A 144,179-nucleotide genomic window follows, 5' to 3' on the forward strand; every position below is an offset into this window, starting at 1 on the left:
TTGTAGTTTTTGGCCACAACCATGGCATGCAAAATTCCCAGGCCAGGGATCGAACCCTCACCACAGCAGTGCAATAAACCACTAAGCTGATGATAATTTATTACAGAAATGACTGAAAACAAACACAGTCTCTCTGAACTAATCTGTTATACAGGCAATGCAGACCATTCTGTATATGTTAAATGTTTCTTCAGAAAAGAGTTCCCTGGTGGCTCAGTGGGTTAAGGATCTAGCATTGTCACTGCTGTGACTTGGGTTTGAACCCTGGCCCAGGAACTTCTGCATGCCTCAGGTGTGGCCAAAACAAAACAAAACAAAAATTAAATAAAGCACAACTATACAGCAATAGAGTTAAGTGCCTTACACAATGCCTGCATAGATGCTATAAAAAATTATGTTTTCCCTCCTTCCTTCATTAATTTCACAAACACTACCTGACTGCCTACTATGTTCTCAGCACCACTCTAGTCACTGAGGAGAGACCCCAGCCCTCATGGAGCTTGCTTTCTTAGCGCTTAGCATTATGATTATAATATATAGCCCATGACCAGCTGATATATTTTACTTAGCCAACATAGGCTTCCTTTTTTAACTCTTTATTATAAAAGTTTCAAACATACAGAAAAGGAGGAGTAATTAATGAACCACTATATGCCCACCATCTAACATCTACATTTATCAACATTTTGCTCATCTCTGCACAGAATTTTTTTAATATTTAAATTACTTAACAAAAATTGTCAGGATATTTTAATGAAATTTCAGATTTTAAAAAACTAGAGCACTAGAGTTCCCTCGTGGTTCCAAGGGTTAAGGATGTGTCATTGTCACTGCGGTGGCCTGGGTTGCTGCTGTAGTGTGGGTTCAGTCCCTGGCCTGGAAACTTCCACATGCCACTGGCATGGCTAAACAAACAAACAAAAATTAGAGCGTTAGACAACACTGGACCCACATTCCCATACAGCAACACTTAGAAAGAAAAATTAAACCCGAGAAACTTCTGAAACTAGCTGGTCATCAGCTAATGCATACCTGTGATTACCATCTTTCTCACCTCTCCTTATTATCTCTCCTTTACTGAAGTCTAATGTCAGATATGTTGCTGTTGTTGTTTTTAATTGGGGTAAAATACACAGAACATAAATTTTGTCATCTTAACCATTTTTAAGTGTTAAGTTCAGTAGTGTTAATTAAATTCACATTGTTAGAGAACCAATGTTTTTTCATCTTCAAATCTGAAATTCTACACCCATTAAACAACAAGTCCCTATATTACCTCTCCCTCAAGCCCTTAGCAACCACTATTCTACTTTTTGTTTCTGTGAATATGACTACTTAGGGTACTTCATATAAGAACAATCATCCAGTATTTACCTTTTCATGACTCACTTATTTCTCATAGAATAATGTCCTCAAGATTCATCCATGTGGTAACATATGTCAGTTTGCTTTCTTCTAAGTTAAATAATGTTCCATTGTGTGTATTTACCACATATTGTTTATCCATTCACCTGTTAATGGACACTTGGGTTGCTTCCATCTTTTGGCTATAGTGAATAATGTCATGAACATGGTGAACAAGGATATTTTGAGTACCTGTTTTCAATTCTTTGAGGTACATACGTAGCTAGAAGTGGAATTGCTGAATAATATAGTAGTTCTATTTTGAACTATTTGATGAATCACCATACTGTTGTCCATAATGAAAACATACACTATATTCCCATCAACAGTGCACAGAGATTCTCTACATCTTTGCCAACACTTGTTATTTTCTGCTTTTTAGATAGTAGCCATTCTAATGGTTGTGAAAAGCTATTTCACTGTGGGTCTGATTTATATTTTTGTAAGGATTTGTAATGTTAGGTGTCTTTTCATGTGATTGTTGGCCATTTGTAGGTCTTCTTTGGAGAAATAGCTAACAATTTCTTTACCCATTTTTAACTGGGTTATTTGGTTTTTAATATTGTTTAGTTATAGAAGTTTTTAAAATATATTCTGGATATTAGCTCCTTATAGGATCTATGATTTGCAAATATCCCAATCCATAGGTTATTTTTATTTTAAAAAGCTCAGTTTGATTTACGTTTTTGTATTAACTGCCTGGTACCTTTGTACATTGGAAGTTCTGATCTCTAGCTGATACTTTCTTTTTGCTTTTTCTTTTGCTTTTTAGGGATGCACCTGTGGCATATGGAAGCTCCCAGGCTAGGGGCTGAATCAGAGCTGCAGTGGCCAGCCTACACCACAGCCATAGCGTTGTGGGATCTGAGCTGTGTCTGAGACCTATACCATAGCTCATGGCAATGCCAGATTCTTAATCCACAGAGCGAGGTCAGGAATCAAACCCGAGTCCTCATGGATACTAGTTGGGTTCATTGCTCTAGAGCCACAACAGGAACTCCTCTAGCTGATATTTTCATTTTTGCAACATTTAACATGCCTCCCTGAAACACAAGCCTCCTTGATTATACTTTGAATATATTCCAAATTCTCCAGTTAACATTAAAGACAATGTTTCTTTTCTCTTCTTTTTTTTTTTTTTTTCTTTTTCTTTCTTTTTTCTTTTTTTGACCATGATCACAGCATGTGGAAGTTCCTGGGCCAGGTATCAAACCCTTGTCACAGCAGCAACCTGAGCCACTGCAGTGACAACACCAGATCCTTAACCCACTGACCCACATAAGAACTCCCTGAGATAATTTCTTTGTTATAGGATTTGCACAAATGTTTGAACTCATCCATTACATTTTGATTATACCTGAATTTATTTTTCCTTAACTTTAATTTGGAAAGTACCTTAATATAAACCCTATGCATATGGTATTTTAGCTTCCTTGATCTTATTCTGCCAGTCCTTGTCTAGTTGTTTTTTGTTTGTTTTGCTTTTTAGGACAAAATCATATGGAGCACCTGCAACATATGGAGGTTCCCAGGCTAGGGGTCGAATCCATGCTGCAGCTGACAGCCTACACCACAGCAACAGCAACGCAGGATCCAAGCCATGTCTGCAGCCTACACCACAGCTCACAGCAACACCAGATCCTTAACCCACTGATCAAGGCCAGGGATAGAACCTGCGCCCTCATGGATAATAGTCAGATTCATTTCCACTGAGCCACAACAGGAACTCCTTGTTCTAGTTTTTAACCACAATACTTTCATTTTAATCTTTCTTCCCTAAAGAAAAAGACAGAGAGACAGAGAGAGAGAAAGAATTTTCACACTGGCAATTTCAGGGATACATGATAACTGCTTGGTTAAAGATAATTACCTTTCCATATTCTTAAATTTCAAGCAGCTAATTCTTTTGAAAGCAAAGTTAAGTGTACAATGGGAAACTGAGGCCATGAGCTAACAGAACTGTTATGTGCTTTTGATGCTGCCATTTCTCCTTTGAAAAAAATATTTCTGTGGTATCTCTTCTGTGGAAGGCACAGAAAAATACAACTCACACTATACCTACTCAAAAGATTTAAAGCACAACAAGGGGCCAAAACCAATTTAATAGAATAATCAAACAAAGACATAAAATTTAAAGAACCTTGTTTTTGGACTCATGAGAGATAATAAATTTGGTTCTTTTAATTGTTATAACAAAGGCATTCAAATTTTTTCAGTTGCCCAAATCTTTAAAACTAAATTCCATTACTAGGACCTTGAGCTGACCTATTTTTTTTCCGTTGGACAAAGCCCTAAGAAACACTCTGGATACCATCACCACGCTTGTATCCAAATGAATTAAAATGAGGGTCTTGGAGTTCCCAAAGATATTACTTAGGTCTCCAGTAAATTCTCCTCCTAGGTCTTCCCAATTTATACAGTCATTACTAGAGTCTTGACTGAAAACAGAAACTGACTTCGTTACAAGTTGAGCACAGAAGGAAGAAAACCTCCAGGAGAGAGTGACTTAATTCCAACCAACAGAAGAGACAAAGACACTATGGGGATGTCTGTGTTAGGCTGGCTAGTGAGACTCTCAGACAGTCAACCAAAGCCTCACCCAGCATTCTATGGGGGACATATTTCTGCACTGGCAACACCTGAGTTCTCCTTTCCAGGTGGGGACCTGTCCATGTTGAAAATGCAGAAGTGGGATAGCTTATACCCAAGATTGATATACTCCTCCCTCAATGTGTGCACACCTCCTCTTTCAGATTATATCGACCATTATTAATCCACAGATTTCTATATATTCCTGAAGATTCATTTAGGGATCCAAAACCCACACACACAAGAAGCAGCACAGAATGCTTCTCTACAGACTCATAAATTCTGGATGGGAAACAGAATGACTCATGGATGTGAGTTCCCTCTTTAGAGACAGAATGACATGAGACTGAGGGCTGACACTCTGCAATCAGATACACCTGGTTACAAAGCCCAGCTCAAGTTATTGACTGGTCACATGACCTTGGACATGTTAGACGATCTGAATCTTGGTTCCTCCTCTGCACATTTGCAACAGTCATTACCACCTTATAGAATTATAAGGACAACATTTGTCATCTGAGGCTCTGTAAAAAATTACCCCAAAACTTGGTAGCTCAGAGCAACAATTTATTTGCTCACAGTTCTGCATTCTGTGTTGGGCTCCGCCTGGCAGTTCTTCTGTTGATCTTGCCTAGCTTCCATGAGAATGCGGGTTTGATCCCTGCCTCGCTCCGTGGGTTAAGGATCCAGTGTTGCCATGAGCTGTGGTGTAAGTCACAGCCTCGGCTCAAATCCCACATTGCTGTGGCGTAGGCTGGCGGCTACAGCTCCAATTGGACCCCTAGCCTGGGAACCTCCATATGCTGTGAATGTGGCCCTAAACAAACAAACCAACAAACAAAAAGACATGTTTTCAGTATTTATTTATTTATTTACATGCACCCTTAGCATGTGAAAGTTCCTGGGCCAAGGACCAAACCCACACCACAGCAGCAACACAAACCACAGCAGTGACAACTTTGGATCCTTAACCTGGTGCACAACAAGAGAACTCATTTATTTTTTACCTTTCATATTAGACTTCAGTTGTAGAAAAAGGCAGTCAAGAAGTTCCCTGGTGGCCTAGAGGTTTAGGATCTGGCATTGTCATTGTTGTGGCACAGTTTAAATCCATAGCCCAGGGAAATTCCAATGCCAAGAGTGCAACCACAAAACTTAAAAAAAAAAAAAAAAAGAAAATGTAGTTAATCATACTTCTCAATTTATTTTTTTTAATATCTTGACCACCTATGTAATGTCTATTGCCGGCTTATTTTAGTTTCTTTTAACCTCAATCCAAATCTCATTTTTCTTTCCTCACTCTAATGTACTTGATACAGGTTATAAAATATGCATATGTTTCTATAAAATACAAAGTTTTGTACTGCAGCTTTGATTTATGTAAATGATATATTCTATGAATTCTGTTCTGTTTTTTCTTTCCTCCTCTACATTAAGTTTTTACCATCTATTCATATTGCTGGATATACATCTTGCTTCTACCTTCATAGCACTTCATATCCACTGCATTTTTTGGCATGCCCACAGCACATGGAAGTTCTGGGGCCAAGAAATCCATGCACTATAGCAGTGACCTGACCCACAGTAGTGACAACACTGGATCTTTAACCAGCTGAGCCACAAGGGAATTTCCTATGCAACACATTTATTTATTTATTTATTTTTGCCTTTTATCTTTTTTTCAGGGCCGCCCCCACGGCATATGGAGATTCCCAGGCTAGGGGTCTTATCAGAGCTGCCAGCCTACACCAGAGCCACAGCAACATCAGATCCAAGCCAGGTCTTCGACCTACACCACAGCTCACGGCAACACCAGATCCTTAACCCAGTGATGGAGGCCAGGGATCGAACCCGCAACCTCATGGTTCCTAGTTGGATTCGTTTCCACTGCGCCACGACAGGAACTCCCCTACACAACACTTTTAATTCCATATGAACATCCATTACATTTTATGTATCCATCCCCCAGCATACTTCCGGCTCTCTATAAACACTGCAGTGAATATCCTTGTATAACTCTCCTTCAGGTCCACACAGGAATTTCACTGGGATATATATTTTTTCACCAAATTCTGCCAGAATGCTTCTAGAATACCTGTACCTGTTTTATGTATTACATCTCCATATCCTTGCCAAACTTATATGTATCATTCTTTTTTTTGCCAATTTGATGGATGTAAAATGGTGTATAAATTTTGCTTTAATTTTTATTTAACTGCTTGCTAGTGAGGTCAAGTATCTTTTCATCATTATTTGTTAGCCCTTTGGGCTTCCTTTGCTTCAAATTGCTTATTCATATCTTTTGTCTATTTTTCTATTCAGTTTTCAATTTTATGCCCACTGACTTGCAGAAATTCTTTGTATATATATACATTTTTTTTTTTTCTTTCAGGGCCACACAAACAGCATATGGAAGTTCTCAGGCTAGGGGTCAAATTGGAGCTGCAGCTGCCAGCCTATGCCATAGCCATAACAATGCCAGATCTGAGCCACGTCTGGGACCTACACCATAGCTATCAGCAACGCCAGATTCTTAACCCACTGATCAAGGCCAAGGATCAAACCCATGTCCTCAAAGATACTGGTTGCGGAGTTCCTGTCGTGGCTCAGTGGTTAATGAACCCGAATAGGAACCATGAGGTTGAGGGTTCGATCTCTGGCCTTGCTCAGTGGGTTACTGCTGACACTCATTCTCCACATGTTAATCTCTTCCCTAAGATGCTCCATTTCTCTTACACTTTGTCTTCTACTGGGCAGCTTCCTGCTAAATCTCCCTTTCTTTACGTGACTTGGAAAAGATAGAAAATGAAATTTACAGCCATAATGTTCTTAATAGGGGAATGGACCGTGGTAAATAAAAGCCTTTTTGTCCTGCTGAACATTTGGATGGGTTTGGATATGCAAAAGTGGGTCTGGACTTTTGCTTGGAAGTAGACATCCTCCTGTGTGCTCTGAATAAAGAGTAAGAATTTGCACTGGGAGCTGCAATCTGGGAAGGAGAGGGTGCTGAGGCAATGGGACCCAGGGGAAAGGAAGAGAAACAATCTAGCTAGTGTGTTTATATGGGTGGGAAGCCAACAGAATGAACCCTGGGAAAAGGACTTGTAAGAAGTGCCCAGTTTTCTCCTTCCGTGTAGCACTGAACTATATCTAGTCACTTATGATGGAGCATGATAATGTGAGAAAAAAAGAATGTATACATGTGTGTGTGACTGGGTCACCTTTCTGTACAGTAGAAAATTGACAGAACACTGTAAACCAGCTGTAATGGAAAAAATAAAAATCATTATAAAATAAGAAGTGCCCAGTTTTCAAGTGGAAGGAGTTCATTGCTGAGCTGTAAATATTCATACCCTATTTATCACCCAAAATAATCACTAAATTCTTTTTTTTTTGTCTTTTTAGGGCCACACCAGTGGCATATGGGGGTTCCTAGGCTAGGAGTTGAATTGGGGCTGTAGCTGTAGGCCTACACCACAGCTGCAGCAACGCAGGATCCGAGCCATATCTGCGACCTACACCACAGCTCACAGCAACGTTTGATCCTTAACCCACTGAGCAACGCTGGGGGTCAAACCTGCGTCTTCATGGATGCTAGTCAGATTCGTTTAGGCTGAGCCATGACAGGAACTCCTCACTACATTCGAACAAAAACAAAAACATCTCATGTCATAAGATATACACATCTGTGTGTGCTGAGGGGGAGAGGGGAGTGGGAGTATTGTGAGAATGTATCAACTGAGATAAGGAATGGAATTCACAAATGGAGTGACAGGGTGCAGACAACCTGAGTTAGAAATAATGACCCAACCCATTAACTGACCATGGTCCAATGGAAGCCAGAACTCATCACAATAACAAGTGGGAAAAGAAGGAAACAGAAGAGAAGGAGAAAAGAAAGAGGAGGAGGAAATAACATCGCTTGGAAAGCATCCTGGAATTTGCTACAAATGCTTTGCTCTTCACATAAGGGTGACCATGAGAATGTAATAGCCAACGCCTGATTCCTTCCTCCCTCCCAGAGATTCACAGAAACCCCTAGGAAAAGGCCTTGGACTTCCACAGGGAGCAATGAGCTTTCAGGACAAACCCATCTAGGTCTCATAAAAGATCTCAGTTAACATCTGGATGGCTTTTCATCAAGCATTAGCCCTTACAAAAATACTTCAAGGGAGACTAAAGGCCTTCTAGCCCTAAAAATGTCCCCATACCCACCATTAGTATGAAGCTTTGTTGTGATTTCCAGTGTATCGTCATTACCGTGAATATTTTTAAAGGAAAACTATTCTTTAAAAAATATAAAAAGCTTGTGAGTCGATCTGTTCTTTTTGCAGATCTTGATCTTATATCATCTCTCTCTCTCGTCCCTGACCTTGACCAGTGCCAGAAACTTCCTGCTTTTTCTTAATCCAGCTCTGGGGTACATGAGCTGGTTCCTAGGTTCCTCTACTAACCTTTACTCCCAGTCTAATTAAGTTGGAGGTCATCAGGCCCCAAACTGGTCTTCTATCTTGTCCAGTTTCCGCAAATGGACAAGAGCTGCTTTCATAGGCACCCTTGGTCTCAGCTGAGTCTCTCCTCAGCTCTTGGCTGCCCCCTTCTGGGATCAGATCCCTCAGCCACTTGTTGCTGTTGTCCAGCAACCCACACGTCCCAGCGGCCCTTTGACCTGGAACAAGTTGGGTTATCTCAGCTGGATACTTGGACTCTCTTCTGCTGCTGTAGGATCTTAACAATGTTATTTTATCTGTGCGTATGCATATATACCCCATTTGTCACCCCAAATTTTCACTAAATTCTGACAAAAGCAAAATTATCTCATGTCATGTTATTTTAGCTGTATATAATATATATATATATATATATATATATTTAGCGGTAACTGAAATACTCCTGGGAACCCTGAGGGCAGACTGAGGACAAATTCCATTATTACTCCAGAAGACATTTCTTAGCAATAAAATTGTCAAGTGTATCTAAAAAAAAAGGAAATAAACATATATATACATGTATGCATATATATGTTTTTTCATCTTTTAAATGTTGTAGCTATTTTACCAACAAGAGAGATTTTTGTGGAAGGAAAAAAAAAAAACAAAGAAATGCTGAGGCCTCAATCATTAAGCAAATTCAATAAAAAGCGGACAACATAATCTGATACTAAGTTATCTCTTCTAAAAATGTCACATGTTGGTTGCACATCATCACCATTAATAAGTATCTCAAAGGTTTTTTATAATGATTTTTATTTTTTCCATTGTAGGTGGTTTACAGTGTTTTGTCAATTTTCTACTCTACAGCAAAGTGACCCAGTTATACATACATGTACACATTCTTTTTTCTCACATTATCATGCTCCATCATAAGTAACTAGATATCATTCCCAGTGCTATACAGCAGGATCTCTTTGCTTATCCATTCCAAAGGCAATAGTTTGCATCATTAACCCCCAATTCTTAACACATCCCACTCCCTCCCATTCCCCCTCGGCAACCACAAGTCTGTTCTCCATGTCCATGATTTTCTTTTCCATGGAAAGTTTCATTTTGCCATATATTAGATTCCAGATATAAGTGATATCATATGGTATTTGTCTTTCTCTTTCTGACTTACTTTACTTAGTATGAGAGTCTCTAGTTCCATCCATGTTGCTGCAGATGGCATTTTTTGTTTTTTGATGGCTGAGTAGTATTCCATTGTGTATGTATACCACATCTTCTTAATCCAATCAAAGGTTTTAATAAAATAATATTTTACCTTCTTCCGGGATGGTTATTTTTTTTTTAAGATTAAATTGAGGGTGTTCATATTGTAGCTCAGCAGTAACAAACCAGGCTAGTATTTATGAGGACTCGGTTCAATCCCTGGCCTTTCTAGGTGGGTTAAGGATCTGGCCTTTCTGTGAGCTGTGGTACAGGTCTCAGTTGTGGCTCAGATCCTGCATTGCTGTGGCTGTGGTATAGGCCGGCAGCTGCAGCTCCCATTTGAACTCTAGCCTGGGAACTTCCATAGGGCATGGGTGCAGCCTCACAAAAAAGCAGAAAAAAAAAGATTAAATTGAAATGTGAAGAGTAGAGGAACATATTCAATGTTCCTAAAGTTCCCAGTTGGGTGGGAACATAAATTATCTAAGACTACATGAAGAATACACATCTCCTCTACACACACACACACACACACAAACACACACACTCCTTTTCTTTGAATGTTACTAAAAATTAAATTGCTTAAGCCCCTCAGACTTTCAATTCTTTCTCTTCTTTAGCCATGAGCATAGTTTGTTCCTAATTTAAGAGCTTTCCTCCCAATTATATGGAAATGACTATGACGTTGAGGAAGCAAGGAGGCAAAACAAAAAGAAAAAGGAGAAAGTAAAACCAAAGAATTCTCACACCTTGTCCGTGAGAGTGTAAAATTATATAACTACTTCAGGAGTAGCTTAGCAGTAACGAATCCAAATAGTATCCATGAGGACTGGCCAAGTTTGATCCCTGGCCCCAGTCAGTGGGTTAGGGATCTGGTGTTGCCATAAGCCATGGTGTGGGTCACCGCTTGGATCTGGCGTGGCTGTGGCTGTGGCATAGGCGGCAGATGCAGCTCTAATTCCACCCCTAACCCAGGAAATTCTGTTGACATGGGTGTGGCCCTAAAATAAATTAATTAAATAAAATTATGTAACTACTTCAGCGAATTCTGTGGCAGTTTCCACTCAAGTAAAATATACACCACTCTATGACTCAACGTTTTCTCTCTTAAGTATTTATTTACTCAAGAGAAATGAAAACAAATGCCCACATAAAGCTTGTACATAAATGTTCATAGCAACTTCATTTACCATATCCCCTTCTAGAAACCACCCAAATGTCTGTTAACACTGGAATGGATAAACAAATTCTACCTACAACAGCATGGATGAATCTCAAAAAACATGCAGAGCAGACACAAGAGAATATACACTGTTTGACTCTTTTTTCTTTTAAAATTCTTTTTATTTTTTGTTTTGTTTGTTTTTAATTATTTTTTGTTTTTTGTATCTCCCATCTTTATAAAGCTATAGAAAGACATATCGGAAAACTCTTCTAGGATACTAGAAATAAGAATAGCAGCAAAATTTGGTGAGTGATTCGTGGTTACTAATGGGCATAAAAGAACTTTCTGGAGTGATAGAAATATTCCATATCATGATTAGGTAGCGGTTACAGAGGTGTATACATAGGAAAAAGTCAGTGTGCTATACACTTAAAATCTATGCATTGTACTAAATGTTAATTATATTTCAAACAAAACTCAAGAGATAGAATAAAAAAAGGAAATTGGAAAATCAAACAGTGACGGGGCTAGAGAAGAGAAGCTGCCAGTTAGAGAATATCTAAGTTTCCAACCCATAATGCTATTAAAAATTCCATCCCAAGGAGTTCCTGTCATGGTGCAGCAGAAGCAAATCTGACTAGGAACCATAAGGTTTTGGGTTCGATCCCTGGCCTTGCTCAGTGGGTTAAGGATCCAGCATTGCCCTGAGCTGTGGTGTAGGTCACAGATGTGGCCCTCACCCCTCATTGCTGTGGCTGTGGTGTAGCCTGGAAGCTGCAGCTCCAATTTGACCCCTAGCCTGAGAAAATACGATTTTGCTTTTTTTTGCATTTAGCAATGACCTCTCTTCAGATTCCACTAACAGTCTGCTTCTTTACATTCTACAAGATAATGTTTGTTTTATTTATAATCAGAAAAAAAATGGGGAAAAAATCACCAGCACAAAGATAGGAATGGAGCTCAAGCTGAAAGTCAACCTCATGATCTGAGGCTGTCAGGTAAGCACATCCTCTCATACCTGCATTTTGTAGTTTCTACTAATCCTACATTAATAATCCTGTATTACTTTGTTAATTAAAAATGTTATAGAGGAGCTCTGGATTATGGGAATACAGGTATTAGTTAGGTTTTTCTCTGCACTTTTCTGTCCTTTCAACATCTCTCAAAATTAAAAAAGAGAAAGTGTAATACACATTTATTATTCACAATCTGGAAAATACAAAATAGTAGAATAGTTACATAATTTAACCACCTGGAGGTTATTCATAAGTGTTAGTACACATTCTTTTTTTCTTTTTCTTTTTTTTTTTGTAGGGCCGAACCTGTGGCATATGGAGGTTCCCAGGCTAGCGGTCAAATTGGAGCTGTAGCCACTGGGCTACACCACAGCCACAGCAACACCAGATCTGAGCCATATCTGTGACCTTCACCACACTCACGCCAACACCAGGTCTTTAGCCCACTGAGCAAATCCAGGGATTGAACCTGCGTCCTCATGGATGCTAGTCAGATTCATTTCCTCTGAGCCACGATGGGAACTCCAGTACCCATTTCTTAGTGAAGGAGAAATGAACCAACTATCTAGGGATTTTATGAAGGTTAAGGAGGTGGCATCTGAAAGCAGAGGAAAGTACTGCACTTGAAAACAAGTGCTATCGGATCCTTCAAAATCAATGAGGGGCCATAAAGTACTTGACACAGATGCAGAAGGGTAAAATTTTAAAACAATCAGAATATTACAACTCAATGGTAATAATTTACACAACACTTTTTTGGCCACACCACAGCATGCAGAAGTTCCTAGGCTAGGGATTAAACCCATGCCATAGCAGTAACCAGAAACAGCAGTGAAAATGCCAGCTCGTCGTTAACCTATGAGCCACCAGGGAACTTCCTATTCAACACTTTTAATTCCATATGAACAGGGGTCAGATCTTTGCTGTTCTAATTAACACAACATTTACTTCAAAAAAATATACACTCTTTAAAAATATATAAAAATCAGTAGTAGAAATCCACTCTCATAAAGCAATTTTACTTTTCCTTAGTTGTACCGCACAGTAAAATGCTTTTTGCAAATTTATTTCTGCAGTGACAATGTAGGATCCTTAACCTGATGTGCCACAAGGAACTCTTCATTTTTTGCTTGTTTATTTGTTTGTTTTTGGCCTCACCCTCAGCATATAGAACCAGATCTCCTGCAGTGACAACACCAGATCCTTAACCTGATGTGCCAAAAGGGAACTCCACATATTTATTTCTTCACCCAACTGATGAAAGTCTACAAGAATATCTGCCAGTTTGTTTATTTTCTCTGACCAAGTGAATCTCTTGGGTGATTAAAATTATACTCCTGCTTCTTTGTAGACGGAGGCAATGGCATGGAGATCTTACTGGAAGGAAGGAGATTCCAAATGGCAGTTTGGCCACCGAGCTTGAAGCAGAAGGAGCTGAAAGTTAAGCTCCTGAAGCAGAGACCCCACAAACGCAGAGGATGTCCTCCAGCCTCATCTAGTGTTTGCTCAGAGTAACACTGTCCTAATACATGATAGAACCAGTTTGTGGGTTTGGCTTTAAAATACAACACCGTTTTCTCTCTCCCCCACCCTCATCCCCTAGAAACCAGGCTCAGCTGATTGGGATCCTCCTGCTTGGCAGTAAAATCTTTCATTCAGCACTCCCCCCTTGGGTCTATTATTTTTTCTCTGTAAAAAAAAGATGCCAGGACCATGCTGCTATAGCAAATTGTTGTTTTGGCAGGTGAGAGAATCAAGGAACTGGAAGGATTATATAAATTTAATTATCTCAGTGAGGTATGAACTGAATTTTCCAGCTGGATTGGTGGCTTGGTTAGAAGGCCTGAAGAAAAGGGTAAGGGTTGGGGAAGGAAATGAGAGTAGTTGACCTCAGAAAATACTCGGCTCCATGAGAAGTGAAATTGGAGAGCTGCAAATTTGTAATTGGGTTAGTCAGTATGGTTCTGGGATTTTCTGCAGGAGAGTCCCCAATATATAGAGATAATCCTCTGAAAACAGTATCGCCACAAAGGAAGGGTTGAGATCATGAGTGACTTGGGGAGTTTTAGAGCATCTAAAACATAGTTCAGATTTGGCTTTATTAGGGAACCCTCCTACACTGTTGCTGGTGAAACTGCACAACTCAGATGGAACTTGAACCCAGCCCCAACTCAGGTTGAAACTTGAACCCACAGGCTGGGACTTTTAATTAATTCTTTTAATTTAATTGTACACCTGGTTTGGGACTTAATGAAGCTCAGGTTCTTTAAGTCTTAGCACAGAAGGAATTCAGAGAGAGGCAAAGTGATAGGTAAGAAGTGGATTTATTTAGAGAGATAAACATTCCATATGCAGAATTTGGGCCATCTCAAAATGTGAAAGCAGCCCCAGAGTATGGGGTGATTAGTTTTTATGGGATGGGTAATTTCATAGGCTAAGAGTGGGAGGATTATTCCAACTATTTTGGAGAAGGGGCAGGGATTTTCAGGGATTAGGCCACTGCCCACTTTCTGGCCTTTAACAGTTGGCCTCAGAACTGTCAAGGTACCTGGGGGTGTGTCATTTAGCTGCTAATGTGTTACAATCAGCATACAATGAGGCTCCAGGACTATTGGACTTTGAATCTTCTGCCATCTTGGACCTAGTCAGTTCTAGCCAGTTGTCATATCCTCAACAGCTCTATCGTTCTTTTAAAGTTTATGCCTGCCCTCTTCCCTCCTGTTTCAGAGGGAAGTTGGTGCAGCCACTGTCATGGTCTGTGCATGCAGTTTGGAAAAAGAATTTCCAGATTCATAGTAGGATGAAAAGAAAGAAGAGTTTATTGAGAGAAAAAATGCTGCTAGTGAGTGGGAAAACTTCCTGATGATCAGGGAGAGCCAACCTTGAGCATGTGGTTGTGTCTATTTTCAGAGCCCAGAGGGAGGAGGGGGTCTAAAGATACACCTGCTGACCTACTGATTGGTTGGGGGAAAGAGGGGTCTTATGATACACTTGCTGATTGGTTGAGGGTGTATAATGCCCCTATAGGGGTGGGGTGAGGAGTGGGCCACATATCTTTCCTAGTTGGGGTTAGAAAAGAGTAGGCCAGGTTGCTGGGGGCGGGGGTGGCATTACAATGAGATGGGCAGGGCCATGATAAGGGTCTGGTAATTCTTGTCTTGACCAGAGGCTTTGAGTTCTCTCTCCTTGAAGGGGCCTTGAAGTCCCATAGCCACTACAGAAAACAGTATAAAGGATCCTCAAAAAAGCCTAAAAGTAGAAGTGAAGAATGCTGCCTTGTTCAGCCTGCTGTCTACCACACACAGTGAGGTCTTGCTCCAGGACTTTGCTTCAGAAATGTAAAATCCCCTTTTCCCTTAAACCACTAATGTCTCTAAAAACTAACTAACTAACTGAAAATAGAGTTGCCATATGATCCAGCAATCCCACTCCTGAGCATATATCTGCAGAAAACTATAATTCGAAAATATACATGCAGAGTTCCCTGGTGGCCAAGAAAGTCAAAGATCTGATGTCACTGAAGTGACTTGTGTTGCTGTTGTGTCTCGGGTTCGATCCCTGGCCTGGGAACTTCTGCAGGCCATGGGCATGGCAAAAAATAAAAGATACATGCACCCTTATGTTCACAGCAGCACTATTCACAATAGCTAGACATGGAAACAATATAAATGTCCATCGATAGATAAATGGATTAGGATGTGGTGTATACACACAATGAAATACCACTCAGCCATAAAAAAGAAATAATGCCATTTGCAGCAACAATGGATGGAACCAGAGATTATCACACTAAGTGAAGTAAGTCAGGAGAAAGAAAATACCATGTGATATCATTTACATGTGGAATCTAAAATATGACACAAATGAATTTATCCATGAAACTCACAGTTATAGAGAACAGACTTGTGGTTGTCAAGGGTGAGGAGAAGGAGGAGGAGGGATAGATTGAGAATTTGGGATGAGTAGATGTAAACTGTTATGTATAGGATGGATAAACAACAAAGTCCTACTGTAGAGTACTGGGAAATATATTCAATAGCCTATAATAAACCATAATGGAAAAGAATACACACACACACACACATTTGTATACATACATATATATTCATATCTATCTATGAAAGTTTGCTGCACAGCAGGAATTAACATAACATTGTAAATCAGAGTTCCCCTTGTGGCTCAGTGGGTTAAGAACCCAACCAGTATCCATGAGGATGCCAGTTCGATCCCTGGCCTTGCTCAGTGGGTTAACAGTCCTGCCTTGACGCAAGCTGTGTATAGCTCACAGACGTGGCTCTGATCTGGTGTGGCTGTGGCTGTGTCATGGGTCAGCAGCTGTATCACGGATTTGACCCCTAGCCTGGGAACTTCCATATGCTGCAGGTGTGGACCCTGAAAGACAAAAAAAGAAAGAAAAACTACAAGTGGTATTTCTTTAATCCAGGAATTCCCCTTAAACGAGAAAGGTAAGTGGGAGGGGTAGCAGGAACTGAGAAGGCCTGAGGGAGTAGATGACCTTCACGGACACTCCCAGGGCAACAACCTCCGAGGGCAGGATCGTCCCCTGAGGGTGAGCTAGGAATCTGTTTTTTTGACGGTTACAAAGATATCATTTAGCAAAGTTAAAGTTAAAAGTAACTTCTTTTAAGAGATAAACACTGAGTATTTCTTGCTTGGTTTTAATGTACACTGAATTTTCTAGGAATTCAACTACTGAGGAAACTGAAGGAAAATTGTGCCTCCTCTTAAGGAGAACTTTACCAAGAAACATTCAGAACTTTAGAAATAATACTACTAGTAACATGTCAGCTAATGTCATTTAAATCAATATAATACACTTGTTTTTGTCTGCACTTGTGGCCTTTGCAATGAATAATTAATTCCACACACGGAAACTGTTAGAAGATAAACTGAGGCATATTAAGAATGTTAATAAGTTCACATCATGGCTCTGTGGAAATGAAACTGACTAGTATTCATAAGGATGCAGGTTCAATCCCTGGCCCCCGCTCAGTGGGTTAAGAATCCAGCATTGCTGTGAGCTATGGTGTAGGTAGCAGAAGAGGCTCGGATCTGGCATTTCTGTGGCTGTGGGTAGGCCAGAGGCTACAGCTCTGATTCGATCACTAGCCTGGAAACTTCCATATGCCACGGATGTAGCCCTTTCTATATATATAGAATATACATATATTCTATCTATCTATCGTCTGTCTAGAATGTTAAGAGTTTGAGCAAAAATTGATTAGAATCAAGCAGCATCAAATCTAGCAGATAAAAAGGAGCTCTGAGGATCTGTGAAACATGTAAGTCGTATCAGTAGAAGGGTATAGGAACAAGGAAGAGATACTACACAAAAAAGCATTTTGTTATTGCAAAGTTACTATCCTTCAGGGGATGACCTGGGTCTATCAGACAGATTACCTAACCAGTGCTGATTAGATGATTCTGGATTGACTGCCTTAAGATTCCATTTCTGGGAAAACAGAAACTGTAAATATGTCTTGGTTTAGCAACAGGAGCCTTAGCATAAGAGATTCCATTTTGGCCCTGTGGCTTATTTTTTCAACATTATAGACGTTGCGTAATGACTGACTATCTCATTACGCATTCCAGCAAAACTGTGACTAAGCATTTATGCATTCAATTGTGTATTTTATTACAAATGACTTCCAGTTTATTAGAGTCAAGGGAGCAACATAAAATATTTGTTATGGAAAGGGGAGGAGGTTGTAGTTATGTAGAGCTAAGACCCACTGCCTAGTGTAAGATCTTTTCACTTTGGAATCAGTAGACACTTTCTTTCAGAACATCATAAAAACTAGGAGACTTCATGTTAAGTCTACAAATAAGCATAAACGTTTGGGGAGTTCCCTGGTGTCTAGTGGTTAGGATTTGGTGCTTTTACCACTGCAGCCCAGGTTCAATCCCTGGTCTGGGAATTGAGATCATATAGGCTGTTGCACATCAGGGCCAAAAAAAAAAAAAAAAAAAAAAAAAAAAAGCATAAACATTTGCAAATATTTGCAAAAGCACACCATACTTTTTTTTTTTTTTTTTTTTGGCTATTCTTGCAGCTTGTGGAAGTTCCTAGGTCTGGGATCGAACTCACTCCACACCAGCAACCCATGCCACAGCAAGACAAAGCTGGATCCTTAACCTACTGAGCCACCAGGGAACTCCACACTATGCTTTAATATATGCAAATAGAATCATTCTTAGGGGCATTTGGAAGGTAAGGTACTGGAGGAGGGCATGTTAATAAAAAGCTAGAAGTTCCCCAGTGGTCTAGCAGTTAAGGATTTGGTGTTTTCTTTCTTTTCTTTTTTTTTTTTTCTTTATAGGGTCGAATACGCAGCATATGGAAGTTCCCAGGCTCAGGGTCAAATCGGAGCTGCAGCTGCAGGCCTGCACCACAGCCACAGCAATGCCAGATCCATGCCTCATCTAAGACCTACATCACAGCTCACAGCAATGTCCATTCCTTAACCCACTGAGCAAGGCCAGGGATCGAACCCTCGTCCTCATGGATACTCATCAGGCTCATTACCACTGAGCCACAATGGAAACTGTGGCATGGGTTTGATCCCTGGCCCAAGGACTTTGCATGCTTCATGTTTGGGAAAAAAAAAAAAAAAAAAAAAAAAGCTAGCCTTTCTAGGATGTAAACTGAAAACAATCCTTATTCTTTTGTAGCCTTGTGCACTTAAACCCTCTCTCTAGGATGGTTCTTGTCTGTGTCAGGACAAAATTAAGGCATGTTCCACAGTGCCTTTACTGTCACTTTCAGATAATAAAAAGGCCAGTCCAATCCAATAATCTAAATTTCAAGCTCTCACCCATTCAAGTTCCCCCTTCCTCAAGTTGTAATCTTTTCAGGTTTTAAATCTTCATGGGGGAGGAGTGTAGTTAGTTTCTTTCCTATTCTCTACTCCCCTACCCCCAATGTCAATGCTGCATTGTCTCTTGTTTCATTGCGAGGGGGTGGGGCTAGGAGGCTGGGACATGGGGCATAAAGGTCTGACAAAGTTGTAATCTGGTGTTGGTGCCCACTGGATTGGATGGATTCCAAATGCCGATTCTCTCCCATAAAGTGTTTTCCTAAATACTTTGAAACCCTTCCCACTTAGAGAATATCTAACCTTAAAACCCGTGTTTGTAGGCTCCTGCAGGCTCCTCCAGCTGGCCTTATGTGATCCTCCCTTGGCCCCCAGTTTTGACAAGGATTCTCTCCTTGAGCAGTCTAGCCACACAACTCGCGATCTGAGTAAGCATCAACCTTGGCCTATAAAGATTTAAACAATACATAGTTTCTAACAGCTCAAGGCCACATTCCTAGGATGAGACTTACTCCTTTAAAGTGCCTCCCTGAAAAATTCAATGTTGCCCAAAGAATTAACCCAATGTTGCTGAAAGAAATCACCCAACACCTGAAGACAGAGCCAGTCTCCCAGTCTCTGTGGAAGGGAGATGGGCTTCCTTTGATAAGGACCACTTAACAGATGGATTTCACAGGAACGAACAGGCCCTTCTAGCTTTTTACAATTTTTCACTTCCCTGACTCTACTGAACCCCTGCTCCTTCCCCTCTCTATTCTCTTATTCCCCCTTTAATAGGAGAATCCATGAAGACACGGGTTCGATCCCTGGCCTCCCTCAGTGGGTTAAAGATCCGGGGTGGCTGTGAGCTGTGGTGTAGATGGCAGACAAGGCTCGGATCTAGTGTTGCTGTGGCTATGGTGTAGGCCGGCAGCTGTAGCTCCAATTCCACCCCTGGTCTGGAAACTTCCATATGCTATGGCTGCAGCCCTAAAAAGACATACATACATACATACATACCAGTCACCTCTGCACTAACTCAACTCTTTGAAGTTGACTTCGGTTCACGCACACTGGACTCCTTTCCCTATTGCAATAGTACAGGACTTGTTAAAATTTGTCCTTACCACTTTAACTACCATCTGGCTTTGCTTTTCTTTAATAGGGATCTCTAGTGACCCACCTCTCTCCAGAGTCATTGCACCCTTCCAGGCGGTCATCTTTGGTCAAGTCTGGCTCCCATCCCTGAGTCCACATCTGGTTTGTGAGTCACTCACGCAGCCTCTACCCCACCAAACTTCAAGTGCAGGCCATTTCCAGCACAGTCCTCTTGCTTCAGCTCTGTGGTCAGAAAAGCAGGTCATCACAACCTGGAGACTTTCAGGCTTGAGTCAGGTGTCCTATCCTCCAAGCTTCCCTCTTCACTGATTTAAGGATGGCCTAAGCATTCTCCTCCCTTTGCTCATTGCCCAGAGTATTCTAGGGTAAGGAAGGTGTCAGCACAATAATATGTGGATGCTTGCTATTTATTTCTCCTTCCTTCCTCCCTCCAATCATTTTTTACTCATCTTTATTTAAACTTTTCTTCTTCCAGTTTTAAGAATTGATACACAGTGCTGTATTAGTTTAAGGTGTACAGCATAATGATTTGACTTACATGCATCACGAAATGAATACCATAATCAGTTTAGTGAACATCTATCATCTTATATAGATACAAAATTAAACAGTTCCTTGTGAGGAGAACTTAAGGATTTATTCTCTTAACAACTTGAATATATCACATACTGTTAACCCATCCCCAGTGAATCAGTGATATTCAATGAGTTCTTTGCCCAGAGTTGCAAAGTCAATCAAAGGAAACCGGATATAGTAAAGCAGAAACTTGACTCACTGATCAAGGAATACAGAAGGGAGAGCCCATGCTCTAAAAACACCCCCCTCCTCCAGGGTGGGGGAAAATAAGGGAATTTTAAGGGGTAGGAGGAAGACTTGTCATCTGGCTCTAGAAAGGGACAGAGATTTCCTAGACCAGTGAGGGTGAGGTGTGAGGATTGAGGGTGGGGTGAGGAGAGATCTTGACATAGTAATGAAGCAAAGTAACTTTCAGATAGCTCTTGCTCTCCTTTGCTCAGGCAAGTTCCTTTCAGAGCTAGCCAGTTTTGGGTGGTTGACATCATCATACATTTCTTAAAGCACAGCTGCAAAACATCTCTGTCAAATACCAAGTGCTTTAGCTTTTTTTTTTCCCCCCAAGTGCTTTAGAAACAAATACAAGGATAAATCAAGACAAGGATCCTTTAGCTCTCAGAGGCTAGAATTGGTGACAATACAGCAGTGTTAATTGTGTTTATCATGTTGGACATTCCATCTCTAGGACTTATAACTGGAAGGTTGTACCTTTTGACTACCTTCATCTAATTCCCCCTCCCTTCCATCCCACCTCTGGTAACCACAAATCTGGTCCCTTCCTCTATGAGTCTGTTTATTTGCTTTTGAAATGTAATTGGACTACAACACTATGTTAGTCCTTGGTACACAACATACTGATTCTGTATTTCTGGACATTTCAAAATGATCATCATGAGCTTTTCACTGTGTGAGGACACAGTGAACCAGGAAGCAGGGTCTCAGTAGACAATGAATCACCTGATGCTTTGATTTTGGATTTTTCAGTCTCTAAAACTTGAGACGTAAATCTCTGTTGTTCGTAACCCACACACTCTATGGTATTTTGTTATAATGATCCAAACAAGCTAAGACTGGGATTTCAACTTTTTGTAATTTGTTGAAAATTTCCTTGTGACCAAATAATTGATGATTTTTAATGATGTTTAGTGAATGTGTAATACTACTTTTTTGGGGAGCAAAATTATATATAAAAACACATACATATAATCTATTATATATGAGATCACATAATTTTGTATCATACATATTATATTATACAATATATACTTTAATGTAATATATGCTAGATATATAGTATGTAAAAAAAGATCACTATGATAAATTTAGTTACCATCTGTATAGATATTACATCATTGACTGTATTTCTCACAATGTACATTTCACATCCACTACTCATGTATCTTGTAACTGGAAGTTTTTGGCTCTTTTCTTTTTATGGCCGCACCTGTGGTCATTGGAAGTTCCCAGGCTAGGGGTCGAATCAGAGCTGCAGCTGCCAGCCTCCACCACAGCCACAGCAGCTTCAGACCTACGCTGCTGTTCCCCCAAAACACCAGATCCTCAATTCACTGAGTGAGGCCAGGGATCGAACCCGCATCCTCATGGATAGTAGTTGGATTCTTAACCTGCTGATGCATAACGGGAACTCCACTGGAAGTTTGTAGCTCTTTATCTCCCTCATCTATTTCTCTTCTTTCCCCAAACCTCCCTACAATCTAATTTTGATTTTTATAATATAGATGAGGTCATGGGTATCTTATTCTTTTTTGTATCCTTAGCATTTAGCCTTGTGCCTGGATTAGAGTGGGTTTTGTATGACTTTGTTTTTGTTTTTTATTTTTTAAAATTTTTTTTTGTCTTTTTGCTATTTCTTTGGGCCGCTCCCATGGCATATGGAGATTCCCAGGCTAGGGGTCGAATTGGAGCTGTACCCACCGGCCTACGCCAGAGCCACAGCAACGCGGGATCTGAGCCGCATCTGCAACCTACACCACAGTTCATGGCAACACCGGATCGTTAACCCACTGAGCAAGGGCAGGGATTGAACCCGCAACCTCATGGTTCCTGGTCGGATTAGTTAACCACGGCGCCACGACGGACACTCCTGTTTTTGTTTTTTAAATGGATGAATGCTTATGCCATTGACAAATTTTATGCATGTAAGTTAAAGCAAAGAACAAGAAAGAAAATTCTAAGAAAGTTTATTTTTCTGTTTCAGTTTTCTTTCCCTTATCCAATTTTATTTTCTCATTCCAATTCTCCTTTTCTCTCACTCTTTTGAGTCAGCAAGGTTTTTCCCTCAAAGTGATTGCCTTCCTTCAGCTATTCATTTTACACTTCTAGAAGTCAGGCTGAATTCATCCTTTGCAGTAGAAAAGAATGCTAACTGTAGGGACACTTCCCAGAGTCTTTCTCAGATTCCCTTTTCATTCTGCTGAAGTGAAAAGAGCTTCTGCCCTGGATGATAGAGGAAAATTGGATAGGGTAAATGGCTTTCTTCTCAATTTATTTTCCACAAAAGAAATCCTGCTTTAAAGGGAAACTTATTTACAGATAGAATAAGTGAATTTGATTCTTCTTTGGGTTAGCCACAGTGTTGACACAAAAAGAGAGAAAAACACCAGAATTGTTATACTTACCCCATTGCCTGTTTCAGATGGCCAGTTCCTTTACCAGAAACTGAAGGTCTTTCAGAATTGACTTTGGATATCATGGATGAGAGAAAACATTGCATAGTATCAGTCAAGACTTTAGGACAAAGACCTTCAGTTCATAGCTACTCCTTAGACAGTAAATGATGGAAACGTAATGCAAAACTAGTAAAGCAATAAAAGAAATGTATTTGCTTGCATTATAGTGAAGTTCAGAAATGGTCATTGCTTCAGGAAGGACTAGATCCAAGGACTAAAATGTTAAGGCTGTGGCATTCCCTGGTGGCTCAGTGAGTTAAGGATCTGTTTTTTTCACTGTTGTGGTTCTGGTTACTGCTATGGCTCAGATTCGATTCCTGGCCCAGGAACTTCTGCATGCTAAGTGCACAGCTAAAAAAAAAAAAGTTAGAGCTCTGATTATGTTTGCCTCTGAGAGCTACATGCTAAGCAGTAGGAAATTCCAAAATTTCACCACAGGAAAGTCCAGATTTACACTTTCTCAGTATTTAGTAACCCCAGTAGAAAGAGAATGCTGTTCTGATAGTATCTATAGAAAAATCCCAGGGAAGGTTCTGATGGTTCTAGCTTGAGCCAAGTGCCCCAAATCAACACTCTGGCCATGGAGATAGTATTCCAATTAGGCAGGAATAGAATACAGATCCACACCTGGACATGAGGGGTGGGAAGGGAAATAGCTAATGGGGTGGGATGGGTCCCCTCAAGAAACTGTCATTCTGGATTTTCCTGCTGGCTTAGCTGGTTAAGGATTCAGTGTTGTCACTGCTGAGTTTCTAGAGTGGTCCAGTCCCTGGCCCAGGAACTTCTGCATGCTGTGGGCATGGCCAAGAAAGAAAGAAAAAAGAAAAAGAAAAGAAAAGAAAAGAAGCTGAGGAGTTCCCATCGTGGTGCAGTGGTTAACGAATCCGACTAGGAACCATGAGGTTGTGGGTTCGATCCTGGCCTTGCTCAGTGGGTTAGGATCAGTGTGCCGTGAGCTGTGGGGTAGGTCGCAGACCAGCTTGGATCCTTGTTGCTGTGGCTCTGGCGTAGGCGTGGCTACACTCTGAATAGACCCTAGCCTGGGAACTCCATATGCTGCGGGAAGTGGCCTAAAAAAGGCAAAAAGAACAAAAAAAAAAAAAAAAAAAAAAGAAGCTGAGATTCTGTTTTCAAGGGAAAGAAGTGCTGGCTAACCAGCTCCCCTCCCCATTTTTTTTTAAAGGTCTCCATACTTCTTTCAGGTTTGAAACTTAAAAGACGGCAATTCTTCAAACTACTCTGTTATCCATTCTAGTATTGACTAATTTCCTATCAGAAATCACCTCTTCATTTCCAATACAAATCACTCATGCTCTGATTTATAAGCACATTTGCTTTTGTTGGAATCTTGATAAGAGATGTCAAACAGCTATGACAACTTTATGTTAATGACTTCATGGCTTGGAAAGAGAGAAAATTAGAAAGAAAAAGAAAATATCATGGAGAAAAAACACAAATAAAATAGATGCAAGGTAACTTGAAAAGTGAAGCTGCATAGTTTATGACTGGGACAAGTAGTAGCCTTAGTTATCACTGGAGTCAGCGGTGGAGATGACTGAAATTAATACTGGGATATAAAGCATATTATGGAAACCTAGCTCAGTTCTATTTCTTGTCCACTTGAGGTTTTTTTGTTTTGTTTTGGTTTGGGTTTTTTTTTTTTTTTTTTTGTCGTTGTTTTGTTTGTTTTTTATGGCCACACCTGCAGCATATGGAGTTTCGCAGGCTAGGAGAATCAGAACTGCAGCTGCCGGTCTATGCCACAGCCACAGCAACACCAGATTCGAGCCGCATCTGAGACCTACCCCACAGCTTGCAACACTGATCCTCAAACCACTGAGTGAGGCCAGGGATCAAACCCACATCCTCAGGGACTCTATGTCCGGTTCTCAACCTGCTGAGCCACAATGGGAATTCCAGTTGCCCACTTGGGTTAGTGACTGAGATTTGTACTCATTATGTGTCCCATTCTGAATTTGTGATTTCTAGCTTCAACATAATTTGTTTCTCTGCCTTGATTTCATAACTCAGAATATCACCAGCATCAATACAGTTGATCAAATTCGAAACTGCTTTTTTCTTGCCTTATCTTCACAAACATTTAAATGTAACATTCCAGTATCCACTCTTTCAGATTTTCCCTGTCCATTCACCTATTCACTTACTCAATTCCTCATGAAATCTTGAGTCCATGGCTGCTGCATATATCAAACAAAATACCATAAAAATAACCGTTTAATTTATAATTATGATCAGTGCTATAAGGGAGAGCACAGGGGGAAACGGGGGATCTGAGAAGACTACCTAAATAAGTGACATTTAGGCTGAAACTTGAAAGCTTATAAGAACTGGTGGCAGAAAGTAGATCTCATGTGTTCCAACCAAAAGGAACAGTTTGTATGATGACCATTTACACAATCATGGTGTGATAGAAGAATCATGGAAGAGAATAATGGTACATAGGAGAAACTGAAAGATGGCCAGGGCAGTCTCAAGATATCATCTTTCACCTGGATTACTGCAATAGCATTTTTAGCTTTTGTCTTCCTGGGGTTTTGTTTTCTTAATCTCCTCTCCAGAGGATCACAAGGAGGCTCTTTTGTAAAGCATGAATCCAAACATGTCTCTTTTTTGCTTAAAATAAAGACTCTCCAAAGCCTTCAGGATAAACATATAATCTCCCTAGCACAGGGTCAAGGCCCTTGGGATGTGGTCTCTTTGTTGTCCCCCAGCCCTTCCTCATGGTTCCCAGCAGTCTGTGTGGTGGTGGTTGCTTCTTTTTTTTTTTTTTTTTTAATTTATTTTTATTTTTTTATATTTATTTATTTTTTTTGTCTTTTTGCTATTTCTTGGGCTGCTTCGGCGGCATATGGAGTTCCCAGGCTAGGGGTCGAATCGGAGCTGTAGCCACTAGCCTACACCAGAGCCACAGCAATGCGGGATCCGAGTCGTGTCTGCAACCCACACCACAGCTGATGGCAACGCCGGATCGTTAACCCACTGAGCAAGGACAGGGACCAAACCCCAACCTCATGGTTCCTAGTCGGATTCGTTAACCCCTGCGCCACGACGGGAACTCCATGGTTGCTTCTTTTGCATCTTTAGAAATGCCATGTTCTCGCTTGTTTTCATCCTTGCACCTCTGGCTGCACAACAGATTCTAACAGGAAGGCCTTTCCCCCTGGAATTCTGTTCCACCTGTCACTTAAGTTTTTTTAAAAGACTTCTTTTTGGAAAACCACCTCACAGCACTCTGTGCATGCCTCTAACATAGCACAAAGTCTTGAAACATTCACTAGATGAATATGGAGTGGTTATTATTGCTAGGCACTGTTCTAGTCACTGGAGGATACAGCAGAGAACAAAATAGATATTATATCAGCTTCATCCCTCAGGCTATAACAATATGGGGGACAGAATGTGTCTTTGTTTTTTGCCAAGCTCGTAGCAGGTGGAAGTTCCCAGGCCCAGGCCAAGGATAGAACCCAATGCTGCAGCAGTGACCTGAGCCAATATGATGACAACACCAGATCATTAACCCACTGAGCCAAAAGAGAACTCCCCAGACTGTGTTTTAATCATTTCTGTATCTCAACAGATAGTACAGCTACAGCCCCTAATATAATAAAATCTGAATTGAATTGAGCTAGTATTCAAGTCTAGGTGTGCCTAATTCAAAAGCCCATGATCTTCCCTCTACAATGTGGAATCCAGAGGAATTTGAGTCTATTACAGTAAAAGTATTATCACTACTAAAGAAAAATGACAGCATGGATTACACCTAACTAGGACCTGGTTTATCATAAATGCTCAATAAATAATGTTATTTTGCTAAGTCTTCCTTTAAGACTATCATCCTTGACTCAATGGGTCACCCTCTGGTATATTACCATAATTTTTCCACCACTTCCCTCTCCTTTCTCACCAAACACACACTCTAAATTGGGAAATATTTAGCACTACACAGTTTATAGAAGGAAAAATTAGATACAATCTAAATGTTTTCCATAAGGTACTGGTTAAATAAGATAAGGTAAATTATTACACAATTTTTTTTTCTTTTTAGGGCCTCACCCGTGGGATATGGAGGTTCCCAGGCTAGGGGTCCAATTGGAGCTGTAGTTGCCAGCCTATGCCACAGCAATAACCACACGGGATCCTTAACCCACTGAGTGAGGTCAGGGATTGAACCTGCATCTTCATGGATCCTAGTTGGGTTTGTCAGCCAATGAGCCATGAAGGGACATCCTTTTTTTTTTTTTTTTTTTTTTTTTTTCTTTTTGCCTTTTCTAGAGCCACTCCCACAGCATATGGAGGTTCCCAGGCTAGGGGTCAAATCGGAGCTGTAGCCGCCGGCCTACACCACAGCTCACAGCAATGCTGGATCCTTAACCCACTGAGCGAGGCCAGCGATGGAACCCGCAACTTCATGGTTCCTAGTCGGATTTGTTAACCACTGAGCCACAACGGGAACTCCCACAATTCTTAAAAATAAGCCAGCACTAAGTGTACTGACATAGAGCGTATATTACTAAGTTGAAAAACAAACTGCAGCATACTATGTATAGGCCAATTTTATTAAAATATATATGTGTATGACATATGTAGGCATAGGAAAAAATCTGCAGGGATCACAATAAATTATTCACAAAAGCTTAACTCTGAAGGTATGGTAGGACTTTACTTCTAATATATATATTATCACAGTTGCAACACCACTGGATCCTCAACCCTTTGGGCCAGTCTGAGAATCAAACCTGTGTCCCAGCACTGCAGAGATGCTGCTAATTCCGTTGCACCACAGCAGGAATTTTTTTTTAAAAAACAGAAATTCCTGCTGTGGTGCAACGGAATTAGCAGCATCTCTGCAGTGCTGGGACACAGGTTTGATTCTCAGACTGGCCCAAAGGGTTGAGGATCCAGTGGTGCCGCAACTGTGATATAGGTCACTACTGAGGCTCGAATCTGATCCCCGGCCCAGGAATGCCATATGCTGCAAGTAGCCAAAAAAGAAAAAAAGATATTGAGTATAGTTTTTGTGTTATGCAATAGGCCCTTGTTGGTTTTACCTATTTTATTTTATTTTTTTTTTAGGGCATATGGAAGTTCTCAGGCTAGGGTCGAATCAGAGCTGCAGCTGCTTGCCTACACCATAGCCACAGCAACTTGGGATCCAAGCTGTGTTTTGACCTACACCACAGCTCACAGCAACACCAGATTCCTGACCTACTGAGCAATGGCAGGAATTAAACCCTTGTCCTCATGGATACTAGTCAGATTCGTTTCCACTGAGCCGTGATGGGAATTCCTTACCTATTTTATATATAATAGTGTGTATATATTAATCACAAACTCCTAATTTATCCTTACTCATCCCCCTTCCTCTTTGGTAACCATAAGTTTGTTTTCTACGTCTGTGTTTAGCACCGTGGTTTTTAACTCAGAGACTTCTCTGACTCCTAGAGCATTGTCAGTTGGGCTACAGGGGACTATATGCCCTCTGACGTAGCTGTACCTTTTGTATGTATGTAGAAATGTGCCACCCCCTGGGGGGAGATGTATATTATTATCATTAGATTCTCACAATGATCCTTGACCTAAAATAAATTCAGCCATCCATGCAGAGGACTGATGCTTACAAAGTTCTCCATGAATGTCATTTATCCCTTAGGTTTTTCTTTAACTCTTTTATTGAAGTACAGTTGATTTACAGTGTTGTGTTAGTTTCTGGTGTACAGCAAAGTGATTCACTTTAGTATATATATATATATGTTTTTTGAATATATATATTTTCCATTACAGTTTATTACAAGATATTGAATATAGTTCCCTGTGCCATTGCAGTAGGACCTTGTTTTTATATTCTTTTGTATTGTTTGATTTTATAATAAACTTGTATTATTTTCATAATTTAAAAGGAAGAAAAAGGTGAAAATATAATCAAAGTTGCTCTGATAACATAAACCACTACTGTATTAATTCATATGCATTTTAACAAAAGCCGGTTAATGTGAACACAGCTTCTAGTCTTAGTAAGTTGAAGTGATCCACAACTACTCTAATTTTGAAATTTAAGGCTTAATACTAGGTATCAGAATGAGAAATCTTCAGTTTCACTTCCATATCTGATATCCTTTGATGGATTTTTGATCATACCATTTAGCCTCCAGTGTATCCCTATGTGCTTATTAGGCAATTAGACTCAGTGTTACAAGAGGCATTAAGTAGAATTATTTGGGGGGGAGGGGCCGCTATTCAGTTGCACTGGGAAGGTATTGATTCAGTACAATTTCTAAAGTACGTGATGGATTTCCTTTCATATAATGGATATTTAAAGCCAAAAGTGGAGGATACTACCCAAAAATGAACTTGGAAAACTAAAATGATAAAAACCAGGGAAATCCCATTATTCCTAAGCAGTGTCTCACATATTTATTGTACTTAGAGTTAAAGAGTAGTGAATATATTTAGAATGGATAAGCAATGAGGTCCTGCTGTATAGCACAAGGAATTATATCCAATCACTTGTGATAGAACATGATAGAAGATAATATTAAAAAATGTATATATATGTATGACTGGGGTCACTTTGCTGTATAGCAGAAATTGACAGAACATTGTAAATCAACTATACTTTAATAAATAAATAAATAAATCACTAAAAAAAAAAAAAAAAAGTAGCACAGAAGCCCAGCTCTTGACTTGGTTTCTCTCAAGTGGCTGGATCAGCAACAAAGTGCGGGGGTGGTGGCAATTATATTTCCAGAATGCTTCATATTCCACTTCCATAGATGACATAGGAAACAACATATTGAAATAGATCACAAATCTTTTAAAAAACACTGCAAAGTGTTTTCTTCATTTTATCTACAACAATTTACATGCATATATTCTTGCTCTAGCTTTAAAAATGCAGATGCAAAAAAAAAAAATGCAGATGCCATGCAAAAAGATTCTGTGTTTTGGAAGTTACATATTGGTACTGGAGAGAATATTTAAACATTTTGTCGGTAATTTTGCTCATACTAATGTTATTCTCCATCCTTCCTAGCACAGAGGGAGGAACACAGATGTGGAAATGCCAATTAGGGAAACTGGTCCACCCATAATTGGAGCTAGGAGGAGTATTCATCAATCCACTAGTGGCCTTGATTAAGAAGTAAGTGGTCAGGAGTTCTGGTTGTGGCTCAGCAGGTTAAGAATCCCACTAATATCCCGATCCCTGCCCTGCTTAGTAGGTTAAGGATCCGGCTTTGCCATGAACTGTGGTCACAGACATGGCTTTGATTCCGGGTTGCTGTGACTGTGGTGTAGGCCTGCAGCTACAGCTCTGATTCAACCCCTAGCCTGGGAACTTCCATATGCTGCAGGTGACACCCTAAAAAGCAAAAAAAAAAAAAAAAAAAAGTGGTCGATTCTCCAATACTTAGATCTACATACTGAAAAACTCATCAAAAGAGGAAAATGCTTGGTAAATTTAAATTCAGAATCACGGATTTTTTTTTTTAGGGCTGCATCTGCAGCATGTGGAAGTTCCCAGGCTAGGGGTGGAATCAGAGCTGCAGCTGCTGTATTACACCACAGGCACAGCAACACAATATTCAAGCCTCATCTTTGACCTACACCACAGCTCACGACAATGCCAGATCCTTAATCCTCTGAGCAAAGCCAGGGACGGAACCCGAATGCTCATGGGTACTAGTTGGGTTAATTTCCACTGAGCCACAAGGGGAACTCCTATAACCATGGATTAAATTGAGTGAAACTTAATAGGTTAAGGAAACTCTTCTACTGGAAGGCAGGTTGGAAACGTGGCTCAAGAATAGTAATCAGCTTTATTGTGTTAAAATCATGAGTTCATAAAGACTGGTATAAAATGTATCAAATTAAGTAGTTCCCATCATGGTGCAGCGGAAAGGAATCTGACTAGGAACCATGAGGTTGTGGGTTCAATCCCTGGCCTTGCTCAGTGGGTTAAGGATCCGGCGTTGCTGTGAGCTGTGGTGTAGGTCGCAAATGTGGCTTGGATCCTGCGTTGCTGTGGCTCTGGCATAGGCCAGCAGCAGCAGCTCCAATTAGACCCCTAGCCTGGGAACCTCCATATGCTGAGGGAGTGGCCCTAGAAAAGGCAAAAAGACCAAAGAATAAAAAATAAAACGTTTCAAATTAAGAAATCAAATGTTCCATTAATTCTTAAAATGGAATACAGACAAAATGAAGAATATTTTAAATACAGGAAATTTTGAAATAAAAAATAGATACAAAGCTATATATACACCATGATACAAAGATATAACATGCAAAGAACAAATACTTAGAAGGAACACATTAATATTTAAGAGCCATCATTTATGGGTGGTGGATCATAAGCAATTTTCACTTTTTTTTCCACTTTTTTTTTTTGGCTGAGCCTCTGGTAACTGAAAGTTTGGGGGCCAGGGATCCAACATGAACCACAGCAGTGACAACAAGGGATTCTTAAACTCCTGAGCCACCATGGAAATTCAGGTGATTTTCATTTGTCTATGCTCTTTCTGTGTCTGTCAAATTTTCTATAAGCACAACTTATGTTCTTAAAAATTGTTATTAATGAACATTAGATTTATCAAATTTATCACTGTCATCATGATTAAGGATGATACAGATTTTTCTAAGTTAAAATTATACTCTACCATTTTTCATTTGTTAAATAACCTGAAAAAACGACTTTTTATTTCTTGCAGAGTGTGTTTTTTTTTTTTTTGGCCCTTCCTGTGGCATATGGAGGTTCCTGGGCCAGGATCGAACCCACACCACAGCAGTGAGAACGCCAGATCCTTAACCTGCTTCACCACAAAGGGACTCCTTCAAAATGTTATTATTTTCTTTAACCACTCCTTCGTTCATCCAGGAAATATTTATGGAATGCTTACTCTGACAGGCAAGAAAACCGGCAACTACCATCTCGTAGTGTAGGGGGATGTTAAAGAAGACCCTGGACATGTTCCAGGATCCAAGTAGAGGCAGAAATGGGTAGATAATCACAGAGGTAAGCATAGGATTGTACAACGTGAACACGGAAAAGACACTGGATATAGTTTGGAATGATTCAAGGTTTCCTATGCATGTATTTTATTTTGCTCCCTAGTCATTGCCGATTTTTGGGCAGTTGAGTTTCAAACATTAACTTATAAATAGTGGAGTTCCCGCTGTGGTGCAGCCACTTGAGGATCTGGCGTTTTCTCTGTAGCAGCTCAGGTTGCTGCTAAGGCATGGGATTGATCCCCTGCCTGGCACAGTGGGTTAAGGATCTGGCATGGGCTACAGCTGTGGCTTGGATTCAATCCCTGGCCCTGGAACTTCCAAATATACAGCATTGTATACTTGGGCTAACAATATTTTGGAGCAAGCTACTTAACCTCTTTATAACTAATATTTATAAAATCATTGAAAGAATTATCAAACTTTAAAAATACTGCTTACATAGGGATTAGTTTTTAAAAAATGTTCTCTTGGGAGTTCCCCTGTGGCTCAGTGGGTTAAGGACCATGTTGTTGCTGCTGTGGCTTTGATTACAGCTGTGGCAGGTGTTCAATCTGCGGCCCTGGGAACTTCTGCATGCTGTGGGTATGTCTGACAAAAATGTTCTCTCAAATTACTACAATGTTATGTTCATTGATAAAATAATCTCATGTGATTGTTTAGATTGTTTAGATTTCACTAACTGAATAAAATAATGGAAAACATGTTACTGGTTGGAGACAGGGTCTTGTATTTTTTAGTTAGCTCTTTTATAATGATTAGAAAGGTAACATAGGCCCTGATCGGGTATAAAGAATAAAATAAAGATCCTCTGTTAGTCTGCCACCTGGAAATAAGTAAGCATTGGTAACATTTCTATTCAGTCACACTTTATCCTTCAATCCATACTTTTTAGAATACAAAAAAAAAGGACAGCCTTATAATCTACCTCTTATTTTTCTTAATGGTATGCCAAGAACACCTTTCGTTTTTTTTTTTTTTTTTAATGGCTACACCCACAGTATATGAAATTTCCCAGGCCAGGGATTGAATCCCAGTAACAGCTGTGACAATGCCCAATCCTTTAACCCACTGCACGGAGCCAGTAACTAAACTCATGCCTCTGCAGGGACCCACGCTACTGCAGTCAGATTCTTAACCCAATGTGCAAAAGCAGAAACTCCCCACAAATATCTTTTCATGTGAACTTTTTTTTTTTTTTTTTTTTTTTAAACAAAGAAGTATATGCAGCGGCTTAGTGTGGGATCACAGTTCTCAGACCAGGGATGGAACCTAGGCCGCAGCTATGAAAGCATTCAATCTTAACCAACTAGACTACCAGAGAACTCCTCTCACTTACCTTTTTTTTTTTGGTTGTTCTCAGTTTTTAGATCAGACAAGAATTCAATTGAAAAACATAACGAGGCATATATTAAGTTCAGAAACATAACTATGTATGATATTTAAATATATATCACCATTTTTAATGGCTTAATATTCCATCTATGGATGTACCATTATTTACTCATTGTATTTATAGGCATTTATGTTGTTTCCAATTTTTTATAATTGCTAGTAGTTTATCAGTGGATATCTTTATAAATTGTTGGACATCTTTCCTATTATTGTGCAGTGGGTTAAGGATCCAGCATTGCTGCAGATGTAGCATGGGCCCAGATGCAGCTGGGGTTCCATCCCTGGCCCAGAAACTTCCATATGCCTCGAGTATGGCCAAAAGTTAAAAGATAATAAAAAGCAGAAAACGTAGATGAAGATATAAGGAATAGGCATTTGCATGAACCAGACAGATCAGCCACTATTCTACATCTTAGAATTTGTATTAGTAAAAATAGGAAAGATGTCCAGCAATTTATAAAGATATAAAAAAAGTTCACATGAAAAGATGTTCACGGGGGGAAACTCCTGGTTTTCTTTTTTTTTAATCTTTGCTAATCTGCTAGATGAAAGGAAGTATATAGTTGATTTTATTTTCATTTTTTGATTTTTAGTGAGGCACAGCATTTTTTAATGTAAATACTGACACGTACATGACCAGCTTCTTCTGCCTTTTGACTTTTTAATGAGAGTTGGTACAGTTATCTGTTCCTTAAAGATTTGTAAGACCTCTTGTTATATTTATCATGTAAATTAAACATTGTTAGATATTGAGAGCAGCCAGAGATAGATAATTAAATATTAACTTTTCTGTCATATATGTTACAATTGCTTCCCTATATCACTATTTGATTTTCAACTTTGTCTTTTGCCATAAGGAAGGCAAAAATTTGTTTTCAAGTGATCAGTATTTTCTTTAGTTTTTTGAATTGACATCATGCTTAGAAACAGGAGCAGAAGCAGGTCTTGTCCCAATACATGTCACTTCAACGGAAGCAATGTGGAACGGTGGAAAGAACGTAAATTAAGACCCAAACGGACTGAAGTTCAAGTCTGGCACAGCCTAGTTGTGGCTCCCACTTCTATGTTGTGTAACCTGAACCAGATTCCTCATCTGCAAAATGGGGAAAATAACACTCACTTCAGAGACTGATATAAGAAAGTGCTTGGCACAGACAAGGCATCCAGCAAGTGTTCTCATTTCTTTGCACACAGCGAGATATTATTGATTGCCAAGGGTCCATGTCCTTCGCAAAGACGAAAAGATTGAGAAGTGTAATTTTTGGTGAGTTTGTATTCACACATTCTTTCAGGGAGCTTTTAGAGGCAGTCCATTGAACTACAAACCCCATAATGAATATAAAAGAATCATAAAGTTTCCGTGTATGAAGCCTTTGTGGTTTGGAAGAGGGCGAAGAGCCAAGCATTTTTTATTTTCTGGATTTTCCCTCAAGACACCCTCCCCCCACATACTCCTAAACTTCCTCTTGGAAGGCTAATTTCACAGGTTTCAAAATGAGCTTTCAGTTACAAGGCGAAAAGGTATCGCAATCATAAAACGTTGACGCCCACAAACTTCATAGCACAAAATCGTGTAAGCTGTATGGGACCGAGACCTTGCTAAAATAATTCTCCCCTATTGCAGATTTAATAGAAAAACATACGTTAGCATGATTACATCCCGTAGCCATTTTTAATCCTTTGAGAATCTGGGCTTAGCCCCAACGAGAGAGTCTCGTCACCGACCTCCCGCATATATATTATGTCCGACACACTCTCGTATTTGCATTCGATAGTGGATCGGCTGCTTGAGGGCGCCGGAACAGACCAGCGCCAACCCAGCCGGTGCCCGCCTGCGCAGGGCTGTGTACAAGCGAGCATGTGATCTCCCCATCCGCCAGGCCCCAGCTCGGTACCCGACGCGTCTCGCTCAGCCGCTCCTCCGAGCGTGGAGCCCGGAAGAACGCCGCGGCGCGCTCTACTCGAGCCCGTGCAGCCGCCTCCCGAAGCAGCCTTTCCCTTTCGCCTTCCCGGCGGCCCAAGGTCTTAAGCTCCCGGGACGCCCAGGACCGGGGGAAGGGCGGAAGGAGGGGCTCCTTTGGGAGCAACGGGGAATTCCCCCTTCCACCGAACGTTCCCGATTGTTCATAGTCTTCACGTCAGCAGCAGGGGGTAATCCCCGACTCCAGCTGCTCCTGACGTCACCGTGCGGAGCCACCGCCCCCCGCGCGCCCCTGCCTCCGGGACCTCCGTGAAGCCCCGCCCCTAGCCATAACCACGCCCTCTGCACCCTCCCTCAGCCGCTCGACGTAGAGGGCGGAGCTTCTTTGGCCGGGGCGTGAGCGGTTGCTTGGGCCAGAAGGTTCTCTGGTAGAGGCGCTCCTCCTGCTGCCCCGCCCAGTAGGTTCGTTAGCACCGCTTCTTCCATACCCTATTTCCCTCCTCCTTCTCCTCGCCCCGCCTTTCCCCTCCCTTCTCCTCAGCCCCTCCGGTTCCTTCCCCGCCTCGCCACCTTCCACGATCTCGCGAGACTTGGCCCAGAACATTGCGGATCGGGTCGGCGCCATTTTGGGACTGAGACTGGTTGTGGGGGAGGGAAAAGCGGCAAAAGGGGATTATTCAAAGTACCGAAAACCTCCTCCCGGGATCGAGCGCAGCGGCACCCCCAGGCCAGGGGCACCTCTGGTGTGGCAGAAGGTAACACCGTCTTCTGTGGTCCGCGCCGGGGTCTGGGGAGGAGGGGGTGTCTGTGTCGGCGTTGAGGTTTGAGGGGTCGGGAGCGGCGTTGGCGGCGCGAGGTGTGAGGCTGCCCACGGGCGGGGGCGGGGGGTGGCGGGAGAGCAAGGAGAGAGAGGGAAGGACGGTGCTGGGAGGCCCCTCTAGGTATTGACTCGGCCCGGGTGGAGCGGAGGTGGCGGTTGTGGGGAGGGGGTGGGTGGCTTAGCCTTGGCTGCTCAAGGGGGGGGGGTGTTGTTTGGCGGAGGCTGGGAACCGGTCCGACGCCTTCCTCGCTCGGTCTTCCTCCGGCCTCTCGCATGCGCCCGCCTGCTTTTGCACCGCTGCCGCTCTCGGAGGGCTGAGGGAGTCGAGGCCGAGTTGTGGCCTTCGGTGTTTTCTCGGCGCGCCCGCTCTGCCCGCCTCTCCGGGTCCGTGGCACTAGCTGTGGACCGAGTCGAGCGCTCCCTTGCCCCTCGGAGTCCTGTGGGGTCTGAGGGGACCTAGTCTGTTCGTGGGGAGAACCTCTCAATGTGGCTTACGAGAAGGGCTCGGTACCTTCACCTCTTCAGTGTTGGGAGAAACCTGTTTTCTTAATTCAAGGGAATGGGAACCCTCAGATCTCGCTGCTGCCCTTAGAAGCCTGGGTAAGTCTCTCCCCCGGGCGAATTTAAGGAATGTTCTTTCCCCACTTCTCAGCCACTTACCTTTCTACTTAGAGTGGGGAAAATGTGCCTCCTCTTTTAGACATTCTGATTTGGAGGGAGCGTCTTTCTCTTTATATCCCTCATTTGCTAAGTTGCATTTCTTAATGCTCGGTAGCTTTGCACCTTTCTATTCGTTTTCCTTTGGTAGATTTAATAGAAATACAGAGAGTCTTTTATAAGATTGTGTGCCCGTTTCAGTTTATAATATTTACTCAAGTATAAGAAGATTCGCTTATATAATCTCCCTATATTGTATCCGCATTCCCTTCCGGGTTGAAATCAGCTCTTACCCTCCATAATATCGTTTCCCACCTCCCCGCCCCCCCATATTCTGAAGTCCTTTTCGTACAGTAGACTTTTTGGGTGCTTGCTTGGTGTACAAGTGCATTTCTTTCCAGAGGTTGACTGTTTAGGATGGGGTTTAATTTTTAGCTCAGATTTAAAACTCAGTGTGTAATTTAAATTGTTTTTTATAACTTTTACAGGTGGTTGAATTACTCAGATATGAAGATCATCTTCTAGGTTTTTGTGTAAAAGGCCCCGGATATTTCAAGTGGCCATTTTGGAATTACAATGTTTTTGGATAATTTTGCCCCAGAAGTTTATTAAAATTGGCAAGAATCATCTCTGAAGTGAATTGATAGTAGTGAATAATTCTACAAGCTACTTAAAAAGAGACACAGGCATTTCTTCAGTATCTGGTTCAAACGGATTGTATAACTGGTTATAAAGTATTTCAGTTGGTGGTATTTTTGCCTCCCCCCCACCCCTCCCCTGTTGTTGGTGTTCTTCAGCCAAAACTGTAAGATATGTTTGATTTGTGTACTGAGTAGCTTCGGCAGTTTCAAATTACTGTTAATTGCTGAAGTTTCATGGCAGGTTTTTTTTACCTTTATTAAAAGTTTTAGGAATTTTTGACCTCAGCCCTTTTCGTGTCACAATGGGACAGCTTTTCTAAATGAAGACATTGAACAAATACAGAGTTTTTTTCCTTTTATCTTTTATTTACCTGGAAATTTAAGATGTTGCAGTTTCCCAGCAGCATGGTAGTGTTGAGATAGCTATGGTATCTCTGTTTATTCTAATGTTTAGGAATGCTCTTCAGATGTGAAATTTTCTTTTTGTTTTTGCTTTTTGGCTCATAAATTGGATATTTCATCTGGAGTGGATAAATACAACAGTGACAAGTACATGGAATAATAAAGAAGACTTTAAAGTCCTAAATCCAAGGAACTTGGCTGATTCTGGAGATAGCCATATGAAAACTTTAAAACAGAAGTATGGGTAGCTGACTGAAGTAACTCTATGTCAAATAGTCATAGGTTAAGTATCTTCAAAGAACTTGGATATTATTTCAGAGGATACAAAATAAAAAAACAAACTGGAAAACATAAAGATTACAGAGGAAAACCCAACACCTTCCTGTGCAGTCCTATTGGAATTTGTAAGTACTCTATGGTGAGCAAATGAAATGTCCATTTGTAAACTGTAATGAAAGTCAAGTTTATCTTATGTTATTCTTGGAAGCCTTTCAGTTTCTTGCATTAAGATTGCTTGGCTTCAGTTTCTGGGCAGTCTGAAAACAGCAAGTAAGTTGAAATGCAGAAAGAGTTAAGATAAGATTTCAGATCAAACAGTCCCCATTTGAAGTTTTTGTGCTTCTAAAGTAAAAAGAAAATCATATGGTTACTATGGCTTATGGATTGGTAGAAAAGTATGAAAAAACTCAACAAATAGCCAGTTGCTTTCTCAGTGTGAGTTAGATTGTATGTAGTTAATGCAGCTTAGTGTTCCAATTTAGAGTTAATTGTTTAAAACAAATTATAGGGCTTGGTTTTTAATCTGATATTTCATGAAGTAGGTTGTTTTCAGCGATAGCAGTTCCTAACTCTTTAAATCCATTGTAGAGATTTTTTGGAAACAATTTGAAGTAGTTTTGTATTTCAGCTTTTTCCTTAAGATCTGAGTTCCAGGAAGTCAAGTCATTACTAGAAACAGAACCTGAGAGGAACTGAGCAAGGTGCACTAAGAATCTTTAAAATAACTTAAAAAATTAGTGTACCTTTTCTCCCTCCGGAAGCTTAAGCTGCCTTAAGTTTGTAAACAAAGCTGCTTAAGAAAAAGTTGTGAATATTAATTGCTGCAATAGAAATCTTTTGAGCAATAAGAACATCATCTTTTAATAATACTTGGGATTTTAGTTACGATTTGTTACTAAAATTTATCAGTGAATCATATGCATTCAGTAGAAGTGTGTGTGTTTAAAAAATTGAAATTTATTTAAAAGCAATTAATATATATAGGATAGTTGATTTACAGTGTTGTGTTGCAGATACGTACAGCACAGTGATTCAGTTGTACATACGTGTATTTTTCAAATTTAAAGCTATTAAGAGATCAATGTAGCTAAAATAAAAGTTTATCTAATTATTTTTCTGAGATAAAAAATTGTAATTTTTCAGTACTTTGCCAAGATGACCTAATAACTGGTTAGTTGCTCATTTGTTGTGAAACAGACTTTTTTTTTGGTTACGCTTTTGAATCCTGTTAGTTTTCTTAGAGCAGAAGAGGCAGAAGAATCCAAGAGTGTAGCTATTTAGATATGCTTATATAGCATTTATTTTCTGGTGTAAAATTGAGATTAGAATCAGTACATTTCTCTGTTAGGTTACTTGTGTTTTCTCTGTCAGAGCTGTGTGTAGTACTTACTGAGTTTTCACGGTGATTTATATAAAACAGTGATGAGAACAGTCCCGTCCCCCCCCCCCCAGCTTTGGATAGCCTATATTTTCTGTATTCCTTAACTTAGTAGATTTTTCAAGTTACTTGTCTAAGAACGTGCGTTTAATGTGATTAAGAAGTTGAAATGAATGACCATTATTCATAGAAATGAACCACGTAACATTTACCATTTATGATTATTTTTCTTTAAATTTCTCCTATTGCTGTTGTTACCCCCAAGAATTAGTGCTTGAATAATTTAACATTTGTGAACGTTGCTTATAGTTGTTGTTCAAGGATAGATGTAGTTAACTTGAAGTTTTGATAAATATATTACTGTTTTTTTTTGCATTGAATTTTACAATACCAGTAGTAATTGGGACAATTGCTGGGTTGCTTCTTTTCCCCACACAAGTACTTCTATCTCCCCTACTCTCATTTTTTCCCCCCTGTGACTCAACGATGGATCTAGAATAATGACTAAGATTTATAGATGATGATATGTATTTTGCTGCATACTTTTCTTACTATGTATTAATTATTACTGTAATGAGGAAGGTACTATCATGGTTACAGCGGTATACATGAGAAATTTAAGATTTTGGAGAGACTGAGACTAGAAGAAAGTTACTTGGTTAGGATCAAGGTTAGGTTAGAGCCTTGACCAAATCTCCAAGTCTGACTCCAGAGCCCTGTACTCTTAATAACTAGCTATATTTAATACTGCCTTTATGTGGATTTCACTTTATTAACTCATTCTATTTGAGCATTATTACTGATATTTTTTCTTCTCGTATACTGAGCTGGTTCTTTTCGGTTAGTATTGATTGGTTAATATTAATAATAAAGTGGAGCTGAAAACCAGTTTTGTTTCTTGTCTAGCTATTTGATAACTTTGGTTAGCTAAAAATTAACATGTAGCAGAAGAGAAAAGAAAATTTAGAGTTACGGGAGAGGGAATAAGGAGGGGAACCTGTAATATGAAAGTATAATTGCAAGTGAGGATAGAACCTGAACTCAGGCCAGATTGTCTTTTTTTTTTTCCCTGTTTTTTTAATTATAGTTGGTTTACAATGTTCTCTCAATTTCTGCTGTACGGTAAAGTGATCCAGTTGTACACATATATACATTCTTTTTCTCACATTATTCCCCATCATGTTCCATCACAAGTGACTAGATACAATTCCTTGTACTATACAGCAGGATCTCATTGCTTATCCATTCCAAATACAAAGGTTTGCAACTACTAACCTCAAATTCTCAGTCCATCCCACTCCCTCCCCCTTGGCAACCACAAGTCTGTTCTCCATATCCATGAGTTTGTTTCTTTTCTGTAGACAGGTTCATTTGTGCCATATATTAGATTCCAGATCTAAGTGATAGCATATGGTATTTGCCTTTCTCTTTCTGACTTCACTTAGTATGAGAGTCTCTAGTTCCATCCATGTTACTGCAAAAGGCCGTATTATCTTAGTTGTCTTTGACTCAGCTTTATTTTCTGTTTAATTTTTGTAATTTTTTTTTTGTTGTTTGTTTTTTTGTGTTTTTGCCTTTTCTGGGGCTGCTCCCACGGCATATGGAGTTTCTGAGGCTAGGGGTCTAACAGGAGCTGTAGCCACTGGCGTACACCAGAGGCACAGCAACGTGGGATCCGAGCCACCTCTGTGACCTACACCACAGCTCACGGCAATGCTGGATCCTTAACCTCCGGGGAAGGCCAGGGATCGAACCCTCAACCTCATGGTTTGTGGTCGGATTTGTTAACCACTGTGCCACAGCGGGAACTCTGTTTAATTTTTGGTAAAAATGTCTGGATAACAATTTAGATCCAGGTAAGAGTAGTGATGTAGAAAAAAGGTAACTTCTGGGAGTGAGAAAGGAGATTTTTGGTCTTGGATTTGGAATATCTAGAAAAGGGCCTGTGTGACCTTGTATATTTATTTAACCTCTTTTGGCCTTACTTTCTTAATAAAACTGATGGAAATAATGTATATGAATGGCGGCTTTTTTGTTAATTGTGATATAGGAGTGATATAGTTATAAAGTTTTATTTTAAGTGTAATATTTTAAAATTCTGCTTAACGTATTTTACTTGTCAAACCAGTATTTATGATGGTCTTATGAAATTATTTCTTCTGTCTTCTTGCTTCTGTTAATGGTGTTTACCTGTGTTCCAGTCATGCAGTATCTGCCTATTTGCAGTTTCGTTTATTGCCCTAGCTTGGTCCTTGGCTAAGGAAATAACCTACTAATTCATCTTTGTGCCTTTATAGTGTCTCTTCTCCCTGTAGTCTCTCCAGTGGCCAGAGAAATCTACCGAAGTTATAGCTCTTGGTTTTGTTACTTAAGCAGCCCTTAGGGTCATGTATTTGGAATATTTAGGGAAGAGCAGGTTGGAAAGAGAGATGTATTCCCTGCCCTCCCTCCTTTTCATGTTATATATGTCGGGCTCCTAACATGAATTCTTTTTGGCTTCATGGGTGAGAGACAGTTTTAGAAGTTTCTGAAATTGATAATTTTGGAAGTGCTTCTGTCTGTTTGGAGAGAAGTTTCATTAAATAGCAGCATCTTGAGAAACAAATTGCTAGAATTACTGATAGACCTTTGCATCTTTTACTTACCTACTTTTTCCCTTTTTATTAGCTGCCCCACCCAGCAGAATAGTTAAGAGGCCTTGGCTCTGTGTCTCTTCCCAAGTAATTTGTAGTTTCTGAATCTTTTTGTACAAGATATGCTACTCAGTTTCTTGTTCTTGAGTCCTATTTCTGTTCACAGCTTGGGGAGTACAGCGTTTTTGGTCTTCGTTTTCTAACACCCCCCTCACCCCACTTTTTAAAAATTTTCTTTTTATAGCCACACCCACACATATGGAAGTTCCTGGGCTAGGGGTCGAATCAGAGCTATAGCTTCTGGCCTATGCTACAGCCACACCCACACCAGATCCCATCCACTTCTATGACCTGCACCGCAGCTTGTGGCAATGCTAGGTACTTAACCCACTGAGTGAGGCCAAGTATTGAACCTGCATCCTCATGGAGAATACGTTGGGTTCTTAACCCTTTGAGCCACAATGGGAATTCCATTTTCTACCCTCAAATTCAGTTTTCAGGTTATATTTTTTAAAAATTATATTTAAAAGTATTTTTTCCCACACTTTAAGATTTTTAGCAAGAGTAAGAATTTTTAAAATCCTAGTTTAATAGGTAGCTTCCTTTAAAAAAATTCTTAAACTGAAAAATTGTCATCTTCCACATGTATACTAGTAGAACAAGTTAGTTTGCTTTTCAAGTGAACATAAATACGCAGTTTACTCTTGAACAACATGGGGGTTATGGGCACCCATCTTTCTTGAAGCAGAAAACTTGCATATAACTTAGAGTTGGCTCTCTAAATCTGAAGTTTTTCCGTATCCTCAGTTCTGCCTCCACAAATTCAACCAGCTGTGGATAGTGAAGTAGGGTAGTATTTACTTTTGAAAAAAATCCGTGTGTAAGTGGACCGGTGCAGCCCTAACCTGTGTTGTTGAAGTCACTGTATATTCTTTTAATGAGTGAGTTTAAAGAAATATAGTATCACATATGGACTTCCTGTGGGTCAGAATTTGGGAGGTTAGTTGAGGGATTCTGGCTACCTCCCTATCTTTCATAAAAATATGAGTGTTGCAGTTATTTGAAGGCTTGACGGGAGTTATTGGATCTCCTTCCAAGAAGGTATATTCATTGGGCTGGTAGGTTGATGCTGACACTTGTCTGGAGAACTCAGCTTTCTTATCATGTTTGGACCTCTCCATCCAACTACTTGAGTTTCTTTACAAGATGGCGGCTGCATCTCTCAGAGGAAGTAACCTCAGAAGAGAGGTAGGTGGGAAGCACAGTGACTTTTTTGATATATTCCCAGAAGTCACTTATGCCACATTCTTTTCATTGGAATCAAGTTGTTAAGTCTAGACCACAATCAAGGGGAAGAGAGTTAGGTTCTACCTTTTGACTGGAGTTTGTGGACATAGTTAAAAAGCACTGTAGGAGGTAGTTGTTAATATAATTAGCTAAAGTCTTTACCTCACAAATAGATTGAGTTGTTTTAAGTTTAGAGAAAGTATATTCCAAATTTTTATCATTTTAGGAGATTTAAGTCTTTGTACTTTTTTGAGATATGGAGGTAAGGTTTTCTGCCCCTTTGCACCAACCTCCCAATCTGTGCAATGAGGGCCCTTTTTAAATTATGATAAAATAAACATAAAATTGACCATTTTAGCCTTTTTTTTTTTTGAGTATGCAGTTCCATGACCTTGACTAAATTCTGTTGTGCGTCTATCACCGCTGTCCAACTCTAGAACCTTTTTTGTCTTTTCAAATTGAAACACCATGTACCTTTTAAATAATAACCTCCCATTTTCTCTTTTCCCCAGCCTCTGACAATCACTGTTCTACTTTCTATAAGTTTGACCCTTCTAGGCACCACATGTAAGTGGAATCAATGAAGTATTTATCCTTTTGTGAATGGCTTATTTCACTTAGCAGAATGTCCTCAGGGTTCATCCATGTTGTAGCATGTGTCAATCAGGATGTTGTTTTTTAAAGATGGAATAATAATTCATTGTATTTGTATGTACCACATAATGTTTATCAATTCATCCATTGAGAGACACTTGGGTTGCCTCCACCTTTTGGCTATTGTAGATAATGCTGCTTTGAATATGGGTGTACAAATATCTGAATCCTTGCTTTAAAATTTTTTGAACATATACCCAGAAGTGGAATTGCTGGATAATAATTAATTGTTTGAGGAACCACCATATTGTTTTCTGTAATGGCTGAGCCATTTGTTATTCCTACCACCAGTGCACAGGGGTCACAATTTCTCCATATTTCTAACATTTGTTTTTTGTGTTTTGTGTCCTTATGGGTATGAAGTGGTATATATTTCCCTAATGATTAGTATTGTGATAAATGGTATCTTCTCGTACCAATAACGGCCATTTCTTTTCTTTTTTTTTTTCTTTTTTCTTTTTTAGGGCTGCATCCTTGGCATATGAAGTTCCCAGGCTAGGGGTCGAATTAGAGCTGCAGCTGCTGGCCCAGGCTACAGCCACAGTAACGTGGGATTTGATCTACATCTGTGACCTTCACCACAGTTTACCACCATGATGCTGGATTGTTAACCCACTCAGCGGGGCTAGGGATTGAACCTGGCATCCTCATGGATTCTAGTTGGGTTTGTTACCGTTGAGCCACGACGGAACTCCAGTAATGGCTATTTCTGTGTCATCTTTGGAGAAATACCTATTCAAGTCTTTTGCCCAATTTTAAGCCAGATTGTTTTTGTTGTTGAGTTGTAAGGAGTTCCTTGTTTTGGATATCAACATCTATCATAATGAGTAGATTTTTCATAGCTAGTATGTATCAATGCTTACCATGTTCCAGGCAGTGTTCTAAACCTTTTAAGTATATTAATTGATTTAATCTTGTGTGGAAGGGTCTCTTGTCCTCATTTTATAGATGAGAAGATGAAGTCACAGACGTTTTAAATTGCTTGTCAAAGTTACACAGCTAGTAAGTGGTATTTCTGAATCCATACATTCTGTATCTAGAACCTAGACTCCCAACCATTATGACTCATAGAGTTTTATGGTGATGGTGGGGAAAAGTCAAATACTGTTCTGATTCAAGAACTTATACTTATTCTTAACCAGGAACTAAATTTTAAGTGTGATACAGTTTGTCGTGACTTGTTTATAATAAACTATTCACATGAGTTTATTTTCATTCAGGAATATTTTCCTTTTGGATCACTTCATAACTAATGTTTTTATAGCATTTTAATTTAGAAAGTGCTTTTCCAAATTATGTAAATGCTCTTTCCATTTAATGGTTTAAGAAATTCAATATGAAGTTATAACAAGTACTTTCTAAAGTGCTGTATACTATCCTAAAATAAAATACCTTATGCACATTATAGGATCACAATAAAATATAGTTATGATAAATAAGTTAAGTAAAGGAGAGTTTTGTTTTAGTTTTTTTTTTTTGTCTTTTTGCCATTTTTGGGCCGCTCCTTTGGCATATGGAGGTTCCCAGGCTAGGGAGCTGTAATCTGAGCTGTAGACACCAGCCTATGCCAGAGCCACAGCAGTGCGGGATCTGAGCCGCGTCTGCAACCTACACCACAGCTCACAGCAACGCCAGATCCTTAACCCACTGAGCAAGGCCGTAGATCAAACCCGCAACCTCATGGTTCCTAGTCAGATTCGTTAACCACTGAGCCACGACAGGAACTCCAGGAGAGATATTTATAATAATTTATTTCAATATGTAATAGCACAGGTGTGATCAGACATCTCTCGCTCCTGCCCCCTAATTTCCAAGACAACAACCTCTACAGGTCATTTGCCCTTAAAAGAAACAGATGGTCTAGTGTTCTTAAGTATTTTTGTCCTTTAAGGAAGGAAAGTACCTCAGGATGATTAATAAAAACAGTGATTAATGGAGTATGTTTCCTTTATTTTCATAGTATTTATTGCCAGTGTAGTTGAATAGCCAACGTTGAAGTTGTCCTTCAGTGTAGTGGCATGGTATTTCTAGATATGATTAAAAGAAAAGCAATTAGCAGTTTCCCTCCACTGTAAATTGAAGGTAAAAATCAACGTATAATTTGGGACTTCCCTTTGTGGCTCAGCTGGCAACAAATCTGACTCGTATCCATGAGGTTCTTCCGATACCTGGCCTTGCTCAGTTGGTTAAGGATCCAGTGTTGCTCTGAGCTGTGGTGTAGGTCCCAGATGTGGCTTGGATCCCGCGTTGCTCTGGCTGTGGTGTAGGCCGGCAGCTACAGCTATAATTTAACCCCTAGCCTGAGAACTTCCTTATGCCACTGTTGTGTCCCTAAGGGAAAAAAAAATCAACATACAATTTGGATTAGTGGACTTGTCTTTGATGTGTAAAGGAGAAGTTATAGGATTAATTTATAAATCCTCAGACTGTATAAATTCAAGGTCAGAGTAATTTAGGAGAAACCTATTCTATGTTTTCACAATAAAAATTGATATTTTAAAATTGGTGGTTTTTCTTTTTTTAAATTTTCTTAAAGTCTCTGCACCTGTGGCATGTGGACGATCCAGAGCCAGAACCTAAGCCATTGCAGAGGCTATGCCATATAGTTATGCTGTAGGCCACAAGGAAATCCAGTAAATAGTATTATAAATGAGTGTCTGCCTGCTAATATTTTTTCTAGGGTATGAACTTACATTGGTTATTTTTTTCTTTGGGTATGTCTTTTAATTTTAACCAGTCTGTTGGCCTAGAGTTTGATTTCACATTGTTGTTTTAATTTGTATTTCCCCAGTGATGTTGAGCATTTTTTAATTTGCTTTGGTGAAATGTCTACTCGAGTCTTTTGTCTATTAAAAAAAAGTTAAGGGAGTTCCTGTTGTGGCCTAGCAGAGAAGAATCTGACTAGTAGGGTCGATCCCTGGCCTTGCTCAGTGGGTTAAAACATCAGGCGTTGCTGTGAGCTGTGATGTAGGCTGCACACGCTTCGGATCTGGCTGTGTGGCGCAGGATGGCAGCTACAGCTCCTATTGCCTAGCTTGGGAACCTCCATATGCCCTGGGTGCGGCCCTAAAAAGACAAAAAAAAAAAAAGCTAGATTATTTTGTTGAACTGTAAAATTTTTTTATGTTTTTTTGTACACAAGTGTATCAGATGTTTTGCAAAAAATTTCTCCCAGTCTGTAGTTTGTCTTCATTTTCCTAATAGCATGTTTTGACGAACAGGCATTTTAAAATTTGTAGTAAAATTGGTTACTATTTTCTTTCAAGATGTGTGTTTTTTTGTGTCATAAGAAATCTTTGCCTAACCTTAAGTCACAGGAGTTTGTCCTTTTTTGCATTCTTCTGGAAGTTTGTGGTTAAGTTCATATTTTTAGGACCCTGATCCATTTTGATTGTTTTTTTTTTGTTGTTGTTGCATTTGGTATAGCAAAGGGTTGATGTTCATTTCTTTCTCTCTTTCTTTTTTTTTTTTTAAATATAATTGTCCTATTTTCCCGTTCCGTTTATTGAAAAGACTTTTGTTTCCTGTTGAATCATGTTGAAATACCTCTATTGAATTTCAGTTGACCTTATTTGTTTGTTTTTGTGACTTCTTCCTTGATATGTATGTATTATGTCAATTCCACAGAAACAGTAGTTGATAAATAGAAATGGTAGCATTTGACTTTGTTTTTTGCTTTGTTTTAAAACATGATGGGAGTTCCTGTCGTGGCTCAGTGGTTAATGAATCCGACTAGGAACCATGAGATGCAGGTTAGATCCCTGGCCTCCCTCAGTGGGTTAAGGATCCGGTGTTGCTGTGAGCTGTGGTGTAGGTCGGTGGCTACAGCTCTGATTTGACCCCTAGCCTGGGAACCTCCATATGCTGCGGGAATGGCCCTAGAAGAGACAGACAAAAAACAAAAACATGATGGACATCTTTTCTTTCCTAAAAACTTTTATAGGAAATTTGAATTAAAAGGGGAAATTGTTTTTATTGGTATGTGAAATAAGACTTGTTGCAAAATAATTCCATCTTGCATTCATAGATCTTCTTTTGAGTGGCTTGAAATGTTAAATATTAAGTAATTTATATTTGAGCGTACTTTTTTCTTTTTTTTTGTCTTTTTGCCTTTTCTGGGGCCGCTCCCGTGGCATATCGAGGTTCCCAGGCTAGGGGTCTAATCGGAGCTGTAGACACCAGCCTATGCCAGAGCCACAGCAGTGCGGGATCTGAGCCGCGTCTGCAACCTACACCACAGCTCACGACAACGCTGGATCCTTAACACACTGAGCAAGGCCAGGGATCGAACCCGCAACCTCATGGTTCCCAGTCGGATTCGCTAACCACTGCCCCATGACGGGAACTCCTACTTGAACATACTTGGAAAATAAAAGACAGTATTTTGTTTGCTTGTTTGTTTTTGGCCACACCTGCAGCATGTGGAAGTTCCTAGGTCAGGGATTGAACCTGCGTCACAGCAGTGACCCGAGCTATTGCTGTGTCATGCTGGATCCTTTACCTGCTGTGCCACAAGGGAACTTCCTGACAATGTTTCTATATAAAAGAAAGTAGGATACAAACATATCAACTTACTTACTCTAAAACATTGACTCTACAGTACTTCTAGGATTGTTATTTCTTGAGCATCAGTCTGTACTGGAGAAATACTCTTTGTCTCAGTAGATGTTTGAATGCCTACTGTGTGCCTGCACTTTGATTGGTGGTGGGCATTTAGTAGCAAACAAGACAAAATAAGATTCCTGAACTTTGTAGTTTGTCTGCTCTGATGACATTCTTTGAAAATAGAGTAAACAGAGTCCTTAAATTTGAATCCTCTTTTCATTTCATCTAGTAAGTAATAGCCAGGCCAGCCTTTATAGGACTCTTAGTTCTTGCTCTAATAAAACTGGTTCTTTTCCTGGTTCACAAAGTTATTAGAATAAAGTGAAATAATGAATGCTAAAGGCTTTGAAATTGTAAAATATACAAACATTACTACTAGTAGTATTGTATTGGCTGGGTCAAATAGATAGTAGTATTTGAGGATTGTGTGATCAACCAGGAGGGAGATTGTGGATGGGAACATAGGTAAATGTAAATTGAAGGGACAGAACTGAACAGAAACTAGGTACATTTAAGTTGCATTTTAACTAATACCAGAGCCACAGCAACGCAAGATCTGAGCTGCGTCTGCGACCTACACCACAGCTCACGGCAATGCAGATCCTTAGCCCACTGAGCAAGGCCAGGGATTGAACCTGCGACCTCATGGTTCCTAGTCGGATTCCTTTCCGCTGCGCCACGACGGGAACTCCCAAGTTGCATTTCATGACATGTTTAAAATTGTTGAACCGTAATGCATTACACTCTTCTAAGGTAATATTTGTTTAAGCTACAATGTGGTATTATGGTTTTGAGAGTTCCCCTGTGGTACAGTGGGTGAAGGATCTGGCATTTTCATTGCAGTAGCCAAATTACTGCTGTGGGGTGGGTTCCATCTCTGACCTGGGAACTTCCACATGCCAAAAAAAAGAGTACCATAGTTTTAAATAGCATCTTTATGCAAATGATCTCAAGTTTAAATTTCCAGTCCAGATCTCCCTCATATTTTACTCTTGTAATTTAACTATGTTTACAAATTTAACATCCACAACTGCGCTTTTTTTGAGTCTTTCTCAGCCCCATACTTTCTCTATTCTTACCTAGCTCAATAAATGGATACAGTATCCACCTACTTGAGGTAAATAACCAGGACTTACCCTTAGTTCGTTCTTTTCCTTCCATCTCATCAGCAAATCTCTTTGCTCTACCTCATATCTCCCAAATATGTCCATGTCTGTTACACTGTCACTGGGCTTATCCAAGTAGCTGTTTTCCCATACTTGAACTTGTAACTTTGTTATTGTGCCATTCTTGTGCTCTAGTTTATTATTCATAGAGCAGAATGTCTTTCCATTGGACCTCTAAGAGTCATACAGACTGTGCAGTCTGCTAGCATCTTCATTGTTTTTCCCTTCCGTTTCTTTGCAACCTTGCCTCCTGTTTTCCTAGGCCATTGGCCTTTGGCTCCCTTTCTCTTCCTTGACCACATGAGACATTTTCCTTCTTGGCTTTGGGCTTTTATATTCTGTACCCCCCCCCTTCCCCTTGTTAGCTCAGTTTTGACTCATATATCATATTCTGAGTGACTTTCTCTAACCATTCTATGTAAAGTGGACAACGCTTTTCTTCTTAGATTTCTCCTGCTGCTCTGTATTATCCTATTTATTTCATTCAAGGCAGTCTCTTAATTATCTTCTTTATTTAGTCTTACCCGTCTTTATTGCATAAACTTCTCTGAGGGCAGGTACGTTGTCTCATTTGTTTATTGTTATATGCTCAGTGCAGTACTTGCAGAGCAAAAGATTTAATATCTTAGATAATGTAGCTTAACTCTCCCCTCCCAATTGAGTATATACCAGTGTTATTTTTATCATAGAGCTGCTGTTTAACTGCATGGGGTGGGGCTAAATGAAATTTGTTAGGGGGTTGTTTACAGCCAGACTTCTTTGTTGTCTGATCATTTAGAAGCTGTTTTTGCTTAGACTTAAATAATTGTTACATGAGCCGCTTTTCTGTTTGCTAGATTCAGGGTGGTTTTGGAAGGGTCCACCTGATAAAGACTTCTTTATTATGACCTTTGCCTTTTGAAAAAAATTTCCCCAGTTTTGAAGTGTTAAATCAGAGGGATTGAAATCTCATGCCATTTCCCTCTCTGGTTTAAAAAAGATAAAACATTTTAGATTTCAAGGAGTGACTTTGAAATATGTGGGTGGCCAGTTTAGGCTCCTCATTTTTGAAAATCAACGCTATGACAATTGATTTATATTAAATAATATCTTTATTTGAGGAGGAAACAATCGTTTTACATTTCCTCCTCAAAGAGGCAGATACAGAGTTCCCAGGTGCCTCAGCTGGTTAAGAATCCAGCTTTGTTACTTCTGTGGCCCAGATTTGATCTCTGGCCCTTGAACTTCTGCATGCTTTGTGCGTCTCCACCCCCCCCCCACCCCAAGCTGCAAATACAGATTTATGCCTATTGAGCTTTAATTATTTTTGGTATTATTATTATAGGTTTTCTCAGTTTGGTTTTGCTTTGGATCTTACAAATCCCTTGCAGAGGGGCCTACTTATTTACTACTGAAGATCTAGAAGGATGCTAAACTTGAGGCTACTGTAGTGAGTATTATTAGGTTAGTGGTGAAATCATTGCTTCACACACACTGTAGGTTGAAAACTACCTCATTATCAAGATTTCTTAAGAATTTTCCCTATGCAAGCGTAGTTGCTTCAGTCTTTTGTTTGTTTTTCTTTCTACTTCGGATTTTAAAAATTCATTTACTATTATTTTTTATTTTAAGGGCCGCAGGTGCAGCATATAGAAGTTCCCGGGTTAGGGGGTTGAATGGGAGCTACAGCTGCTGGCCTACACCACGCTAACAGCAATGCTGGATCCTTAACCCTAGTGAGCCAGACCAGAGATGGAGATCGAACCCGCATCCTCATGGATAGTTTGTTTCCACTGAGCCACAACAGGTGCTCCTCTACCTCATTTTTTTTAAACTGAGTTTTCAGCTTATAGTTTCACATTTCCACGTGAAGTACTCTTTGGTCTGTCTTCATTTAAAATGAGTTCCTTTTATGGGCACACTATGGGAATGGGGAAGAATGAGTAAAATGTTTTCACCTTAGTCCTTTATTTTTTTTTTTTTGGTGGCTCCCACTGTTCATGGAAGTTCCCAGGCCAGGGATTAAACCCGTGCCACAGTAGTGACCCGAGCCACTGCAGTGACAATACTTCACCTTAGTTCTTTAAATTAGGGTCTTTCAAGGACTGAATTTGATGAGAGGACAGGAGTCTATTTGGAGACCGAGTTGGCTAGGTTAGTGGAAAGCAAGTTGTGACTGCCATTGCAGTTCAGGCTACTCATTTTTCTTCTTTTCCATGTAAAAGACTTTTTATCTAGGAGATTGAGATCTGTATCTTACATGGTTTGCTGTAAAGCTAGAGCTCAAAACAGTCCCTGACAAGTAAGACTAAAACTTAAACTCAGATAATTTGTTAAATTTAAAAGTTAATGTTTATTATATAGTGCAAGATTGCTATCTAAAGTATCCTGGGTTATTTACAGTATGTGTAGGGTGTGTATAGTGAATTTGACCTGCCTTTGATGAGTACTGGGAACTTTAAAATGTGCTTCACATCTATATAACAACCTGTTTTTCTTGTTTTTTTTTTAATTAATTAATTAATTAATTAATTTTTGGTCTTTTTTTTGCTTTTTCTTGAGCCACTCCTATGGCATATGGAGGTTCCCAGGTCGAATCGGAGCTGTAGCCGCTGGCCGACGCCAGAGCCACAGCAATGCAGGATCCGAGCCATGTCTGCAACCTACACCACAGCTCATGGCTACACCGGATCCTTAACCCACTGAGCAAGGCCAGGGATCGAACCCGCAACCTCATGGTTCCTAGTCGGATTGGTTAACCACTGGCCACAATGGGAATTCCTGTTTTTCTTGTTTTGAAGAAAAGATACTATGAAGCTTCTGGGATGTAGTGAGGAGCTAAATGAAATAATATTGTAAAGCCCTAGGCAAGTTACCTAGCAAATTTTGTGAGGTGTGGTGTGTGTGTTTGAATACAATATATGTATTTGTCTTCATAGCCATTTATGTCTTTATAGCCATTTTGTCTTCATAGCCGTTTATGTCTTTAAATTAAGATTTGGATTTCCAATCTTCCTATATCTCTTAGCACTGTGTGAACTGACTTATAGGGTTAGGCTTACTTTATAAATTCATTTGTTGAAACTTGTTTGCTGCTCTTGGAATCCTGCTCTTGAGCCTAAGTTGGCTTCAGAAAAAAATAGATTATATTAAAGACTTTGAGGATTCAAAAAGTGGTAAAGTTGAGTCAGACTAAAGAGGTTTTAGAATTATTTTGAGGAGTTCCCTGGTGGCACAATGGGTTAAGGATCTGGCATTGTCACTGCTGTGGCTTGTGTTGCTGCTGTGGTGTGGGTTCGAACCCTGGCCCTGGAACTACTGCACGCCATAGGTGTGGCCAAAAAAATTATTTTGACACATGAACCCAGGGCAAATTATAAATAGTGAAAGGATTTTTAGAGAAGTCAGCCCCTCAGTCTTGTTGCCCAGCAATAGTGAAGAAACTACTGTTTTTTTATGAATTTTTCCAGAGATCTCTCTTTATATTTAAGCACAATATATCTTCCTAATATAAATAATAGTATGATATCCACCTTTTTTGGCTTAAGGAAATATCTTGGAAGATGATTCAATGTTAATACATGTAAAGCTACCCTGTTTTTTTATTGGCTGCATAATATTTAACTGACCTCTACTGATGAACAGTAAGTTTTTTCATCTTTTACATACTATTATAAACAATGCTAGTGAATATCCTTGTAAATGTTGAGTACATTCTGACAAATGGAATTTTTGAGTATAATTTGAGTGCTACGCCAAATTGCTCTCTGTAGAAGTATACCAACTTAACATTTCCAACACTAATGGGGTATCAGATTTTTTTTTAAGACATTTTACTTTTTTCCTTTAAGAATGACATTTTTTAAAATATATATAAGATTTTTTTGAACTCTTTATTTTTTATTTTTTTATTTTTTTATTATTTTTTTTATTTTCCCACTGTACAGCAAGGGGGTCAGGTTATCCTTACATGTATACATTGCAATTACAGTTCTTTCCCCCACCCTTTCTTCTGTTGCAACATGTTTTTGAACTCTTTATATCCTTTCCCCATTTTTGTATTGAGTGTTTTCTTTTATAGGAATATTTTATGTATGGAGGCAAAAGCCCTTTATATGTCCTTTATGTGACAAATACTCCTTGTGCCCCCCCCCATCCTCCAGTATGTTATTGTTTCCTTTTACCTTGGATGTGTTTTGTCATAGAGAACGTTTTTCGAGTTTATATATAAATATATTTTTATCACTTCTTATTTTGTATGTCACACTTAGACAGGCCTTGCTTCTCCCTTCTGAGGTAATGAAATTTTCCCCCATTTTTTCTGTAATGACTTTGCTTTTTTCTCCTTTAAACCTTTGAGAATGTTCTTTAAATCTTTGATCTATTTGATGATTTGAGGTAGGAAAGTTGTCCCAACTCTTTGTACATACTAAATTTCCATATGTGTATGGGTGTATGGACTTTTTGTTCCTTTCCACTTAGGTTTCTTTCTTCTTTTCATGTTAATGCCATGATGTCTTAATCACTGTGGTTTCCCCCCCCCACCCCCCATGGCATGTGGAAGTTACTGGGCCAGGGAACCTGCACCAAGGCAGCTGCTGCAGTGACAACGCTAGATCCCCAACCTGCTGTGCCACAAGAAAATTCACTGTGGCTTTTAAAGTGGAGTTATGTTAAATAAAAAGATTAAAAATAATTTAATCTGAAATTAAAGAAACTTTTTAATATTTCACTTTCAAATTCCTAATTCTAAAAATTTGATTTGCCTTTGACGTGCAAATTTTCAAGCCCTTTATTCTGTAAATAGGAAAGTTATATTTTAAAAAATGAATTCTGTGCCATAATTTAGATGAAATGACTGGAGTAAGACATTTTTGTTTGAAATTCATTAATTAGGGACTAGCTGTGACATCTTGAGTATAACCTCAAGTTAAATTTTTTAAAAATTTGTAAAATTTGGATTAAAATATCCTTATTAGGAGGAAGGAGATACTGTTATGTAATACCTGCACATTGATGCTCAGCAAGTATTCTTTCACTTCTGTGTGATCTTTACTGGCAGTAACTTTCTACTTTCAGTCCTTAAAGTCAGGATTTCTGCTGTTCTTTGCTAATAAATCTACTGTGTGGGTTTCAGCACAAAGTAACCAGTTAGGGAATTAAATAACACATTTTGTAATGTAGTCTGGTGGATATTACATTTTGGTAATTTGAGGATAATCATTACTGATACACAACTTTGTTTTTTACCTGTAATTGCCACTTCTGGTACCAGAGAGGAGTGAGCTGATCTCCTAATTTCCCTCCCTTCTCTACTTCCTCCACTTCAGTCCTCAGTAGTATGTGTTCTTGTGGAGAATATTGTTTAAAATATTGGTTTGAAGTATCTGCTCCGAAAATACAATTTTTGTTGATGAATAATGTCATTCAGAAAAACAAATACGTGTAATATTTCTTTATAGGAAGCTTAATTGTATTTAATGGAATAGCGTATATATGTGTGTGTATATATATATATGTATAGTGAATCTTTTGATAAGTAACTTGGGGAATTGGCTACAGTTTTTTAAATTTTTTTACTCCTTTGATCTTTTTTTCAGTTTTATTGAGATATAATTGACATACGTAACTAAGTTTAAGGTGTACAGCATAATGGTTTGACTTAAATGTACTGTGAAATTATTAGCACAGTAAGTTTAGTTAGAATACATTCTCATAGATACAATAAAAAGAAAAAGCAAAAAATTAAGTTTTTTCCTTTGTAATGAGAGCTTTTATGATTTAATCTCTTAACTTCCATATAGATCATACAGCAGTGTTAATTATAATCATCATACTATATATTACATCTCTAGTACTTATTTAAGTTTGCATTTTGACCACCTTCATTAGCCCCCTCACCTCCACCTCTGTAACCACAAATCTGATCTCTGTGAATTTCTTTTTTTAATTTAAATTCCACATAGAAGTAAGAGCGTACAATATTTGTCCTTCTCTAATTTTTTTCACTTAGCCTAATGCCTTCAAGGTCTACTTATGTTGTAGAAAATGGCTAGATTTCCTCATTCCTCAATAGCACGTTGTAGATATTGAATTAAATTCTGAATGCTTGATATTTAAAGTATACTTTAAATTCTACACCAATCTTATGTCTATTTACCTTACAGTATTGCTTAAGTTCATACTGATACTTCCAATTCAGCTTTATCTTTCTGTCTTATGTGTATTTCCTTTCTCCATTGCTTAGAATCTTGGGTCTCAAAGACACTTTGGACTGTGTCTTTTTGGTAATGAAACACTATTATGATTTTCTCTCCCTGGGGAATTTTTTTTGGCTGTGCCCACAACATGTGTGCAAGTTCCTGGGCCAGGGATGGAGCCCATGCTGAAGTCATGGCTTGTGCCACAGCTGTGGCAATGCCAGATCCTAATCCACTGAGCCACAAAGGAACTTGTGACACTTTTAGTAAATTATGTTCTTAGGATTTTAAATGATCTTTGTCTTTTTGATTTTGTTATATCTGTGCTGGTGGCTTGTCTGTTGATATCCCCCATCTCCCACCCCAGAACAGTTTTGGAATTTATTTGTAAGTTCTTCAGCTTTTCCAATTTATTAACTGTTGGCTTTGTGAGTTTGTTTCTTTTAACTTAGCTTGTTTTAAAATTGTGTGAAAGAGTCTTCTTGTTTTGATTTTGTTATTTTTAGTTTAATTGAATTGTGTCAGGTAATGCTTTTTATTTGTTTGAAATTTAGTAAGGATTTCTTGTTGTATTAAGATGAATGCTTTTAAAGAAGATTTTTTTTTTCTTTTATTTTTCAAGGCTGCACCTGCAGCATATGGAAGTTCCTAGGCTAGGGGTCCAGTTGGAGTAGCAGTTGCTGGTCTGCACCACAGCTGCACCAATGAGGGATTCTAGCTGAGACTGTGACCTACACCACAGCTCATGGCAACGCCAGATCCTTAACCCATTGATTGAGGCCAGGGATCAAAGCTGCGTCCTCATGGATACTAGTCAGTTTTGTAACCTGCTGAGCCACAACAGGAACTACCAAGAAGATAGGGTTTAGCATTTGATATATTAAAATCAGAACTCAGGGAACTACTAGTGTTAATGGTTTATTGTAAAGGATATTGTAGAGGACGCAGATGGAAGTACCTAGGGTGAGATCTGGAAGGGTCCTTGTGGAGTTTTGGATGTGCCACTGCCTCAGCATGTAGGCACTTCACCAACCCAAAAGCTGTCCATACGCCCTTCCTTCAGGGTTTTTACAGAGGCTGTATTACCTAGGCATGAGTAATTAAATCATTGGCCATTGATGATTAGCTCAAAGTTACCAAATAGTTCTTGGGAACTTTGTTCCTGGTTTACTGTTAAAAATTTTCATTTGAGTATTTTGTTAATGATAACACACATGCATTGATGTGCACAAATTCTAAGTATATGGCTTGATAAATTCTCATTTTAGAACACACCATGTTAATACCATTTACCAGCATCCCCAAATCTTCTTTATCTCCCCCTCATTTCCTGACTTTGAAATGCTATTCATCTTTGGTTTCTCAGTCTTTTCAGCTCTGCACTTTGGGTCCTTTGCTGTCTTCCACAAGTAGATTTTGTTTCTGTATTCTCCCTCTCTGCCTTTTTTCCCCCAGTCCATATACACTGTTACTACCCCCTTATTCTTTTTTTTTTTTTTAAATTGAAATGTAGTTGATTTACAATATTGTGTTACCAGTGTACAGCAAAGTGATTCGGTAATACAAATATATGTGTGTATATCTATATTTTTTTTTCTGTTACAAGATATTGAATATAGTTCCCTGTGCTATGCAGTAAATGCTTATTGTTTATTTATTTTGTATGGAGCAGTATGCATCTATTAATCCTATACTCCTAATTTATCCCTCCTCCTCCTTCATCCTCTTTGGTAACCATAGGTTTTCTCTGTAAATTTGTTTGTTTTGTAATAAGTTCATGTGTACTTTTTTTTTTTTTTTAAGATTTCATGTGTAAGTGATGTTTTAATTGTCTTTCTCTGACTGACTCCACTTAGTATATTCATTTCTAGGTCCATCCATGTTGCTGCAGATGGCACTGTTTCATTCTTTTTTTATGGCTGATTAATATTTGTGTGTGTGTGTGTAGACCACATCTTTATCCTCTCCTCTGTTGGTGGACATTTAGGTTGATTCCATGTCTTGGCTATGGTAAATAGTGGTGCTATAAACATTGGGGTACATGTCTTTTCTTTTCTTTCTTTTTTTTTTTTTTTTTTTTTTTGTCTTTTTGCCATTTCTTGGGCTGCTCTCACGGTACATGGGAGGTTCCCAGGCTAGAGGTCTAATCAGAGCTGTAGCTGCCAGCCTACGCCAGAGCCACAGCAACGCGGGATCCAACCGCGTCTGCAACCTACACCACAGCTCACGGCAACGCCGGATCGTTAACCCACTGAGCAAGGGCAGGGATCGAACCCGAAACCTCATGGTTCCTAGTCGGATTTGTCAACCACTGAGCCAGGACGGGAACTCCCCATATCTTTTCAAATTAGAGTTTTCTTCTTTTCCAGATCTATGCCCAGGAGTGGGAGTGCTAGATCATATGATAATTCTAGTTTTTTAAGGAATCTCCATACTATTCTCTGCAGTGGCTGCACTAGTTTACATTCCCATCAACCGTGTGGTGATGGGGGAGAATGAGATTCTCTTCTCTTCACACTTTCTCCAGCATTTTTTATTTGTGTAATTTTTGATGATGGCCATTCTGACCAGGTGTGGTGACACGTCACTGTAGTTTTGATTTGCATTTCTGTAGTAATTAGCAGTATTGAGTATCTTTTCATGTACATGCTGGCATTTGCATGTTGTCTTTGGAGAAATGTTTAGATCTTTTGCCCAATTTTTGATTTTTTTTTTGTTGCTTTATGAGCTATATGAACTTTTTTTTTTTTTTTTTTGTTAAAGGAGCTGTATGTTTATTTAGTTATATGAGCTGTTTGTGTATTTTGGAAGTTAAATCCTTGTTGGTCAAATTGTTGCAATTATTTTCTCCCAGTCCATAGGTTGTCTTTTCATTTTATTTATGGTTTCCTTTGCTGTGTAGAAGCTTAGATGTTTAAGTCCTGTTTGTTTTTTTTTTTTTTTTTTTTTTTTTTGTCTTTTGTTGTTGTTGTTGCTATTTCTTGGGCCGCTCCCGCGGCATATGGAGGTTCCCAGGCTAGGGGTTGAATGGAGCTGTAGCCACTGGCCTACGCCAGAGCCACAGCAACGCGGGATCGAGCCTCGTCTGCAACCTACACCACAGCTCACGGCAACGCCGGATCCTTAACCCACAGAGCAAGGGCAGGGACCGAACCCGCGACCTCATGGTTCCTAGTCAGATTAACCACTGCGCCATGACGGGAACTCCTGTTTGTTCATTGTTGCTTTTATTTCTGTTGCCTTGGGAGACTGACCTAAGAAAACATTCCTATGATTTGTATCAGATAATGTTTTACTTATGTTCTCTTCTTGGAGTTTTATAGTGTCATGACTGTTTAAGTCTTTAAGCCGTTTTGAGTTTATTTTTGTGTTTGGTGTGAGGGAATCTTCTGACTTTATTGATTAACATGTGCTACCTCCTTATTCTTGCTCCCTTTACTTTCATTCTTTATTTACTTATTTTTTTGGCTGCACCCACAGCATGTGGATGTTCCTGGGTGAGGGATTGAACCCAAGCCACAGTGGTGACAACACACTGAATTCTTAACCACTAGATCACCAAGGAACTCCCAATTTCCATTCTTTGTAAGAGAGCTTTGGGTTTGGCTTTTATACTCAGTTTTTAGAAAGTTGAGGGAAGCTCTTTTCCATTGAAATTGAACTCATGAGTAGTCCTTTAAAAAATTTAATAAAATTTTTGATAACTTCTGTCATGAATGAGTAGTAATGGGCACCAAAGTTCTAAATTTGAATACTTTTTCCTCTGCCGTTGATTTACTGAATGTCCCCCAACCCTTTTACTTTACAAGCTACTGGATTTTGTTTTCTGAAAGCACATTTCCAGACATGTAATTGCAACTCTAAAACTTCTGAGTACTTCCCTTGCCTGCTGAATTAAGTTCATATTTCTCATTCCTTTGTGCTGTTCAAGGCATTCTACTTAACTGTCCCCAAAGCACTTCCTCCACTCAGATTTAGATATACCTGGCATAGTAAGTGGTGTTTGGTTTATCTCTTCATAACTAGCTTGATGTGTTGAAGTATAGTGACTAAATTGATGAGTTCAGATGTATCCATAACAGAATAGTTTTGTGCTATTTAGTAAGGAAGCCCTCAGTAGTTTTAAGAGACCTGTTCAGGAGTATTATGTTCTTACTCTCAATTTTTCACACAAAGTGACTGATTGCTTCAAGTTTTTTATTTTTTAGAATTATTTTACTGGCCAAGGTGTGATAGCAGGTAGGGAGAAAGTGATGAATTCTGTTTCCTTTCTGTATCAGTGCTGGAAGAGGGTAGTTTCTTTGTTTTCTGCTTAATTAAAACAAAAGATAAAGCATTACAGTTTAGTGTCTTGGACTTGGTGTTTGAACATAGTAAATAACAAAGGCTATCTTTGGATCCTAAGGGATGGTACCTTAGAAGCTTCTTGGTAATTATTGATTCTAATGTATAATATCCTGTTTTATTATTATTATTATTTTTAATGGCTGTTCCTGCAGCATATAGAAGGTCCTTGGTTGGGGGCTGGGCTATGCCACAGCTGCAGCAACATTGGATCTGAGCTACATCTGTGACCTGCACTGCATCTTGAGGCAGCGGTGGATCCTAACCCGTGGAGTGAGGCCAGGGATCAAATCATCCTCACAGAGACAATGTCAGGTTCTTAACCCACTGGGCCACAACGTGAACGCCTGAGTCAGGTTCTTAACCCACTGAGCAACAATGGGAACTCCTATCCTGGTTTTTTAAAAAAAGCAAATTCATTATATGAAACATTGTCAGTTGTATCCACTTTTTTTTTTTTAAGCATAGTCATATGTACTCATGTTCTTTTTCGTTCTTGTTGATATTCCAGTTGAACTGTGTTATCTCTGGGATTTTACATTGTAGCAGTGTTTTCTGAAACACATGGTTTAGGAAACCCATAGGGCAAACCAGGTACCTCTTGCTGCAAGTTATTTCATTTGATGGATGGAAACATAATTTAAAGTTTTTTATATTAAAGCATACATGAGGAGTTCCGTCCTGGCGCAGTGATTAACAAGAATCCGACTAGGAACCATGAGGTTGCAGGTTCGATCCCTGGCCTTGCTCAGTGGGTTAAGGATCCGGCGTTGCCGTGAGCTGTGGTGTAGGTCACAAACGAGGCTCGGATCCCCTGTTGCTGTGGCTCTGGAGTAGGCTGGTGTCTACAGCTCCGATTAGACTCCTAGCCTGGGAACCTCCATATGCCGTGGGAAGAGGCCCTAGAAAAGGCAAAAAGACAAAAAAAAAAAAAAAAAAGCATGCATGAACATGTTATAGTACAGTGCAGAAATTTCATGTTTATAAAGTAGGACTTAAAGCTTGCTTTGGTTACTTTCTGAAAATACATTTTCTGGGGGCAGGAGAATGGGTTTATTAACTTTCAGTAATTTCTGTGGGAAAGTTTGGCTAGTTGTAAACAAAGAGCATGGCTTTTCAGGCAAAAAGATCTGACTTCATATCATTACTGGCTGTGTAACATAGGGGTAAATTACCTCTTCAGATTTTGCCCCTTTTTCAGCGAACATATTTAAGATGATCCCTACATATCTATATCTATATCTATATATATAGATACATACACACACGTAATATGTATATTTTAGGTGTGTTCACTATTTGAACTTTGATAATGTTGGCACTTGAATACTTTAGATAAGTAATTTGCTTATACCTTAACCTTTATGATAAAGGATTTGAGGCAGCAGCTTTGTTTTACATTTATTTCACTGTTAGTCCTCTTGAACCTTGTCTCTTCAGTACTTAGCACTTGGTTTTGCCCACGTTGACTGTTAAGTAAATGAGTTGATTTGAATTAAATGTTATCACATGTAGTCCATATTATTAGCAATATAATTCTAAATTAAAGTTTATTTTTAACTACCCTTTAAAAAAAAGGGTCTCATTCAGGGATGACCTAACCTGCTTTATTTATTTTTATGAAGGAAAGAAGCTCAATGAGTAATATTTGTTTATAGAGTAAGGCTTATTTTTTTTGAAATGGTGCATTTTATTTGTAAATTGTCAGTTCACTATAAGTTTTGAAATGCTTTATAGTTTCTGTAAGAAACCTTTAGTAGTTCTAAGAACTTGAAAATTAAAAGCATGCTGTTTCCAGTGATGTTTTTTTCTCCTTAATAAAATTCTTTTTGTAGGGATAAAAGTACCAATTTTCTTAGGTAGCAATTTAATAAATAATAACAATTCTCATAACATTGCATTGTATTTTTTTATGTTTTTTTTTTTTTCATGTAAGTAAAGCATAGGAAGTTTCTGAAAAACTGCAGGGGATGGGGGTCTAACAAAATTCCAGGTTAAAGTAATCATTAATAAAATGAATCTTGGGAGTTGCCATTGTAGCACAGCAGTAACAAACTCTACTAGTATCCATGAGGATATGGGTTCAGTCCCTGGGCTGGCTCAGTGGGTTAAGGGTCCCAAGTTGCCATGAGCTGTGTAGATCACGGATGCTGCTCATATCCTTTGTGGCTGTGGCTGTGGCTGTGATCAGCAGCTGTGGCTCTGATTCCACCCCTGGCCTGGGAGCTTCCATATGCCCCCCGTGCAGCCATAAAAGGCAAAAAAAAAAAAAAGAAAAGAAAAGAAAAAAAGAAACATTTTAAAGGATGGAAATTTCTAATACTCTAGATTTCTTGTGAAATTTACTGATGCGCTTTTATATTTGAGAGTCTAGTCTATATTTTTGAGTTTGATAGCTAATAGAGGATATTGGACACCTTTGTCTTATGAAACCAAAATCGCAAAAAATAGTAAGGCAGTAGATTATTTTGCCACCTTTAGAGGCCATGTTCTTTACTTAGGCAAGGATTTTCTTCTGGGTGAATGTTTATTGTACTATTTACCATCTTTATCTTATTCATCTAAATGCTTGCTTAAGAAAAAGGGCATCTTAACTTTTTATTGGGAAAGTCTGCCAATCACCTAGCGCAATAGATGCCTAAGTATTAATAAAATTTTATTAATGACATTACAATAGTGAAGCAAACAAAACTGAGTGAAATGAAATGTCAAAGTATAATTTTCAGAAGTTCGAAAACATGACATGAAATATAGAATGAAATTGTCATAGCCTGATCATTTTTAAAAAATGATTTTTCTTAGCATTTACGACTTGATTCTTGAAGATTATGGGCCAGTTCTTTTAGTGTGTGTGTCTCAGGTTAGCATCTCTCATGTTTAGACAGGCTGTGCTTATTTACATTTGGTTAGGATAATACAAAAGTAAAGTGATGCATTCTTTTGTTCATTGGCATACAATTTCAGTTTGTTGACTACTCATGATGTTCACTTTGACCTGTTCTTTAAGGATTTCCTAGGATATTTGCCAGGCCACATCACTACAAAACTGAAAGACCTTCCTTCCTTCCTTCCCCTTCCCTCCCTCTCTCCACCTCTTCCTCCCGTCCCTTCTTTCTCTTTCTTTCTGTCTTAGTTCTTAGAAATTGTGCACATAACCACTTCATCCTAAACTTTTTACAATGTATATATTTTATCTGTCTGGATTAATGGTATTTTATTCAGGGGGTTAGAATATAGCACTTTATTTTTATTGAGATGAAAGTCATTACATGAAATTAACCAGTTTAAAGCATACAATTTAGTGATATTTAGTACATTTACAATGATGTGAAACTACCACCTTTACTTTAGTTCCAGAACATTTTCATCACCCCAAAAGAAAAATATGTGTCCAGTTAGTAGCCACTCCCCATTCTTCCCTCCCAGCAGTCCCTGGTTGTTTCTGCTTATTTCTATGAATTTATCTATCCTGATATTTTGTAGAAATTGGGATTGTGCAATTTAGGATATTTTATGTCTGGCTTCTTTTTCTTAGCATGTCTTCATGGTTAATCCTAATTGAGTGTGTCAGTGCTTCGTTCCTTCTTCCATTGGATGCATACCCAATTTATTTATTCAATCATTTATCTATTGCTGAACATTGAGATGTTTCCACCTCTTGGCTGTTGTGAATAGAAGTGCTGTGAACATTGGTATATTACGTATTTGAGTACTCATTTTCAATTCTCTTAATTGTACTTAAATGGTAGTGGTATTGCTGAGTCATATGGTGTATGGTTACCTTTCTAAGGAATCATCACACTGTTTTCCACAGTACTTGCATCAATTTATCTTCTCATTAACAAGGTACAAGTATACCAGTTTCTCCATGTATTTGGCAAACACTTGTTCTTTTTTCTTTCTTTTTTTTTTTTTTTTTTTTGGAGAAGGCTGAGAAATGTCTATTCAATTCTTTTGCCCATTTTTAAATTGGGTTGTTTGTTTTTTTGTTGTTGTTCTTTGCCATGCCCATGGCTCATGGAAGTTCCCTGGCAGCCAGGGATCAAACCTGCACCATGGCAACAACTAGCTCCTGCAGTGACCCAAGCTGCTGCAGGGACAAGGCCAGATCATTAACATGCTACTTCACAAGAGAACTTCTATTTTTTTTTCGTTGTTATAAGAGTTTTTTATATTTTCTGGATACTAGACCCTTATCAGAGAAGATTTGCATATAGTTTCTCCTAATATGTTAGTTGTCTTTCTCAATAATACCCTTTTCATTGAAATTTTAAATTTCCGTGAAGTCCAATTTCTTTTTTCTGTTGTTAGGTTTTTGGTGTCATATCTAAGAATCTGTTGCCAAAGCCAAGGGCATGAAGTTTTACCTCTGTTTTCTTGTGCTTGTTTTTATGGTTTTGGCATCTATAGGTCTTTGATCCATTTTGAGTTTATTTTTATAATAGGTATGAGTAGGAGCCCATTGACTATCTAGTTGTTGCAGCTATTTTGAAAACTATGATTTTAATGTTAGATTTTGTAAAAAAAAAAAATCAGCCATACACATATAACTTTTTCTGGATTCTTAGTTCTCTTCCATTGGTTTACATATCTATCCCAGTGCCTGTAAGACGTTGTTTTGATCATTATAGCTTTGTGGTAAGTTTTGAAAATAGGTGTATGTGATTCCTGTAACTCTGTTCTCCTTTTTCTGTATTGTTTTGGGTATTTGGGGCTCCTTGCAGTTCCAAATGAATTTGACAATGGCTTTTGTTCTGCACAAAAGGTTGTTGGAATTAACAGAGGTTATGTTGAATCTTTGTAGATCACTTTGGGTAATATTGCTATTTTAACAATATTTAAATTTCCTAATCCTTGAACAAGGCATGTCTTTATTAATTAAGGTCTTTAAAATTTTCCTTTAGCAATGTTTTGTAGTTTTCAGTGGACAGGTCTTTTTCTTTTTCTTTTTTTTTTTTTGCCGTTTCTTGGGCCGCACCTGAGGCATGTGGAGGTTCCCAGGCTAGGGGTCGAATCGGATCTGTAGCCACTGACCTACGCCAGAGCCACAGCAACGCTGGATCCGAGCCGCGTCTGCAACCTACACCACAGCTCACGGCAATGCCGGATCCTTAATCCACTGAGCAAGGCCAGGGATCGAACTGCAACCTCATGGTTCCTAGTCGGATTTGTTAACCACTGCGCCACGATGGGAACTGCCAGTGGACAGATCTTAAACCTTCTTGGTTTTTGGATGTTGTGATTAGACTTATTTTTTTCATTTCCCATTTGGATTGTCATTGTTAATGTATGAAATACAAGTTTTCTGTGTTGATCTTATATCCTGCAACATTGCTGAGTTTATTAGCTCTGATAGTTTTTTCCACAGATTCTTTAGAATTTTGCATATATAAGATCATGTCATCTGTAAATGAGTATGGTTTTCTTCTTGTTATTTATTTATTATTAAAGTATGGTTGATTTATACTGTTTCTTCAATTTCTGTTGCACAGCAAAGTGACCCATCACACACAGTAGTAGTTGTATTTCTTTATCTTTCCAATTTGGATGCCTTTATTTCTTTTCTTGTCTAATTGCTCTGGCTAGAACTTCTGATACAGCATTGAATAAAAGTGTTTTCAAATATGCTTGTCTTGATCTTGGGGTGAATGCTTTCAGTCTTAACATCGAATATGATGTTAGCTGTGTTTTTTTCATAGGTATTCTCTATCAGGTTGAGTGTTTTTTAATCATGAAAGGATATTAGATTCTCTCCATTGCCTTTCTGCATCAGCTAAGATAATCATATGTTATTTTCACTTCATTTTGTTAATGTGGCATATCATTTATTTATTTGTCTTTTAAGAGCCACACCCGTGGCATATGAATTTCCCAGGCTAGGGGTCAATTCAGAGCTGTAGCTGCTGGCCTACAACACAGTTACAGCAAAGGGGATCCAAGCTGCCTCTGTGATATACACCACAGCTTGTAGTAGTGCCATATCCTTAACTCACTGAGCAAGGCCAGGGATCCACCCTGCGTCCCCATGAATATTAGTTAGGTTCCTTACATCTGAGCCACAACGGGAGCTCTAGTGTGGTATATTATTGATGGAAGATCCTTTGTATGCCTTTGGCGCTGCTTTGAAGATTCTCTTGTATTTGGCTTTTACAGTTTGGTTATAATGTGTCTTGGTGTGAATCTTTTTGTATATATTGGAGTTTGGTTAGCTTCTTGGGTATATGTCAATTTTGTATCTTTAGCTGATTTTATGATTTTAGCCATTATTTCTTCAGATACCTTCTGCCCCTCTTTTCCTTTCCTTCTGAAATTTCCATCAAGAGTATGTTGGTATGCTTGATGGTATCCTGCTGGTCTTCACTTGGTTTCCTTCCTTCCTTCCTTCTTCCCTCTCTCCCTCTTTCTTTCTTTCTTCTCTTTAGACTGATAATTTTAATTGACCTCTTTAAGTTCTCTGATTCTTCTTTCTACTGGCTCAGTGAAATTTTCATTTCAATTACTGTACTTTTTGGCTCCAGAATTTGGTTCTTATCTCTTTATTGATACTCTCTTTGTTGAGACATTGTTCTCCTGGTTTCCTTGAGTTCTTTATATTTAAGACAATTGATGTCTGTGCTCTGTCAGGGACACTTTATGCTAATATCACTACCTCACCTTCACCATGTCCTCCCTCCAAATGGGACCGTGTTTCTTTGCAAGCTGTGTAATTTTTTTTAGAAATTGAGCATTTTGAATATTGTAATTTGGAGACTCCAGGAGTCAAATATTTTTTTCTCTTGTCCTTACGGGTTGCTTTCTGTGGGTTGTGGTTGTGTGTTCATTTATTGACTTTTCTAAACTATTTCTGTAAAGTCTGTCTTTGTCTTGGGTAGTTTCTGAAGTCTCAGATTGTGATCACCTAGTGTTTGTTGCTGTTTAAGGTAAAGTTTTAATGAAACTTAAACTAATGCAAAAAGTTCATGATGAGCAAAATTATAAAGGTTTATCAGGATTAGTATATTATCTTGTCTAAAGGTTGCAGATTCTTCACACATGGGCCAAGCAGGAAACCAACGTATTGTTTACAGCACAGCTGAAACAGGTAGCAGTGTTTAATAAAACTTCATTAAAGGTTCAGTGGTAGTTTCAAAGCAATATGATAGCTGTTTTTAGTTGTCTGTGCTGCTTTGAGAGCTGCTCTAAGAGCTCTTCAAACAAGAGCCATCTTTATCTTGTTCACCAAGTTGTTTTGTTGAAGGTGCATGTCTGGAACCAAAAGGAATAAAAATAAAAGGAAAAAAAAAAACCCTCCCAGTCTTTTTTCTTGGGGCATTTCTTTAATGTTTAGCCATGCTATTTATAACTTTGTTTTAGCCTTCACTTACTGCTTTTGATGAACCTAAACATCAGCCGGGGCGGGGCGGGTGGGCAGGGAAGCTTCAGGTCTGATCTATTTTTCACCTGAGTGTACATCTTGCCCTGAACGTTTGTGTGGTTTTCTAATTTCTCTTTTATAACGGAGAATGTTGCAAAGCTGTGATCCCCCCAGCCCTCCCAGGCTTTGGATTTGCTGTTTTCTGAATTGTAAATCTTTGCCCCTTGCAGGGGGTTGTTCATTTGCCTTACAATGTTTTGGAGGGTTGCTTTCTGCTTGACAGCTTTTTCTTCCCTGTTAGGCAAAACAAAGGCAAGTGCCTCTCAGTCCTCTGGTAGCCCCCAGACAGGTTTACACAGAGAGACATGGTTCTATGAGAATAAGGTCTACTCTGCTCACTATGGAACCGAAGACCTGAATCCTACTCTGGATCTTATTGTGGGTCAAGGGCAAGTGAAAATGCCACGAAGAGATGTGGGTCAAGGGCAAGTGAAAATGCCACGAAGCTTTACTATCATTTTAAAGTTGCTGTTTTCCTAAGTCACTCTTTGTGTAATTGCTGTAAACCTTTGACTTTTTCGGAGTTCTGATATAGTTGTTCGGACAGATTTTGTTTTATTTTTTTGGTGTTTGTGTGGAGGGGTGGGCTCTTGGAAGAGGTCCATATTTCACCATTTGTGTTGATATCCTTCCCATATTGTTCTCTCTCTCTCTCTCTCTTTTTTTTTTTTAAGGGCTGCACTGGCTAGGGGTTCAATTGGAGCTGCTACAGCTGCTGGCTTATACCACAGCCATAGCAATGCCAGATCTGAGCCTGCCTGGTCTGCGACCTACACCACAGCTCACAGCAACTTGGATCCTTAATTCGTTGAGCGAGGACAGGATTTGAACCCTAGTCCTCCTGGATACTAGTTGGATTCGTTTCTGCTGTGTCACAATGGGAACTCCCTCATTTCTAATTTTTAATGCTCAGATTGTCCCAGATTTGGCCAATGAGAACCCATTCAGGCCAGTTTCTGTGTACTTTTGATATTTCCCAGTCATTATTTGAACAGTTCCTTGGTTTTGTCTTTTTTTTTTTTTTTTTTTGCCTTTTCTAGGGCCACACCCGCGGCATATGGAGGTTTCAGGCTAGGGGTCTAATCGGAGCTGTAGCCGCTGGCCTATGCCAGAGCCACAGCAGCCCGGGATCCAAGCCACATCTGCGACCTACAGGTCACGGCAACTCGGGATCCTTAACCCACCGAGCAAGGCAACCTCATGGTTCCTAGTCGGATTTGTTAATCACTGAGCCACAGTGGGAACTTCTCCTTGGTTTTTTCTATACAGATATTCCAGACTTATTTTGTCATCGTTTCCTAGTGCTGTAATCAACTGTTTACTTCTCAAAAAAGCCCTAGTTTCTTTTAGTGAAAAATGGTTTTTAGAAGACAAGACCTAGATGTTAAGTATGCTCACTGCTACTGAGTGTCACTATGCTCATGCCTGGCCGTCTCAGTGCACAAAGCTGGGGCAGAGGAAGGAAATATATGTATATATATTTATATATTTATTTTTGTGGTGTATGTGACTACTAGTATCCTGTATGACTTGAATTAATCATTAATTATACTGACAGTACGGCACAGCGTTCACTGTAGTTTTCACCCTTTCCAGAAAGTTACTGCTTTCTTTATTCTAAATATATTTATTTGGTCATTTTCCCCACATATATCCAATTTCTATTGTAGTCGCTGCTGCCACCACCTTCATGTGGATACCCTTCTCTCCCTGCTTCATCTTTTTTTTTTTTGTCCTTTTAGGGCTGTGCCCACGGCATATGGTGGTTCCCAGACTAGGGGTCTAATCTGAGCTGTTGCTGCCAACCTACACCACAGCCACAGCCACAGCCACACCAGATCCCAGCTGCGTCTGTGACCTACACACAGCTCACAGCAACGCCGGATCCTTAACCCACTGAGCGAGGCCGGGGATCGAACCCACAACCTCATGGTTCCTAGTCCTGATTCGTTTCCGCTGCTCCACAATGGGAACTCCCTTGCTTAGTCTTTTGACTCATTCTAGCTGCTTCCTTCTTCCTACCTGGATGCCTTCCTCACTCAGTGCTTTTGGGTTCAGTGCCCCATCCCTCGCTGTTCCTCTGCTTAGATGTCCTTTGTCACTCTGCTTTGATGCCGATGTCCTATGTTGGGCCAGTTCTCTGTGTTAATACCCTCTCATCCCTGCTCTGGCTCTAATACTTCATTTAGATTCTGGACCCCTTTTCTCTGTCCCATGTAATGTCTTTAGGCCTGAGTTAGGAAGAAGACGATTAACTTTTTAAATGAAGTCTGAAAATATATTAAACTTTTACTAAATAGTATTCCACAGGTTTATTATTAAGACAACTAGGGATGAATATAAATAGTGGCCTTCTGGTTCTTGCCTTCCTAAAAAAGTTGGCTAAATGTTTGAAAAACTTAACCATATTCAAGGATTGTTATGTAAATAGTCTAATGGTGGAGGGTACTAGTCTTTTTATAACTTTTTAACAGTTTTCAGGATCAATTTTGTAAGATAAGTAGTAGTTTTCTTAATTTCATTGAATAGAGGAAACTGAGACTGATGTTAGTCAAGATCATGCAGCCTAATAACTGGTTGAGCTGATTTGAATCCAGGCCTATTGGTCTCTGAAGCCCATTTTTTTAATTTAATTTTTTTTTTTTTTTTCCTTTTTAGGGCCCCACCTGTGGCATATGGAAGTTCCCAGGCTGTGTTTGTGACCTATACCATAGTTCACAGCAGTGCAGGATCCTTAACCCACTGAGCAAGGCTGGGTATCGAGCCCACGTCCTTATGGATGCTAGTCGAGTTCATTGCCTGGGAACTCCGGCTTGGTGACTTTTAAAGCTTACTTATCTGAAATATAAACCATTATAAAGATGTTAAGTTTGATCATTTGGATGAGATCAATATGAGCAGATTTTTCATTGAGAAAATGTTCGGCACAGATTTGGTGGATTCACCTCACCTGTAAAACACTACCAGGAATAGGAAAATCCCATCTATCTGGTACTTTTGCCAAAGTATATTATTTTTCTAACCAAAAAACTATATTTTAAGCTTAAAAGTAATCCTTGTTCCTTTTTTTTTTTTAAGTCAGACATATACTCTTAAAAATGTGCAGAGTTTAAATTTGGGTTATTTCAGAATCAGTTTTCCCCGGTAGATTTTTTTGTTTGTTTTTTTAGGGCCGCACATGTGGCATGTAGAAATTCCTAAGCTAGGGGTCGGATTGGAGCTGTAGCTGCCAGCCTACACCACAGCCACAGCCTTGTGGGATCCAAACTTCATCTGTGACCTACACCACAGCTCACTGCAACCCCAGGATCCTTAACCCACTGAGTGAGAGCAGGGATCAAACCTGAGTTCTCACAGATACTAGTTGGGTTCATTACCACTGAGCCACAGCAGGAATTCCTCCCTGGTAGGTTTTTGTTGTCAGTGGTGAACAAGTTGTAAATTGGGTGAGAAATGAGAAATTAGGATTTTTGTACTGGCGGCTTTAAAAATCTTAATTCATTATATGTCTGCATATACGGCCTTCAGGCCATATGATGGAATCTGGTAAAAGATTCCTAGTAAGCTGGAATCCCTGGGGTGTAAATAGGACTGTGGATTCTTCCTCCCACTCCCAGTCCCCTTTGATAGTAACCTGTGTTCCAGTTGATATTTGTGTAAAGGAAACCTGTAAACATTTTTATTACATTTCTAACATTGCTATTTGTATTAGTTTGCTAGGGCTGCCATAACATAACATAACATAACGTAACATAGCATAACACTCAAACAGAGTATCTTAAACAGGAATTTATTTTCTTATAATTCTGAAGTCCAATATCAAGATGTCTGCAGGGTTGTTTGCTCTGAGGCCTTTCTCCTTGGGTTGTCTTCCTCTTGCTGCCTCTTTTTTTTTTTTAAAAAAACAAAAAACTAAGAATATTTGTTTATTGTTAATTTTTTAGTAGTTATTTCCCCAATACTTTTTTTTTCTACTCTATAGCATGGTGACCCAGTTACATATACATGTACACGTTCTATTTTTGCACATTATCATGCTCCATCATAAGTGACTAGACATAGTTCCCAGTGCTACACAGCAGGATCTCATTGCTAATCCATTCCAAAGGCAATAGTGTGTATCTCTTAACCCCAAGCTCCCCAACTACCCCACTCCCTCCCCCTCCCCTTTGGCAACCACAAGACTATTCTCTAAGTCCATGATTTTCTTTTCTATGGAAAGGTTCATTTGTGCCTTATATTAGATTCCAGATATAAGTGGTATCATATGATATTTGTTTTTCTCTTTCTGACTTCACTCAGTGTGAGAGTCTGTAGTTCCATCCATGTTGCTGCAAATGGCATCATGTGTTCTTTTTTACGGCTGAGTAGTATTCCATTGTGTATATATACTACATATTCCTAATCCAATCATCTGTCAATGGACATTTGGGTTGTTTCCATGTCTTGGCTATTGTGAATAGAGCTGCAATGAACATGCAGGTGCATGTGTCTTTTTTAAGTAGAGTTTTGTCCAGATATATGCCCAAGAGTGGGATTGCTGGGTCATATGGTAGTTCTATGTATAGATTTCTAAGGTACCTCCATACTGATCTCCGTAGTGGTTGTACCATCTTACATTCCCACCAACAGTGCAGGAGGGTTCCCTTTTCTCCACACCCCCTCCAGCATTTGTTGTTTGTGGACTTATTAATGATGGCCATTCTGACTGTTGTGAGGTGGTATCTCGTGGTAGTTTTGATTTGCATTTCTCTAATAATCAGTGATGTTGAGCATTGTTTCAAGTGCTTGTTGGCCATCTGTACATCTTCCTTGGAAAAATGTCTGTTTCAGGTTTGCTGCCTCTTTATGTGTGATCTTTTCTCTGGGCATGTGCACCTTGGTTGGTCTCCAGTGTCCATATTTCCTCCTCTTACAAGGACATGTAGGGTTGGAATAGATAGACTCCATCCTAAAAGCCTCATTTAAGTCAGTCATCCATTTAAAGATTTTATCTCCAAATATGTTTACATTCTGAGGTTTGTTGGATTTCACCATGGTGAAATTTGGGACAGAGAAGCGTGAACACAGTTCAGCTCAACATGCAGGGAAAGGAAGACAATAAAATTGGATGGCATAAAGCACAGTTAAAATGGATAGGGTGGAGCTTTTAAATTTTAATTTGCCTTTATACATGTAGGGAAGTAAAATTTCTTTTTCCTCCTACCCTCCTAAGTTCTCTGGGGCGCTGTAAATTAGACAGAGGAAAGACAGATTAACAGTGAAAACAAATAACAGAATAACAAGTAATAACAAATAATAAAATAATAAAAAATAATAAAACAAATAAATAATAACAATATAACAAATATAACAAATAATAACAGAAGTTTATTAGCTTGTGCTCTCACACCTGGGAGTATCTATCGATGAGTAACTCAAAGAAATGAGTAGAATTTGGTATCTTTATACCTAACCTCATAGGGGACAAGGGTACTTAATATAAAAGCAATTGACTTTTAAGAAAGATAGATAAGTGGGTCATTAGGAGTTTGTGGCAATGTCTGGGTGTGGTGCTAGATTTTTTTTTTCCCCCCCTCTCTCAGAAGAGAAGATTAGAGTTGTTCTAGGGGAGGGAATTGATAAATTCTTTTGGGAAGCTCTGCTTTTAGGTAGGTAAGGGATTTCAGTAACTCATCACATGCCTTCAGCTCAAAATTTTTCTTATGTAAAAGTGGCATATTTTGGGGATGGCACAGTCTGATCCCTTCACACACTTGTGTTAATGACCTAATATTAACGAGTATTGAAACCAGAAACACTTCTGACGGAAACCTGCCGGAACCGGATTGAGACTTGAACCCATGGTTTTTTAATTAGAATCACTCACCTGGTGTCTGGACTTACCTGGTGTCAGGTTCTTTGTGTCTCAGCGCAGAAGGAATTCAGTGAGAGACAAAGTCAGAGGCAAGAAATAGATTAATTTAAGATAGGACACTTGTGAGGGATACAAGCGGGCAAGCAAAGAAGCTCTGCCCTAGGATTAGGTGGGCTACATTTTTATAATTCCAGAAAAGTGGGGATGGGAAAAAGAGAACTTCTTCTTCCTCAATCTTCGAGGCTTACATCTTTAGCTCCTCCTTTGTATTGAGGAAGTATTTAACCCTATGAGGTCAAGATAGGACTGTCTTGGCACTTATTCAAATCAGCAGAAGGGCGGGAGCATATGCTAAAATATGTTGAATCACCTCAGGTTTCTATATAACGAGGGTCTTCTGCTGTGGAATATCCTCTTTCCCTTAAATTCCTGTCCTTGGTCTTAGTCTTGAGGATCATTATCTTGCTGAACTTGAATGCGGGCCTCATTTTATCTTTCACTTAATGAACTGAGACATCTAATGCTTTTATTTATGGTTTTATAGTTAAGCAAGCCTGCTGTGTTCTGATGGCTTTCTTGAGCGATTATTCTTTAAGAACCAGATTTAAATTAAAATTCATAAAGATATTGCAGAAGTGAAGAGACAGTAGTAGTGGCTTGCCTCTTAGGGATAGGTTTTAGTATGTAACTTCTCATCTAACCATCATTTGGAATGAAACCCTATTTAAAAAAGGCTTTAAATTACTGGTTATTTTATTTAGCTCTTCTGGATTTTTTGCAAATTTTTTAGAGCAAGCTATAGAAATGATTTTCCATTCTCATTGAGTTATTAGACTTAATATAATTTTAAGAGTTTCCAAGAGTTTGGAAAAGTTAAATCGCAAATACCACAAAGCAGTTCCTATTTCGCTTCACTTCAAAATAGATAATGAGTTGAGGGTCCTGCCTTGATGCCGAGGTGCTGTTTGATCCCGGCCCTACGCAGTGGGTTAAGTCTGGCATTGCCGCAGCTATGGCTTGGATTTAGTCCCTGGCCCCAGAATTTCCAAATGCCCCAGGTGTGGCCAAAGAAACAAAAAAAAACCAAAATAGATAATAAAAATCTCTTATACATCCTAAAACACTTTAGTTTTCATTTTTATTTCAGAAGACTTCAAAATACAATGTCAAGTGGTGGTAGAATTAGAGCTCAGATGTCTGAATATTGGAATTGGTAAATTACATGAACTTAAAAAAAAAAAAACCCGAACTCTTACAAGCATTTAACTTCTGCTTAAAAATTTTCATTACCATAGTGAGTTAACTAGTTGTTTCTGTTTCCTGTATCTGGCCACTCTTGACCTTTTCCCCCCTCCTCTGTTTAACCTTTCTTTTAGTAAACCAGTACAGTTAGGGATAGTAGAAGTAGAATATTTTTGTAGTATCTTGGGAATTTTTGAAGTGTTTTAAGAAATTGGTATGACTTAAGTTTTTTTTGCCATAGCACTTACAGGATTTTTAAAAAGGACGGTTAACAGTGATATTGATCATTTTGCTTTTTCAAGTCTCACTTTAGAGATTATTATGCAATTTCTGCTGTATAGCAAAGTGACCTGTTCATTTATATATACAAATATATATATATTCACACACATTCCTTTTCTTTCTTTTTTTTTTTTTTTTTTTTTTTTTTTGTCTTTTTCCCATTTTTCTTGGGCCGCTCCCGCAGCATATGGAGGTTCCCAGGCTAGGGCTCGAATCGGAGCTGTAGCCATTGGCCTACGCCAGAGCCACAGCAACGCAGGATCCGAGCCGCGTCTGCAACCTACACCTCAGCTCACGGCAACACCAGATCGTTAACCCACTGAGAAAGGGCAGGGACCAAACCCGCAACCTCATGGGTTCTAGTCGGATTCGTTAACCACTGTGCCACGACGGGAACTCCACACATTCCTTTTCTAACATTATCTTTCAAGATGTTCTTTCCCAAGAGGATGGATGTAGTTCCTTGTGCTATATAGTAGGACCTCATTGCTTATCCATTCTAAATGAATTAGTTTGCGTTTACTGACTCCAAACTTCCAGTCTACCCTACTCCTCCCCACCCCCAATAAACGCACAATGTCTATATTGGAATGAGTACGTTGCCCAGTTGGCTTCTGCCTCATTTTAAATATAAATTTACTATGGTTAGATTGGGCTGGCAACTTGAAATTTTTATTGATGAAATTGAGAGAGCTTCCAGAAAGTTAAATTCAGAATGTTGGAAGAGCAGTAGATATTCATTGTGATGATTGTAATTTAAAAAAACCTTTTTAATTATAGAAATTTTCAGACATATATGTAAGTAGAGAGACTATACATCTCTTAGTAGTAGTAACTTTTTTTTGGTCTTTTGTCTTTTTAGGGCCATACCCGGGCATATGGAGGTTCCCAGGCTAGGGGTCTAATCGGAGCTGTAGCCGCCAGCCTACGCCAGAGCCACAGCAACATGGGATCCCTGCTGTGTCAGCTGCCTACACCATAGCTCACGGCAACACCAGATCCTTAACCCACTGAGCAAGGCCAGGGATCGAACCCACGACCTCATGGTTCCTAGTCAGATTCGTTAACCATTGCACCACAACGGGAACTCCTAGAGTTTATTTATAATAAAATTATGCAGTTTTAAGTGCACAGTTTGATGAGTTTTGACAAGTGTGTACATTTGTGTAACCATCACCACAATTAGAATAAATACCCCATTACCCTTGAAAATTTCCTCCTTTGCAGTCAGTCCCCTTCTCCTTAGGCCCTTCATCTCCACTCCACTGACTAGTTTCTATCACTATATTTTTGCCTTTTCTAAAATTTTGTTATAAGTGAAATCTTAAAATAGTCAGGTCATTGTAATTGCAAGGAGATATAAGAAGAAATTTTGCTCAGGAGCTATATAGATCTAATGCCTTCCATTTTTATATGACAGGGACTTGCCATGAGGTGTTGAAGCCTTGTTTCGCTGAGTTGGAGAGACTGGACCTAAATGGCGCAGCATGACTTTGCTCCAGCCTGGCTTAATTTTCCTACCCCACCATCATCAACAAAGGTACTCTATCTTGCATCTCTCTCTCCTTTTTGTCTTTCTCTCTGCCTATTTAGTTTACGTTCTACACAGATGTAGTTAAACTGTGAAGACGTAATATTTTTGCAGAGAAATACTTTTGTATTACTTTATAAATTATTTCATATTTAATCTGGGTTTTTATTTTAAAACATATTAATAAGTTTTCAGTATACCATCAACATACTAAAGCATTTACTTCAGAAGTTGTCTTTTGTGCTAATCAAAGTTCTGCATTTTAAAATTCATACTCGTTAACAACATGGCACATAGCTTTTGCATCTTAGCTTTTCTTGTACTATTCTTCTTGTAATTGGCTTTACTTACTTTTGTGTAGATAATATGTTAAAAAAGATCAGAGGTTTTTGAAGTCTTATAGCTGGAAGATTTCTTTTTCAAATAAAAAGACTGAATAGCATACATCCGGCATGTGGAAGTTCCTGGGCCAGGGATCAAACCCTAGCCCACAGCAGTGACATGCCTAATCCTTAATTGGTAGGCTATCAGGAAACTCCTAAAAATGTTCATTTTACATACCCGGAACACAGTATAGTTTGTGTAAGATTTGGTAGGCACTGAAAATGTCATCCACTTATAAGATGTGCTAAGAGGGACCTTGGGATTGATTAGAATCAATCTATCTGGCTTAATAGCTCTCTTCCACTTTGTTTTTTTTTTTTTCATAGTGCAAAGAAATCAAGAGGGGGTCTTGATCAATCTGCTTGCCTGTTAATCCAGCTCTACCATGCTAAGGCATTCATCTAAAACCTTTTAAGGGTACAGGCATTTCTTATAAACCAGTGTGTTAAAACAGCTTTTAGGGGAACAATTTTATAATTTGGAACGTTGTTCCCCAGCAAGGATTTACAGTAAATCTGGCCAATATGATATTAAAAAGCTGTATTGGAGTGACAAAATTTTCAACAAAGGAATTTGAATATTTGAAAATGGCTCTTAATGACCATGTGAGCTGACTTTATTTTGTACAGATGAATTCTCTGGAAGATTAATTGACTTGCCTGTTCATGTAATTTGTGTGATGCTAGAGTAGAATCTAGGATGCATATTATCTTCTGTATTCTTTCCATAGGACTCATTTTGGAATTTTATAAAATGATTAAACATTTCATTTCATAGACTAAAATGTGATCATATGCCGACTCCTACTGAGAAGCAGCTGAGATTGCTTCTTAGTTACAGGCTCTGTTTGTCCCCTTTCCTCTTAAGTTTAGGTCTCTGGAATTTGTTACTTTGTTGTTTGTCCTCCTTCCTCTGCTCCCCCAGCTGCTCTCATCTATGCTTTTCCTAGGTTCATTTTTTTCCCAGGCCTACTTCAGACTCTGGATTCATATGAATTTCCTGCTACTCAGTTTTCTAATTTTCATTATTCATTTTTTCTGAAGTGAATTTAAGACTTTTTAATTTGTTTATCTTTGGCTGCATCTGCTGGCATGTGGAAGTTCACCGGCCAGGGATAGAACCCAGGCCACAACAGTGACCAGAGCCAGGTCCTTAACCTGCTGAGCCACAGAGGAACTCCTACACTTGTTTTTATTTTTAAGCTTATCAGTGAAAATTATCAGCACCTGGAAAGTTAGCTACCACATTAAAAGTTTAAGAATAATTCTTGTCTTCATCCAGATGTTAATCTGAGGTTAAGATTGACTGCTAGTATGTATGGTGAAATCCCTACTGTTTTCTAGAACCAAACACTTGATAAAGGCCCTCATGAATGAAGATGATGATATTGAGACTTGGGGATTGCCTGTTATTTATCAATTAGTCTAAGTTACCTCCAGAAAACAGTGTGAGTTTGAACTCTTAACTAGCAGTATTTGAAACTGTCTCCTTAGACCTTACCCAAAGTGGTTTTGACAAACACACACACCTTTAGTAATGACTTATACTGTCTGTCTTATCTTTTCATCCCTTAAAATTGCTATTCATAGATTCTCATTTATAATGAACCTCTTGTTTCCTGCCAAGCCCTTTTAATCTTACCTGGAGTAAATGGGACAGACATTAATTACTATTTGTTCTCTGTTTCAATTTAGTGTCTTTTATTTGTTGTTTGAAGAGATAATATGAAGACTTGCATTAAGGGTAACAATGTTTTCAGCACTGAATCTGGATCGTTTTCTGAGGAGTGCAGAATTTTAGCCCCATCATGTGGTGAAATTTTAAACTGCATGTGGTTGTTCATGTCTTGTGAAATAGGGCATGTCTTGTGAAATAGGGCATTGGCTTTTGAACTGTTGATTGGGGCCCAGGAGGAGGTAAATTTTACATAATGTTTTTATATGGACATAGATATAACTAAAATAGTACTCCTATACTTGCAGTCTTCCTTCTCTTCTGTTCATTTTTATTACAATAAAAAATGCAAATTGTTACTGATTTCATCATCCTTCATAATGAGTCCTGACCTACAGTTTGAAAAGCAACATTGGGAGTTCCCATTGTGGCTCAGTGGGTTAAGAACCTGACTAGTATTCATAAGAATGTGGGTTTGATCCTTGGTCTCACTCAGTGGGTTAAGGATTTGGTGTTGCTTTGAGCTGCGGTGTAGGTTGCAGATGCAGCTCGGATCCTGCATTGTTGTGGCTGTGTTGTAGGCAGGCAGCTGTGGCTCCAATTTGACCCCTAGTCTACCCCTAGTCTGAGAACTTCCATGTGCCTCAGGAGCTACCCTAAAAGAAAAAAAAAAAGTAACATCGTAATTACTCCTTCAATAATGTAAGCAGTGTGGGTTTACATTGAAAATGTGTGCTTATTGGAAATTTCAACCCAACTAGTATCTATGAGGATGCAGGTTCGATCCCTGCCCTCACTCAGTGGGTTAAGGATCTGGTGTTTGCCGTGAGCTTGTGTGTGTTGAAGACGTGGCTCGGACCCTACGTGGCTATGGCTGTGGTATAGGCCAGCACTTCAGCTCCGATTCAGCCCCCAGCCCAGTAACTTCCATATGCTGTCGGTGGGGCCCTAAAAAGCAAAGCAAAGAAAGAGAAAGAAAAATGTGTGCTTATTAAACTTCAGGCTAAGAGAGCATCAGAAAATTCAGAGTTCATTGAAACGTCTTATTTACTGTGTAGTTTTTGTTAACTACTGATTCAGATACTCCAGGAATCAGAAAATTGTAAAACTTTTTTTTGTTTGTTTGTTTGTTTTGGCCATGCCAATGGCATGTGGAAGTTCCTGGGCCCAGGGATTGACCCTCAGCTGCTGCAGCGACAATGCCAGATCATTAACCTGCTGCACCATGAGAGAATTCTAGAAAACTTTCTGGTGTTTTTTTTTTTTTTTTTTTTTTTTTTTGCTTTTTAGGGCTGTACCCACAGCATATGGAGGTTCCAGGCTAGGAGTCCAATCAGAGCTGTAGCCTCCAGCCTACACCCCAGCCACTGCAATGCCAGATCTGAGCGTCATCTTCGATCTATACCACAGCTCAAGGCAACGCTGGATCCTTAACCCACTGAGCAATGCCAGGGATCGAACCCTCAACCTCATGCTTCCTAGTCAGATTCATTTCTGCTGTGCCACAAAACTGTTTTTTTTTTTTTTTTTTTTTTATAAAGAATCCAGAAGAAGATTTAAAATATAATAACTAAAGTTTCTTGAGTCATTGCTACATACCAATCACCGTGTAAAAACCCTTTATAAGAAGGCTAACGAAAATCATAAGAGGTGAAATACTGTGTCGTCCCTGCCCCCCCCCCCCCCCCCATTTATAGATGAGGGAAATGAGGTTGAGAGAGATGAGTAACCTGCCCTAAAGTGCTGGAGTTAGGATAGGAATCCATGTGTGCCGGACTTAAAAATTCACCAGTTTAACAGTTTAATAACTTTTCTTTTCTTGATTTTTAAGTAGACTAATTTTCAGAAGTGAAACACAAGGATTTTTTTGCATACACTGGAATATATTTTTATCTTTCTGTAGTTAGTACATGGGTATCTAACTCTTCAGTGGCTACATACAGTTGATCCTTGAGCAACATGGGTTTGAACTGTTTATACCCACTTATGTGGAATTTTTTTAATAAATATATACTGTAGTACTATGTGATCTGTGGATATGGAGGACCAACTGTGAAGTTATACATGGATTTTTTGATTGTGCAAAGGGTTGGTACCCTTAACCCCCTACACTGTTCAGCTGTCAGCTGTGACCTTTTATTGAGTGAATCTACATGGATTGTTTAATTAGTTACCTATTGACGTACTAAGCTGCAGGAATGCCCGGCAACTGTTCAGTATATTTGTAGGGTAAAGTCCAAGCAACAGAATCAATAGTTTAGAAGGTTTGTACGTTTTGCTTGATAGGGCCTAATTGCTCTCCAAAAAGATTGTTCCATTTTATAATCCTATCAGGCTTTTTCACTGGTAACACTAGATATTTTCACACTTTGTGTGTGTGTGTGTGTGTGTGTGTGTCTGTCTTTTAGGGCCGCGTCTGTGGCATGTGGAGGTTCCCAGGCCAGGGGTCGAATTGGAGATGTAGCTGCCACAGCCACAGCAATGCAGGATCTGAGCTGCATCTTTGACCTACAGCACAGCTCATGGCAATGCTGGATCCGTACCCACTGAACGAGGCCAGGGGTAGAACCTCAGGATGCTAGTCAGAATCGTTTCCTCAGAGCCATGACGGAAACTCCTGTTTTCACACTATTAAATCTTTGTAAAATTAGATGAAAAATGGTACTTCATTGTTTTGATTTGCATTAATTATGGTTGAGCATTTTTTAAAGAACTGTTTCTAAGAACCACTTATTCGTGTAATTTATTTCTTAGTGCTTTATTTGTGATAGTTCTTTTCATCTTGAGTGATTTGTTTGCCATATATATTGCAGATACTTTCCTACAACTTGTTTTCTTGATAATTCTGAAAGATTATGTAGATAGTTCTAATAAAATATTAAGCATACAAAGAAGCATAATGAATAATTAAATGAACACTTAACCACCCCAAAGTCATATCTTAACATTTTGCCGTATTAACTTTTGTCTCTTCTGGAAATAAAACAAACATTTGAAATTTACTTGTTCATGGTCCTTTTTCTGTCTACATTCCCCCCTAAACTATTCTCAGTGCATGTTCTTATATTATTACTATATGTGAGTATCAATAAATAGTATTGTGAAAAAAATTTAAAAATCACATTGTTCTTTATGTTTTAAAAAATTTATATAAATGATTGGAGTTCCCGTGGTGGTACAGTGGAAACGAATCTGACTAGGAACCATGAGGTTGAGGGTTTGATCCCTGGTCTCTCTCAGTGGGTTAAGGATCTGGTGTTGACATGAGCTGTGGTGTAGGTCACAGATGTGGCTCCAATACCGTGTTGCTGTGGTATAGGCTGGCAGCTATAGCTCCAATTGGACCCCTAGCCTGGGAACCTTCTTATGCCGTGGGGGCGGCCCTTAAATGACAAAAGACCAAAAAAAAATTTATATAAATGATTATCATGTATATGATATTTATGTCAGCTATATATAAATGATTACCATTAAATATATTGTTTTTACATTTGTTAATAATATCTTTGAGATTTTTTTCCCCCCTGTGTTGATATCTGCAGATTTGGTGTAATTATTTTAAAAAATTGCAGTATTCTCTTTGTGCCTGTGTATCACATTTTGTTTGTCTCATTAAGTTGAAATTTTTTTTTTTTTTTTTTTTTTGTCTTTTGTCTTTTTTTTTGTTGTTGTTGTTGCTATTTCTTGGGCCGCTCCCGCGGCATATGGAGTGAAATTTTTTTTGTATCTTTTGGCTACTACAGAGAGTACTCCATCAAATATTCCTGTAATATTTGCTTGTACACATTGATAAGAATTTAGGTCCCTACTTCTCTCATACTTTAATGGACGTAAAAATAACCTGGTAATTTTGGTAAAATGCAGATTCTCATTCCAGTAGGTCTCAAATGGAGTCCTAGTTACAATAGTCTTCAAAGTGCTGTTGATTCTGCTTTTTTCTTTCTTTTTAAATTTATTTTTTTCGGTGACACCACCAGATCCTTAACTCGCTGCGCCATAAAGGAAGTCCTTTTTGTTTTTCTTTTGGCTTCTCAAGCCAGGATTGGTATTGCCTTGTCTCATGTACCTTCTGGCTCCAGCAAACACCCAGGCTGGGGCCTTTCATGCTTGCATATACCATACTGCCATGGCTTTGCCCCATGCTGGAAATGTTCAGCCACCCCTGTGCTTAGTACTGTCTCCCTCTGTAGGAGTAGGTAGGATGCTCCACTGCAGCAGAGCTGTAAGAGTTTGTCTCTTTCATTCCTTGAGTTCTGGCACACTTGACTTTCTTGTTAAAGCAGTTGACTCTGATGTAGTGGGGAAGGGAGTGATGGGGACTACAAAGGACACAGAATACTCCCACTCCAGGAAGCTAGGCTCAGCATTTTTTTTGTTTGTTTTTGTTTCCAGTGGCAGTAGCAGTTCAGCTTTATTAACAAACTTCTGATGTTAGTCTATTCAAAACTATATATACTCATTGCTATTCAGCTTTGGAGACCTCTTGACTCAGCAGCCACAAGTGTATTGCCTTTCAGGTGGGACCATATCTCATGGTAAAACATCCCTTCTTTCTACTCAGAGGAGAATTGTAACAGTCAGAGCACTGTTTGGGTACCTTGTTTTAATTCTTCTGCTTGCCACTTGGTCACAGTGAGAAACCCTTGCTTCCATTCATCACTTGAATGAGAACAGTTGTTGGCAGATCCTGGAGAACCTTCTCCTCCACCCTCATATAACCTAAAAGACCCTACCCCCTTTTTTTTTTCTAGAATTTTTAGGTCTGAGAGCATGACATCCTGATAACCAAACTGTTAGGTTCTGTGATAGATTTGGGTTTTTACCCTACTTAAAAGCTTAGCAAGCTATCCTGTTAGTGTTGTTATATGGATGTTGGTGGCAGACAGTTGATCAAGGGCTGTGCCTTTTTATCCATTACAAGCATCATGAGGATGAAGCTAGAGGCCATAGGGGAACTTGCATCAGTAAGTTCCACAGGGGCCATGTGGGGGTTCCATTTGGATGAAATGGGATGTGCGGTGGGTTTGTACTATAGCTGATGAACTCAACTCTGTCCTGGAATAAGTTGCTGTAGGGTTGGTGTTTTTTTGCCTTTTAGGCCCGTACCTGCAGCATATGGAGGTTCCCAGGTTAGGGGTCAAATTGGAGCTATAGCTGCCGGCTTATGCCACAGCCACAGCAACATCAGATAGAAGCCACATCTGTGACCTACACCACAGCTCACAGCAATGCCGGATTCTTAACCCTCTGAGCGAGGCCGGGGATTGAACCTGCAACCATAGTTAGATTCGTTTCTGTTGCGCCACGACAGGAACTCCTGAAAGAAATTGTAATACTAGTAAAACTGAGAGAAATGATCAGGGCATTAAAACAAAAAAATGGAGTTTTGAATGTGGCTTTATCAAATTAATGGATTATTATTGGGGAAAACAGTGAGCTTTATGAATAGTTGTGACTTTTAAATGTTTTAATACATTTCTAATTTTTTAAAATCATTTTTACACATTCTTCTTTTGACAGATTTTTAAAAGCATTTGCTTTGGGGAAGAGGAGTTTGGAAATAAACCTAGACAACTTAAAATAGAACTGTAGCTTCATTTGCCATAATTTTCTGATGCTGAAGAAAACCTTGGGCTATTTAAGTCAAATAGTGTGTGATACACAGTATAGCATTTTGTTATAAAAGAAGTACACTTGGAGTTCCCGTTGTGATGCAGTGGTTAACGAATCTGACTAGGAACCATGAGGTTGCGGGTTGGATCTCTGGCCTTGCTCAGTGGGTTAAGGATCCGGCGTTGCTGTGAGCTGTGGTGTGGGTCACTTGGATCCCGAGTTGCTGTGGCTCTGGATTAGGCCAGTGGCTACAGCTCCGATTAGACCCCTAGCCTTGGAACCGCCATATGCCACAGGAGTGGCTCAAGAAAAGACAAAAAGAAAAAAAAGTACACTATAGGGGAGTTCTCTTGTGGTTGTCTCTGCAGTGGCTCTGGTTGCTGCTGTGGCATGGGTTTGATTCCTGGCCTGGGAACTTTCACATGCCACAAGTGTGGCGCAAAAAAAAAAAAAAAAAGTGTACAGTGTATTTGCCTTGATTCCCTTACGCTAGCATTTTACTTTTAAAGACTTGGGTAAATAGAGGAGTTCCTGTCGAGGCGCAGTGGTTAACGAATCCAACTAGAAACCATGAGGTTGCGGGTTCGATCCCTGCCCTTGTTCGATCCCTGCCCTGGGTTAAGGATCCAGCATTGCCGTGAGCTGTGGTGTAGGTCGCAGACGCGGCTCGGATCCCGCGTTGCTGTGGCTCTGGCGTAGGCCGGTGGCTACAGCTCTGATTGGACCCCTAGCCTGGGAACCTCCATATGCTGTGGAAGCGGCCCAAGAAATGGCAAAAAGACAAAAAAAAAATAAATAAAATAAAAATAAAAAAATAAAGACTTGGGTAAATAGAAATAATTGTTGAGTTCTTTAGGAGTGGTGCTCTTGTTTGTGGTTAGGTAGAAAAAAATAGACGAACAGTAGAGTCCATCTTATGAGTTACCAGTACCGAACACATAGGAAATAACCACAAAATGTTCTTAACTGTTTAAAATTCTTTTAAATAAATGAAATTAGAGTACTAAAAATTTTAAAAGTTGTGGTCGTTTTATTTGTACGTTTACCTGTATTATAATTTGTTTCAGTCGTCATTGAATTTTGAAAAGCATTCTGAAAACTTTTCATGGACAGAAAATCGTTATGATGTGAATCGTCGACGACACAATTCTTCAGATGGCTTTGATTCTGGTATTGGACGTCCTAATGGAGGTACATTTTGCTAAGAATCAAGAGTTTTTTTCTTCATATTCTTCTAAGGATATTTTGATTGTGATTGGATCTTTAAGTGTAACTATCTTTGAATTTATAATACTTTCACTATTATTAAATAAAGGTAACTTTGGAAGGAAAGAAAAAAATGGATGGCGTACACATGGAAGAAATGGTACTGAAAACATAAATCACCGAGGGGGATACCATGGTGGAAGCTCCCGTTCTCGTAGCAGTATTTTCCATTCTGGAAAAAACCAAGGACTTCATGAAAATAACATACCCGACAATGAAACGGGGAGGAAAGAAGACAAGAGAGAACGCAAACAGTTTGAGGCTGAGGATTTTGTAAGTTTCTTGTAATTTTAATACAAATGAGATTTCTGTAAGTGCTGTTTTAAGCATCAAGTGTTAGGAAATTAGGACACCTCATTTTCCAAAGTGATCACAATTGACAGTTTAAGTTAATCTTAACATTTTTAGAGGCTTTTTGTTCATAACTCTCTCCTCCCCCAATCTTATTCCTCTTTCTCACCCCCCCCCATTAATTTCTGTGTCTCCCTGTGTGGTCTTTTACAATTTTGGATAAATTTGTCATTTTATTCGCTATAGAATTTTAAACAATCTCCCTTTTTTGATGAGTAAATATCTGCTGAGAGTAGCTTTAGAGTATATATTAAGTGCTCAGCTCAGTTTTCTGTTTAATACCCTGAGCATCACTTTTTGAAATATGAATCTGTAAATTGCTTTGAGAATGAATTTGTTAACTAAAGCATCCAGTGGTGAAACCTAATGGAACAGTTGAGTGACAGTCTGATTTTCTTGTCCCTGATCTTGACCTTATGCTAAGAAAGGATGATTTCTCATATTGATGCAAAGACTACATCTCCTTGCATTTGCTTTTTTTTTTTTTTTCCCCAAATTCACACTTTTTCCTCAGGTAGTTGGGGATGAGAATATTTAAAGACACTTCCCTTGTTCTCTCCAACTTGGAGTGAGTGTAGATAGTAACCATTTTAATTGTTAGAATAAGCGCAAAGTAAGGTTTATGAATAATTGGAGTCTTTTTCTCCCCCCCCCCCTTTTTTTTTTGGATGCATGTGGAATTTCCTGGGCCAGGGATGGAAACCAAGCTGCAGCAGTGATAGTGCTGAATCCTTAAACTGCTGAGCCACAAGAGAACTCCAGTAATTGGTTTTTAATAGTTAAGAGTTCATTATATTAGATTTTTTAGTATGGTTTTGAGATTACTTTTTTATCTTTCTTTCTAGGCACACTCATGGCATATGGAAGTTCTCAGGCTAGGGGTCAGATCCGAGCTACAGCTACTGGCCTACACCACAGCCAAGCAACACAGGATCTGAGCCTCGTCTGAGCTACACAACAGCTCATGGCAATTCCAGATGCCCAATCCACTGAGCGATGCCGGGGATCAAACCCAAATCCTCATGGATCCTAGTTGGATTTGTTTCCACTGTGCACAAGGGGAACGCCGAGATTATTTTTAAAAGGATTTTTTTTTCTTAAATATGAGCATTTTAAACATTTGTTTGATTCTTTTTATTCCAATTTTTTAGCCGTCTTTAAATCCTGAATATGAGAGAGAACCAAATCAGAATAAATCTTTAGCTGCAGGTGTATGGGGTAAGTAATTTTTGATCTATCTTTGAGGGGTATAAAATGTTATTTTTAGGTCTCACATTTGTGTTTTTTTTTTTTTTAATAAATAGGCTAGAATTAAACTTTCTCTTTTAAATATTTGTTTTTGATGTGCTGATCTATAAAAAAAGGTAGCATCTATCTTTAAAAAATACGATATTGGGGATGGAAGAAGATCCTAATTTGGATAGCTGATTTATACATGTTAGTACTTTTAAGGCCACTCAAATATGAGTTTTTTAAAAAAAAATGATTGTAAGTTAAAATGTAATGAATTGATGTCATTTTGAGAGCAGTCTGGTAATCTTAAGAAACAAAAAATTTAGTTAATTTGTGGTTTTGAAAGTTGAAACTGGAAAGATAAGTACTTTTAATCATAGTGTGATACAAAGTTAATTTTTTTTAACCAATGAAAATGGTTATCCATAGTATTAAAAGTAATTGTATGGATCACGCCTATGGAACTAGTCTTTCAAATTACTTGCCTTTTTGATTATCAAATCTTAATGACAGTTTTTCTACTAATAACTCCCTTTTTAAAACTGCTGAGAGTTTAATTTGATAGCATCTTACAGAAGATTAAACTGCACTCATAGTACAAATTAGTTAGCTTTTTAGAGGGTTCAAGTGAAGTTTAAAATAATGGAAAAATTGTAAATGTGAAGATTTGATATCTGAAAAATTAATTATTTGATAGCAAATTCAGAGGTGATGTATCCACTTTGGAATTTGTATTTTTATTTTTCTATTAAAATTTTTTTCTATTTTTCTATTAAAAATCAATAACTTAATAAAAAAAAAAAGGATTGTGGCTTATGACAGCATATTAGTCCTAACAATAAAGGCATTATTTTAAACTTTGCCACTTCCTGTGCTGTTCTTTATTGTATTTATGGAGTGATAACGCTGGGGAATTATTTTGTTTCTTTTGGTCTCCCAGTTTATTTGAGGGCTTCTTGAGGGTGGGGGTGGGGGTGGTCAAACACTTTTGTTAGAACCATGTGAATGGCATTGTTTTTTCTGTATTGCAAATTAGTATTTCTACCACTCTCCCCAGGCCTACACGCCCAGACACACACATACCCAACCAAAAAAATCTCCCAAGCTCCTCTCTTAGGTATGTTTCCTTATTATTCAGTTTTTCTGGGAACAGCTGATTGCATAAGAATATAGAACCACCTGGAAGGTGGTAAATAAAATTTCTAAGAAATTAGGAATAATTTGGATTTGATTAAAATGAAAGTAAATAAAAAATCAAGAATGTTAGTGAGCATTTGTCATATAAAACTACCTATAGATACTATTGGTACTGATCCTTGGTTAATTTAGTAATTTTGGAAATGATTTAAAGGCAAATACATCTTTGAAAATATTGAAAATAAAATGTGTTAATATAAAGATTTTGGTTCTGCTGTTTCAGGGTTGGTTTAAGGATTTTGAGCACTAGTTGAAAAGATGTTTAAAAGGAAGATGTACTCTTTATTGTGTCTTAGGTAAACTAAAAAATGTGTCTGCATTAGAAAAAGAAAGTGGTTAATTGTGGTTTGGTTAATTGTTAAATTCCCAGTACTTCCCATAGGAATACAATGAAACTTTCATTGTATTACACTTCACTCTTCCTTTCTCACTTTATCCCCTGGGATCCCAAATACTGTTTTCCCCATTGCAACATTTAAAATAGCTATCTATGTTCCTGAGGAGGACATGAGAGAATTTTAGGAAAGACTTCAGTAGAACTTTTCTAGTGCTACTGCCTTCCAGGTAAGTCGAAGTTTATTAATGGAAATGTAATATATATTAAAAAACATAAACCACCAGTTTGTCCCTGAAACTGTCCTTTTGTAGATCAAAAACTGGAAGAGTCCAAATATCATATCCCAATTAAAAAATGCTTTGAGTGAAGATCATTAAGCTATTTAAAATATTTAATTCTTCTTTGAACTTAATTAGCTTGATGAGAAACACCCTGCAGCTTATATCTGTGACTTCTGTAGTATTTTGATCTTAATCAGGATCACTGTTTTTTGGTGTGTAAGATTAATATTTACTCTTAATAATTTAAAACTAAAATTCAAGGCACTTCAGTGTGCCTGTGAGAATTTAAAAATAATTTGAGGAGTTCCCGTCGTGGCGCAGTGGTTAACGAATCCGACTAGCAACCATGAGGTTGAGGGTTCGGTCCCTGCCCTTGCTTAGTGGGTTAAGGATCTGGTGTTGCCGTGAGCTGTGGTGTAGGTTGCAGACGTGGCTCGGATCCCGCGTTGCTATGGCTCTGGCATAGGCCGGTGGCTACGGCTCCGATTTGACCCCTATCCTGGGAATCTCCATATGCTGCGGAAGCGGCCCAAGAAATAGCAAAAAAAGACAAAAAATAAAAAAAAATAATTTGATTGATTGATTTGGGGGATGAGAAAGAGACAGCGAAAATGATGTGTTTGTGTGCAGTTTGGGACATTTGTGACTATTGATTTGTGTATTTTTAGAAGTCCTCTTGGCTGTTTTATGTTGACATAGTGTGTCAGCAACATGTTATTAGCAAATCCTAACAGTTGGTACTTAAGATACTAAATAATGAGGAGTTCCCTTTGTGGCGCAGTGGTTAACGGATCCGACTAGGAACCATGAGGTTGCAGGTTCGATCCCTGGCCTTGCTCAGTAGGTTAAGGATCCGGCGTGGCCGTGAGCTGTGGTGAAGGTTGCAGACTTGGCTCGGATCCTGTGTTTCTGTGGCTCTGGTGTAGGGCAGCGGCTACAGCTCCAATTCGACCCTAGCCTGAGAATCTCCATATGCTGAGGGAGCGGCCCTAGAAATGGCAAAAAGACCAAAAAAAAAAAAAGACACTAAATAAAAACTTTGAGTAATTAGTGATTAACTTAAGGATAGTCTTGTTTCAACTCAGCGTTTATATTTGTGTTTGTTGGTAATTTGATGAACTTTCCTGATTATTTGATACATTATTTAAGATCATCAGGGCACCTTCTTAAGAATTGTATTAATTTGTTTAGCCTTCTAAATCAAAGCAAATTCTTAAAAATCGGTTGTTTTTTTAGAGAAGTCTAATTACATTAGCCACAAGCGTGCAGGTTGAGTGACATGAATACATTAAATGAGTTTGGGTCATGAAAACAAGTGACGTTTTTAACATGACTTTATAAATAGAGTTAAGGAAAGTCTTATTTCTTTGTATAAAAGCATTCTCTTGGTAGATTGTTGGTAGATTGATGTATTGAAATGACAACTTCAGTGTCTTATGGTGAAGACAGTTGTTAACATTATAACAATAAAAGGTAATGCAACGCTTTCAAGGTTGAGAAGGGAAAATTAATAGTTTTGTTAGAACGACTTGACATAAGTGAATTTTATTTGGTCAGAGGTAGAAGTATTATTCATCATCTAAGTTGTTTTATTTTAGAAAAATGTTTAAGCCTTTGCTTGTGAGTAGAGCATGGGGGCCTTGTTAAAGGAAAGAATACCCGTGCTTCGACATCAATTATGTTAATGAAATTAATTTGATTTGTATATTACATAAAAAAAAATTCTAAGTCAGGCGTTCCCTCGTGGTATAGTGGGTTAAGGATCTGGCATTGTCACTGCAGCAGCTCAGGTCACTGTTGTAGAGTGGGTTGATCCCTGGCGTAGAACTTCCACATGCCAAGTTAGTGGAAAGAGTAAAGAAGGATTCATTGGCTTTTTTTTTTTTTTTTTTTGTCTTTTTGCCATTTCTTGGGCCGCTCCTGCAGCATATGGAAGTTCCCAGGCTAGGGCTCGAATCGGAGCTGAAGCCGCTAGCCTACACCAGGGTCACAGCAACACTGGATCTGAGCCGCGTCTGCAACCTACAGCACAGCTCACGACAACACCTGATCGTTAACCCACTGAGCAAGGGCAGGGATCGAACCTGCAACCTCATGGTTCCTAGTCAGATTCATTAACCACTGTGCCACGATGGGAACTCCCATTGGCTACTTTTGAATCCAACATCTTCGACACTTAGAAAGTATGTGGTAGGATAATTTGTGGAGATAATCTTTGAATAGATGAACCAATTAGAAGTAAAAAACTAAGCAAAAAAAAAATATTCAAAGCAAGCAGAATTCAGACAATGTTAATCTATATTAAAAAAAATCTTGAAGTATTTTTCTGTATTAAAATTAGTGCTTGATTAAATTTGTTTTAATTTCTGTGATACTGATTCTTTGTGTTCAGTATTTGTATTTTATTTTGTCTTGTGTGACTAAGTTTCCTCTTCATATTAGTGTGGAAACATAATTCAAATACTATTTACCTTTCACATGGCTGTATACTTTTGATCACAAATTAAAGTTGCCTCTGATGTCAAGATGAGGAACTAAATTAGTAACTGGCATCAATGTGATGGTGAAGGAAAAGGTGGACCCTGACTTGGTGGTGCACACTTATAAGCCTCTTATTTGAGCATTTCGTATAGGCTTATTATTATTTTTAATTGAGAATGGTACACATTTTGAAGTACCTAACCTAGTAATAATTTAATTTCCATTTTCTCCAGTAGTATAATATAGTGGTTAAGTACATTGGTTTTAGAATCAGATAGGTCTAGGCCCTAATTTTAGGTCTTTTAGTTATTGGATGTTTATACACTTTGGGAAGATTACATAATTTCTGAGTGAAATGTCTTTTTTGTGAGATGAGGATGGTCACAGTAACACTCATGAGAAAAGCGTTGTTAATATTAAATTTTCTGTTGTGTCAAATCCTTGATCATATCACAAGTAGTTAATACATATTAGCTAATTATGTTTTCCTAATCCATTATATGAGGGAGATTGTGGTATATTTACTAAAAGGCAAAAAAGAATTTCTGAGTAATAGATTGAAGGATAAAGTAAAAAAACGAATGAGAAAATTCACGTAGGAGTTCCCGTCGTGGGGCAGCGGAAATGAATCCGACTAGGAAAGATGAGGTTGCCGGTTTGATCTCTGGCCTCGCGCAGTGGGTTAAGGATCTGGCATTGATGCGAGCTGTGGTGTAGGTTGCAGACGAGGCTCAGATCTGGCATTGCTTTGGCTTTGGTGTAGGCCAGCAGCGACAGCTCCAATTGGACCCCTAGCCTGGGAACCTCCATATGTTGCAGGTGCGGCCCTAAAAAAGACAAAAAAAGAAAAGAAAAGAAAATTCATCATGTATATATAAGGCGGCTGTTACCGAGAGTATAGTCTAAGATAGACTAGAGGATGAAAAATTGATGTCAGCTCTGACTTAAGCATGTGACCAGTTTACTTTGTATTGTACATGGCAGTATTTTAATACTAATCTTTCTTCCAAAAAATTTAGTCACTCCCCTTTACCACTGGCTTTGTATTTAAGAAACAAAAGTAATGATTACATTTTAAGGTTTTGAGAGAGCGTGAAATAACAAGATAATAAAGGGATATTTAAAGTCATTTATTCTGTTACAGCTGTTTGGGAGGATAGTAGGAAATAATAATATGAAAACCCAAAACTCATATATGCCTCCAGGTATTTTGAAGGCACTTTGACAATAGCTGCTCATATGAATTTCTGAAATAAGCACACATAACTTACTTCCAATTCTTTTTATAAGTGTTCAAGTGTTTCATCAGTACATAGTTTTTTTTTCTTTACAAAGGTCAGGTTAAGGATCCAGCATTGTCACTGCTGTGGTGCCAGTTGCAGCTATGGCGTGGGTTTAATCCCTGGCCTAGAACTTCCACGTGCTGTGGGTGTGGCCAACACCCCCCCCCCCGCCCCCTGCCAACCCCAAACCAAATAAACCATGAACAATTTGGGTCTTTTTTATGTAGTTAGTCAGTTGATAAGGTTAGTGGAAAGAGTAAAGACGGAGTCATTGGCTACTTTTGAATTCAACATCTTTGACACTTAGAAAGTATGTGGTAGGATAATTTGTGGAGATAATCTTTGAATAGATGACCAGTTATAAGTAATATAAATGATGCAAATTTAAGTCAGGAGTTCTGGAGTCCAAGACATAGATTTTGGTCAGTCAGTCTCATTCATGGTAGTAGCATTCAGTACACTGTAGCTGCTGGTCTACCAGTAGCTCACCCTGGGGATATAGCCACTGGTGGCAGACACACTTGAAAACACTCCACAATGTGGATACCACAGCTTTTAGCCACAATCCTGGCCCATTAGCCTCAGAACACTTTCTTGTTTTAAATGGGGAGGTTTATGTAATATGTTTAGCATGGTTATATAGGACATAGGTTAGTTTTTATTGTGTTTATTTTCTTATTTCTCATCTTCCTTCTTGGAATTTTAGGTTTAATTTTAAATTTAAAATTCTTGAAAAAGGACACCTTTTTTTTTGTTTGTTTGTTTAGGGCCGCACCTGTGGCATATCGAAGTTTACAGAATAGGGAGTTGAATGAAAGCTGCAACTGCTGGCCTACGCCACAGCCACAGCAGTGTGGAATCTGAGCCACATCTGTGACTTCACACTGCAGCTTGTGGGCTTGCAGCAATGCCAGATCCTTAACCCACTGAGCGAGGCCAAGGATTGAACACATATCCTCATGGATACTTGTCGGATTCTTAACCCACTGAACCACAGTGGGACTCCTGAAAAGGGACACTTTTAATTTGAAATTAATTAGAAGCCTATCGTAGTGGAGATGGTGTATAACTTTTCTGGACTTTTTTTCTACTGTTTGTTTATTTTTATTTTTCTCTTTTTGCCTTTTCTAAGGCTGTTCCTGAGGCATATGGAGGTTCCCAGGCTAGGGGTCCAATCGGAGCTGTAGCCACTGGCCTACGCCAGAGCCACAGCAACGTGGGGTCAGAGCCGCGTCTGCAACCTACACCACAGCTCACGACAACGCCGAATCGTTAACCCACTGAGCAAGGTCAGGGATCAAACCCTCAACCTCATGGTTCCTAGTCGGATTCGTTAACCACTGCGCCACAATGGGAACTCCCGAGTGTTTGTTTTAAAGAAACGTTTCATATTTCTGACTCTGAGAAACTATTTTTCATTTTACAGATGAGAGATTAGGGAAGTTGGAGCAAGTATTAAAATTCTATAAATCCGGTGCAAAAATAAATGGTCTTAACCTCTGTACTGTAATATTTGAATATGAATGCTTAGTAAACACTAGCACTATGCCTACTTCTTTTTCTTCCCAATTTGTTCTGTCTTCTTTTAGGTACCTTTTATCATCTTTTACTTTATTTACCTCTCTTCCATGACTGATTTCTTAGGCTTCATCTGTCTTCTCTGTGGAATATTTTATCATTCTTTGCACTGAAGACCTCTTTGAGGAAACTTAACAGAATGTTTCTTGCTCTTAGGTGTCCAGAAATTCAGTTTTAGGAAAAGTGAACTTTGTAGTCAGGAACTGTATTGAGGCTTGCTTATCTGTTCTGTCTTCTAGTTTGATCAGTGATGACTTTTGTACGAAATATTATTTCTTTCCTTTTTGTACCTTCAGCCTTCTATGTGGGATCATTTTGCTTCTCCATTAAAGTACATTTTTAAGAATTTAGTGAAGATCTTTTCTTGGTGATTGATTTTTGTCTGAGAAGATTTCACTTCTGTCCTCTGCCTTCAATGGCACTTCTAAGTTCCAGTCTGTAGGACAAGATTCTACAAGGGCAGGTTAGCCACCTCCTCAGCTATTAGGTTCCTTTGTGTACATACTCTAAGCTGAAGTTTTTTTTACTTCCTTCACTCTAGAAATATGGATTGAGATCATTCATTGCTGATGAACTGTCTCCTATTCTGCCTTATTGGTTTTCCTCCCTCATTATAGTAATTTTAACATGAGGATTTAGAAGAGAAAGAAGATAAACTTGTGTGCTTATTAGTTAGCAATATTGGAGTAGAGGTCTCCATTAGTCATGTTTGAACTTAATTGTGGTGTACCTAGAGAACTGCCCTCTGCTTCAACACTTGGATTCCTCTGAAATTAGACCTTGCAAAAAAACTCTTTAGTATCTTTTGCATTTCTCAACACTGGTCATTTCTCAGATTTATGAGTTTAATTTAGATTTTTAGTATCAGATTTTTAAGATTTTTCTCTTAAAATTGCTAATTTTAAGAATTTTATTTTTTTAACCATTTTTAAATTCATTCTGTTACCATCTGTTTGCCAAGAGTAACTATAAAACTTAAATTGTTCGGTACTAATGCTAGTATTCTTCATTGGCCTCTGTTTGAAATCATTATGCTTCATTTTTATTTTGTCTTTTTTTTTTTTTTTTTTTTTTGTTCTTCAGAAAAACTAACACAATGGTGATAAAATTTCTGTGTCCTTATGTGCCTGAAAATACCTTCCTTAGCTTTCACATCTTGGGCCTTTGTAGGAAAGCTGAGAAGTTGGAATATTGGCCTTGGTAGATTAATATGTATTTAACTTTCAGAAAAATGAACCTTTTCTCACTTGGCTTTAAGTCCTTGTTAATATTAAGCATGATATCAACTCTGTATTTTAAAGAGTTTGAAGTCTCAGATGAACTTCGAGAGTCCTTCCATGTCCCTAAGAGTCTTTGTTTTGTTTAGTTTTTGAGATAAACCAGTAGCAAGTTTGGTTTGTTTGATGCAGGACATTGTCACACAACATCTATGCTACTCACCATCTCACCAGATCATAATGTTAAACTAATTTTAATTTTCTATGATTTCTTTGAGTTAATTCTTTTCATCTAAACTCTCCAACTGTGAAACTGATGCTTTCAGAGTTTTTCTGTGGGAAGAAAGGCATATGTCACTGCAGTAATTGTGAACATGCTCAGTGTGACACCTGTTTACATATTAACTGATTAAACTCTAGGAGTAATTTTTTATATTTTAGCAACTTCATTTGTCTTGAGAAAAGCTTTCAGTTTTTATACTAAAATACTATTTCTAGTATTATCTTGAGAAACTAGGATTGAGTTGGATGTTTAACAACTTGTACAGTGTCTTCAATGTAGTTTGGATGGCCAGTAAATATTTGAATGAGTATTTTGAAAACATAGTTCCCCCTTTTCATTAGTTGTAACTTCAGTTGAAATTTAGAAATAGTTCCTTTCTTATTGGTAATAATTTTATGAATGAGATGAGATTAAAAAGTATGAAAAGGAATTAGGAAAATTCTCTTCAAAATGGAGAAAAGGAAAATATAATTTTATATTTTGAGTCTTAAGAGCCATTAGGATGAAATTTGTAATTATAAAATTAAATGAAAGTATGCTAGAATATAATTAATTTAGCTTGGTCATATTTACCATTCTAGTTTACTGTCTAGCTGAATTCATTTTTTGTTACTTGACATTGCTGAATTCTTCTGCTGTGATTGTGTTTGATTATATTTTAGCTTTATTTCTCAAGCAGGAATATATATTGTTCATACTTACTTAGTTTAATAATTTTACCCAAGAAGCAGCCGTTATTTTTTAAATATAATCAAATTTGGAATATATTGTTCTCTTCTGCTGGTTTAACTTTGTGCTAAAAAATTTAAACTACGTAACTATTGCTCGTGCTTTATTCATGCAGAATATCCCCCGAATCCTAAATCTAGAACTCAAAGGATGCTGGTCATTAAGAAAGGTAATACAAAAGACTTACAGCTATCTGGATTCCCAGTAGTAGGAAATCTTCAGTCACAGCCCGTTAAGAATGGGACTGGTCCAAGTGTTTATAAAGGCTTAGTCCCTAAACCTGCTGCTCCACCTACAAAAGTAAGTTCTGAATTGTTAAACATGCAAGTTTTTAGTTGATAATTAATTGAATTACTTTGGTGGGGAAATGTTAAAGATTTTAAATCAAAGTATGGGGATATTTGTGGGCTACTGATTTCTAAGTGGAAAGTGTTGGCTCATTATATGTCATTGATTTTAACTGCTTTTTATGTGGTGTGTGTGTTTGTTCACATATGTTTTCTTGTTTTAGTAGTAGTAAATGAAATCTATAAAATACTTGTTTTGCTAGATGCATATCTGATATGTTTGCTTAATAATAATGTATAAAGTGCTGTTTTCTTGGTGTTAAGTTTTAGGTTTTTGAAACTCTCACTTGTGTTTTCTTGGTAGAGGGCAAAAAAAAAAAAACTCAGCTTAAGCTTTATAAAACTTTGAAAAAACAGCAGTGTAGTTTTAATCTGAATACCAAGTTTTGATTTGTAAAAAAAGATGGAAGAGAACTGTAGGAATGACTGAGATACACTACAAAAATAATTATTTTTATGAGCCAATGTAGTCATCTTTATTTTATAGTGTTGACTGTTTTTTCTTCTGTATAATTTGTTTTAAATACACATTAGTGTTTATGTGTTTTTCTTTAGCCTACACAATGGAAAAGCCAAACTAAAGAAAATAAAGTTGGAACTTCTTTCCCTCATGAGTCTACATATGGTGTTGGCAACTTTAATGCTTTTAAATCAACTGCCAAGAATTTTAGTCCATCCACAACTTCAGTGAAAGAGGTATGGTCTTTAAATTATTCCCGAGGAACAAAACATATCTTAATCATGATAATTTAATTAACAGTGAACCAAGGCATAGATTCATTAAACTGATGCATTAAAACGAAGGTATTTGAATTCTTTCAGAAAACTTGATTCAGATGTTTCCCTGTATTGATGACCATTTTTGCAATTTAAGTAGAGATGATTTTAAAAATTTCCACATATTCTAGAAAGTAGAGAAAATAATACAGTGAAACATCTACCCATATACCCATCAACCAGAAAGAGTAATTTTTAAGAAAATTATGAAAATGACAGTTTTGATATTTGTCATAGTTACATTATGCTGTAGGATTTAATCTTGATTAAAAATAAGCATTTATATTGTATAGTCTTCTTTTGGGTATGGACATTTTATTAGTGTTAACACCCACCCAGAAGAGGCGGAGAGGAAGAACTGGGAAAGGAACATATTGCTGTTTTTCTGATTTTGAATATGTAGTAGCTTATGTATTTCATTTGACAAGGAGGTTACCTGACCAGTTTAGGGTCAGAAGACACTTGTGAGAATATTGTTACACCTGAGATTTTGATGTTATTGGAACATTATAACCCTTCATAAACTAGTTATCAATTACAGAAGCTGTGATGGAACAACCAACATTCTCAGCTGGTTAATTGTGGCTTAAATTCGTTATTGTATGTAGTCAGTATTGCCAACAGTTAAGCGTTTTGGTTTATTCCCATAGCTTAAAATCCCTGTGACACAGAATTCTAACATTCTCTTTTCTTTTGTCTTCCACTGTCAAAACAGCAATAACAGAAAGACTGTATGTAGCACATGCCACTTTACTGCCCTTCCTGCCCTCCTAAAAAACATTTCCCTTTTGAAATTCTACCTGATAAACACTATATGTACCTCCATGTAAATAATTATAAAATAGTAGATCATATTGGAACCTGTTATTATAACCTTAGAATTCTGTGGAACACAATTTTTAAAAAATGCACTTTTTTGAATTGTGGAAATATTTTAGCGATTTCAGAGTCCATTTTATTTTTTATTTTTTTAAGTTTTTAGATTTTCAGGCCATGCTCATGGCCTATAGAAGTTCCCGGCCAGGGATTGAACCTGCCCAACAGTAGTGACCCAAGCCACAGCAATGACAACGCTGGATCCTTAATTGTTAGGCCACTAGGAAACTCCTCAGGATCCATTCTATAAAATAATATTTAAATTCCTAATTTAGAATCATTGTTCTTAGTATCATCAGACCTTAATTGTTTCTGGGATAAGAAAATTCTTTTTTTTTTTTTGTTTTTTTTTTTTTTTTTTTTTGCTATTTCTTGGGCCGCTCCCGCGGCATATGGAGGTTCCCAGGCTAGGGGTCCAATCGGAGCTGTAGCTGCCAGCCTATGCCAGAGCCACAGCAATGCGGTATCCGAGCCGTGTCTGCAACCTACACCACAGCTCACGGCAACGCCAGATCCTTAGCCCACTGAGCAAGGGCAGGGATCGAACCTGCAACCTCATGGTTCCTAGTTGGATTCGTTAACCACTGCGCCACGAAGGGAACTCCCAGAAAATTCTTAATGTTTACTAATTCAGTGGAGTAGATAAACTCAGGAGGGATAGAGGAAAATATAATTTAAATTAGAATTTAAAATCAATTTTGTATTGTGAAAAAGGTGAAATAGGAAATTGTGGTAGTTGTGAAGTTGATATTGGTTCTCTGACTCCATATTTATCAACATTTCTGATTTATTTCCTAGTGTAATCGCTCAAATTCCTCTTCACCCGTTGACAAACTTAATCAGCAGCCTCGTCTAACCAAACTGACACGTATGCGCACGGATAAGAAGAGTGAATTTTTGAAAGCATTGAAAAGGGACAGAGTAGAAGAGGAACACGAAGATGAAAGCCATGCTGGCTCAGAAAAGGTAAATTGAACTTGCAGTGTAATTCTTGGTCGATAATTAGCATCTCATTGGAATGTTTGGGCAGATGTCATTTAGGACCTTTGAATAAACTTTAATCAAACTTTTATGTCTCTGAAAGCAAGGCTAGGTAACTATTTGTATAAATAATGAATTCCTTTCTAATACAGCCTTTTCTTACTCTAGTAGTTCCTGTGCAAAAATGAAATTAAAAATATTCCTGTTGATACTAGTTTTCTTTGGTTTCCCCATCTTGCCTACCTTTATCCTTTTGGTTTTATCTTTGTTGAATAGCTGTGAATACATGGAATCAGAAAGCTTATAGGTATCCTTCACAACTTAGGATATGAGAATGTCTCCTAAAGTATTACATTTATATATTATCAGTGAAAATCTAAACAGGATCTGATAGTTTTTTTTTCCCCAAAAAACACTCATTTCTCTAACTCATTTTTTTAAACTCCCTAAAAATCAGGATGACGACTCATTTAATTTGCATAACAGTAATAGTACTCACCAAGAAAGGGATATAAACCGAAACTTTGATGAAAATGAAATTCCGCAAGAGAATGGCAATGCCTCGGTAATTTCCCAGCAGATCATTCGGTCTTCAACCTTCCCACAAACTGATGTTCTTTCTAGTTCACTTGAAGCAGAACACAGGTTAGTGTTTTTTACTTTTTTCTCTGTATTTTCTCTAGAAAATCTCCGGAATTTTGATATTATTATGGAAAACCGATTTTTAACAGCTTCATTGAGATAGAACTTACATACCATGATTTTTTTATTCAATATTTTAATCAAATTTTCAGAATATTTGAAATTGTGTAACTGTCACCATAATCTAATTTTAGAACATTTCCATCACTCCAGAAAGAACCTCTTGCTCGTTTATAATTACTCATTGTTACTCTCTTTCCTAGGTATCACCAATTTAACTTTCCGTAATATTTTCAGGGTTCATCCATGTTGTGACCTGTGCATCTCTGAAAATGGAATGATACTTCTTTTCCATGCCTTCAGATATTCTGCAATTTTTTTTTTTTTTTTTTTTTTTTTGCTATTTAGGGACGCATTTGCAGCATGTGGAAGTTCCCAGGTTAGGGGTTGAATCGGAGCTGTAAGCCGCTGGCTTACAACACAGCCATAGCAATGCCAGATCCAGCCGCATCTGTGATCTACACCACAGTTCATGGCAACACTGGATACTTATCCACTGAGCTAGGACAGGGATTAAACCCACATCCGCATCCACATGGATACTAGTTGGGCTCGTTACTGCTGAGTCACAATGGGAACTTCCTGCAGACTTCCTAATTCTTAAGCTCTGTACATATTTAAGTACTCATATTGTATCAGTGATCCAATTGTCAAGGATTTTTGTTCAAATGTGTAAATTAAAATATGAAATAATCAGGCACATATATTACTAGTTTTATTATCAAGTGTCAGTATATCATCAAGTTATTGAGAATAGCTTCGGCATCGGAGGGATAGTAGTTTTCTTGCCTAAGCATCAAATGAATTAGTAGAAATGACTGCCAGAGAAATTCTAGGGAGTTTGGGGCTAGATAACATTATGGCTTGGGTACCAGTCAGAAAGTTTTAAATGGGACATAAATCGTAAGGGATGAGACATTAATATGGGTAATAGTCCTAGGTACTCATTTTGAAACAAAAAAAAACAGTATGAAGAGATGTTTAGAGCTGCATATGTACTAGTTTGTTTGAGGGATGGTGAATGGAATATCTTGACCAGGAGTATGGAGTCCTTAATGGAATTAGAAATGCATTGAGAAGGCGGGCTTTAGAGGTGTACTCAAGCTCTTTAAATGCTTCCAGTGAAGAAATAGCTCAGGAAAGTACAGGAATTAGCCTGTGCCAAATACCTGGTTTGTGACAGAGTAGGAATTGCAATCCAGATCTTCTCATTCTAATCCTGTGCTTTTTGTAATGTAAAGAATTTGAATTTGTGGCCATGAGTTTAAGGAGTTTATTCTTTAGGATTTGGGGAGCTATTGAAAATACTTAGCAGAGGGTGGTCATTGTGCAGTTGGTATCAGGGTGATTTGGTAATAGTTTGAAAGAGAATGGGAAGAAATGCTAATAAAAAGGCAAAGTGCAGATCATTGTTATGGTGTATTTCTAATTGTGGGGAAAAGAAATACTTACAGAATATTTGTTTTAAAAGCTATTCTAGGAGTTCCCCTGGTGGTGCAGTGGTTAACAAATCCGACTAGGAACCATGAGATTGCAGGTTCGATACCTGCCCTTGCTCAGTGGGGTAAGGATCCGGCGTTGCCGTGAGCTGTGGTGTATGTAGGTCGCAGATGTGGCTCGGATCCTGCATTGCTATGGCTCTGGTGTAGGCAGGCGGCTACAGCTCCGATTGGACCACTAGCCTGGGAACCTCCATATGCCATGGAGAACCGCCCTAGAAAAGGCAAAAAGACCAAAAAAAAAAAAAAAAGCTATTCTAGAAAATAGTTAACATTTATAGACCTTGAAGGAAGCAGAGAATAGACAGGAATGCTTGTCTTTCATAACATTTGAAATAATTTGTTCCATCTGCATTATTGTTTAGTGATGATTTAATTTTTAAAAGTGAAACAAGTAAAAGTAAATATCTAGTGAAAGCTGTTAAATTGTTTTTACCAGTCCAGATCTGTAGACTCTGGACTGGGTGGCTTTGCAAATGGAAATGCCCTTTACAGGGAAGCTACCTAGGTTGCAGTGAAGACAGTGCATTGGAAAAGAAATACAAAATGATTAAAAGGAAAGTGAGAAATAGTAATTCATGATGACTGATATTTTAGTCTAGAGGCAGTATATACTAATAACTTAAGGGTCAGAAAACCAAAATTCTATTTCTTTCTTTGCCATCAAGTAGGTAAGTTGTTTTACTTACATGACTTTGGCTCTCCATCTGTAAAATATGGGTAGAGAGTTAAATTTATTTCGAATCTATGAGCACTGATAATTTATTTATGAGATTGTTTGAAAAAAACATGAAAGTCTTACAAAGTAGCCAGTTTGTGACAGGCTCAATTTGAAAAATGAGTTATGTGTAAATAGGAGTAACACATGCTTAAGGAATGTATTTATTAAAAAAGGAAAAAAAACCCTAGTACAATCAGACTAGTATAAAATATGTGAACATATAAGAAGCAGAAGCTTTGAAGTCATTAAGTCAGATATAGCAGTTACGGCTGTGTGTTCTTGCTTGCCCAGCTAGAGAAGGTGGTGGTTCCCTGTTAATCTTTTTTTCTTTTCCTTTTTTTTAAATTGTTGATTTACAGTGTTGTGTTAGTTTCTGGTGTACAGCAAAGTGATTTAGGTTCTTTTTTTTATTATAGTTTATTACATATATTGAATATAATTCCTTGTGCTGTATGGTAGGACCAGTTTTTCTATTCCTGTTAATCTTTTTTCAAGCTCTACTTGCGTAAGATAGAGAGTCTCTTTTAAAAAAGAGAAAGGAGGGAGTTCCTTTCGTGGCTCAGCGGTAACAAACCCTACTGGTATTCATGAGGACGAGGGTTTGATCTCTGGCCTTGCTCAGTGGGTTAAGGATCCGGCATTGCCATGAGCTATGGTGTAGGTCACAGACATAGCTTGGATCCCACGTTGCTGTGGCTGTGGTGTAGGCCAGTAGCTGCAGCTCCGATTCAGCCCCTAGCCTGGTAACTTCCATATGTCACAGGTGTGGCCCTAAGAAGACAAAAAAAAAAAAAAAGAAAAAGAAAGGAAAGGGAATAACCATTATTAGTCATTTTACTTACTTAGATTCTGGCTGAGAGCGTTTTAAAAAGTTGTCTGTTACTATAGAACTTATACTTCTCTTCAAATTGAATTGTGTTGAGGCTAATGACTGGCATGATGTAAGAGGTGATGTTAATAGGTAAATTATAAAATACAAGATAGGGTAATACAGCTAGCCTTTTCTTTTCTTTTCTCTTCTCTTTCTTTTTTTAATGGCTGCGCCCATAGCATATGGAAGTTCCCTAGCTGTGATCGAAATCGCACCTCCACAGTGACCCAAGCTGCCGCAGTCGGATTCTTAACCCATTGCGCCATAGCAAGAACTGCCCCAAATTTTCCTTTTAAAGTAGAAAACCTGAGTACCTAAGGACTTGGACGGATCGTAGTGGTTCTAAAGAAAATGGGGACAAGAAAAGTAAAAGTGTTGCTTTTACTTTCAGTACAAGAATTTAGCAAATTCTCTAAGTTTCTAGAATAAAAGAACTCTGCAGGTTTCCAGCCTCGGAGAACCTGACACAAAAGATAAAGCAAGTAGGCAGTTCATTTTGATCTTAATATTTAAAACAGTTTATTGGGCAGAATCTTATCTATTCATTCATTTTTAGAAAGAATTTGAAGCATAAACTCTGAAATCGTTTTTTTTATATATTGTGTGGATTTTGTGTAGGGGGTAATGGACCACATTTTCTTGCACATAATATAAGTAGAATTATTCTAATGGGGTGAAGTTCTAAATTAAATTTATTCATCTCCCCCCCTTCCAGATTGTTAAAGGAGATGGGCTGGCAAGAAGACAGTGAAAATGATGAAACATGTGCTCCCTTAACTGAGGATGAAATGAGAGAATTCCAAGTTATTAGTGAACAGGTAAGAAGAGCTGAATACAAGTTCACTTTAAAAATTGCCCTTCCTTTCATCAGAACAATGTATAACTAAGCATTTGGAGGGAGCGTGTTTAAAGTTTTACCTTAGACATCACACTGTAGGTCGATTTGCCTTTGTTTTGAACAGGTCCATAGTGATAACTTCTTTAAATCTATGCAGTGCTTAGGAATTGGTGTAAAGAGTATTTCTGATTTCTCATTTTCCAGACATTAAAAAAAATGGTTTGGGCGTAAGAAGTAGAAACCAACAGTAGCTTTCTCAAATATAGCTTGACCTTTTATCCTTTTCCTTGTACAGGAATAGTTATTTATTTATTTATTTATTTATTTTTATTTATTTATGTATTTGCTTTTCAGGGCCACACCCACAGCATATGGAGGGTTTCCAGGCTAGGGGTTGAATTGGAGCTGTAGCTGCTGGCCTGTGCCACAGCAGTGCAGGATCCGAGCCACGTCTGCAGCCTACACCACAGTTCATGGCAATGCCGGATCCTTAACCCACTGAGCAAGGCCAGGGATCGAACCTGCATCCTCATGGATGCTAGTCAGATTCGTTAACTGCTGAGCTGTGACGGGAACTTCAGGAATAATTTATGTTTTAGAACAGCTTGTTTTTTTGTTTCCATAGTTGCCTTTTTGAAAGAACACTCCTTGGAAAATGTTTAGTAGAGTATCAGGGAGTTGAGATTTTTTTTTTTTTCAAATCCATTATAGTTTTTATTTTTAATAGTTCTGGTCATGCAGAAGTGATTTTCTATATTAAGATTGTGTAATTGATATTGTAATCTTTAAAACACTTCTTAAATGTTTGAACGAGTTCTTTGAGGAAATTAGTTATGTTCTCTTGATAATAAAAGTCTTCATTATCCTAGTTAAAAATTTGTGGCAGAGTACACATAAAATTTACCATTTCAGCTGTTCTTAAGTATACAGTTCTGTGGCATTAAGCACACTGCAGCCACCTTTCATCTCCAGAGCTCTTTTTATTTTGTAAAACAGAAACTACTCGTTGAACCATAAATTTTTATTACCTGCTCCCTCTAATCCTTGGAAACTACCAGTCTATTTTCTGTCTCTGTGAACTTGACTATTTTACTTTAGGCTCCTCGTGGAAGTGATCATACAGAATTTGTTCTTGGTGGGCTGGTTTATTTCACTTAGTATAATGTCCACAAGGTCTAGCTATGTAGCATGTGTCACTATTTCCTTTCTTTTAAAGGCTGAAAAATATTCTATTGTATGTATATACCACATTTTATTATCCATTCATTAATAGTGACTTGGGTTGCTTCCATCTTTTGACTGTTATAAATAATTCTACTATGAACATGGGTGTATAGATGTTTATTATCTATCTGAAGATAACATATATATAGATAGTCTATAATAGCTGTAAACTCTATAGATGTTTATAGAGTCCCTGTTTTCAATTCTTCCAGGTATAGACCTAGAAGTGGAATTGCTGAATCATTTGGTTATCTATTTTTATTCTTCTTCTTCTTTTTTTTTTTTTTAATGGCTGGACCCTGAGCATATGGAAGTTTCCTGGCTAGGGGTCAGATTAGAGCTGCAGCTGCTGGCCTGTGCCACAGCCACAGCAGCACCCGATCCAAGCCTTATCTGCTATGTACACTGAAGCTCATGGCAACACCAGGTCCATAACTCACTGAGCGGCCCCAGGAATCAATCAATCAATCTCTCCTCTCCTCTCCTCTCCCTCTCCTCCCCTCCCCTCTCCCTCCCCTCTCCTCTCCTCTCTCTCGGGCGGGAGATGCAGGTAAAGGAGAAGAAGGTAGCTTTATTGCTTTGCCAGGCAAAGAGGGCCACAGCAAGCTAATGCCTTAAAGACTCTCCACCCCTTGGAAGGAGTTAGGAGATGATTTCATAGTTTGAGGAATGAAATAAGGATCAGGGTACAAACAGGCTTGCATTGCCTTTCAGAGCTGGTGTTTAGTGGCCCCAGGATTGGTTCTGGTGGTCCTTCTTCCTGGAACAAAGAATGCATCATCAAGGAGTTCTTCCATTTGTTGAGGGTTTTACTTCTATGGAAAAACTCAAAGATATGTATGTTCCTTGAGGAACCAGGCTCCTGCCCCAAGGCTACATTGCTCCTCCCTGGTCTCTGCATCCCATCCCTTTTTGGATTAGCAGCTGTCCTTTGGAACTCAGGGAAGGTCATAGAGGCTGAGGCTTATTCCCTAAAAATAAAGAAATGAAGGACAAAGAAAGGCTTGTGTGCCTAGGAGCCCCACAGGGCATAGCTGGGTTACATTCCCCCCTTTTTTGTGATTCTCCTCAGTCTTGAGGAGATCAGGTGTTGGGCAAGAAAGGTAATAATTTTGGATATAGATGTTAATCATAAACTCAGTTTTAGGACTTAGTTTTAAATCCCCACCTCTGTTTTATCTTTCCCCAAGTCTGACAGGGTACAGGGTGGCAACAGCTTTGGCTACTTCCTGCTGATCCTCTCATTTCTCATTCTTTCCTCCCTATACCATTTGTTGAAAAAGACTGTCTGTCTCAATTGAATGGTCTTGGCATCCCTGTCAGTCATTTGTATATGCAAGGGTTTGTTTCTGGACTATCAACTTCATTGGTTTCTTAGGTCTTTTTTCAGTTTAAAGTTCTGGCCATACCCATGACATGTGGAATACCTGGGCTAGGGATTGAACCTTTGCCACAGCAGTGACCCTAGCCACTGGTGTGACAATAGCCTTAACCTTAACCTGCTGAACCGCCAGGGAACTCCCTTTTAGGTCTGTTTTCATGCCAGTGCCACATTGTTTGGATTACTGTAGCTTTGTAAATATGTTTTGAAATCAGCAAGTGTGAAACTGCCAACTTTGTTCTTTTCAGAGATTGTTTTGGCTGTTGTTTGGAATCCTTTGAGATCCCATATGAAGTTAGGATGGGGTTTTTTGTTTCCACAAAAAATGTCTATAGGATTTTGATAGGGATTCCATTGAATCTATATATTGTTTTGGATAATATTTGCATTTTAACAGTCTTTTAAGTCTTATAATCCATGAGTGTGGAATGTCTTTCTATTTATTGATGTTTTTAAAATTTGTTTCAGTGGTGTTTTCTAGTTGTCATTGTAGAAGTCTTTTGCTTCTTGTCTTTGTAGGGCCTCAGCTGCGGCATATGGAAGTTCCCTGACTAGGGGTTGAATCAGAACCATACATAGCTGCTGGCCAATGCCACAGCCACAGCCACTCGGGATCTGAGCCATGTCTGCACCACAGCTCACAGCAACACTGGATCCTTTAACCCACTGAGCAAGGCCAGGGATCGAACCTGTGTCCTTATGGATAGTGGTTGGCTTTGTTACTGTTGAGCCATGACAGGAATTCGTTTTTTGCCTCTTTGATTAAGTTTATTCCTTATATTTATTCCTAAATGTTTTATTCTTTTTAACGCTATTATAACTAGAGTTATTTTCTCTTTTTTAAATGTAATTTTTATATCTTGGAGTAAAGTTGATTTTACAATGTATTAGTTTCAGATGTGCAGTAAAGTGATTCACTTATACATATATCAGCTTTTTTCCCATATAGGTTATTACAAAATATTAAGCAATTGCCTGTGCTCTACGTTAGGTCCTTGTTGGTTATCTGTTTTATATATAGTTGGTATGTTAATCCCAAACTCCTAAATTTATTCCTCCCAACCTTTCCCTTTAGTAACCCTAAGTTTCTTTTCAAAGTTAGTGAGTCTGTTTGTATTTTATAAATTAGTTCAGCTGTGTCATCGTTTTAGATTCCACATATTAGTGATCTCATATTTGTCTTTTTCTCTGACTATTTTACTTAGTATGATAATCTCTAGGTCTTTTTTTTTTTTTTTTTTTTTTTTTAAATAGGGCTGCATATGTGGCATTTGCAAGTTCCTGGCTAGGGTGAATCAGAGCTGCAGCCGTGAGCCTACACCACAGCAACGTGGGGATCTGAACTATGTCTGTGACTCACACAACAGCTCAGAGCTCTATCAGAACCTTAACCCATGAGGCCAGGGATCAAACCCAAATGCTCATGGATACTAGTAGGGTCTGTTACTCACTGAACCACAATGGGAACTCCCATCCATGTTTTTGCAAATGGCATTATTTCATTCCCTTTTAGTAGTGGAGTAATATTCCTTTGTATATGTACATTCCTCTGTTGAGGGATACATAGGTTGCTTCTGTGTCCTGGCTCTTATAAATAGTGCTGCAATGGACATTGGCATGCATGTATCATTTTGAATTACAGTTTTGTCCAGATAGATGCCCAGGATTGGAATTGCAAGATCGTATGATAACTCTTTTTAGTTTTTTGAGGATCTTTGGTACTGTTCCTGTAGTGTAGTGGCTGCACTAGTTTATATTCCTGCCAATGATGTAAAAGGGTCCCCTTTTCTCATTTGTTATTTGTAGACTTTTTAGTGATGGCCATTCTGACCAGGCGTGGTGATATCTCAGTATTGTTTGATAATTAGATGATGTTCTAATTGCCTGTTGGCCATTTATATGTCTTCTTTGGAGAAATGCTTAATTAAGTTTTCAGCCCATTTTTCGATTGGGTTGTTTGGGTTTTTTTGTTATTGAGTTGTATGAGCTATTTTTTTATTTTGAAAATTAAGCCTTATTGGTAGCATCATTTGCAAATATTTTCTCCTGGTCTATAGGTTGTATTTTCATTTTGTTTATGGTTTCCTTCTCTGCAAAAGCTTACAAGTTAGATTAGGTCCTGTTTGTTTATTTTTGCTTTCCTTTTTGTTGCCTTGGGAGACTGACCTAAGAAGACATTGGCACAGTTTATTTCCTAGGAGTTTTATGGTGCCATGTCTTATGTTTAAGTCTTTAAGCCATTTTGAATTTATTTTTGTATATGCTGTGAGGGTGTGTTTTAATTTAATTGATTTACATGTGGCTGGCTGTCCAACTTCCCCAGCACCATTTGCTGAAGAGACTGTCTTTCCTCTGTTGTATATATTCTTGCTTCGTTTGGCAAAGATGAATTGACCATAGGTGTGTGGTTTTGTTTCTAAGTTCTATCCTGTTCCATTGCTCTTTATATGTTTTTGTGCAAATACCATGCTGTTTTGAATACTGTAGCTTTGCAGTATTGTTTGAGTTCTGGGAGGGTTATGCCTCCTTTTAAATTTTTTTTCTCAGGATTGCCTCTGTAACTGTATCTTTATGGTTCCTTATAAATTTTTGGATAATTTGTTCTGGTTCTGTGAAAAATGTCATGGGTAATTTGATACGGATCACATTAAGTCTATAGATTGCTTTGGGTAGTGTGGCCATTTTACCAATATTAATTTTTCTAATCCAAAAGAATAAGCTATCTTTCCATTTCTTTGAATCATCTACCATTTTCTTTAGCAATGTTGTATAGTTCTTGGTATATACATTTTTACCTCCTTGGTCAGATATATTTCTGAGTTTCTTTTGGATGCAGTTTTTTGTGTTTTTTGTTTGTTGTTTTTTAATAAGGGCCACACTTGTGGCCTGTGAAAGTTCACAGGCGAGGGCTCAAATCTGAGCTACAGCTGCTGACATATACCACTGCCACAGCAACTCAGGATCCGAGCTGCATCTGCTACCTACACCACAGCTGACAGCAGTGCTGTATCTTTAATCCACTAAGTGAGGCCAGGCAGGAATAGAACCCACATCCTCATGGATACTAGTCAGATTTGTTTCCACTGTGCCAAAATGGGAACTCCCGAATTTATTAGTTCTAGTAGTTTTTGTGTGGAATCTTTTGGGTTTTCTATATATATAGTACCATGTCATGTACATATAATGAAAATTTTATCTTTTGCCCTTCTAACTGTATAGCTTTTATTTCTTTTTCTTGTTTGATTGCCGTATCTAGGACTTACAGTACTATGTTGAATAGAAGTATTAAGTTGAATACAGAGTAAGCATCCTTGTCTTGTTTCTGATTTTAGCAGGAAGGCTTTCAAGTTTTCTTTTATTATACTGGCTGTGGGTTTGTCATAAATAGTTTTTATTAGGTTGAGATAGCATCCCATCTGTAAGCTCTCTGCTAAGAATTTTTATCATGAATATATGTTATTATTACTTTTTTTCTTTTTTTGCCATTTCTTGGACTGCTCCCATGGCATATGGAGGTTCCCAGGCTAGGAGTCAAATTGGAGCTGTAGATGCTGGCCTACGCCAGAGCCACAGCAACGTGGGATCCGAGCCGCGTCTGCGACCTACACCACAGCTCACAGCAATGCCGGATCCTTAACCCCCTGAGCAAGGCCAGGGATGGAACCTGCAACCTCATGGTTCCTAGTTGAACTCATTAACAACTGAGCCACGATGGGAACTCTGAATGAATATATGTTAATTTTTATCAAATGCTTTTTTTTTATGCATTTGTTGAGATGATCATGTGGTTTTTATCTTTTTCTTTGCTTGATTTGATATATCAGTTTGCTTGATTTGTGTCTGTTGAACCAACCTTTTGGCTCTGGGATGAATGCAGCTTGGTTGTGGTGTATGATCTTTATTATGTGTTGTTGGATTCAGTTTGCTAATATTTAATTGAAAATTTTTGCATCTATATTCATCAGCATTATTGTCCTGTAATTTTCTTTTTTTGTAGTATCATTGTCTGGTTTTAGTATCAGAATGATGGTGGCTTCATAGAATGTTTTTGGGAGTGTTCCTTCCTGTTGAATCTTTTGGAAGAGTTTGAGAAGGATCAGTTATAAATTCTTCTTTGTATGTTTGGTAGAATTCACCTGGGAAGCCATCTGGTCCTGGACTTTTGTTCATAGGGAATTTTTTAAAATTACAGATTCTATTTCAGTTCTAGTGATCTTTCTTTCTTTCTTTTTTTTTTTTTTTTTGGTCTTTTTGCCTTTTTTAGGGCCACTTCTGAGGTATATGGAGGTTCCCAAGCTAGGGGTCCAGTCAGAGCTACAGCCAGCGGCCTATGCCAGAGCCACAGCAATGTGGGATCCAAGCTGTGGCTGCGACCTACACCACAGCTCATGGCAACATCGGATCCTTAACCCACTGAGTAAGGCCAGGGATTGAACCCGCAACCTCATGGTTCCTAGTTGAATTTGTTAACCACTGTGCTACGATGGGAACTCCATGATCTTTCAGATTATCTCTTTCTTCTTGATTCAGTTTTAGTGGCTTTATGTTTCTAGAACTTGTGTTTCTTCTAGGTTGTCCCATTTGTTGGCATATTATTCATAGTATCCTCTTTGTAGTTTCTTTTTTCCCCTGTTTTATCTGTTGCAATTTCTCCCCTTTCCTTTCCCTTCCCTTCTTTTTCTTTCCTTTTCTTCCCTTCCTCTTCCCCTCACCTGTGGCAAAGGGAAGTTCCTGGGCTAGAGGTTGAATTGAAGCTGCAGCTGCCAGCCTACACCACAGCCATGGCAACACCGGATCCTTAACCCATTAAGTGAGGACGGGGATCAAATCCACATCTTCATAGACACTATGTTGTTGTGTTCTTAACCTGCTGAGCCACAACAGGAACTCCTTCTCTTTCATTTCTTATTTTCTTCATTTGGGTCCTTTCTCTTGTCTGTCAATTTTATTTATCTATTCAAATAACCAACTCTTTGAGTAGAGGTTTTTTGTTTTATTTAAATCTCTTTTATTTATTTCCTCTATGATCTTTATTATTTCCTTCCTTCTCCTGACTTTAGGTTTTGTTTGTTCTTGTTTTTCTGATCCTGTTAGGTGATAGATTAGGTTGTTTGAGATTTTTCTTATTTTTGAAGAAGGCCTGTATTGCTATGAACTTCCCTCTGAGAACTGCTTTTACTACATCTCATAGATGTTGTATGGCTGTATTTTAGATCTGGTTGCTTTCATACTTTTGAAACTTGCCTGTGTTTGGTGACTAGTAGTCCTTTATATGGATTCACCATTTTGTGTATCTCTGAAGGATTTATTTTGAGTCTGAAGAAAGGCATCTGTAGAAACCCACTTGTTGTCATTACCATAAGGTAGTCCAAGGAAAGCATAACATTGTCTGACCAAGATAATTGATTTTAAAGCCTTGTTATGACTGGGACAGGTAGATAAAACCCTATCAATAATAAAACGATGAACTGATATAAAAATTTTGTGCACACTGCTGGTTGGAGAGCAATGGCATGTAAGAATAATGTATATTTTTAAACAACGAATGATAAAGGCATGGATATATTTATATTAATGATGGGATGTCTGAAAAGTCATTAAGGCCTGGTGCTGTTTATGAAAGTATTTATATTGTACCAGTTGAGAATCTGAGTTTAAATTCCCTTTTTTTAAAATTCAGCAAACATTTATTATGTTCACTGTGACCAAGATTTTAGAATTATAGAGACGAGCTCCTTTTTAGTGCTGTAGTTTGACAAAGATAGATAGACTCCCATATAAAACAATGTGATAGCAGTTTTTCAAAATGTTTAAGATGAGGGTAGGAGAGACAGTGTAATGCAGATTCATCAGATGTTTCTTTGAATGCTAGGAAAATACAAAAATCTTTGCCCATGTAAAATTTACACTCTGGTGGTTAATCTAGAGGTTTAATTCCAGTTGCAATGATCCGGAAAGGCATAGTTGAGTTGAATTTGAATTGCCTTTGTCAGGTAAGATGAGGGAATGGCATTCTTGGTGTAAGGAGTGAACAAAGGCAAAAGTAAGAGTAGGGTATGCTGAGCTTCAGAATGGCAAGAGCATGGGGTAGAAAGTTTTTAATGAGAGATCGTGATAACGGTAATAGGATGAGTCTAAGTCCTGGTTTGCCTTGTAGAGTCCCAGTTTATCCATGTTAATTTTGCTGTAGTTACTAATGGCATATGTTGCTTTCATTCTCAGAAGTGCCCTAGTTTGAATGATAAATTATGTGGCCTCCGTAATTGTAAGTAATGTTGTATGAGCTCTTGATCCCCTCTAGGTATTGTGCTAAGGGCATTTTTATAGTATTTATATGAAGTAGGTAATACTCTTAGTCATGTAGATGACAAAACTAAGGCTCATAGTGGTTGTTGTGTATGACCTTTAGATATGCAGTTTATCAGTAGTGGGGCTGAAAGTTGAGCCCAAGTTTGTCTGACTTCTATCATAGCATGTGCCTTTAACCATGACAAAAGGTTAAAAAAATACATTATGGTTATATTATGAAGGTCTTTGTATGCATCAGGAATATAGATTGTGTTTTATGATAGGAAACCTTATGAGGTGTTTCAGGTATGTGAAACCATTGCTACTTGCAGAAGTATAAGTATAGTGTAAGCATATATTGGAGATGTAATTTGGAAGATTAGAATTCAGGATGATTAGTTGGAAATAAATTGTAATAATTAGGGAAGAGGTAAATGTGGGCCTAAAAGTAGAGAGATGACAGTAAAACATGATTTTTTTTTTTTTTTTGGCCATAGTCACTGCATGCAGAAATTCCTGGGCCAGGGATCAAACCTGTGCCATAGCAGTGATGATGCCAAATCCTTAACCCGCTAAGCCACTAAGGAACTCCAAAACATGGTCTTGATGATGAACCTAAGATCTGAAATAGAATCAACAGGGTTTTAAAATTTTAACCTATGAACTGATAATTATATTGTTGTTAGAGAAGGAATGCAGAAGGAGGAGCTGGTTTTAGGAGTCAGTCTTTCTTCTATCAGCCTCCCTTGGAGACAGTGCAGGCATTTAGAGAAATCGGAGATATAGATCAGGTTTTTTTTTTTTTTTTTTTTCTTTAATCATAATTCTCCACAGCTGATTTTAAGATAAGGTGGCACTGGGTGATAAACCATGTGAAGCAAGGATACAATTTGGAGGGATTAGAAAGGTGTAAAATAGAGACAAGGTATGTTTTTAAACATCGCTGTGTAGCTAAGAATACCAGAGACTGAGAACATGGCTTTTGTTTTTCTCAATAAAGATGGTGGGGAGATCATTTTTTCAAAGTGAAGGGAGGTAGCCTAAATTTTAGTATTGAGGTAGAATAGAAAATCTGCTATGGAAAATGGAGAGTTAAATAGGGAGGGGAAAAAGAAAAAATTGAGAGCTAAGACCTTGGACCTGTTATTTGTAGTTATTAAGGTCTGTAATAAAATTAACTATCCTGTAAGTGGCTCTTTGGTTTGGATCTTGTCCTAATCTTCATGATTTAAAAAAATCCTCTAGACTATGAAATGTATAGATAGTTCCAAATATTAATTTATATAGCTGGATTTGGTCTTATAGAAATTTATATGTAGAGATTTTGATAAAAATTATCAGCGTCTCAAACGTTTTTCATGGAAGAAATTCAAAAGGCTAGAGTTAGAGTGCATATTTTTATGATTTAGTATCTTTTAAATTGTTTCTTATTTGGGCTAAACCTCTCCCTCATGTGCTCTTTGGACTTATTCTTAACTTATTACATGCTTGCCTTAATAACCCTTCAGTTCTGATTTCTCCTTTTCAGAAATAGATTTATTATTATTTTTTGATTTCTTAATCTCTGTGGTTAAGCAAAGGCCTCTATTTGATTTTGTTACTTTGTATATACCTTACTTGAATACTGCTTACTGGAATACTTTGTATTTTAGGTATTCTGCAAAGTATGAATAAATTGGATTGTGAGATATGGTAATGGCCCACTTAGGTCAGAATAATTAAAAATAACACCATAGCTTAATGGTTGCTGATTATATTGTAGGCAGCATCTAAAGAATTTTATTAACAGTTTTCATTAAATAAATGAAAATTTAGAAAGGTTAATTCCTTAACAAGTGACAGAGTTAGAATTCATACTTAGTCTGTCTGCATCCCAAATCTGTGCTCTCTTCACTAGACTAGTACTATACAGTAATTTTTCTTTTTTAATAGTGGTTTCATAGATGGTAAATGCAGTTCTTCCAAAGGTGATGGCATATTCTTAGGAAATACTTGTTAGATTGGTGGGATCAATTACCTGTATCTAACTAGTTTTTCAAATGTGATACCATAACCTATGGAGTTTTTGGGTAGGATGAAATTACCCTTATTGTATTCATGGTTACATTTAATAGAGCATTCTTAATTTGTAAGTAACACTTGGAGGATAGTTTACTTATTCAATTTATTTTTGTTGACATTTTAGTTACAGAAGAATGGTCTGAGGAAAAATGGTATTTTGAAAAATGGCCTGATCTGTGACTTCAAGTTTGGACCCTGGAAAAACAGCACTTTCAAACCCACTATTGAGAATGATGACACAGAGACAAGTAGCAGTGACACATCAGATGACGACGATGTGTGAAGGATTTCCTAACAGCTTTAGAAATTTTAGTGTGATACATCTCTCATACAGTTTGGGGTGAATTGTAAAAATGAAGAACTATAATTTATGTAGTAAATACCCCATTAGAAGATGATTTTTTGGGGGGACTTCAATATGAAGAAAACCAAGAATGTTGTGTTGGGCTGTGTTGAACATTATTTCTTTGTAAATGAATGTTGTAGAAATGAGGACTTTGGTTGATCCAACATTGACTTTCTTCATCACTGCAGCATTTCTCTGACTAGCAATGTGACGATGTAACAAATGAGATTTTCTCATTTAATAATAAAAAATTGTGTAATGTTTTGCAAAGCTTCTGTCTTAAAATGTCCAGGTCTTAAGAAAAAAGAGGCAGCTTACACTGTTTTGCTTGCAGAGTCATATCTTTTTCGTACAATGGAAATCCTCAAGTCCACTTTGTGTGCCCCTTTCCCTTCCCCCTTCCAAAAAAGGACAATGTAGCATGTTGGCTAAAACTGGAGCAAAGTGCACTAAAACATTAATTTCCTGAACTCAACTGTTGTACTAGTCACCTTTTAAAACGTAAATTGCTCTTTAGCCATTTGTAGTTCAGTAAATGTTACCAGGAAAGATTTGCCACACTTTCTTCCAAATTTTAAGAGGTGATTTTCAAGAGCTCTATTTGGTTATGTTGTCAGACCAGGATTTTCAGAGTTGATGGAAAAGAGTCTTGTGGGAAAACTTATTTTGATAAATTATTACACATGCAGAAAAACTGATCACACTGACTGGATCTGTCCACAACATGGAAAATAAAACTGGATTTTCAGAATATTGTCGTTCTCTGTAGTGTTCAAGGTATTGGTCTCTAAACACAATGTACTTTATTCATTTATTAAAACAAAGTTATACTTTATTAAAGATGGTGATTACCTTTTGAGTTTAGAAAAAGAAAGCTATGGAAAATAGCCTTTTATTATCAACTGCTTAACGAGTTTATTAAACAATCGAATGTTAAAACAACCACTTTATTTTTCATTTGCACATAATTTTGAATCATTTCTGTTTGCTGCTGACTAGAAGAATAATTTTACTCTGTGTTTTGTATTTTGATATTTTTGGTTTTGTGTACTCTCGTTTGCTTTTGGCTCCCCCCCCATCCCACTCCCATAATATATTCTGATTGTAAAGAGCATAATCTTAAAGCAAAAATGTTTTAGATTTTGTGTCACATTGAGGTAATCCTCAAGATTTTAAAATCATGTTTTCCTCAGAAGGCTGCATATTTTTGCTGTTTCTATCTCAGTAATTCTGCTCAGTCTCTGCAGCCTTCACTAAAAGCAAGTTTCTTTTTTTGTTCACATGTGAGAATTGTGATTGGGGAATTTATAAACAAAAGACAACTTCACCCCTATGAAATTTAGGATGAGTTAGAGTGGTAACAAAGTATTAAATATATCTTAAAGTTATCTTTTAAAATGGGCTTTAATTATGGTGCAAATCAGTTCAGTCACTTACAAGTAAAATATAGCATTAGCCACAAGAGAACCCTGAAAATAACGTTTCATGAAATTCTATATAACATGTTGAATGTCTTTGGGACTCTTAGACTGCACTATCTGGTTAATAGATTAATAAAATATATCCAGGTGCAAATTTGTATTTACTAACACAATTTAGAAGGGACCTGAGAACTGGTTTATGTTTGAAGTCTATTGTGTTTTCTAAATAGCTTTTAGAAAGATTGTGTGTTTTGTTTGTTTGTTTGTTTGTTTTTACTCTCTGGCATCTTCTGTTTCCTATTCAGACACTTTATTTTTTTGCCTTATATCCCATTTACCAGCAGTTAATACTTGTTTATGATGTTTTCATACATCACGATATAGAGTGTGTTTACAGTATGTATTTAGCATGGTAAGGTACAATGATATATGGTTATTCTATGACATATTCTATATGTTAAATGACAGCATTAACTGGTTTGGCACCTGAGTGGATGGAGCCATACCAGATACATTTTGATGAAATGGTTAAAGCGTAACATAATTTTAACTCGCCATCTAAATATGGGCAGTTGGTAGAGTGTGTATTGTATTGTTTGAAAGGGAGCCTACAAGTCTTAGAAAAACATTTAATTGTACGGCTAATGTGAAATTGACAAACCCAGGGCATGGAGACCTGAAAAAAAAATCGCTTTTGACTGCTTCGAACTCAATTTGTCTGCAGCAGGTTCTTTTTTACAGACACTTTGTTGTATAAATTGGCATAAACTACATATTTAAATCATAGAATTTAATAATCTTCGTTTTGTGAAACCATTGAGGTTTTGTGAAACCAATCGAGGTAGTAAGCATCTGCGTCACCATGAAGTTTTTTGGTGTTCCCTCCTTTGTAGTCATTTTCTTTTAGTACTAATCCCCCTCTTCCCAGCCTTTTTAAAAAATGACATGTAATGAGCAAAAATTCTAATGGTAATGGGTTTAAAATAGCATTTCAAAAACTGTATCTTGTTTTATATTAAGGATTAGAATAATTTATTTACATAAATATATTTTGAAGTTGAAATAAATATAGAAGTGTTAAAAGCAATCAGATTGATTTGATAACCTCAGATTTACATTAATTAAAATTCAGTATTTTGAAGGGCCTGGTATCGAAACATACTTTTTTTCCATTAATGTTTATATATATGGTTGTTAAAATATGATTATATAAAAATATTATAAACTTATTTAGGAATATGTCAAATAGCTTGTTGAACCTCCCCAAACAGTTAACCTTAACCTGACATCAGATTCTACGTGGAGGATCCATAATCTCCTACTCAAAAACTTTATAAAAGGTATTTTATTAAAATGTAATTTCATTAGAATTTAGGTATCTGGATTGGAAAAGGCACTTGTGAAATTTTTCTTAAAGCTGAGATTTTTATTTTGGCTTATATACTTCGGTATATCTTTATTGGAGGGCTTTGTATAATAGAGTATCACTAATTGAGAGGTAGATATTGTGACTTCTTTTGAACTACTGTTAACACCATATTATTCAACAGGAGGTCCCAATCACATGGTTTTTTTAAAAATTACATTGTATTTTTGAACAGAAAATAACTATTCTAAATGATTGTATAATGTGAATTAGCTGGTTGAGTTCTCTAAAACCTGTTTCACATCTGCTTCTTTTAGTTGTTTTGCTCAGTTATGAACTATGTTTGATTAACTTGATTTTACTTAATCTTTGAAGTTTGCCAGTTTTCTGAAATGTAATCATCAGACTTAGTGGTAAATCATATTCTTGTGAACTAATTACAAAGATGGGCTTCAGTGCTTTCAAATCTTTAAAAACAGATTTGCCTCAAGCTGTCATATTTGTGGAAATTGCAATTCTGACCTGGAGTTTTGACTTGCTACCTCTACTCTTTCTCTCAATGTTTTTTCCTATTTCTGAGATGTTTAAGATGAATGGAGAAAATGGGCAGGAGAATTGTGTGATGAGAGAGAGAATTTTTAAGTTGCTTAATCTTAAAAGGACACTAGATCACTTAACAAGCTCACTAGATCTAGGTGACATTAATGACCTGAGAAAATTAGATTTATAGGTATCAACTTTTGTGTTAAAAGGTTTGTAAATCTGTAATGACCTTTTAGATGTTACAGTGTCTTTTTAATAGGGAATTTACTTTTGTTGTCATAGCCTTAAGATGACTGGAGAAATGGGCAAACTAGCAATTGATTAACTGATATTTTCCTTCAGTTAGTCTGAGTACTATAATAGTAGTAGTTGCTTTATCAGAAGTTAATTAGGTGAAGTGAAAAATGAAATTATTTGGGAGTTCCTGTTGTGGCGCAGCAGAAATGAATCCTACTGGGAACCATGAGGTTGCGGGTTCGATCCCTGGCCTCACTCAGTGGGTTAAGGATCCGGTGTTGCTGTGAGCTGTGGTGTAGGTTGCAGATGGGGCTTAGATGTGGCGATTCTGTGGTTCTGGTGTAGGCTGGCAGCAGCAGCTCTGATTAGACCCCTCGCTTGGGAACCTCCATATACCGTGGTGTGGCCCTAAAAGGACAAAAGACAAAATTATTTGGAGTTAGTATTTTCCTCTCAAATTTGGACTTAAAGTTCTGACAGTGTTTAACATTTTTTATTTTTTTATTTTGGTGAAGTGAATTGTAGAGTGAGTCCTTTGGCAGAATGGATAAGACCTGGGTTCTGAGAAATGGGGTGTAAAGGGACCATCTTTACTCCCAAAAAGAAGCATAGAGGCTTCATGTCACCTATTAAGATTCTGTATTTTCACTCTGGGAGGTTTTTTTTCTAAATTGGGTGTTGGTAGACTAAAGGACAGGTAAATATTTTAGGTCGTATAATTGCAGCTACTCAACTTTGCTCTCATGAAAACAGACATAGATAATATGTAAATGAATGAATGTGTTCTGTGTTACCATGAAACTGGCCTTTTTTGGGGTCCGTAGTTTCCTGATCCCTCTTCTAAATTTTCAGAACCAGATCTTTGGAAACTTGAGCCAAAGTTGGGTTGTGGTATTTGATCTTTGCACCATTACCTGGAGGATTTTTCAATCTTGCAGAATATTAAAAAAAATTTTTTTTAATTGAAGAGTGGTTGGTTTACAATGTTGTGTTGTGTTCAGGTATATACAAAATGATTCAGATGTATATATCTATACCCAAAGTATGTATATTATTTTTTCTAGATTATTTTCTATTATCAGTTATTGCAAGATACTGAGCATAGAACCCTGTGCTGTCACAATACTTTTAAGTAAATCTTTCCTCCTTTTTTAAAGATGACGTAGCATTATATCCACATAGGATAAAATATATTGCATCCTGAATCTTTGAAAGAAATGCAAATTTATCAATGCAGTACAAGTAGAAACGTGTTTTGAGAAGATGGGGAAATCTTAGTTAAAACCCAAAGGACTAGCTTTTCCTCTTTTCTCCCTTAAAAGTGGAATAATTACTTTCCTGACTTCTGTTACTCTGCCAACATTCTCTACTTTGTTTATAAACATGAAAAATGTCTTTTTCATTCTCACTTGGATTATGCCAACAGTATATATGGACCATTTATTTTGAAGGAAGAGCCTTTAAGTAAAACCTTTTGTGGAAATTAGAGCTTTTCTCTAAAGCGATGAAGGGGATTGGTGGTTGGTGAAGAAAATAGTATCCTCTTTGTTCTGGATTACAAGATAATCCCTTCCTCAGCTAGTGAAGCTGGAAAATGGTATAGTTAAGCCACTCCTTAGGTAGCACATGGGCCCTAAATAGATAGAAAAGAATAAGGAACAAGTTGCCATAGCAAAGTACTGAGAAACCCTACCAGACCAAACGAGATAAAGTTACAGTTTTAAACTGGCTCCAAAGTTCAAATAACCTGCTGTCATCCAACAAGATAAAGGATCTGATCCAGAGTAGAGTGAAAAACTGTGGAGATGCAAACTCTACTAGTTTACTTCAAATTTGGTTAGTGACCTCTTTCAGTAGTAAGTATTTCTTGAGTATGCAACTTCCCAAGTTAAATAGAAAAAGTTAATGAAATGAGGGCCTGCTAGACCAAACTGTGCTGAAATTACAAAGAGTAAAGATGAGCCCTTTGCTGAAATTGATGACAGTTTTGTAGGATAAACAGAGCAAATGAGTTTTTCAAGTATGTGTTGTGTGTGAGGTTAGTTAAGGACAGGGTAAGAGGCTTTCCAGAGGATGTCATAGTTTGGTTTTAATAAATAGCAATTTCAGGCATACAGAGAGGGCACAAGTGAATTTTAGGCAATTTCAGGACTTGGCCTGTGCCGGCTACTGACTTTAGGAAGCCTTATGGGGTTCAGTATAAGTAAAGGACCCTGTTTACTATGTTGACCAAATGGGGAGCCATCAAAGATAATGAAACTGGAGCATTAAGACTCAAGTGTTTGTCGAGCTTTAAAAACCCTTTAACACCAAAGTTCAAGTATGATTTCTTAAAACTGTATGGACAAGTTAGGAGGGAAAACTTGGAACTGCTTTGTTCTGGTGTGAGTAGGTGAAGAGTCATCTTGGCTGAAGAGAACATGTTGGTAATGAAAGAGGCAAACTAACTGAGATGTTGGTGCTAAGATTGAATAAGGGTCTGTCCTGCGTAAGAGAAGTTCTCCAAGTTCATTACCTTACAAAAGTAAGGTTCTAATTAGCGATTTTTCTCTTATAATAAGTACACCTTTTCTCTCTTCTTTGTTCAAAGTAATCCATACCTAAAAAGCAAGTAATTGAAAAATTATTTGGCAACTACTGTAAACAAAATGTGAATGAGGAGACAACATAAAAAGACGTCCTTCCTTATGATCGTTTGGAGTTCCTCTTGACTCAGTGGGTTAAGAATCCAGCATTTGAAGCTATGACTCTGATTACAGCTGTGGTGTGGTTCGATCCCTGGCCCAGGATTGCAGGTGCAGCCAAAAAAAAAAAAAAAAGTCATGGTCTTTTCACCTAAATATCTAAATGAATAGATAACTAAGTCTGGGGGAGGTAAGCTAGGTTCTTTTTTCTTTTTTTCCTGCTTTTTAGGGCCACATCTGTCGCATATGGATGTTCCCAAGCTACAACTGCCGGCTTACACCACAGTCACAACAACATGGGATCTGAGCTGTGCCTGCAATCTGCACCATAGCTCACAGCAATGCCAGATCCTTAACTCACTGAGTGAGGCCAGGAATTGAACCCACGTCCTCATGGATACTAGTTGAATTTGTTACCACTGAGCCACAACAGGAACTCCTGTTTTGGATTCTTTGTACAGATACCTAGGTACATTCTCAGTACTTGAAGGTTTGTTTAAAAAAATCTCTTTGAATAGGTGCTTTAGGTATTTCTAGAAATACATTGAATTTACATTTAAAGTGTGTTCAGGAGTTCCTGTCATGGCGCATCAGAAATGAATTCTACTAGGATCCATGAGGTTTCGGGTTTGATCCCTGACCTTGCTCAGTGGGTTATGGATCCAGTGTTGCCATGAGCTGTGGTGTAGGTCACAGATGCGCTCGGATCTGGCATTGCTGTGGCTCTGGCATAGGCTGGCAGCTGTAGCTCTGATTCTACCCCTAGCCTGGAAACCTTCATATGCTGCGAGTGCGGCCTTAAAAAGACAAGAGGCAAAAAAAAAAAAAAAAAAAATGTGTTCAAACTCTTCATATGTTGTATGCACTTTCTGTGGTTTATTTCACAATTGAGAGGAAGGAAGATTTTCACAACTTGCTAAGCAGTATCCTCTAAGGCCAAGCAGTGCTACTATCAAAGGTTCTTTAAAATAAATATATGGGAGTTCTCGTCATGGTGCAGTGGTTAACGAATCCGACTAGGAACCATGAGGTTGCGGGTTTGGTCCCTGCCCTTGCTCAGTGGGTTAACGATCCGGCGTTGCCGTGAGCTGTGGTGTAGGTTGCAGACGTGGCTTGGATCCCAAGTTGCTGTGGCTCTGGTGTAGGCTGGCGGCTACAGCTCCGATTCGACCCCTAGCCTGGGAATCTCCATATGCCGTAGGAGTGGCCCAAAGAAATAGCAAAAAGACAAAAAATAAAATAAAATAAATAAATATATGTATTGACTTTGGAGGACATAACCAAAATAATTCCAAAAAATGCTCCAAGCACTGGCAGCATCACCCAAACCATTGACCCATTTAGCACCCTTTATGTGCCCAGCACTTTCCTGAGTCTTATGAAGAGCAGGGCCTACTAATGTCATTGCTTTGAGGCAGTAGTCACTTGGATGGTTCAGTTCCAATGTGTCTGTTAAAGAATAAAAATCACATTTCTTTGTTTTAGAAGATACATCTTTAATGAAAAGTTCTAGTGTAATACTGATTGTTTGCCTTGAGTTTTAGCTACTGATTTGCTAGACAAGAGTTGCTGAAATTGCAGTTGCTAACTTTTGGCAAGTTTTCAAGCTGTTCCTTTTGACTTGGAGATAATTATGAAGAGAGGTATATTTTCCTAGCATATCTCTCAGTGCAGGCTAGGTGGCTCTTCATGGGTATTTGTTTTGTTGAACCTGATTAACGCAGGTATTCTTGGGTCTCAGAAAGTCATTGATCAATTGTTTTTACTCCAGGCTACTCTGAACAAAAGATAAGGCAAATGGAGAGCTGGCAGGAAAGCTGGCTTTAAGTATTTGCAGAACTGTTAGAAAAAGAGGGATTAATTATGTGGTTTTTGTGTGATGTTAAGTTACCTAATCTCTGTGTGCCTCAATTTTGTTAGGTATGAAATGAGATATTATTTGGAGCTGTCATAAAATTTGGGGCAAGACTAACAGAACCCCCAAAACTGTAAAGCCGTTATGATAAGAGCTCGGCATGTAGTCAAGAATCAGCAACCTACCTTTTGTTAGTATTTTTCTTCTGTGTAGCTTAGTGGAGAGTAATCTAGCAAGGTATTTTTCTAAATAAATGTGTTACATGAATAAACATTATGTTTACCAAGTAGTTTTAAACATTATTTGCTGATCCTTGTACCACTTGCTGGAGTTCAGTATGCTTCATTTTTACAAGGTGAAATTCAAGGAAGTTAGTAATTTGCCCAAAGTCACCCTGCTAGCATGAAGGTACACTGAATTTATAAATGGGGTCTTCTGATTTCCTAATTCAAATGTGATTTCTCCACTATGTTGAGCCACCTTAAGGGCAGCTACCAAGGATGTTAAGTAAGGGATGCAGATTTCAGCTCACTAACTGAGCAGCTTTCTACTGAAGTTTTTACAAAGTGGTTTGCTTGAGGAGTGAGCAGTGTCAAGCAAGAGCTGGGTGACCAATTTGGATAGACGTTATGAAGGACTTTGTGTTTAGGGGAAAATCTTGACCTAGGTAACTGTAATGGCCCTTTTGACTTAGATTGTATGTCTTACATAGATGAAATTTGTTAACTCATGCTTTTAAAATTGTCATTTTTCATTGTGACTCATTACAAGGTCATAAATAACATAAATTAGATGTTCTGTGTAATTTACTTGCCCATGCTTCCTTGTAGCACAATATGAGAAACATGACCTGAGGTGTTTATCCATGGATGTATGTCACATTACATCATACAGAAAATTGAAAGGCCACACACTCAAGAGTTGAAATCTAACAAAAATAACTTTTACTGTTTTATACAGAACGTTTTTTTTTTCCTTTACTATTAGTCCCTGGGGGTCAAAGATACAATGATTACTGATAGTGTTTGATGCCTCCACCTCAATTCATGCTAAAGTACCATTAATGCATATGGTCAATACAGTTGTTCTAGTATAAATTATGTGATTTAAAGAAGTCAATGCTTTGACAATTTCAGCACCACTGTTGTTTGTTGACAGTGTTCACATAAGATACTCTTTGATAATTGGTGCTGATACCAGATGACTATAAGCAAAACAGCAAGTACAGCTATATCTATAGATTCATCCGTTTGCAAGCAAGTACAATTTTGAAGATAAGCTGTTAACTCAGTCTTCATGTTCTCAACTAAAATTTTAATTTAACAAATTACCATATCATTGGAAAATGCACTCTAGTGTTTTTTTTACTGATTTTTCAGGCATTCTGTAGTGTCATTTGTATCAGGGCTTTAAATTAAATGCCTCTCAGCTAAAGTGTGGGTTTTTCCAGTTGGTGCAATACATAACCCTGTAAGATGCTTCAACGGCTTTTTCCTTCCCAGTTTTGAAAAGCTGAAACAATTTTGGCTTTTAAAGAGTTCATCACAACTATGTTAAAAATATTTGTAGTAGTTTCATAGGTCTGTTCTAACAAAGTACCGCAAACTAGGTGGCTTTTAACAGCAGAAATTTATTGTCTGTAATTTCTGGAGGCTAGAAGCCTGAAATCAAGGTATCGACAGGGCCACACACTCCTTGAAGTCTCTAGGGGAGGATTCCTCCTTGTCTCTTGTTAGCTTCAGATGGTTTCTAACAATCCTTGGTATTCCTTGGCGCATAACTCTCATTTCTCCCTCCTTCATATGGCTGGCATTGATGTGGCTCTGGCGTAGGCCGGCGGCTACAGCTCTGATTGGATCCCTAGCCTGGGAACCTCCATATACTGTGGGTGTGGCCCTATAAAGATAAAAAGAAAAAAAAAATCAATGTATACTTAGTGTTGTTTCCACAGGAATATAAGAAAAACTTGTGGGCTTTAAAATCACGATTTACTAGATAATGTCTGCAGAGCTCATACCATGTATAACTGAAGATAACTATCAAGAGCCCAGTAGGAGAACAGAGAACTGAGTTCATTTCTGAAAATGCATGAGTTTATACCCTAAACTAACTACTTAGAAATTTCTAAAACAACAACAACAAAAAAACACATTATATTGGTCAGTAGGGCAATAAGTTTATCACATGTCACAAAGCCTCTGGAAAACTCCACTGTACATATAAGAACAAATGAAAGTGACCAAAGCACAAACATGTTAGTATTACAGTGAAAGAAGTTTTGACTTCAACCAACCCCACAAGGGATTCAGAGTCTCAGGAGCCTGGACCAACTTAGAGAACCACTGTCAAGGATAGATTAGATATGCTTGTACCCAAGGCCAGTAATTAATTCAAAAAATGACAATCTTTGCAGTGTGCTAAGGCCTCTCCCATCCGACTTTGAGCTCAGTCACCAAGGCTAGGGATTATGTTTTATCTTTGTAGCTTATTAAAGCTGCTTGTCCATAAAACATTAACAGTGCTCAATAAATGTTCATTGAAAAAAATTTGAGAATTTTTTTGTTCAGCAGAAACACATGGTGAAAATGTTTTAAAATCTTTGCTGCCCTCAGGTGGCATAATGCTGCAAAGCACCTTAGGAAAAATTCTGCATACATTGTTTTTTAATCTTGAGCCCAATTTGGGTTTAGGTTGCTACTTCTGCTTATTAATAAAACTTTTCTTCCATCCCAAATTACCTTGAAAATGTTAAATTCTTTGCATATATTCCATTCCTATGTGCCATTTCATGTTGATACAGGTTGAAATGATAACTTTTTTTTTTTTTTTTTTTGTCTTTTTGTCTTTTCTAGGGCTGTACCCTAGGCATATGGAAGTTTCCAGGCTAGAAGTAGAATAGGACCTGTAGCCACTGGCCCACGCCAGAGCCACAGCAATGTCAGATCCTAGCTGTGTCTGAAACTTACACCATAGCTCACGGCAATGCCCAGATCCTAGGTGAGGCCTAGGATTGAACTTGCAACCTCATGGTTCCTAGTTGGATTCATTAACTACTGAGCCACGACGGGAACTCCATAACATTCTTTACTGAATAGTTTCTCACTAAAGTTAAGGAGCTGCCCAATTTACCATACCCCATAGTTTCTTACTCTCCTATTGCAAGAAAAGTTGAGTGATTCCCAATATTGCCGTTAGTTTTCTCTGATGAAAGAGGTGAACTGTGTACTTGGTAGAGTTCTAAAGCTACCTCTTGCCTTTGATTCAAATTTTTACTATTTCACCCCATTATGAGTCCATATTACTTTTGAGAGTAGACATTTATCTCATATTAGGAATGTCCAGAATATTTTAAATTTTCCTTTAAGTTTTTTTCTTGCTATGCCTCTTTCAAAATAGATGAGTTTCTTACTTTGTGAACTTGTAAGTTCACATATTTCTAACCAAAATGAGTGAGAGTGATCATAGTCACAAAGAACTCTTAGGTAAATGGAAAGTATGAGTGCACTTCCCAGTTATTTTAAAGAAAATTTGGCAATTCTGAGGACATGCTTTTGGCATATTGAGTTCCTTTTACTATCAAAATTATGAAAAAGACTTTCAGATCACTCAGTCACCTTGATGGTCAGTGTAGTGGAAAGACCCAAGAGTGATATACTTGCTTCAGGGATAGTCAGTTCCAGTTCAATGCAGTGTGAGAAACTTGGAGAGATTTTTTTCCCCCCGAGAGGTTCACCAAAGAGATTTAAAGGGAAAGTCAGGAGAATTAAAATTCTTTAGAGAAAAGTCTAGGGTAGAAGTATCCACAAAATATATTAACAGTATGGCTACTCTTCCACTGTTTAAACGCTTTGTTTCACTTATTTGTTCAGCAGATATTATGGAGAATCTAATACATATCAACCAGTGTCCTAAGCTCTGGGAACACTGATATTGAAAAGGGAGTCTTATCCTTCATGAAGCTCTTCACCTAGTGAGGAGACAGCAAAGTTAAAAACAAGGCAGCATCGTAAGTGCTATGGCATAACTAAAGGCATGTCAGAAAATTCTCTTCAGGGAGTTCCCGTCATGGCGCAGTGGAAACGAATCTGACTAGGAATCATGATGTTTCCAGTTTGATCCTTGGCCTTGCTCAGTGGGTTAAGGATCCCGTGTTGCTGTGGCTGTGGTGTAGCTCTGATTTGACCCCTGGCCTGGGAACTTCCATATGCCGCAGGTGCAGCCCTGAAAAGACAAAATAACAACAACAACAGAAATAAAGTTCTTTTCAAAGAGGTAAATTCTGACTTTTTTTGAGGAATAATTAGGTATTAGTTGGATGGTGGAGGAAAGGATGTCTCAGTAGAGAGACTAGTGTGTGGACGGTGTTGGAGGACTGTGGGTGGAGGAATAGTTAAAGGCTAGAGGGCAGGCAGAGATCGTGACTATCCAACCATACAACTGGCATGCTTTCCTGGAGTCAATGCGCTACTAAAAGATTTTAAGCAGGGGAGTCATGTGAGCAAATACACATATTTCAGAAAGATCACTTTGGTCATGGTGTAAGGAAAAGACAGAAAGGGGATAAACTGAAAAATAGGGAGAGAGTTAAGAATGTTGCGATAATTATTGGCAAAGAATGCAAAAGAAGTGAACTGCGGGAGTTCCCATCGTGGCGCAGTGGTTAACGAATCCAACTAGGAACCATGAGGTTGTGGGTTGGATCCCTGCCCTTGCTCAGTGGGCTAACAATCCGGCGTTGCCGTGAGCTGTGGTGTAGGTTGCAGACGCGGCTCGGATCCCGTGTTGCTGTGGCTGGTGGCTACAGCTCCGATTCAACCCCTAGCCTGGGAACCCCCATATGCTTTGGGAGCGGCCCAAGAAATGGCAAAAAGACCAAAAAAAAAAAAAAAAAAAAAAAAAAAGTGAACTGTGGACTAAGGTAATTCGGTTCAACAGGAAAAACTGAAGTATTCAGGAGAGAGAGTCAATAGGATTTGGTAGGTTAGGGAGTGAAGAAGTTAAGCATACCTGCCCTGTGTTTGGCTTAGATAGTTGTGATATCCATTAAGATACGAAATTCAGAAGGAACAGTGTATTTTGGGACTAAGAGTTCAGCCCTGGATCCCGGATTTGAGATGTTCAAATGGGCATGTCTAGAAGGCAGATAGTCACACAGATTTGGAGGGCAGAAGAGGGGCACTGGAGAGAGACCAGCCAGGTGCTGACTCTGGAAGAAAAGAATGGCACCGAGTTTCTTGTTTTTGCGTCTGCTAGCTTGAGTCAGGCCCTAGTTAGGAACAGCTCAAGCCCCAATAGAAAACCTGTCCTCTTTGTGGCTGAAGAACCACAGGACGAAGGTTAGGGAGGAATTCTATAAGGAAAAGATGCACAGAAGAGGGGGTCCAGATTCTGTCTATAAAGTCTTTTTAAATCATTGGACAGACATAGGTTTGAGTTGTGGTAGGAGACCTGGGGCAAAGTACTTCACTCCATAGAGCCTTAGCTTATTATTAATTTTTTTTTCTGCCTTTTCTGGGGCTGCTCCTGTGATATATGGAGGTTCCCAGGCTGAGGGTCAAATCGGAGCTGTAGTCACCAGCCTACGCCAGAGCCACAGCAATGAGGGATCCCAAGCCGCGTCTTCGACCTATACCACAGTTCACAGCAACGCAGGATCCTTAACCCACTGAGCGAGGCCAGGGATCAAACCTGCAACCTCATGGTTCCTAGTCGGATTACTTTCTGCTGTGCCACGATGGGAACTCCAGCTTATTCATTTTTAAAAAGGAAAAACCAATAGTTTGCAGGGTGGTTATGAGAATTAAAAAGACCCAAGTGCATGTGAAATGTTTTACAATGTTTGCCATACAGTAGACTCTCAATCAATGATTGTATTATTAATCAGGATTCTGCTGGTGGCAAGTGACAGCAAATGAACTCAAGCTTGCTCAAGCAGAATGGCAAGGAAGAACAGGGTAGAGTCAGGGGATCGGTGTTACCAGGGCTTGTGAGTTCTCCCTTTCTCTCCCTGTCTCCTCTCTTTCTTCCTCTCTTCAGGGCACACTCTGCCTTATCCCCCTTCTGTGGATAGCTTCATCCTTTGGGAGTAGGTATGAACGTAGAGAAGCCCTGTACACAGTGGTCCAGGTTCACACCTCTGTGGTAGGCAGAAGAATAATGTCCATATGTTACACAGCAAAAGGGAATTAAGACTGTGGATGGCATTACAGTTATTAATCAATTGACCTTAAAGTAGGAGGCTATCATTGATTACCCAGGTTGGCCCAGAGTAGTCATAGACGTCTTTAAAAGTGAAGAGGGAGACAGGGGAGTCAGTCAGAGAGATGTGAATTCTGAAGGTCAGAGTGATGAGATGTGAGGAGGACTTGACCATCGTTACTGGCTTTGAAGATGAAGGAAGGGGTCACAAGCCAAGAACAGTGGACAGTCTTCGGAAGCTGGAAAAGGTAAGGAAAACATTATTCCCAAGAGCCTGCAGAAAGAATACAGCACTGCTGCTACTGACTGTGGCCCAGTAAGACCTGCACTGGATTTCTGATCTATACACCTGTAAGGTAATAAATTTGTGTTGTTGAAGCCTCTAAGTTTGCGGTAATTTGTTAAAGCAGCTATACAAAACTAATACACCATCCCAACGTAGTTGGGGTGATTCAGGTTTTGTGGAGCCTAAAACATATGCAGTTTTGGAGGCAGGCTTTTAAAGAAAAATTCAAAATCATGAAAGAAAGAGACTATTTAGAATGAGAAAAAGTCACAAGAAATTGTAAATTTTAAAAAGATGACAAATGCTACAGACTCACAAAATCCAGAAAAAGAACATTTTAAAATTTGTTCACAGAACTTTATTATACTTTTTTCCAATATAGTGTTTGGCTACATTTTATCTGATCTCTTTTTCGTGTGAAACCACTTTCTTATGTTTTCAAGTGAAATAGAAAGATAATCCACTCTCCTCTCTAATATCATTAATGGAAATTTATCATTGGTTATTGCTAGTTTAGAAAAGTTTCTTTCAGTTATATAACATATTTTTCGAATGGTGAAATTGAGACAACTTCTATCAGGTGTGTCTTCTATAGGAATAAATGGCTAGATTTTAGGCATTTCAATTTTTCTTGCTCAGTGGCTCATCTTACATAATCTTTGAAATCATGTATTAACCAGGTTGTGGTCACTGTTCTTGTCCTACTGACCTAATGTAAAGTATATGGGTTTTTTGTTTAAATCAGGATTTCATTTAAAATCAGCAAGAGAGTAACAAGGGCCTGTGTTGACAGGACTGGGCTGAGAAAGGAGCACACGTAGAGGGTGGCCCAGCAAAGGAAGGCCAGGTGCAGGGGACATGAAGCACAGAGAACAAGCAGGGCAGCACGGGGCAGGAAGACGAGAAATGTGTATTGGAGCCAGGGAAGGAGGTGGAGGAGGGTGTCAAATGCCAGCCCGTGGCTGAAGGAAAAAAGACCACGTTTTCAGTTCAAGTGTCAGAGGCCTGAGATGATCGCTAACCACTTGATAAACAGGTTGGGAAACAGGAAGTTCACATACCAGAGCTGGGAAAGCTGTGGTGTGAATCCTAACTCTGCCACCCCAGTCCATCTCACGCCAGACAGTGCTGCCTCCCCTGGCCGCCATGTCTGATTCACACAACCAGATCATATTTCCAAAGGAGAACGAGGGCATGTTCTCTTTGCCACTGGTTCCATCGTTTGGCTGCCATCTTTGTCCCTGCCATTGGCCGGGAGGACAATGGGTCTCTATTGGCCTGTGGGAGCTCACACTGAAGCCCTTACTCAATTCCCCCAGGAAGCCTTACATGACAGCTGGCAAGGCCTATCCTTACAGGACACTGAAATGCCTCTAGTGAGAAAAGATGTCCTTTGAAATAGGATGGCCTTGGGTGGTATGACTCCCTTGCAAAGAGGAACCCCTGCCATCATCCACATGAAGGGTTGTGTATTTGTACCTGATGAGCCTGCTAATGTGTCATCTTCATTAAATCACATGAGGACACAGGGGCAAGCCTGGGCTTGTCGACCCCTAGCCCGTAACCTTAATACATCAGTGGTTTGGGTCATGGAGCTCTTGGTGGAAAAATGTACACATTTTGAGAACCATTATCTTGATCTGTAATTTCTCTTGCATATGCCTCTACTGCTGCTGTGGGATCTGCCTCCAGTGCAGCCAGAGAGCCACCCAAGGACTGCCTCAGTGCTAATGGACTCACTGCCGAAGGATCGCTGTGGAAGAGGGAGGTGCGTAAGGCGTGTTAAGAGACTGTCTGAGGAGTGGAGTGTAGGAGGAGGTCACTGAGAGCTGTGACTGCTGGCTGACCCTCGAGCTGGCTCCTCCCACTCCCCTGTCCTTGGAACACGCGTCTGTTTGCCTTCCTTGAACTAGGAGCTGCTCCAGGACGCGGCCTTGAGGGGGCGAAGTGTTGCTGAGACCATCTGGACTGTCTGAATACGTGGCTGAACCCCATTAAAGCCTTTAGGTACATTTTAAGATGCTGGCAGCCAGTGCGGAGCTCTGCTTATCTTTCAGAGCCCAAGAGAAGCCTCGTAGGTAAGTCTTGCCACCTGCCCATCTGGAGTGAATGCCCTGCCTCTTCCTTTAGTTTTTCTTTGCCCTGGCATATTGGACCAGTTTTCTAAGTGGCACTTTCTTTGCTTTCTCCAGGGAAGACATACTTTTCAATCCTGGGCTTTTGGTTTTCTTTTCCTTCCCTTCTTTTCTCTTTGCTGTGTCTACAAGCCATTTAGTGCTTTTTTTTTAATCCTAAAATAAACTTGTCCTTGAGCCTGTCTTTCTTTTCTCCCTTTTGCTCTTTGTATATTATTAGCAGCATGAGGAATCCTCCTCAGTTGTCTCAGATGCTTTAAGAGATTCTTCCCTGCTGCAGTTGCCAAGTCCAAAACTTCCAAATTACTCATTGCACTCTCAATGAGTATCTCAAATATCTACTCAAAATAGGTATTTGTGACACTCATAGCCTAGTTCCCCAAGCCTGGAGTCTTGCTGTTCCTTCTTGCTCTGTTACTTCAGTGCCTAACCTGGTGAAAAATCTCTGAGTGCTCCAGCAAAGGTTAGGTGGCTCTCAAAGCATTTGGGGAATTATAATAAAAACTGTTAAAAAGTTAAGAGCTGCCATCTATTAATTACTTACTATGTATTAAGCATATTGTTTTGCTTAAATGCGTCTCTCAAAGCCCATATCATGCCGTGCTATGTTTGTTTAAACATCTGTGTTTCCCAGTGGACAGAAAGCTTCTAAAGGTTAGGGCATGGATGCTCTTCATCTTTTTCCTCCTAGCATCTAGCACAGTGTCTCCATGTGCTAGGGAGTGTTGGGTTTGATGTGAGGTCTAACCTTCCAGTTAGGCTGGTCTAATCATTCTTCTTTTTTCAGATTTTGTCATATTCATTAATTTGTTTTGTTTTTTTCAGGTTCCACATGTAAGTGATAATATACAGTATTTGTCTTTCTTTGACTTATTTTACTATGCATAAAAAATAGCCTCCAGATCCATCCATGTTGTTGCAAATGGCAAAATTTCACTCTTTTTTATGACTGAGTAGTATTCCAGTGTGTGTGTGTGTGTGTGTGTGTGTGTGTGTGTGTGTGTGTGTGTACATACACACACATCCTCTTTATTCATTCTTCTGTTGCTGGACACTTATGTTGCTTCCATACCTTCAACCATACTTCTGATTGGAGCCATTATTCCCCCGCCTGACCCAGAAAAAGGCAATTTTATAATTCAGTAAAGTTGACAAATGTTTTCTCTAAAGGCCCAGATTGTATTTTTGTCTCTGTTGGCAGCTATTCAACCCTACTTTTGTAGTGGGAAAGCAACCATGGACATTATGTTAACTAATGGGGTGTAGATATTTTCCATTAACCTTTATTTATAAAACCAAGTGATTACCCCTGCTGTAGGCTACCAGGCCTTTATCTGCAACCAGCATGGTTTCAATGTGAACTTTCTTTCCAAGGATCAGAGCAAAGAGCCAGAGATATCTATTATTCCTCCTGCTATTTGTTTCCAAGTGGCTTGTATAGTCTTTTTTTTAAACTTCATTTTATTTATTTATTTATTTATTTATTTATTGTCTTTTTGCCTTTTCTAGGGCTGCACCTGCAATATATGGAGGTTCCCAGGCTAGGGGTCTAATTAAAACTGGAGCCACCGGCCTAGGCCAGAGCCACTGGGATCTGAGCCATGTCTGCGTCCTACACCACAGCTCACTGCAACGCCAGATCCTTAACCTACTAAGCAAGGCCAGGGATCGAACCTGCAACCTCATGGTTCCTAGTTGGCTTCGTTAACCACTGCACCATGATAGGAACTCCGTGGCTTGTACAGTCTTAAATATTTCTGGAAAACACTTTAATTTAGAATATGTTTATATCTTACAATCTATAAAGTCCATAAAGTCTTGTTGTATATCTGTGTCAAACTTAAATTCTTTCTACTTTTATTTTATTTTTTTGCTTTTTAGGGCTGCACCTGCGGCATATGGAGGTTCCCAGGCTAGGGGTCAAATTGGAGCTATAGCTGCTAGCCTATGCCATGGCCGCAGCAATGTGGGATCTGAGCTGCATCTGTGACCTACATCACAGCTCACAGCAAGGCCGGATCCCCCACCCACTGAGCGAGGCCAGGCATCAAACCCACATGTTCATGGACACTAATCAGATTGTTTCCTCTGTGCCACAATGCGAACTCCCGAATTCTTTCTACTTTTAACTGAAATGTGATGCTTCTTATTGTAAGGAAAGGAACCCACTAGCCTGGGATCTTAGCTCATGCTTTATCAAATGATTATTAATCATGTGATTTTAGGTAGCCCTGTGGTTTTGTACAGTTTTCTAGTATATCATTTGCCTTAAAAAATAACTTAAAATTATCTTCAGAAAGAACCAAAATGATGAAAGCATCTAACTGGGAACTTGGTGAATTAGGCAGAATTTTTTTTAGGTCATTAATGATGAAAAGCAAACGAAATTGCCATCAGACTCAGATTGATCAAGTGTATCAACAGCACTGGGGAGGAGCTGCTTCTCTCCATCCCTTAGCTCTGTCCATCCTGCCTGCTCTGTCCTCAGGCAGGCTTTTCCCTCATGGGGGGCCTGGGAAGTTCCAAGCTTATTTGCTTTCAGGTAAAGACCAGTGAAAAATAGAAATTCTGTTTAATAAACAGTTTGAGTACAAGTTTTGCATCCGAGTTTCCTGGGCCAGTCTTGGTGACCCGTGCATCCATGAGTCACATAGGCCTGGGTAAAGCATATGCTGATTACCCACGCCTGGGTCACGTGTCCTTGCTTGACTTTTCCATATTCCCCATCCAAACTACAGAGGAGCAAGCCAGTGCTTTCCCTGTATTAGTTTCTTTTGCTGCTGTAACAAATAAGCACAAAAGTGCCTTAAGACAACACCAGTTATCTTAGAGTTCTGGAGGTCAGAATTCTGACCTGGGTCTCCGTGCGCTAAAATCAAGGTATCCATGGGGCTACATTCCTTCAGGAGGCTCGGGGGGAAATCCATTTCTGTGCTTTCTGGCTTCTAGAGGCTGCCCATAGTCCTTGGCTCCTGGCTTTCTTCCTCCCTTCAAAGCAGCAATCACACCACTCCGACCTTTGCTGCTGTCCTCACATCTCTGCCTCTCCTGCTTCCCTCATTAACTTGCAAGGACTCTGTGATTACATTGTGTCCATCCAGATAAACCCAGGATCATCTCGCATCTTGAAATCCTTGACCTAATCACACCAGGAAAAAGTCCCTTTGCCCTGTAAGGTAACACATTCACAGTTCTGGGGATTAGGACATGGACATCTTTTGGGGGTGTATGTCATTATACTGCCTACCTCCTCCTCCAAATCAGGGAACTATTACTAGGTGAAGGTGGGAATGGATGCCATCTTGTGACTTGGGTTCTAGTTTCCAGTTCATTTATTTAAGTGCATGTGGTCAGGGTGAATCATTTAATGCTTTAGGTCTTAGCTTCTGCACAACAAGGAGGTTGTGGTGGATGATCTTAGCTAGATCGCCTTCCAAATCTTGCATTTGGTGGTAGATGGATAGCATCTACACTGGTGAGTGTGTGTGTGAGGGCAATGGGAACCCCCGTGTGTTGCTGGTGGGAGTGGGGCCCTGGGGAAACTAGCCTTCATTATCTAATAAAATCATCAATTTGAGGAGTTCCTGGAGTTCCCGTCATGGCGCAGTGGTTAATGAATCGACTAGGAACCGCGAGGTTGTGGGTTCTATCCCTGGCCTTGCTCATGGGTTAAGTATCTGGCATTGCAGCGAGCTGTGGTGTAGGTCGCAGATTCGGCTCAGATCCCACGTTGCTGTGGCTGTGGCGTAGGCCGGTGGCTACAGCTCGATTAGACCCCTAGTCTGGGAAGCTCCATATGCCACAGGAGTGGCTCAAGAAAAGACAAAAAGACAAAAAAAAAAAAAAAAAAAATTTGAGGAGTTCCCATTGTGGCTCAGTGGAACGCATCTGACTAGCATCCATGGGGATGCAGGTTATCTCCCTGGCCTTGCTCAGTGGGTTAAGGATCTGACGTTTCCATGAGCTGTGGTGTAGGTTGCACATGTGGTTCAGATCCGTGTTGTGGCTGCGGTGTAGGCCAGTGGCTGTGGTATAGGCCAGCAGCTACAGCTCCGATTTGACCCCTAGCCTGGGAACCTCCATATGCCGTGTGGGTGTGGCCCTAAAAGACAAAAAAACAAAACAACAAAAAAACCCCATCAATTTATATGCCCTTTGATCCAGTACTCCCAGGAAAAAGTGCCAGGATGTTGAGATAAATAGTTCTTTTTCTTTTGCTATTTCATATGAATTTTTATTTCTCTTTATATGTGTTTTTGCCACCTTCATATATATGTGATATGTACATATGTCATATATACCTGCAATGTGGTAGCAAAAAATCACTATAAACAGCTGAAATGTTCATAAATATGGGATTTTTTGTTTTGTTTTGTTTTTGCTTTTTAGGGCCATACCCATGGCATATGGGAGTTCCCAGGCTAGGGGTCAAATCAGAGCTGCAGCTGCTGGCCTTCACTACAGCCACAGCAATGGCAGAATCCAAGCTGCATCTGTGACCTACACCACACCTCACAGGAATACTGGATCCTTAACCCACTGAGTGGGGCCTGGGATGGAACCTGTGTCCTCATGGATAGTAGTCAGGTTTGTTACTGCTGAGCCACAATGGGAATTACAAATAAGGGAATTCTGAATACAATATGATACATTCACACTATGGATAATAGTGGAACTATTAAGAAAGAAGGAAATATATCTATATAGTACCTGAAAAGGTTTCTTTGAAATATTACTAAGTGAAAAAAGAAAATTATAGAATATTATGTATAGTCCGATCCTCTTTTTGAAAATTAAAAAAAGTGTAGGTGTATATTTGTATATCTTTGTATGAAAGTAGAGTCATTTATGGACAGTCTCTTACTGTTGGTTGCTTCTGGGGAGGTGGGATTAGATGGTGATGGAGAGATGATTATCATTATCTTAATTTTTAATTATTCAAGTATTTAATGAATCTATATTTTGTAACTTGGCCCCTTTGAATACCACTCCTGGACCCTCCCCTTCCTTTCCTTCTGTTATGTGTTTAGTATGTAGCCTTCCCGGTATTTTTTGTGTGTTTCCATGGTTACATATGTACATAGAGACAGTTTATAGTACATGATACCATGCTGTGTGGATCTTTCTACAATACACTTTTTCATTCTGCAGAATTTAAAAAATATATTCATATTGGTAAGGTAAACTATGTTATTTTTCTAAATTGCTGAGTTGCATAAATAACTGACCATCTATTTAGGGCAGTTAGATTGTTCTCATTTTTTAACTATTATAAACAGCGACCACTTTTGTGGCCTTGTACACGTGTTCCTCTTTCTATAGGAGAGTCACCAACAGTAAAACCACTGGGTCATAGAATTTAAAATTTAAAAAAGAGAGCCTGTGGAATTTCTTTTCAAAGAATCTGTGCCGATTAAAAAAAAATTAAAAAGTAGTTTGACTTAAAACAAGCATGTATTTATTACTTAGGCATTCACAAGTAAAGAAAATCTGTAAAGGTGTTTAGTCCTCCAGTATGTGGGTGAGACCAGGTGGATTCTCACCTGTTGGAGCTCTCTCTCCAGGGAGCCCCCTCCCTCCTCCCCCCACCTGAAGCAGGAGATGAGAAAGTTGCCTCAAACAGCAGACTTCAGAGAGCTTCTTTCTGTCCACTTAGCATCTGGGATTTATCCAAAAAGGATGAAAAATTCCTAAAAATACTGTTTGGTTTTCTCTTTAGCATTCTAGCATGAGAGAAAAACATCTCTGAGTACCAGAAAACACGATTTCGTCCGAGTATATGAAAATATTGGCTGAAGGGAAAAAAGGTCTTTGGAATTCACAGAAAAGTATGAAATGGACATGTTTCCTTTTATAACATCACCACACCCAGAGAGTTTAATGGGATTTTTAATGGAAACTATTCAACTAATGAATTTGTTAGTTTACCTAAGGTTCTTAGCCAAGACTTTAATATTCTTTTACAAGCATAACTCTACCAGCAGAGGGGGCCAAAGAGCTTTCCGTGTTTTAGAAACCCCCTGGCTGCGGGAAGTGAGGATCACCTTGGCCTGCTTAATGGTGCGGAATATGCAATGTTTAAACTGGGTTCCAAGTAGCAATGCCATAGCTTTCATTTTTTAAAAATGTAATTTTAATTTACCTATAGAATAGTATGTGCATTGTTTAAAATATAATACCAACGGAGTTCCCTTTGTGGCTCAGTGGTTAACGAACCTGACTAGGATCCATGAGGATGCTGGTTCCATCCCTGGCCTTGCTTAGTGGATTAAGGATCTGGCATTGCCTTGATCCTGTGCGGATGTGGCGTAGGCAGGAAGCTGTAGCTCCAGTGGAAGCCTGGGAACTTCCATATGTTGTGGGTGCGGTCCTAAAAAGCAAAAAAAAAAAAAAAAAAAAAAGTACAGATCCCTTCACTAGTGGCAACACCATAAGTGGTTTATTGAATATCCTGCCAGAGAGATTTCATGTTATGAGTCTTTTTACAAATATAATAATTCCAGAAAAGCAGTACATTTTATATGGTTTAAAATTCAAAAGCTTCCAACAGGAATTCAGAGAAAAGTCTCCTTCCCATGTGTGTCTCTCAGAGCTACATTTTAAGTCCTATTTCTCCATGTATCCAGCTGTGACATTAGCCACTGGCTTTATAACAAGTTAGATAAAAGTTTGATTCTTACTTCCTATCCCATTCCTTCTCTCACCTCCTGATATGACATAATAATCACATTATTTTTGGATAAACAATAAGGTCCTACTGTACAGCACAGAGAACAATATCTAATCTCCGGAATAGACAAGGATGGAAAATAATATAAAAAAAGAATGTATGTATATGTATGACTGACTCACTTTGCTGTACAACAGAAATTGGCACATTTTAAATCAACTATACTTTAAAAAAATCACATTTAATTTTTAAATTTTTAAAAAATTATAGTTGAAAAAATTATCATTGAAATCCCATTATTTTGATAATATTCTTCACTGTTTAGCTAAATATTAGAGTTGTTTTTTTCTTTTCATAAAATATTTGCTTTTCCTGGATTTAATTGTTTCATTTTTTCATTGGTGTAGCTTTTTCTATGTACTTGTCACTAGTTTTTCCATGCACATCATCAGATTTGTCAAATGCTAGTGACATTTTCCAAATTACCAAATGTATTGCATATCTTTTTCATTCTCTGCCTTCTTGCTCTAAGCAGAACTGCTTGTGCTCTGAGCCTGCACGAAGCTTTCATCCTCCAGCTTGCTTTTACCCCCCACCCTGTGGAATCTCCTCGTGTCTGGGTCCCACGTGTTCGAATAATTACCCAAGATCCCATTAGAAAGAGGGGACTCTCCTACTATGGTGCCTCCTTAAGCAAACCAAAATCTAAGCCTATAAATGCCTCCAGGATAAGAAATCAAAATCTAAGGACAACACATCACAAACAGCTGACCAGGCTTTCAGCCGTGGCCAATCCTGCCTTACTCTACATCTTCTCTGTATAAGTCTTTCCCTTTGTTCTACATCTTCTCTGTGTAAGCCTTTCCCAAGTGGCTCCTGCTGGCAGAGTGCTTCTAATCACTTCTGGTTTGGTGCTGCTCAGTAATGAATAGGTTTTTGCTCAGATCACCTCTTATTTATTTTTGGTCATTTTAGGACCACATCTGCGGCACATGGAAGTTCTCAGGCTAGGGGTTGAATTGAAGCTGTGGCTGCTGGCCCACACTACAGCCACAGCAACTTGGGATTTGAACTGTGTCTATGACTTATATCACAGCTCATGGCAATGCTGGATTCTTAACGCACTGAGCCAGGCCAGGAATTGAACACGAGTCTTCATGGATACTAGTCCGCTTCGTTACTGCTGAGCCACAACAGAAACTCCTTCAAACTAACTCTTAAATTTTTCGGTAGGTCTCAATTTATCTTCTAACACACGTTTTCTTGGTTTATTCCCTCATTTGCTGGAGCACATCTTCCAGGAACATCTCAAGAGAAGCTGTGTAGTTAATACTTTGAGTTCCTTGCAAACCTGAACATATCTTAATTCTTGGCAGATACTTTGGTGGGATATGTATTTCCAGGTTGGTAATCTTTTTCCTGCAGAATTTCTCAATTGCTTTCTGTCCCTCTTGTTGCAGTTGAGAAGTTTGATGGCATTCTGATTATCTGATTCTCTGTGGGTAACCCGCTTTATTCTTTTCCAGGAGATTTCTTTATCCCTAGGCCTGTGGAATTTTGTGAACATATTCTTTTCTTTTCTTTTTCTTTTTAGGGCTGCACCCATAGCATACGGGAGTTCCTGGACTAGGGCTTGAATCAGAGCTGCAGCTCCTGGCCTACACCACAGCCACAGCAATGCAGGATCCAAGCCGCACCTGCAACCTACACTGCAGCTTGAGGCAACGCTGGATTCTTAACCCACTGAATGAGGTAAGGATTGAACCCATGAAGATGTTATTTTGTGTGAATCTTTTTCATTTATTCTACTGGGCAATGAGGAGGCATTTTGGTGCTTGGAAATTTTCTTGTGTTTCTTTCTTCCCTCCAGCAGGACGTCTGCTGTTATGTCCTCCCCTCTAACTTTGTCCCTGCCGTTTTATGCCTCTCATATGCTTTTCCTGTTCTTTAGCTAGGTTGCAAAAGACTGAGGAGATAATATGGGTGCTTGGTTGTCCACAGTAAACTAGGTATCTTTATGTATCCCTTTTTGAAGGTTTATTGAAAGAGGAGCCCAGTGTGAATCCGAGGAAAATATCCTTTGCAATACCCAAAACAGAACCAGCAGAATATCTTTTAAGTAAATGGTTTTGTAGGGGAAATATTAGACTGGGCCCCTTCTCTTTTGACCTTGCTCCTGCTGTCGTACCAGAATTAAAGTGGCAATTGTAGACACAGAAGGGTCACATTTCAGAGAGATTGACAATGAAGCACTCACAGGACTTGGTGACTGCCAGGCCAGGGAAGAGAAGAAGACCAAAGATCAAATGGGAATGGAGTTTCCTGGTGGCTTAGAGGTTAAGGATCTGGCATTGTCACTACGGTGGCTTTGGTCACTGCTGTGCCGTGGGTTTGATCCCTGGTCCCAGGAACTTCTGCATACTGTGGGTATGGCCAAAAAGAGCAAATGGGACTGACTGGGAGGGGTGTGAGCCTTGGGGCCTGGACCAGCTGAGTAGACAAAGAGCATGAGCCATCTCTCTTCAGTGCCCTCTGCACCACCCATGAGGGTGTGCCTTTTACCTAGGGGCTATCTCCCCAATCCAGGTGTTACTCGAGGTGGCCCCTTTTTGGCCCCAGATAAAGCCCCTAACTCCAGTAGGCTTCCTTGTACTTCTCTGACTTAGATTTTTATATTCCTTTCTCTTGGGCCTGTTCTATACACATCGGTTCCTGCACATGTGCTGGTGCAGTGGTTCTTAAACCAGAAGGTATAGTGGGATTTGTTGGGGAGTTTTAAAAAATACAGCTGTCTCAGCCCTGCTTACTCAGAAGAACTGTGGTCCGGGCCCAGGACATCGCTGTGCAGATGCCCAGCTTGGTTTGGGAACCACTGGGGTGGCTGATGACTTCCTTCAGGGAGAGAATTCTGCTTTCCTTAAAAGACCCAGCCAGAGTGACCTGATGGTGAGGTTGTTGCCTGGGTTCTTCATTCCTTCGCACCTGTGATGGCTCAGGTTGGTGAGTGACAATGGAAGGAGAGGAAGAAAGAGCATGTTTCTGTGCTGAGCAACTGTCATGGGTGTGATAAGAAGGCCCTTGCCTTTAGGTTAACTTTGTCATAATTTAATGTGGCTATTGCAGTGACAGTCAAGGGATGATTTTTTTTGGAGAACCTGGGAGGGAAAAGAAAAAAGAGGAATGATTGTGAAACTTTTACTAAAAGAAAATGAACACTAGGGGGCAGCAAATCACTGTTTAGAGGATGGTCTACACCATTCAGTAGGGCAAAAAAAGATTGTTTTCTTTAAAAAAAAGTGATGTGTTTGTTAAATATCTTACAAAAAGGGCAGCCTTGATGTCAGGGCTGCTCTCACCTAAACCACAGTTTCAGCCCTTTCAACATTTCTTTCCACATTATTCCGATATCCTGGTATCTTCTCAGGAAGCATGATCACAGGCTATATTCAGTGTTACCTTACTGGGAGCCCTCCCGCTTCCTCTCCTAGAGACTCCTCGTGTTGCCCCCCCAAGGACACACCACCTCTTCTGAAAAGAATCAGCTCGGCTAGTTTAGCTCCTGCATCTTGAAGGATGAGGAGTTGGTCTGTGTCCGTGCGTCTCTGAGTTGATGCAGGGTCTGCTAAGAGCCCCTCACAGCTGGCAGGACTCTATGAGACCTAGTCCCCTCTGTGTTCACAGGGTGACCTGGAGGCCCTGCTGAGGGACTTCCGAAGAGGCTAAGTTGTGTTTGTCTAGGTCATTGGTTCTTAATCACCTGTTTCCTCTGTGAACTCTGAGAATTATTACCCAAGACATCTTCTTAAGCAGAACTTTCCCTAGTTCATCCAAGCTGGAGGACATAAAAAGGGGAATGGTCCACATTTTGATGGTTCAAGTGGCCGGAGTACAGTTTGGTTTTTAAAGGTAAGGAGCCGCACTCTTCGTCTAGGACTCAGAGAGGCCTGGGTACCATGTGATGTTTTTGGGTAAGTGCTTCTAATGGAGGTTCCACCCTAACCTGGATTGGAAGGCTCTGATGTTCACTCCCAGGAGCTGTGTGATATTGAACAGGTCGCATAACCTCATTTCCTCATCTGTAAAATGAGGGAGTTGGTCTAGATGGTGGCTCTTAATCAGAATCTTACCTCTGAATGTGATTTACAGCATGTAGATCCCAGGCCTCATCCTCTTCTCCAGAACCAAGGTCTCTGGGGCTGAAACCCTGACATTTGTATTTGGGTGGGGAGTGGGGGAGAAGGGAAACTTAACCCCCTCCAGGTGACTCTGGTCAGCTCCCCAGGACAGGAACATAGGCCCGAACATTGCAAGTATTCCTTCTGATATTTGTTCATTCCTTTATTTATTTGCCAAAAGCTTAGTAAAAATGTGGTGATGTAAAAGGTCTTTATGAGACTGTTTGGAATTCAGATCCAGTAAAAAATGGCCAGGACAATTATACTGACTATGTCAAACACACACACACACACACACACACACACACACACACACACACACACACAGTGTTTCACTTGGTATAGCAATATAACTTGGTTAGATTACATTAGTATCGTTATTTTTTTTTGGTCATATTTCATTCATCCTTTGCACTTTTTTTGGTCTTTTTTTAGGGTCACACCTCTGGCATATGGAGGTTCCCAGGCTAGGGGTCGAATCAGAGCTGTATCCGCTGACCCAGGCCACAGCCCAAGCAACACCAGATCTGAGCCCCATCTGTGACCTACACCACAGCTCCCGGCAATGCCAGATCCTTAATCTACTGAGCAAGGCTTGGAATCAAACCTTCATCCTCATGGATACTAGTCAGATTAGCTTCCACAATGGGAACTCCCAATGTCATTATTTATGTATGCTCTATGTCTCAGTGACCTGACAGAGCTGACAAAATGAACCCCTGAGGACACATGAACCAAGAAATGAGTGACATTGAATCAAGTAGCTGATGCATGAAAAGCTCTGGAGAGAGACTATGAAGCTCTAATACCAGAAGCTACTCTGTCACTGACTCTCAGTGTGATCGTGACAAAATACCTTGAGTTTCTTCATCTTTACTAATTACTGCTTTCCAAAGGGATTATAAAAACTCTACTGATTATTGCTGAGGATGAAGATTAGGATTTAGGGTCAAGTGAGATAATGTGACTTTGTAAATTTTCAAAATCCGTAACACCTTAATAATAACATTGCTGTTATTGCCGTTGCGAATTCTACTGAGCAGAAGTGTTGGGATTTTTCCTCTCA

At 38.8% G+C, this 144,179-nt stretch overlaps 1 protein-coding gene across 8 annotated transcripts; it reads left to right on the forward strand.

Moving 5' to 3' along the window:
• On the forward strand, positions 35,709-116,481 carry GPBP1 (GC-rich promoter binding protein 1). 8 transcript variants are annotated; one of them, XM_005672465.3, is made up of 13 exons: positions 35,709-36,108; positions 37,319-38,277; positions 76,614-76,733; positions 85,463-85,586; positions 85,711-85,934; positions 87,164-87,230; positions 88,303-88,362; positions 96,747-96,931; positions 97,534-97,674; positions 99,430-99,597; positions 100,070-100,257; positions 104,121-104,223; positions 115,322-116,477. In XM_005672465.3, the coding sequence occupies exons 3-13, from the start codon at positions 76,671-76,673 to the stop codon at positions 115,478-115,480; spliced, it is 1,482 nt and encodes a 493-aa protein (XP_005672522.1). In that variant the 5' UTR covers positions 35,709-36,108; positions 37,319-38,277; positions 76,614-76,670; the 3' UTR covers positions 115,481-116,477. The 8 variants fall into 8 exon arrangements, with proteins under 8 accessions (XP_005672522.1, XP_003134023.3, XP_005672525.1 ...); XM_005672468.3 differs by having other exon boundaries at positions 35,790-36,108; positions 37,319-38,291; positions 115,322-116,481; XM_005672467.3 differs by lacking the exon at positions 35,709-36,108 and adding an exon at positions 36,584-36,773 and having other exon boundaries at positions 115,322-116,481.

The sequence above is a fragment of the Sus scrofa genome, chromosome 16 (genome assembly GCF_000003025.6).
Source record: "Sus scrofa isolate TJ Tabasco breed Duroc chromosome 16, Sscrofa11.1, whole genome shotgun sequence".
Classification (NCBI taxonomy): Eukaryota; Metazoa; Chordata; class Mammalia; order Artiodactyla; family Suidae; genus Sus; species Sus scrofa.

Excerpts from the sequence above, each read along its gene's own strand:
- GPBP1 (XM_005672465.3), top strand. The coding sequence starts at position 76,671 with ATGGCGCAGCATGACTTTGCTCCAGCCTGGCTTAATTTTCCTACCCCA. Across the intron at positions 87,231-88,302 it reads TTTAGCTGCAGGTGTATGGG|GCCTACACGCCCAGACACAC; the intron begins GTAAGTAATTTT and ends CACTCTCCCCAG. Across the intron at positions 96,932-97,533 it reads CTGCTGCTCCACCTACAAAA|CCTACACAATGGAAAAGCCA; the intron begins GTAAGTTCTGAA and ends GTTTTTCTTTAG.